Source organism: Dendropsophus ebraccatus, chromosome 5, assembly GCF_027789765.1.
Source record: "Dendropsophus ebraccatus isolate aDenEbr1 chromosome 5, aDenEbr1.pat, whole genome shotgun sequence".
NCBI lineage: Eukaryota > Metazoa > Chordata > Amphibia > Anura > Hylidae > Dendropsophus > Dendropsophus ebraccatus.
This window is the reverse complement of record NC_091458.1, coordinates 45,777,953-45,922,131: the sequence shown is the minus strand read 5'-3', so window position 1 is coordinate 45,922,131 and position 144,179 is coordinate 45,777,953. Positions and strand designations below refer to the sequence as shown.

The 144,179-nt window shown below is 43.8% G+C and overlaps 2 protein-coding genes across 3 annotated transcripts; both read left to right on the top strand.

Annotated features, from left to right (window-relative positions):
* The first annotated feature begins 30,563 nt into the window (after positions 1–30,563).
* Positions 30,564–70,021, top strand: LIMA1 (LIM domain and actin binding 1). 2 transcript variants are annotated; one of them, XM_069970010.1, is made up of 11 exons: positions 30,564–30,673; positions 38,010–38,135; positions 45,167–45,212; positions 51,782–52,180; positions 57,206–57,302; positions 58,974–59,128; positions 62,183–62,278; positions 62,365–62,419; positions 63,261–63,364; positions 65,090–65,223; positions 66,854–70,021. In XM_069970010.1, exons 2-11 carry the CDS (start codon positions 38,020–38,022, stop codon positions 67,836–67,838), a joined length of 2,187 nt encoding a protein of 728 aa, XP_069826111.1. In that variant the 5' UTR covers positions 30,564–30,673; positions 38,010–38,019; the 3' UTR covers positions 67,839–70,021. The 2 variants fall into 2 exon arrangements, with proteins under 2 accessions (XP_069826111.1, XP_069826112.1); XM_069970011.1 differs by lacking the exon at positions 51,782–52,180 and having other exon boundaries at positions 30,565–30,673.
* Positions 70,022–100,541: 30,520 nt separating this feature from the next.
* CERS5 (ceramide synthase 5) lies at positions 100,542–143,910 on the top strand. Its single transcript, XM_069970008.1, has 10 exons — positions 100,542–100,886; positions 116,729–116,834; positions 120,216–120,346; positions 122,671–122,728; positions 124,259–124,309; positions 127,415–127,507; positions 134,005–134,133; positions 134,547–134,653; positions 136,317–136,473; positions 143,214–143,910. The coding sequence occupies exons 1-10, from the start codon at positions 100,714–100,716 to the stop codon at positions 143,361–143,363; spliced, it is 1,155 nt and encodes a 384-aa protein (XP_069826109.1). The 5' UTR covers positions 100,542–100,713; the 3' UTR covers positions 143,364–143,910.
* Positions 143,911–144,179: the final 269 nt, after the last annotated feature.

Here is a 144,179-nt window from a genome sequence, read left to right as displayed (position 1 = left end):
CCCAGTCATGTCCCTGGTGGCCTTCTTAACCCCCTCAGTCATGTCTCTGGTGGCCTTCTTAACCCCCTCAGTCATGTCCCTGGTGGCCTAGTTAACCCCTCAGTCAGGTCCCTGGTGGCCTTCTTAACCTCCCAGTCAGGTCCCTGGTGGCCTTCTTAACCTCCCAGTCAGGTCCCTGGTGGCCTTCTTAACCCCCCAGTCAGGTCCCCGGTGGCCTTCTTAACCCCCCAGTCAGGTCCCTGGTGGCCTTCTTAACCCCCCAGTCAGGTCCCTGGTGGCCTTCTTAACCCCCCCATCCCCCCCAGTCTTGTCCCTGGTGGCCTAGTTAATCCCCAGTGCCTGTCCCAAATAAAAAAAAAATAAACATCCCACTCACCTTTCCTCCGCTCCCACGCTATCCAGGTCCTCTTCTCCCTCCTCTCTTCTGTGCCAGTCTTCTCCTGCAGGCGGAGCGTGGTGAAATGAAGTCAGAAGACGTGCGCCGCTCTGTTGGGGAATGAGCCGGCACAGACACAGGAAGATGCTGTGTATGCCGGCTCCTGCCTCACCACCGCGGCGCACATGACAGGAGAGCCGCAAACCGCAGAAGACGTGTGCCGCTCTGGAGGAGAAGGAGCCGGCATACACAGCGTTCTCCTGTCTCTGGTAACTGTCACAGACACAGGAGGAAGCTGTGAATGCCGGCTCCTTCTCCTCCAGAGCAGCGCATGTCACAGGGGTGCCGCGGGCCGCATCCGGAGGTGTCAGGGGCCAGATGCGGCCCGCGGGCCGGAGGTTCCCCACCCCTGATTTAAGGAATAGCGGCCACACAAAAATAACATGTCAGTTTTCTGTGTGGCTGCATGGAATTCCGGACAGAGTGTATACAGAGGCCCGGGATTCCATAGACTTCAATGCAACCGGCCACTTCATTAAATAATGTCTGTTGTTGCAAACCTGCAACAACGGCCGTTGTTTAATGAATACTTACATTGTGTGAACTTAGCCATACACTGTATATGCAAGATTTATGTAACTGGCAAGAATGTCATTGTGGTCGTGTGAAAAATCTCCAAGGGAAAGTTCATACACACTCATATACAGATCACTGGTGCAAGTTCAGGAACTATGATATAATTTCACTTTTTCCTTCCTTCTGCAATCCACAGCATCAGCACTGGAGTCAATAGCCCGTTTCATAGTTATAGATTAGCTTCTTTGGAAACATTCACAGTAGGCTGCTGTGGGTATGCTGTCTGCTAAAGGCCCTATTACACGGAAAGATTAGTCGTATTCGGCCGATATTAGCCGTTACAGCTGATAATCTTCCCGTGTAATAGAAGGCAACGATCAGCCGACATGAACGATGTAGGCTGATCTTTGCAGTCGTTTGTCTTTCAACACCCGGGCAGCCCCCCCACACCTCCCCGCGCCCTCGTCTGCACTTACCTAATTGCTGCCGCCGCATGTAGTAGCGGCGGCATTGAAAGGGGAATGATGAGCAAACGTTTGCTCCTCTAGTCCCCCCATATAATAGGGGCTTAACACTGTAAAGAGATCATAATTGTAGCATGAGCCTATGAGTTATTTATACTAAACAGTCTTGGATCCCCGCCAATCTATAGTGGTGCAAATAAGTCTAATATACTTATAACTGATATTACATTAGGAGCATGGAGCAATAAACTGCTGAATCAGACTAATCACCGGCAGATTATCGCTGTGTGTGATAAAGAAAATGATCAGCCAAAGAGCCGCTCATCAGCCGATAGTTGTCTTTTATACGTGTAATAGGAGGTGAGCGGCTGACAACTGAGAAATCGATGACTTCTAAAGGAGAAATGTTTAGGCATGCTTTGTGAACAGTGCAGGGGTCATCTTTCAGTGGTGAGATGGTACACACAATTTGATCAAATGGTAGGATATTCAAAAATATCTGTATAGTGCATATATACAGGGCCGTATTTACCACTAGGCACCCGTGGTCCGGTGCCTAGGGCAGCACCTTGCAGGGGGGCAGCACCAGGGAGCAGGGGGACAGAAACTTTTTTTTTTTTTGTTTTAATTTTTTAGTCTCCCACCTCCCACTCAGACTTGCCATTAAATTTGTTGTCTTTTTGAGGGGGGAGGGGGGGGGGGGAGATATGATGGAATTGTTCAGGTCTGGAGCTATTATCTACCAATCTACCAATCCTGTGGTAAGAATTCCTTCACTCAATATGCAGACAGCTCTAATCATTGATTCAATTTATGTTTTAAAAGTTAAAAACCAGGAAAAACGCGTTTCAGACAATGTTTCTACATGTGTAGAAATGCATGTGACCGAAACCTCTCTCCTTCACGTCTTCAGGTTTAGTGCCTAGGGCAGCAGCAGCTGTTAATACGGCCCTTGCCATATCTCCCCTCACTTTTTCCTTTCCCTTTCTCTTTGGTACAGACAACTGTTATACTTCGGTTGATTACTGTATCTGTGTCACGGCCGCGGCGGGGTCCCGTGCTCCGGGCCGCCGCCACGACCTCTCTCTGCCCCATGCAGCCGCCGGGGTCCTTGTGCAGGGACCCAGCGCTGCTGCCTGTTTGGCCCCGGGGGGCGCCTTACCTCGCCCCGCTCCTGTCTCCGTCTGTGCCGGCCTAGGAGGCGTGGACGCGCGCGCGCCGGCTGTCTCAGATTTAAAGGGCCGGTCCGCCCCTAATTGGAAGTTGCACTAATCACTCCCTATAAATTCCAGCCCTGCCCCACTACAGGTGTTGGAGCCTCTGCATGCTTCCCATAGCGTTTGGCCCATCTCCCTGTTGTTTCTGACCTTAGTCCTTGTTCCTGTCCGCAGTCCTTGTCCCTAGTCCCTGCCCGCTGCCTTCCCATTGTTCCTGAGCCCTGTCCGCCACCTGCGATTGCGCCTACAGACCTCTGCCTGCACTATCTCCTGCCTGCTGCTCCTGCCACGCCTCGCCTGCCGTCACTAGCAACCAAGCCAGGGGTAGCGACCTGGGGGTCGCCTGCCGCAGCAAGTCCATCCCGCCTTGCGGCGGGCTCTGCTGAAAACCAGCGGCCCCTTAGACTCCGCTCCCTGGTGAGGTTAGTGCCATCGCTAGTGATGGTTCAGTGGATCCACGACTCTAGGCGTTACAGTAGGCTCCAACCATGGATCCCCGCGAGGTGCCTGATCTCCGTGACGTAGCCAGAGTGGTCGCTCAACAGGCTCAACAAATCCAGCAACAGTCGCAGCAGATCCAGCAACTGACTGCCGCCTTACAGCAGCACACTACAGCTCAGCGCTCACCACCTCCTGCAGCCTCTTCGAGACTTCGACTGGCTCTCCCGAGTAAATATGGAGGTGATCCCAAGTTGTGCAGGGGATTCCTGACTCAGTGCACTATGCATATTGAACTTTTAAGTGGTCAGTTTCCCACCAAGCGCTCTAAAGTGGCTTTCATCATCAGCCTATTGGAGGGTAGAGCTCTGGCCTGGGCCACGCCGCTGTGGGACCGAGATGATCCTGTTGCTGCCAAACTCCGAACCTTCCTGGCCGAGTTTCACTCCGTCTTTGAGGAACCTGCCCGTGCTTCTTCAGCTGAGACTGCTCTCCTCAACCTCTCTCAAGGGAGCTCCTCTGTTGGTGACTACGCCATCCAGTTCCGCACCCTGGCAGCTGAATTAGACTGGAATGAGGCCGCTCTAATAGCCACCTTCAAGAAGGGCCTATCCAGTCGGGTGAAAGACGTGCTCTCCGCCCGCGACCTCCCTACATCTCTAAACGATCTAATCCTACTGGCTACCAGAGTCGACAACAGATTTTCTGAGAGAGAGGAGGAGGTCCGGCAAGAACGGCGACTAAGCCTGCCCCGTCGCCATCACCGCCTGGCACCGGTTTTCCAGAATCCTGTTGCTCCTGTACCCCAGTCGACTCCTGAGGTTCCCATGCAAGTAGAACGAGTTCGCCTGACTCCTCATGAGAGGGCTCGCTGACTAGAGCTGAATCTCTGTCTCTATTGCGGTGGCTCTGATCACTTCCGGCAGAGATGTCCCCAACGTCCTCAGTGTCCGGGAAACGCTCGCACCTAGGTCCGGTAGGAGAGGCCTCCCTAGGTGTGAATGCCACCTCTCCAAGATTGTCTATGCCAGTTTCCATCCAGACACCCTCAGGACATATTCACCAGACTACTGCCTTCATCGACTCCGGGTCTGCGGGCAGTTTCATTGCAGCTACCTTGGTCCAAAGATGGCGGCTACCCGTGATCCAGCTAGCCCGATCCCTGTCTATCTCCTCGGTCATGGGCGAGACTCTTGCTGAAGCTGTGCTCTACCAGACTGCACCTCTAGTCCTCCAGGTGGGCGCTTTACATCAGGAGAAGATCTCCTTCTACGTCTTGCGCCATTCCTCTTCCGACATCCTGCTGGGTCTACCTTGGCTGCAATTACATACCCCTAAGCTAGACTGGAGAACCGGGGAGATTCTCAGTTGGGGTCTGGACTGTCCTAACCGGTGTCTGAAACTTCCTCAGCCCAAGTGCTCTATGACGTCACCTGACTCCGTCAAGCCTCTACCCGGCCTACCGGCAGAATACCAAGACTTGGCTGACGTCTTTTCTGCCAAAGAGGCTGACTCTCTACCCCCTCACCGGACATATGATTGTCCCATAGACCTCCTTCCTGGAACTTCTCCTCCACAAGGTCGGGTGTACCCTCTCTCCGTGCCCGAGACTGAGGCCATGTCTTCCTACATCCGGGAGAACCTACAGAAGGGTTTCATTCGCAAATCCACGTCCCCTGCTGGCGCAGGATTCTTCTTTGTGCAGAAGAAGGACGGTTCTCTTCGCCCATGCATAGACTACAGGGGCCTGAATAAGGTGACAGTCAAGAACCGTTTTTTTCAGTCAAGAACCGTTGTCCTCTTCCACTTATCCCTGAACTATTCGACCGTCTCCGTGGAGCCAAGATCTTCTCTAAGCTGGACCTCAGGGGAGCGTACAATTTAATCCGTATTCGTGAAGGAGACGAATGGAAGACCGCTTTTAACACCAGAGATGGGCACTACGAATACCTGGTCATGCCATTCGGCCTATGCAATGCCCCAGCGGTTTTCCAGGAATTCGTTAACGACATCTTCCGGGACCTCCTCTATGTCTGCATCATTGTCTATCTTGACGACATTTTGGTCTTCTCCCATGACCAGCAGACTCACGTGACACAAGTACGTCAGGTCCTACGAAGACTACGGGCCAATCATTTGTACGCCAAGCTAGAGAAGTGCGTTTTCCATCAGCGCAGTCTTCCGTTTCTTGGGTATATCGTCTCCGACCAGGGTTTACAAATGGATCCGGCCAAGCTCTCAGCTGTTCTCCAGTGGCCACGTCCTGTGGGACTCAGAGCTATCCAACGCCTCCTAGGATTTGCCAACTACTATCGGCAGTTCATCCCACACTTCTCTACCCTGGTCACACCCATCATGGCTCTCACTAAGAAGAAGGCGGATCCCAGGCATTGGCCACCTGAGGCCGAGCAAGCCTTCACTAGCCTAAAGTCAGCCTTTGCTTCTGCTCCTGCACTAGTTCGCCCGGATGCCACCAAGCCGTTTTCACTTGAGGTCGACGCATCTTCAGTAGGCGCTGGAGCCGTCCTCTAGCAAAGGGACGCATCAGGCAAAACCCGAACCTGTGGGTTCTTCTCAAAGACTTTATCCCCTGCCGAGAGGAACTATACTATTGGCGACCGAGAACTCTTGGCGATTAAGTTGGCACTAGAGGAGTGGCGTCATCTCCTAGAGGGGGCTAGGCATCCGGTAAATATCTACACGGACCACAAGAATCTTCTCTTCCGCCAATCGGCCTAACGTCTCAATCCCCGCCAGGCCAGGTGGTCGCTTTTCTTTTCACGTTTCAACTTCGTTATCCACTTCCGTCCAGCTGAGAAGAACGTGAAAGCCGATGCTCTCTCCCAAGCATCTGACGTCATGGGACAAGAGGACTCTCCTCGCCACATTATACCTCCCGATCGCCTAGTGCCAGTCGCCACATCCACTCTTCAAAGATTGCCTCCCGGTAAGACCTATGTGCGCCCTGCTCTTCGAAGACGGATCTTGAAATGGAGTCATTCCTCTATGGTGGCCGGGCATCCGGGAGTTCTAAAGACCGGGCAACTGATCTCCTGCCACTACTGGTGGCCTAGCCTACTCCAAGATGTCAAGTCCATCCCGCCTTGCGGCGGGCTCTGGTGAAAACCAGCGGCCCCTTAGACTCCGCTCCCTAGTGAGGTTAGTGCCATCGCTAGTGACGGTTCAGTGGATCCACGACTCCAGGCGTTACAATCTGTGAATGACCAATGCAATATCTGATTTTCTACCTACTGGATATTTACCACCTGTCTCTATATTATGCATTTATGGATAAATATGTCTGTACACTATTGGAAAATTCAATAAAATATTTAAAAAACACATACATAGAAAATAATATAAAAAAAAAAAATTAATTACTGAAAATGGTTTAAAAGTATGTTTAAATAGATAATTTCTCTGGTCATACATTCCCTTTAAATTCTAAAGAAAGAATAATGCAAGCTTAATAATTTAACACACATGCAAAACTAAAATAGAAAAACAAACCACATACACGAAGTCTCCAAAAAATGAATACCAAAGAAGTATTAGTCATCAGTCACCCACAGGCTCCAGAGCACAGAAAATATTAACAAATGGTGGCGAGTCATAAAAACAGAGACTAACAATTTGCTGAGTTACCAGTATAGTAGGGCTGCGGGAATTTTAGCCAACAGTCCAGAGACTGCATACAGTATAATTGATATTAATGCAAAGCAGGCCACAATTTGGGGTGCTTTAAGTTTTAAGATGGGGATAAGCTCCTTTTTCCCTGTCTTGGGTGAGGGGCTTTAGGCTATATAGAGAAGTTTGTAAGCCCTCCTTCCCTATTTGCCAGTTGATAGCTCACCTGAAGACTACATGTCCGATGCTGCTCATACGGCTAAATCCATGAGGGATCAGGTGATGGCAGAGGGTTCTAGCTGTCAGAGGGTACTAGCTGGCGGTCTTCTCTGATGTAGGTGATCATCAATCCTGCAGTTAACAATGCTTCAGCCTCTTCATCAGCTGCTCTCTAGTGCTATGGTCTTCAGTAGAGATGAGTGAACCTTGAGCACACTTGGGTTAGTCTGAACCCACAAATGCGGCATTTGATTACCGGTGGCTGAAGAAGTTGGATTTAGCCCGAGGGAGTCTTGGAAAACAATGATGCAGCCTAAGGGTATGTGCACACTGCTTAAAACAGACAGAAACTTTGTCGCGTAATCCGTCGCTCGCGGACAGCGGCGGGTGCGCGTCTTCACCCGTGTCATAGACTCCATTCTATGCACGGGCGGATTCCTTCCTCCGTTTAAAGAATGATCAAGTGGGCGTGAACGACAGATTACGTGACGGAGTTTCCATATGTTTTAAGCAGTGTGCACATACCCTTAGGCTGGGTTCACACTACGTATATTTCAGTCAGTATTGTGGTCCACATACTGCAACCTCAACCAGAAGTGGATTGAAAAAAAAAGAAAGGCTCTGTTCACACAATGGTGTAATTGAGTGGATGGCCGCCATATAATGTTAAATAAATGCCATTATTTCAATACAACAGCCGTTGTTTTAAAATAACAGCAAATATTTGCCACTAAATGGCGGCCATCCACTCAATTACAACATTGTGTGAACAGATCCTCTCTGTGTTTTCAATCTACTCCTGGTTTTGGTTGCAATATGAGGACCACAATACTGACTGAAATATTCTGTGTGTGAACCCAGCCTTAGGGATTCCTTTTTGTAAACTTAGACACCAAATTCAATGCTTATCCCGTTTAAAGGGAAACTATTTGGTGATGGGATGATAAGTTCAGATATTCATGCTCAGAACAACCTGCTCATTGGTCAGTCACAAAATGGAAACCATTCAACTTTAAGAAGAATTCAGAATCTAGAGCCGAGGATGCAGAGTTCTGATGAAATGTATTACTTTTGATTAAATGAACACAGAAACAAAAATACGTAAAATTATTCAACACATGAAAAATGCTCACATGCCAAGAGGATGAATCCTCATCCTCCAAGAGAGCCCCCAATCCTCCCCTGGGAATGGGAGGTGCTCTCCACCGTTACCCCACACATTCCATGGGGTGATTTCCTCAGGGATCTTGTAGTAGTGCTGATGGCCTCCCTGAAGCCTCCAGTGTCATAGTTACAGAAGCTGATCAGGCTCTGCCCTAAACCAGAGTTTGATCAGCTATGTCTATGACAGGCACAACACAGGGCAGTGCAGATGACTATGACATGTCAGAAGTTTAAAGTAGAGGTACGCTTATAAAGATGTTATCCAGCTCTACAAAAACATGGCCACTTTTCCCCTTCTCTTGTCACCAGTTCAGGTGTGGTTTGCAATAAAGCTCCATTTACTTGAAAGTTCTAAACCCCACCCAATCTGGAGACAAGAGAGGGGGAAAAGTGGGCATGTTTTTGTAGCACTGGATAACCTCTTTAATGCTAAAATTAGCTCGGTCCTGAAAGGATTTACAGAGCCATGTGGTCGTGGATTGTTTGCTGCGGCCCTTTTTCTGCTTTCAGCCGTCAGCCACACACCTCCTATTATATAGGCAGGGGCAGGAGAAAGCCGCAATTCCAAGTGTAATGCAGCGGGTGCTAACAGAGTAAATCACTTGGCTTCAGGCATGCTTGATAATGATCTTGAGAGAAGATTGAAACGTTGCATCTCCTGTGTAATTATTGCACTTTTTGGAATAAATAGCACTTTTTTACACTGACGCTGGTGTGCTGCAGAACATTGCTCCCTATTTTACAGGCAGATATGTTGCTGATGGCTTACTGAGTACAGTTTTTATCTAACCTCCATACTTGATTATATAAAAAATTATCTTCTTGGTAGCTAGGATTGGCATTGTTTATTAATTTACAGGGTATTTCAATCCTAAGCATCTATGACATGTCCTAAGCATCTATGACATGCCATAACAACTTGATAACTTCCAGTTCTGATTATGTTAAAGTCTAAGGCTTTGTTCACACACAATACTTCCATCAGTCTGTTTTTTTTAACCAAAACCAGTGGATTGAAACACAGAAATTGTGCAAATCTTTCCATTATGATTTTGTCCTGTCAGTTCCACTCCTGATTCTGGTTAAAAAAAAACCAGTGTCCAAGCTTCATGTATATTATTGGGGTTGTACAGGAATACTCTTCCATCTGACTTGAAACTGGGCAGGGAAAGAGGCAGCTGTGTCATAGACCTGACAGTTTAATCCAAAACAGTCAATATTGGTCTTGAATAAATCATTTACATCATTCTGACGCGCTCTTTAAAATACTATTATTGTTTTACGAACAGGATTTAACACCACCCAACTACTGCAGTTCTGGCCAGGTCACGGAACGGCTAGTGTCTTACAAAGTGTGAACATAGACTTAGGGCCCTATTCCACCGGACGATTATCGTTCGCATAATCGTTAACGATTAACGATCTCAAACGACCGCTATTGCGAAAGACCTGAAAACGTTCACTCATTTCCATGGAACGATAATCGTTACTTATGATCGTATTTGCGATAGTTTTTTCTTCGCTCTTGCGTTCGTATCTACTGCGAACGGTGCGAATGACCGAACGACGTCTGCTTCAATGCGAACGATTTGCGAACGTTTTGCGAACGAGCAACGATAAAAATAGGTCCAGGTCTTATAAAGCGATCAACGATTTCTCGTTCGGTCGTTAATCGTTAACTGCATTTCAGCTGAACGATTATCGTTTAGATTTGAACGATTTAACGATAATCTGAACGATAATCGTCTGGTGGAATAGGGCCCTAACTCTGATGATGTCCTTTAGTTTTTCCTTATACACAACCTGTGTATTCAGAGCAGTCAGTTTCATGAGCACAGAGCCAGTGACAATACTGTCTGTTATTACAGACAGTCGGCCCTGTCACAATACACATAGCCCCTCCTCTAGATATGAAACAGAAGGGAATGGGTAGGGCAGGTTTAGAATGAGTCAGGTGTGGCACACCTAATAAAATAGCCTGAGGAAACCAAAGTTCACAGCCCCAGTGTAAAGAAACATTTCCTGTGTGGAAAAGCTCACGCTGAATCAGAAGGGATGCAAAGAATATGACTTTGGTCATCAAACAGTAAAGTGCAATGACATTAATGTAAGACAGAAAAGAAAATCTAACTGGAGTAAAGAGAATGTAAATCCCTTCAGTCCCTAATATGCAGTCAAAAGTGATTTATCAGCTCAGATAAAGTAAGAACCACATTGAGAAACACTGTACTTCCAGCATATGTGCAGAAATATGCCTGAAATGCTCATCAGTATGCGTCATAGCTAAAGATGAGTGCAACTCAAGCATGCTTGGTTCCATCTGAACATCCGAGCATGCGGAATTTGATAACCAGTGGCTGCAGAAGTTGGATGCAGCCCTAAGGCTGTCTGGAAAAGATGGATACAGTCATAGGTCATGTTTTCCTCGACTCCCTAGGAAGGCATCGAACTTCAGCCATGGGTAATCAAATGCTGCATGCCTGGCTTTGGATGGACCTGAGCATGCTTGAGGGACTGGACTGCTACAAACTGCAACCATATTATCTTTAGTGATGAATCCAGGTTATGTTTGAGAGCCAACAAAGTTTGAGTATGGTGGCCTAATCGTGAGTGCTTCAATCCTGCCTTTGCCGTGGAGCAAGTCAACGAACCTCCACACTGTGCCAGCAGCATTTATTGGACCAGCTTTAGCAACCTACAAGTGTGCAGGGTCTACAGACCAATATACCATAGGATACCATGCTGAACCTGTATATCCCCATGTACAACCATTTCTCATCTTGTATCCAGGCTGGAGGGGGCTACGCAGGGCACTACAGCCTCAATGTATAGTTTTCCCCAACAGACTTATACTTCTGCTGTAATATTGTATCCAGTTCTTTACCATCATTACATTCACACAAAGAAAGTTTCATTTGATTTCAACAACACCCTGGTGCATTATTCTTTTTACCATTGAGTGTTATGGTTTCTCCTGTTAGGGTACAATACAGAGGGGCCAGAAATGCTGCAGATTTTGTATTAAGATTTACAGATAGAATACAATGAAAGCATAGTGCATTTTAATGCTGCAGTAATTTTCCATGTGGAAGTGAACATGCACTACTAGATATGCAGCATGCATGCATTGGATTTAATGCAGATTTTCTCTAATGTAATAATCCTCAATCAATACTCAGATTAGCTGCAGAACCCTCAAAACCATCTTTAAAAAAACAAACAAACAAAAACAGCACACCTACCGACCTTTGGCACCTCCCATTGGGAGGTTTGTCAATATAATAATTCTTGATGTCAGTCACAGGTTTAATAATTCAGAGGTTAATTTGTGGACGTATCACTACTACATTTGTGGACGTATCACTACTGGTGGAATAGGAAGAACAGAAACTGATGCTCATCTGTTGGAATTATGTCACGTACATGATAACATTTTATATGTTGTATTGTAGCTGACATAAAAGATGAGGAATCAGCTTATTAGTCTATACTGGCTGTTAGGAGGACATCCCCACACCATAACCATCACTAAAATGTCTTCCAAACCAGCTGTAACAATTTGTTCTTGACTTCTCTTCCTACTCTGTGTAATCTTCTCCCGGGCCTGTCCTGTCTTGCTGAATAATTATGATTCTGATATAATACAATACACTGGGGTGGCAACAAATATGTGTGGCATGTAAAAGGCTACGGCTGGGTTACATACAGAGATTTCTGGGTAATCTGAGCAGTTACAGGTAAACTGGAGTGGTTATGAATAATGTGGGGTGGTTACAGGTAATGTGGGGTGGTTACAGGTAATTTGGGGTGGTTACAGGTAATGTGGGGTGGTTACAGGTAATGTGGGGTGGTTACAGGTAATGCGGAGTGGTTACCGGTAATCTGGGGTGGTTACAGGTAATATGGGGTGGTTACAGGTAATGTGTTGTGGTTACAGGTAATGCGGGGTGGTTACAGGTAATCTGGGGTGGTTACAGGTAATGCGAGGTGGTTACAGGTAATCCGGGGCACTCTGGTGGTGGGGAGAATGAGAGTTTGATCTTTTTTTAAGGGTACAAACACACTTGTCGTATCCGCAGCGAGTTTCTGGCTGCGTATTCGCATCAAGACTCGCTGAGGATCCCAGCCATGTGTACTCAATGGCAGACAAAGTCGCAGCAGGGATGTACATCCCTGCTGCGAGTTTGTCCGCAGCTCGCCCCGTTGACTCCCCGGCCACCGGAGACTATACGTCACCTGATCCCGGCTACGGGGCTCCCGACGTCTTCACTGCCCGATCAGCCAATCAGTGCTGCGGAGGGCAGCGCACTGATTGGCTGAGCGGGACGTGGCGGGAATCAGCGGAGGACCAGGTGATGTATAGTCTCCGGTGGCTGGAGGGTTAACGGGTCAGCCTTTGGACAAACTTGCAGCAGGGATGTACATCCCTGCTGCGACTTTGTCTGCCATTGAGTACACAGGGCCGGGATCCTCAGCGAGTCTCGCTGCGAATACGCAGCTAGAAACTCGCTGCCGATACGGCAAGTGTGTTTGTAACCTAAGGAATTACTCACTGTGAACACTAAGGGTATTACGGGGGGGACAGGGGGGGGACACATGTATTCATCTCCTCTCACTGTGGATTAACGGTGAGAGGACATGAAAGCATGCAATGCCCATTACCGGTGGCCGCCGTTATCCTGGTAATAATGGCGATCGTCGGTGCGGGGACTGGCCCGGGACTGACCCCACACTCTGCCCCAACCCCTCAGCTACCTCCGGTAGCTGAGAGGAGGGGGCTGCAGGCATTACCGGTGCTGCTGCACTATTATGCGCCATCGCCATAAAGAGCTGATGGCAGCAGAATAGAGCCCATTAGTAATCGCCATAAAAATTCATATCGGCGGTCACTAATAACATAATACATGTATTCTCTGGGTCACTACGGTTACGGCGATACCACATTTGTATAGGTTTTTTTTAACTATTACCACTTTGGTGCAATAGAAAAACCCACAAAAACTGTCGCCACATTGCAAGATCCATAGCGTTCTTATCTTTTGCGCGACAGAGCTGGTTTTGGGCTTATTTTATGCGGGAAGATATGTAGTTTCTAATGATACCAAGTTTTATATGTATATGACTTTTGGTATTTGGTGCACTTTTTTTTTTACTTTTTTACACTAGTGTACATTACTGTACACTAGTGTAACACTTAGATCACAGTATACAATACACTCTACTGCTTCTGCAGTACAGTGTATTGTATCATGTGACCATCCTGCTGACACGCAGTAGCACAGCCACCCGTCAGCAGGATGGCTTATCCATGGTAAGCCCAGGGGCCTTCATTAGGCCCCCGGCGTTACCATGGAGACATCGGGGGGACCGGATGGCGCCGCGGGACCTCCGATCATGTAAGTGGACCTGCGGCGCCGTCCGGTATACACCGGAACCCGTTAGATGATGCTGTCATGCTTTGACAGCGGCATTTAACAGGTTAAACTGCCCGGAGCGGAGAATCCTCCGCTCCGGGCAGTTACAGGAGACCGTGTGACCGCTGACCCCCCGTCCTGCAGCCACCGCTGGGCGGCAGTTTATTCCGATGCGTCCGCCGTTAAAAGGCGTACGCATCGGAGTAAAGCCCATTAGTGGCTTTAACCCCTTAAGGCAGGCATGTCCAAAGTCCGGCCGGAGGGCCATTTGCGGCCCGCGTTCCGAACTTTTACGGCCCCCCAGGTATCCAGCTTGCTATTATCTGCCTGTGTTATAAAGCATATAGCATGTAGCATGTAAAATGGTCGGCCCTCGCACATGTTCACTTCATCAAATTTGGCACTCTTCGAAAAAAGTTTGGACATGCCTGCTAAGGTCAAAGCCAATTTTCGTTTTTGCGCTTTTGCTTATTCCATTTTAAGTTTAAAAGTCAACAGCGCTTGCATTTTTTCACCTAGAGACGTATATGAGCGCTTATTTTTTGCGAAACCAATTGTACTTTGCAATGACAGGCATTATTTTTCCATAACATATGCTGCGAAACCGGAAAAAAATCATTTGCGCTGTCAAATTGAAAAAAAAACTAATTTGTTTTGATTTCGGGGAGTTTTGCATTTACACCGTTCATCCTATGGTAAAACTGACTTGTTATGCATGTTCCTCAAGTCGTTACGATTACTATGATATATAACATGTATAACTTATATTGTATCGGATGGCCTGTAAAAAATTCAAACCATTGTTAACAAATATACGTTCCTTAAAATCGCTCCATTCCCAGGCTTATAGCGCTTTTATCCTTTGGTCTATGGGGCTGTGTGAGGTGTCATTTTTTGCGCCATGATGCGTTCTTTCTATCGGTACCTTGATTGCGCATATACGACTTTTTGATAGTTTTTTATTACATTTTTTCTGGATTTGATGCGACCAAAAATGCGCAATTTTGCACTTTGGAATTTTTTTGCGCTGACGCCGTTTACCGTGCGAGATCAGGAATGTGATTAATTAATAGTTCGGGCGATTACGCGTGTGGCGATACTAAATATGTTTATTTATTTATTAATTTATATTTATAAAATGGGAAAAGGGGGGTGATTTGGACTTTTATTAGGGGAGGGGATTTTTTATTAATAAAAACACTTTTTTACTTTTTTTTTACTTTAACTAGAAGCCCCCCCTGGGGGACTTGTATATAAACAGCATTGATCTCTCATAGAGATCAATGCTGTGTATATACACAGCAAAGATCGATCAGATCGGTCATAGATTGCTATGGCCTGCTGCAGGCCATAGCAATCTATTGCCGAGCCAGGATCAGCGTCATTCCGACGCTGAGGCCCGGCACGGGCAGAAGAACGGATCTCCCCCCCGCGATCGCATCGCGGGGGGGAGATCCGTCCCACTAGACACCAGGGACACGGAGAGCACAGCATCTAAGTGCAGCTGTCAGGTTTGACAGCTGCACTTAGAGGCTTAATTAGCCGGCGCGGCAACGGGACCCGCGCCGGCTAATAGAGGCACTGCCTGGCTGCACGTGTCAGCCGGGATCAGCGCCGTTCAGAGCGGGGTCCCGGCGGGACCCCTCTCTGAACACCCCGAGCGGCACCATGACGTATCAGATACGTCATGGGTCGCTAAGGGGTTAAAGCCCAAAAGGCAGCATGGCGGTCACTAAGGGGTTAAAAGGCCATAGCACTTGCATTTTTCCACCTAGAAACCCACATGAGCCCTTATTTTTTGCGTCACTAATTGTACTTTGCAATGACAGGCTGAATTTTTGCATAAAGTACACTGCGAATCCAGAAAAAAATTTTGTTTATTTGGGGGGTATTTGTTTTTACGCCATTCGTCCTGGGATAAAACTGACTTATTACGCATGTTCCTCAAGTCGTTACGATTAAAATGTGTAACATGATATGTAATATTAAAATATGTAACATGATATGTAATATGATATGTAACATGTATAACTTTTCTTTTATCTGGTGGCCTGTAAAAAATTCAAACCATTGTTAACAAATATATGTTTCTTAAAATCGCTCTATTCCCAGGCTTACAGCGCTTTTATCCTTTGGTCTATGGGGCTGTCTCAGGTATCATTTTTTGCGCCATGATGTGCTCTTTCTATCGGTACCTTGATTGCGCATATTTTTCTGGATTTGATGCGACCAAAAATGCGCAATTTTGCACTTTGGGATTTTTTTGCACTTACGCCGTTTACCGTGCGAGATAAGGAATGTGATTAATTAATAGTTTGGTCGATTACGCACGTGGCGATAGCAAACATGTTTATTTATTTATTTATTTATTTACTTTTATTTATAACATGGGGAAAGGGGGTGATTTAAACTTTTATTAGGGGAGGGGGCTTTTTACTAATAACCCTTTTTTTTTTTTTTACACATATACTAGAAGCCCCCCCGGGGGACTTCTAGTATATGCACTCAGATCTTTCATTGATCTATGCTGTATATACTTATACAGCATAGATCGATTACATAGGCACTTGATTGCTTTCGGCTGCCGCAGTCGAAAACAGCCAAGTGCCGAGCCGGGGTCAGCGCCATCTTGGAGCGGACCCTGGCAGGTAAAAGACACAGAGATCGCTACTCCGAGACAACGTCCCGGGGGGGGTGATCTATGCCATTAGACACCAGGGACGGCTGCATACAAGTGATCGGATGCAGCTGTCAACTTTGACAGCTACCTCCGATTACTTAATTAGCGGGCACAGCGATCAGACCATGCCCGCTAATAGCCGCGACCCCGGGCTACACGCGGCACCTGGGATTGTGGCGGTTCAGACGCGCGGCCCCGCTCTGGACACCTCTTGCGCAACAAAAGTTATACAAATTACCAATAGACACTTAGGGCCCTATTCCACGGGACGATTATCGTTCAGATTATCGTCGTTCAAATCTAAGCGATAATCGTTCGGTTAAATAGCAGTTAACGATTAACAACCGAACGAGAAATCGTTGATCACTTAATAAGACCTGGACCTATTTTTATCATTGCTCATTCACAAATCGTTCGCATTGAATAAGACGTTGTTCGGTTATTCGCAGTAGTGATGAACGCAATAGCGACAACAAGACGACCGCAAGAACGATCATAAGTAACAATTATTGTTCCATGTAAATGGGTGAACGATTTCAGGTCTTTCACAATAGCGGCCGTTTGAGATCGTTTATCGTTAACGATTATGCGAATGATAATCATCTCGTGGAATAGGGCCCTTATTACGGGAGATGCACATATAGTACTTTTTCCCTGCACCTACTACTGCATCAAGGCTTCAATATCTTGCAATATCTACGCCGGCCCCCCTCCTTTTCCCCGGCCGGATTCACTAAGAGGCTCATACGTCCGTCCGGGTGCCCGAACCAGCGCCTGGCAAACCAAATCCACACCTGCTCCCAACTTTTGTTGTGAAATAACATACTTTAAAATAGCTGTCAGCCAGTAAGTATCATATCTGCCTGATTTGGTAGATAATCGCTCTGTGTATTAGGGCCTTGTGGGTAAGGTAATTTGTTTAATTTTTCCTTATGGGCCTTCAGGTCTGGATTATGTCCCTAATAAAGATGACCAATGTCTATATTACATTCATGTGCTAAGTTACCCTCAACATAATAGCTATTGTGACAATGAGCGGCTGATGATGACAGTGACTCTAAGTTATAGACTCTGTGAGTAAGTCTGTCAGGAAGTGACAAAGTGTTACACATTTAAGTGTGTAAACAATAAATAGTGATGAGTATAAGGGTAACATGTCAAAGCAAGATATATTGTATAGTCCAAGCAGCTAATCAATCCATGCGGCACAGCTAGGACTCATTCACATGCTAAAGGTTTGAGGAATTTAAAAAAAAACTTGTAACAATCTCCACCTGTGTCAAGCGTTCTTTAAATAGAATTTTCTACAGGTTTTTATAAAGTATATGGTTTTTATGAATGAAGTACAACACAAAATAAATACTGACATTTTTAGGTTACTTTGGGGGAGATTTATCAAAGGGTGTAAAATATAGACTGGTGTAAACTGCCCACAGCAATCAATCACAGCTCAGCTTTCATTTTACCATTTGTATTTTACACCCTTTGATAAATCTCCCCTTTGTTTCACACGTCTCTCTATTTGATAGCTAATTGATTTCTAACATATTTGTAAATCACTTTATTTACCAAAAAAGACTTCTAACCCCAGAAAAAAAATCCCTAAAGTATTGGCCATTAGGCGCCTCACTACCCTTCAAACTGTAGTTGTTAGGGAAATTCTGTCTCTAGCAGCAGAGAGACCAGGACTGAGCACAGTAATGAATCTTGAGCCTGTCTGCCTCCTTCAAAGCCTTCTCAATGAGCCTGAAAGGTAAATCAAGGCTTTCCTTTTTATCATGTATCGCCCATAAGGGTTTAAGAATTTGGGATGATTGGAGAATGACCTGTGGAGCCGATGATCGGCTGATCGTTGTCTTTCAACATGTTGAAAAATCGTCATCCGCAATCCACTGCTGAACCTTTTTGCTCATATGTACCTGTTTGGAGTTGGACCTGTCCTGTGTGACCTCTCTGTCACTCCTATGCACTTATTGCAGCCAGGGGCGTAGCTAGGATTCACGGGGCCCCATAGCAAAAAATTTTAAGGCCCCCCCCCCCCCATATTTTTCGCTTTATAGGACGCGCCTTTTGATAAGACGCACCCCTGATTTTAGGGGGGAAAATAGAAAAAAAATATTTTGCTTATTGTCACAGTTTGGAGATAGCAGCAGTGTAATTGGTGCCAATCCCCCCATATAGTGCCCCACATAGTAGCCAATGCCCCCATATTATAGTGCTCCCCATATAGTAGCCAATGCCCCCACATAGTGCCCCTACATAGTAGCCAATGCCCCCACATAGTAGCCAATGCCCCCATATAGTAGCCAATACCCCCACATAGTAGCCAATGCCCCCATATAGTGCCCCCCATATAGTAGCCAATGCCCCCATATAGTGCCCCCCTTATAGTAGCCAATGCCCCCATATAGTGCCCCCCATATAGTAGCCAATGCCCCCATATAGTAGCCAATACCCCCACATAGTAGCCAATGCCCCCATATAGTGCCCCCCATATAGTAGCCAATGCCCCCATACAGTAGCCAATGCCGCGATATAGTAGCCAATGCCCCCATACAGTGCCCCCATAGTAGCCAATGCCCCCAGACAGTGCCCCCATAGAAGACAATGCCCCCATAGTAGCCAATGCCCCATATAGTGCCCCCATAGTAGCCCCCCTGCGACCAGAAAAACAACAAACAGGCTACTCACCTGTCCGCCGGCCCCAGCAGCTCCTCTCCCGACACTCCGGTCTCCCGTCATCCTCATCTGCCGCTGCAGAACACTTCCGGGACACAGGCAGCGTCTCTGTACCCCGCTGCCTGTGCCGGAGGATGACGGGAGACCGGAGTGTCGGGAGAGGAGCTGCTGGGGCCGGCGGACAGGTGAGTAGGACAGCGATCCCCTCCGCCTGCCCAGCCCGCCCCCTCCATCGCCGCTTAGCCGATCAGGAGCCCAGGAAAGTGCTGCTCATTGCACTTTCCCGGGCTTCTGATCGGCTCAGCTGAGCGGCGATAGAAGGGGCGGGCGGAGGGGATGGCTCAGGGCCGCTCACTATGCATATGCATAGTGAGCGGCAATACAGGGGGCGGGGGCATGTTTTAACGCGGGGGCCCGGGCCCCCTGAACCCCCGGGCCCCATAGCGATGGCGTACCCTGCCTCCATGGTAGCTACGCCAGTGATTGCAGCCTAGGGACCATCACCCAGTTGGGGACAACTATATGATTTCTCCCTATCATGAGCAGATTTTATAGTGGTTTTTGGTATAGACATTTAGGCCAATTTGCGAATTGCAACTTTTACACTGTATTTAAAGGGGTTATCCAGTGCTACAAAAACATGGCCACCTTTGCCCCACACTTGTCTCCAGGTTGGGTTGGGTTTGAAACTCAGTTCCATTGAAGTAAATAGAGCTTAATTGCAAACCACACCTGTCCTGGAGACAAGAGTGGGGCAAAAGTGGCCATGTTTTTGTAGCACTGGATAACCCCTTTAAACCTAGCCCTATAGTGTTACAAATGTGACATTCCAATTATATAATCACACATGTAGATGTGTTGCAGAAATCTCTGCAAATGTCTCATTCACCCGAAAGGGGCTTGTAAAAATCAATGCACATGGTGCAGAAATAGCTCCGTACAAAGGGCTGCAGCTACAGGATCAATAAGCACACAGAGAGCTTCCTATTCAATTACACTGATTTGTTTGCCTTTTTATCAAGAACTATTATGTCTATGACCAGCTTTATCTGTGATTTAACAAGACCTAAGAGTATTTGACCAAATGACTTGTACGCATAACAAAGCCAAGGAAGAGCAGAAACATTTACTAATCTTAGGGCTCTGTCTTGTCTGGTCAATTAAATCATATGTTCCGTTAAAATCAGTTTTCTTTGATTTTTCCATATCTTGAGATTAGATTAGGAAATTGCCATCAAACCATGTTTCATACGTCTTCTTTTAGTCTCAGTTTATTCAGTCTCCATGAAGTACATGAATATGATTATTGTATTATTTATTATAGGATCATTCAAACTAACTTACTATAAAACTACAATAATAACAATAATAATAATAATACAGGGGATGTCTGGCTTTCTTAATATCCCCACTGTGGGTAATCGCCCTGGTATAAGGTCCCCTCTAGGTAGATAATCCCCCTGTAGGTAACCCCCTCATAGGCAATCCCCACATAGATAATTTACACGGAAATAAGCCCCCCACACCCCATGTAGGCAAACAATCCAGTAGTAAGACCCCAATGTGGCCATCTCAAGTGTAATATAAAAAATATCTACTCATACTTACCCGGCTGCAGCCCTGGCAGGCACAAAATTGTATCATTTTATGTTCATATTTATTTGACATTTACACTAAAGTTATGTTTGTATTATATTTTTTTTATTCCTTTTAAGCCTTACTTTTATCTTTATTATGGTTATTGTGAATACCCAGAACAGATTTCATCCAAAGGTAATAAAATTGCATGCTTCTATATAAATGTATAAATGATCAGAAAAAAATCTTTCTATTTCTGCTACTAACTGTCTCCCAGTGTTATCCAAGAAGGGGACAGATGGAGTACAAGAGCCAATTGGCTTTCTCCACGTGGATTTTCAAATGTGCATTACCTCTTTGTCCCCTGTGCACACGTTAGTAAACAGGATGTGTTTGTTTCCAGCCTTACAGGTCGCACCTACAAGATGAAATTGTTCATGAATTGTTTATCTGCCTCACTGTGTCATGCGATATGTTGGCTCTACAAAAAGGAAAATAAAACAGGATTAGTGAACATATTGGAGATGTATCGGAATTGAGGAATCTTTGTCATTCCAGGCTTTCTCAGGTTCCAAGTAAGTGGGTCATGTGATTAGGAACAGATGATTTCCCCTAGTTTGGGGCACTTCTTCTATGTATAAGTTTGTAACATTTCACTTTGTATTTGCCATGATTAAGGGGTCAATCCCCGAAACGTGTCAGCATGTTCTTAAACCATAATAAAGCCTGAATATTTTTTACGGAGCTGTGGATCACATTTGAATTCTATTGGACTTACGGGGAACGATCCACAGTCAGGAGAACCAGTAAAGCATTGGACTAATTTACAGACTGTGAGCTACAAATTACATGCGGACATAGCTTTGTGACAAAATTTTGCTGTATTGTTGGGCAGCTTGATATTTTCCATCCTTTAAAGAGGTTTTCCAGGAACGCTCTAAACTATGCATACTGCCTCCCCGTGGCATATACAACAAACAAGCCATACTTACCTCCCTTTGCTCCTGCTGTGCACTTTTCCAATATCAGCTGTATTCCCATTCTGCCAGTTTTCAATGAGCTTGATCTTCCTGCTTAGCCAATCACAGATCTGAATGGGGGAGCAGGACATCAGATGAAGCTGGAACAGTGGGACCGAAAGCAGGAGCAGCTGGGGAAGCAAGTATGTCTTTTTTTTTGCTTTATTCCACAGGGAGGCAGTATACATAGTTTACAGTTTTCCCCAGAGCACCTTTTGCATGTTCACTTTACAAGATTGGTAATTTATGATCAGCCATACACACAAACAAGCCACATTCCTGCACAGGCATCCAAAAACGTCATGATTAATGTGTGGCCAGACAATAAGTCCTAAAACCTTTCCACAGATGAACAAACATGCCAAACTAGTTAGTTTTAACCAGTGAGCATCTCAAAGTTGTCCATACAAGAGCTGATCAGGCTGCCTGAGCTCTCAGCTTTTTTTGTTGACAGTGAAGTACATGACAAATAAGAGCAGTTCAGACACGTCTCCACTCCCTTGTCGGGGACAACAGAAACTGTGGTTCAGGAGCCTCATTCACACTCTCTATCTGATCAATATGGTTTCTAAGTGGGTAATTATGTGCCTGTAACCATGCCATCCAAGTCTACCCACAAGATATGTCAATAGAGAAGGCCTAAAACCAGGCAAGTAATTGACAGAGAAAGTGGAGGATCAATCAGCTACTCGTTTGTCATACGTAATTACAGGGTAAAGCACATTTCAGGGCTTGGAGTGACTTAATAGTAATTTGGCAACAACTACCGAGTTACTACCCCATCACTCACTGCTCTCACAAATATCAACAACTATGACAGAATGATACGGTAATCTCAAAACCTATTGTTCACATGATGTAATTATCCTTCAGGGAATGAGGGTGAACTGACTTGACTGAGGCCAAAGCAACAGGGTCCTGTGAGTCCAAGGCCTATGTGTGGGTCAGGTAAAGGCTAGCAGTCTAGTCTGACCCAATGAAGAGCCCTGGTAGTAGAAATTGATAAGGTTATTGCTGTCTACGATAGAAAGGTGTAAAAAAAAATCTGCTTGTAGGGGGCTGCAGATTTACAAATTAGTCATAGAGGCCCATGCTGACCCCTATCCACATCTCAACGGGTCTTCAATGGGCATTAGAACTAGAGCCGAGCAGATGGCCTGCTCTGAATGACATTATCTTTAGAGATGAGCGAACCCGCCGGATTTCTGGTTCGTATGAACCAGAACTCTCTGCGTCTGATTCCCACTGTCTGCAGGCTCCGTGCAGCGGGTGGATACAGCCGGAGGACTGCCTGGAAAACTGGGATACAGCCTATGGGATAGGCTGTATGCCAGTTTTCCAGGCGGTCCTTAGGCTGTATCCACACACTGCACGGAGCCTGCAGACAGCGGGAATCAGATGACGAGAGTTCTGGTTCATACGAACCAGAAATCCGGCAGGTTCGCTCATCTCTAATTATCTTTAAAAGCAGGATGCACTATGGGTAGAAGGCAAGCTGGAGGAGGCAATGTGATACTCCTGGCATTCATGTGGATCTTACAACCTACCTAAACATTGTAGGGACCATGAACCTACCTTCATGAAAACATAAATAACCAACATTAACCACCATGTCAATAAATAAATCAACAATAAAATGTATTAAATTCTTTAGACAAACAGGTCCCTTTACCCATCCAACATAAAACGCATATACCCCTAAAAAAGTATCCACCACAAGGAAAATTAACTTGTCTCCTATTCACAGGATAGGGAACAAGTAAGAGATTGCAGGGGGATCCTCCGTACCACCTGCCCATCTCCGTACTGGGCCACCGGCTTCTTTGTTACAAATACAGTCACGAGTATGGCAGGTGACCTGCAGCTCTATCTATTCCTATGTTGCTGCTGAAAAGAACCGAGTAAGCACTTTCCGGCTTTCTCATCTCTTTCCGGCGGCTTCATAGGAATGAATAGAGCATGCCTGATGACATGTCAAAAGTTAATCTTGGGATAAGCCCTTTGAATGATAGGATGGTAACCTTTCAATGCTAGAAACCACAGGACACCTTCATAGGCCCCATGGAGTCCATGCACTGACAGGTCAGAGTTGTTTTGGTAGGTAGTACACAGTGGCGGACATATCACTTGTGCAACCTGTTCAGCTGCACAGGGGCCCAGGCCAACAGAGGGGCCCTTCAGGCTCGGACTCTGAGCCTCTGTCTAGCGGACCCCTCCACTCCCACGGACCCCACCGCATAGGTGATATGTATTAGCCATCCGCCCATGCATCAGGTGCGTGATCAGATGTCCTGCCACCCACGGCCCGCCAGCGTTAAAATGCCAGCAGCTGCCGCCTGCCACATATACCGCATTGGATATGTGAGCCATGGCAGGCCACAACAGTGCCACGCTCCTGCCCTGCCTTGGGGTGTCACCTGGCGGTGATACATTGGTGATCGTGGCATCAGGCATCCTGATGACCTGGAGGACCACTGGGGGGGGGGTCAGGTGGGGTATTGTGTGTGGGGATGGGGGGCAGCCAGGATGGGTAGTGTGTGTGGGGATGGGGGCAGCCAGGATGGGTAGTGTGTGTGGGGATGGGCAACAGCCAGTATGGATAGTGTGTGGGGATGGGTGACAGCCAGGATGGGTAGTGTGTGTGGGGATGGAGGGAAAGCCAGGATGGGTAGTGTGTGGGGATGGGGGGCAGCCAGGATAGGTAGTGTGTGGGAATGGGGGCAGCCAGGATGGGTAGTGTGTGGGGATTGGGGGGCAGCCAGGATGGGTAGTGTGTGGGGATTGGGGGGCAGCCAGGATGGGTAGTGTGTGGGGATTGGGGGGCAGCCCGGATGGGTAGTGTGTGGGGATTGGGGGGCAGCTAGGATGGGTAGTGTGTGGCTATGGGGGGCAGCAAGGATGGGTAGTGTGTGGGAATGGGGGCAGCCAGGATGGGTAGTGTGTGGGGATGGGAGGCAGCCAGGATGGGTAGTGTGTGGGGATTGGGGGGCAGCCAGGATGGGTAGTGTGTGGGGATTGGGGGGCAGCCCGGATGGGTAGTGTGTGGGGATTGGGGGGCAGCTAGGATGGGTAGTGTGTGGCTATGGGGGGCAGCAAGAATGGGTAGTGTGCGGGAATGGGGGCCAGCCAGGATGGGTAGTGTGTGGGGATAGAGGCAGCCAGGATGGGTGGTGTGTGGCTATGGGAGGCAGCCAGGACTGTGGCGGCATGATTTGCTTATGGGGGGTCCAGGCAGATTTTTTGCACAAGGGCCCTATGCAGTCTGTGTCCGCCCCTGATAGTACATATATACATACCTTATTGATCAGCTGCTATCGCTGAGAAAAGCTATAGCCAGCCATACATTTCTCCGGGTTACGACTTAGGGTCCTTTTTCACGGGCTGAATATTGGCCAGGATCCTGCAGCCAATAATCAGCGTAATTGGTGCAAAAGTGACAGTGATCAGCCGAAAACTGGGCAAATGCCCGTTTATCGGCTAATCGCGTCTTTTGACCATGCTCAAAAATGTATCTTTATCAGCCACACATCTTTATGTGTAAACAGGGTTCTGTGCGGCCGAGAAAGATCAAGAGAAACTGACAGCACAGATATGTATATAGGATATGTACAGTATATATCCGTGCTGTCAGTTTCCAAATCACAAGCAGCAGTCTATACTTACCAGCCATGCTGCTTGTCATCTGGCATCTTCTTCTCTGATCCTCTGGCCGTTGCTGGAATTTCAGGCCGCTTCCTCCTCCAAAATGATTGACAGCCAGAGGAGGCAAGGACTGAAGATACAGCCGTCGCGAGGATCAGAAAGCCAGAAAACAGGATCACAAGCAGCGTGGCTGGTAAGTATAGACTGCTGCTTGTGACCTGGAAACTGACAGCAAGGATATATACTATAATAATATATTATATAATATCTTATCCTATATACATTTCTGTCCTGTCAGTTTCGGGGGCTGCATAAGCAATACAAGGATCATTCATGCAGCCCATCTGTGTTATTTCTTGTGCCGAGTAAAGGCAAAGCAAACAAACTGAGTGGCGCTCCTTTGTGGCCCCCACAGATGGGAAATCTGAAAGGACTCTTGGTTATTACACATTAATAAACTGCAGCGGAGACTGGGAAAACTGGGTTGGAAATTAGGGACATTGTCGGGCTACAGCTGAAGCTGGGAAAGCTGGGTTATTAATCAGCAATGAACTATTTAATTGATTTTTTTTCATTATACTGAAAAAAAAAGACTATTAAAGGAGAAGTCCAGTGAAAATTTTTATTAAAGTATTGTATTGCCCCCCAAAAGTTATACAAATCACGAACATACACTTATTATGGGAAATGCTTATAAAGTGCCTTTTTTCCCTGCACTTACTACTACATCAAGGCTTCACTTCCTGGATAAAATGGTGATGTCACGACCCGACTCCCAGAGCTGTGCGGGCTGTGGCTGCTGGAAAGAATGATGGCAGAGGGATGCTCAGTGTCCCTCCAGTGCCCTGTGTCCCTCAGTGTCCCCCTGCTATCATCCTCTCCAGCAGCCACAGCCCGCACAGCTCTGGGAGTCGGGTCGTGACATCACCATTTTATCTAGGAAGTAAAGCCTTGATGCAGTAGTAAGTGCAGGGAAAAAAGCACTTTATAAGCATTTCCCATAATAAGTGTATGTTGGTGATTTGTATAACTTTTGGGGGCAATACAATACTTAAAGAAAAATTTTCACCGGCCTTCTCCTTTAACCCCTTAACGACATAGGGCGTATATTTACGCCCAATGCCGGTAAGGGAGTTCAGAGCGGGGCCGCGCGGCGACCCCGCTCTGAACCGCGGCGGTCCCTGGTGCCACTTGTAGCCCGGGACCGCAGGTATTAGCGTGCCCGCTAATACAGTAATCAGATGCAGCTGTCAAACATGACAGCTGCATCCGATTACCGGATTCAGCTTATCCCTGGTGTCTAGTGGCGGAGATCGCTCCCCTGGGACGTTATCCCGGAGGAGCGATCTCCGTTTCTGAAGCCAGCCGGGGACAGCTCCAAGATGGCGCCGTCCCCGGCTCGGCACTCGTTTACTTCCGGCTGCAACGAGTGCCTATCTCATGGATCTCTGCAGAGAGATCAAAGCACTTATACTAGTAGTCCCCCAGGGGGGCTTCTAGTATAAGTGTAAAAGTAAAAAAAAATAGTTGTTGTCAATAAAAAGCCCCCTCCCCTAATAAAAGTCTGAATCACCCCCCTTTTCCCAGGTTATAAATAAAAGTAAATAAATAAATAAACATGTTTGCTATCGCCGCGTGCGTAATCGCCTGAACTATTAATTAATCACATTCTTGATCTCGCACGGTAAACGGCGTCAGTGCAAAAAAATCCTAAAGTGCAAAATTGCGCATTTTTGGTCGCATCAAATCCAGAAAAATTGTAATAAAAAGCGATCAAAAAGTCATATATGTGCAATCAAGGTACCGATAGAAAGAACACATCATGGCGCAAAAAATGACACCTCACACAGCCCCATAGACCAAAGGATAAAAGCGCTATAAGCCTGGGAATGGAGCGGTTTTAAGTGACATATATTTGTTGACAATGGTTTGAATTTTTTACAGGCCATCAGATACAATATAAGTTATACATGTTATTTATCGTTGTAATCATAACGACTTGAGGAACATATATAACAAGTCAGTTTTACCCCAGGGCGAATGGCGTAAAAACAAATTTCCCCCAAATAAACAAAATGCGGGGTTTTTTTCAATTTCACCACACATTTTTTTTTTTTCTGGTTTCGCAGTGTACTTTATGCAAAAATTCAGCCTGTAATTGCAAAGTACAATTAGTGACGCAAAAAATAAGGGCTCATGTGGGTTTCTAGGTGGAAAAATGCAAGTGCTATGGTCTTTTAAGCACAAGGAGGAAAAAACGAAAACGCAAAAATCGAAATTGGCTCTGTCCTTAAGGGGTTAAGTTAATAAAATAGATTTTAATATCTATAACCGACTTCAGGCTATGATTTGCCTGATCTATTACTTATGCTACAGACTGAGGCTTTTCCAGAAGAGTATAAATGCTACAGATAAATATCAAACCCATACCAGAGATGTAGTTGCCCAGCGGCCAGCAGTATAGCCAGTACCTACAGACAGGTAAATACAGCTCGCTTGGACATACAATGTGGTCACTATATCAATGTTGACATTTGCTCAGTGATTCTTTATCTTTACTGATATCCGGACTGCACACAATAAGTGCTGGTAATAGCATTGTGTAATGCCAGCCACACAAGCAGCAGCCATTGTGTACAGTAATAATGAGTACTTCATGCTGGACCCGAGAATTGTTCTACTACTGGAGCAGATGTAAAGCAAAAAGGCTAATGAAACAATGTCCCCACCGGCCCCTTCATCTGTCGATGGGTGTATACTGAAATTCAGCCCTGGCCCACTTGCTGTGTACTGAATGGGAAATATATTTGATGGGGAAAATATGGGAAAGCTGCTGCCAGAAAGCTTTTCTCTCTGAGAACAAAGGGGTCGGGCAGTGTTTTTCCATCACGCTTGACCCCTATCTCTGTCAGTAGAGCCTCAGGCGTCCCCTATAAAATCTATAATTACAGCCCCCGTTAACTTAAGTATAAAGTGAGGACTTTAAGGGTACGTTCACACTTACCGGATCCGCAGCTGAATTTCTGCTGTGGATCCGCAGCAGATCTAATTTAAATAATTGAACTGCAATGTGCCAAATGGCAAAAAATGTAAATCCAGCTCCAACCAGTGCAATAAAAAAAATCCAAATTTATTATAAATGCATGTTAAAAATTACATGGACGTCCATACAAAAGAAAGAACCGACGCGTTTCAGAGCCTAAGCTCCATAGTCATGGCTGACTTCCACATGCTATGTAGCCATATTTATAGCCATTGTTAGTACAAGCACCTGGGTTTTGGTCCCTCCCACAAAGGGGGTTGTAACCACAACCTCATTACAGAGCAATCCACAGAAGGAAAACATGTATGTGGAACACGCACAAACAGTAAAAACAATAAACATAATAAGCTAGGTGAACATATACGGTGCAATATAGATAATCAGTAGATGTAAGCTAGATCATTTTCCCTTTTCCCATTTTTTCTTTGCTTTGTTGTTTAAATAATTGAACACAGCATCAAATCTGCTGCGGATCCTGTAGGTGTGAACGCACCGTAAGGGTTCTATTACCATATCACAATCATTGTGCGCAGGCAAAACCATGCCCACACATGATGACCAATAAGTACACAATGTTTCCTGATGTTGTGACTATATTGTGTGGCTACTTTCTACCGTTTGTGAGCATGGCTTTACAAACACGTAATGACTTGCACCCTCTCATCTCCAAAAGTATAAGCAGAAAGTTCTTTTTCTGCTCCTCAAATAATCCCTTTAAATTTGTCCCAAATCAGACGTGTGCCAAAAAAACTCTTTATAATTGAGATAAACACAAAAGTCATTTTGGTGTAAGAAAATGGAAGATGCTTATGGTCCATTTACACTAAGCGATTATTCGCCCAATCGATCGTTTTTGATTTTGAAGCAATGATTTGGTTTTTAGGGTAGCTTCACACATACCGTATCGCTGCGTATTTATCGCTGCGTGTTTGGTGCGATTTTTACATGTGAGTTTTGATTCTTACATGAAAATCATGTGAAAATCAAAACTCGCATATAAAAATCACACCAAACACACAGCGATAAAAACGCAGCGATACGGTACGTGTGAAGCTACCCTTATAACGATCAGCTTTTAGACGAACAAATCGTTAGAATAATTGTTATTGCGATTGTTTTTAAGATCGCTTAAGCCCATCTCACACATAGGGTGAATCGGTGAAAGACTGTTTACACGAAGAGACCTGCAAATTTTTTGCGAACGACAATTTGAGAACATGTTGAAAGATCACAATGAGCAATTTCTCGCTTGACTGCTGTGTTTACACGAGCCGATTATCGATAAAATGCGATCGTTATTGCGAAAATTCGAACGATAATGGTTTCTTTTACCCCTACACCCCTCCCTCACACCTCTCCTCCTTTACCACACACTCAGTACTTCTTTACTTCGCCTCACACTCACCACTTCTTTACTTCGCCTCACACTCACTACTTCTTTACTTCGCCTCACACTCACTACTTCTTTACTTCGCCTCACACTCACTACTTCTTTACTTCGCCTCACACTCACTACTTCTTTACTTCGCCTCACACTCACTACTTCTTTACTTCACCTCACACTCACTACTTCTTTACTTCACCTCACACTCACTACTTCGCCTCACACTCACCACTTCTTTACTTTGCCTCACACTCACTACTTCTTTACTTCACCTCAAACTCACTACTTCGCCTCACACTCACTACTTCTTTACTTCACCTCACACTCACTACTTCTTTACTTCACCTCACACTCACCACTTCTTTACTTCGCCTCACACTCACTACTTCTTTACTTCACCTCACACTCACTACTTCGCCTCACACTCACCACTTCTTTACTTCGCCTCACACTCACTACTTCTTTACTTCACCTCACACTCACTACTTCTTTACTTCACCTCACACTCAGTACTTCTTTACTTCACCTCACACTCACTACTTCTTTACTTCACCTCACACTCACTACTTCTTTACTTAGCCTCACACTCACTACTTCTTTACTTCACCTCACACTCACCCCTCACTCTTTCCCTCCTTCAACTGGCTCTCCTCCCTTACTTCAACTCACACTCACTTCTTTTACAACCCATATTCCTCCTTTCTTCCTTCACCTCACACCAACCTTTCTCATTCACCCTTCAGTCACTTTCCCCCTCTTTCCCCACACTCCCTCCTCTCTTCATCAGACATTCACCTCACTTTCCTCCATCACTCCAGTCTCCTTCATGTCTCCTCACACTCACTTCTCTCTTTTTTCCCCCACATTCACTCCTCTCCTTCTTCTCCACACTCTCCTCCTCTTCCTCCTCCTCCCGCCTCCCTGTGCGGTGACGAGTCACTCCGTACAGTTCCCCTGGCCTCCTGTAGGCGTCGCTGTGTTTGCTCCGCCGCTTTATAGCAGGCGCTGGCCGGGCGGTGACGTCACTGTGTGGGCGGGCAGTGCAGGTGCTGATCTGTGCGGGGCTGCAGCAGGTGCTGGCTGATCACGGTCGGATATCATACAGCCGAGGTACGGGGACTGCGGCAGAGTGCGGTGAGCCGGGCAGTGTGAGGTGAGAGCCCTGGTGTGCGGTATCTGGGTCATTGCTCGGGGCAGATGCCGGTGTTCCCGGTCAGAGGCTGATGACATGTAACTTTCCCCACCTTCCTCCCTTAGCTGGGTGGTGGGGGCTCTGGCACTTGTAGTCCTTCTAGACTGGTGTCCTGCGCTCATAGATCTATCATTGTTACTTTGTTTCTATGCACTAATTACGTTTGGAATAACCGCTACATGTGAACTGCGCCATACTTTTTGGAAACAGATGTCTTAGTGCTTATTCCATTGAAAGGATTGGTGGTGTAAATGTATGTGTGCCATGTATAGGGGGGCATAGCTGTGGTGTACTGGTATATACCACTAACTAACAGAAATCCATGTATATAAGCCATTCTCTGGTATTCCTACAGTGTATTGTATAGTGCTTCCAACCTGGGAATCTTCAACTGCTGCAAAACTCCAACTCCCAGCATGCGCTGACAGCCGAAGGCTGTAAGGGCATGCTGGGAGTTGGAGTTTTGCAAAAGGTTGGATGACCCTGGTCTATCCAGGTTGACGGCTGTTCACACACTGCAGAACATCCACTTGTCAGATTTTATTTTCCTCATTTTAGTAATTCTACAAATGTAGTTATCTGCGACAGACAGTCCATGACCTATAACCAGACAATGCTGCAGAGTGTGAACTGTGTCCTGTGGAGCTCCCATACAGTGTAATGATAGCAGGTGGGATGCTGGCGGTAACCTGATAGCCGGTGTCTTCCTGCACCTGTATCCTTATCATTATCCTCTGCTCTCTGACCAGCAGCTCTGAATCCTCCTCCCCCTAAGACAGTGCACAGAGTCCAAACCGGTATTCTTTAAAGCGGAAGCTCCTTCAAGGGTGTGTTCACATGGACAGGTTTTATTCCATAGCCAAGAATAGATAAAAAAGAGTGGTCTATACATGATCCTTTTTCTGGCTTTGACTTGAAAAACCTAAAAGTAGGACCTTATCTTTATGTATTTTTTTTCTATTGATTTTATGTGTTTATCCAGAAATAGCAAATATTATGATGCTTAGCGCGATGTAACTTTAATAAAAGCAGCTGTGGTTCTCTTTGGTAGATCCTACCCCTGTGTGCTTCAACTATTTCCTATACCAGGGATAGGGATCCTTTGGCCCTCCAGCTGTTGCAAAATGACATTTCCCATCATGCCTGGACAGCCAAAGCTCCCCCCATCTCTGTCCTACTCTATACATTTATTATAGCCGGTTGGTAGTTTTTTTTTTTTTGTTTTTTTTTTGGGTGGAATGCCAGCTGCCACATTTGCATAATACAAGCTGCTGTAGATTAGATTACTGTGACTGTACAGTGGACACCAAGGGGGAGATTTATCAAACATGGTGTAAAGTGAAACTGGCTCAGTTGCCCCTAGCAACCAATCAGATTCCACCTTTCATTCCTCACACTCTTTAGAAAATGAAAGGTAGAATCTGTATTAGAGAAGTTGTTGACTGAATTAGATTTCCCAGGTTCCCTGATGCTGAGCTCATTGGAGACCCCTAAGATAACGTGGGAATGTAAACTGAATGCGGCATTGGGGCTCCTCCTGTATATGGCAGAGAGGTGGACACAGAGACTTGAGGGTTCCATTGCACTTCTGAAAGGTTACAATAGATTTAGCAGTGGTGCACAACTTATATACCTCCAGCGGTGGCAAAACTACAATTCCCATCATGCCTGTGTAGCCAAAAGGTGTCCAGGCATAATGGGAATTGTAGTTTCGCAACGTCTAGGGGGCTGCAAGTGTGTCCCTCAGTGTACCCCTGCCATCATCCTCTCCAGCAGCCACAGCCCGCTCAGCTCTGGGAGTCGGGTCGTGACATCACCATGTTCTCCAGGAAGTGACATCACCATTTTATCCAGGCAGTGATATCACAATGTTATCCAGAAGGTAAAGCCTTGATGCAGTAGTAAGTGCAGGGAAAAAAAAACACTTTATGCGTTTCCCGTAATAAGTGTATATTGGTGACTTTCATAAAAGTTTTCGCTGGACTTATCGCATGTCTGTGGGCAAATAAGGAGAAAACGAATGAGCATGTAAGATCCTGGGAAAAGGTGACTGTTTCCCTTTAATTCTCATGGGTTTATTTTCTGGCAGAGAGAACTTTTATGATCCCCATGATAACTAGTTGTGTTTATTGGGTCTGAAACCAACAATATGGTTTCTTATAAAACTGGTGCCTTTTTTTTTTCCATTCTCTTACATAACTAGTGGTAACATGTCTGCTTTATAACTCTGCCTGGACAGCCCCCTTTCAGACTGCAGCCACCCCTGTGATCAGCTTTTACCCAGAAAGTCTGGGGCTAGAATGCCTTATGTGTTACAATGGGAAATATTCCAAGGCTTTTGTGAGCTGCTTCATTTGTTTGATTGCTTCCCTTTTATTAGGGATTGTTTGCAGGTGGAGAGCAGGATATTGGATGGTGAAAGCTTATATCCCTGTTCCCTTTTTTATCTGGCGTCTGTAGAGAATTGCCTCCATCACCGTGTCGGAGCACCTCTCTCTTTATTGAGGCCTCCTTATTTTCCATCTAACTCCATTGGGTCCATTTAGAATCCCTTAAATGGCGAGGAGGAAAAAATGTCAGTAGTTCTAGTCCACAAGGGATTATGTTAATTTATTGGATTTATATTATCTGTAGTTTTTCCCTCTGCTGGTTTAGAAGGTCACATTTTAGGATCTGTATCTCCTACAGTGATATACATCAAGCCCAGTGATGACAAATGATCCAGGAATGAGGGCAGCCATCCTACACAAAGCTTCTTGTGGTCACAGGGCTGTGACAAGTTTGTCTGGTTTTTAACACTGCAGGTTATTGTGTTTCACCTTTTATGTAGATTTAGTTACTCAGTATTTTGCCTGCTCCGGTGATGGCTTTCTTACGTTTAGGTTATTTGTAGCCATGACCGGGGCATCTGCCTCTTGTCCTGTGATCTGCTGCAGAAAGTGATACTAACATTAGTCATGGTTTCTTGTAAGTTCTCCAGGGTAAGTTTGTTTTATGGGTGTTCGAGGGTGCGTCCAAGGCCTGGCAGAGACTAGAGAAAGTAGGATCACTTGTACTATAGAATCCTATCTAGATCTTCAAAAAACAAACAAAAAAAAACCACTACTTACAATGGCCTTAAGATACAATGTTCCTTTTTGGACCATAGTAACTTGAAACCTGACTTAACACAAAATGCTACAGACAGTCAAGATCTGTGGCACATGTAAAAAAAAAAAAACAACTAGATGGTCTACCAATAAAAGTGGCTATTTTACTAGTAAAAATTATTAGTCAAATTCATGCACTGATTGGCTGTCTAGTATCCCCCCCCCTATGGTTTAGTGTAATACTACATGTCCTGTACTGCTGTGTGTGTCTAGTATCTCCGCTCTACAGTACAGTGTGATGCTACATGTCCTGTACTGCTGTGTGGATCTAGTATCTCCTCCCTACAGTACAGGCCCAAAGACGGGCTACAAAAATGGTGGAGGGTGTGAGGCATAAACCATATCAGGAAAGACTTAGGGATTTGAATCTGTATAGTCTGGAGGAAAGAAGGGAAAGGGGGGAACATGATTTAAACCTTTAAGTAAGTCAAAGGACTAAATGAGGTTCAAAAGGGGAGTGTTTTTAGTAAAAAAAAAACTGAGCTCAAGAACATGAGGACACAGTGAGAGTTTAGTTGGGGGACAGATCAGAAGCAATGTGAGAAATTATTTTACTGAAAGAGTAGTAGATACCTGGAACAAACTTCCAGCAGAGGTGGTTGGTAAATCTACAATAACAGAATTTAAACATGCCTGGTATAAACATACATCTATCCTAAGATAATAAAGAAAATACTAAAAGGACAGACTAGACCCAGTGGTCTTTTTCTGCCGACAATCTTCTATGTTTCTATTTGATACTACATGTCCTGTACTGCTGAGTGTCTAGTATCTCCTCTACAGTATTGTTTGATACTACATGTCCTGTACTGCTTTTAACCTGTTCATTTTATATTTATGGGACCCTGTGTGATCCGTACACGCTCCTGTCCTCTACATGTAGAAAATCATTTACAGTAGGGCTGGGCGGTATACCGCAAAAATACCGATACCGTCACTGGCGTCGGTTAACCGACTTCAACTTGGCCAGGACGGTATTTGCGGTATTTTTGTATTTCTGTGTCCCTGCGCCCGTCCTGTCAGTGCCCCCCGCACACACACGAGCGGCCCGGCACTAGCGCTGGTATCAGCGGGAGGTGGAGGAGCAGCAGCAGGGTCCAGGTGAGAATGCTCCCCCCTTCCCCCTCCCCCTCCCCAAGCGACCGCCCGTCCGGTCCGCGCACCTGTCCGCCCTACCCACCCGTCCGGTCCGAGGCTCCGTCCCACCGCACCTGTCCTGCCAAAGCGCCCACCACCCGTCCGGTCCGGCGTCCCTGCACACTGAGGTGACTACAGGAAAGCCGCCGCCAAGTGCTGCTGTGACATGGCCGCGCCGGCCGGGTGTGGGGGCGATCGGATGGGACTGGTCCGGGACACACACACACACACACACACCCGGCCGGCGAGCGCTGCACATGTTGTCCTGTGTGTGCAGGGACGCGGCCATGTCACAGCAGCACTTGGCAGCGGCTTTCCTGTGGTACAGTACAGGACTGTAACAGGAGGAATAATGGGCTGCAGCAGGCAGGATAAGCTGTAGGAGACATTGCTGTGTGTGGCATTCTGCCTGCTGCAGTCCATTCATTCCTCCTATGTTACAGCCCTGTACTGAGGGGACTACAGGTCCCAGTATACACCTCCCTGTGCTCCTTGTACAGTAATACACCCCTATATAGTCATACACCCCAATCCGTCCCCCCCTGTATAGTCATACATCCCAATCCGTCCCCCCCGTATAGTCATACACCCCAATCCGTCCCCCACTGTATAGTCATACACCCCAATCCGTCCCCCCCCTGTATAGTCATACACCCCAATCCGTCCCCCCCCTGTATAGTCATACACCCCAATCCGTCCCCCCCTGTATAGTCATACACCCCAATCCGTCCCCCCCTGTATAGTCATACACCCCAATCCGTCCCCCCCTGTATAGTCATACACCCCAATCCGTCCCCCCCTGTATAGTCATACACCCCAATCCGTCCCCCCCTGTATAGTCATACACCCCAATCCGTCCCCCCCTGTATAGTCATACACCCCAATCCGTCCCCCCCTGTATAGTCATACACCCCAATCCGTCCCCCCCTGTATAGTCATACACCCCAATCCGTCCCCCCCTGTATAGTCATACACCCCAATCCGTCCCCCCCTGTATAGTCATACACCCCAATCCGTCCCCCCCTGTATAGTCATACACCCCAATCCGTCCCCCCCTGTATAGTCATACACCCCAATCCGTCCCCCACTGTATAGTCATACACCCCAATCCGTCCCCCCCTGTATAGTCATAGACCCCAATCCGTCCCCCACTGTATAGTCATACACCCCAATCCGTCCCCCCCTGTATAGTCATACACCCCAATCCACCCCCCCTGTATAATCATACACCCCTATCCCTATGTGCCCCCCCCTGTATAGTCATACACCCCTATCCCCCCTGTATAGTCATACACCCCTATCCCTATGTGCCCCCCCCCTGTATAGTCATACACCCCAATCCACCCTCCCTGTATAGTCATACATCCCTATCCCTATGTGCCCCCCCCTGTATAGTCATACACCCCTATCCCCCCTGTATAGTCATACACCCCTATCCCTATGTGCCCCCCCCCTGTATAGTCATACACCCCAATCCACCCTCCCTGTATAGTCATACATCCCTATCCCTATGCCCCCCCTGTATAGTCATACATCCCCTATCCCCCCCTGTATAGTCATACATCTCTATCCATATGCACTCCCATGTATAGACCCGTACCCCCATCCCTATGTACCTCCTGTATAGTAATACACCCCTAGCCACCCCCCCCCCCTCCCACCCCTGTATAGTCATACACAACAATCCCTATGTGACCCCCGTGTATACACATCCTGTAGAGGCTGTATACCTGTATATACATGTCGAGGTCCCCTAATAATGACTAATAATAATGATAATAGACTAACCACGGGTTGCTGCTCAGTGAGTTCTTTTTTACTTTTTTTAATCAAAATGTCGTCAGTTTGGCACGGCAAGTGGGTGTGGTTTGCAAAAAGGGGCGTGTCATAATTATCGTTGAATTATCGTTACCGCGGCTACATGTGCGATAAACCGCGATATTGATTTAGGTCAATATCGCCCAGCCCTAATTTACAGCTTCCAGTCATTCTTTCTGGCTGTTGTATGTAAGGACTTGTTTATCCATATTAGTTAGCTGCTCATTTTGGGATGACATTTTGAGGTTCAGAACCAATTACCAGTTTTCCATAGAGTTTTGGTTCCAACATACAATGGTCGTCCTGGAACCAATTAATATTGTATGTTGAGGGACCACTGTAATATCACTGCATAGTTGCATATATATCTTTTATAAGCTTCGGTCAGGCCAGGTTCTCCTGCAGGATTAAAGGATCAGGCCTGTTGTTGTTCATGTCATTCTTTCTCTAATATCTTTCTGAAGAAGAAACCGGAGGCCTCTTGTATACATAACATTGCAGACATGTCTTTTGACTGAGGGTGGTAATCACTTTAAGAATTTGGGACCCCATACACACAAGATATATTTATATTTGACTTTCTTGCATACTATGTGTATATGCAATCTTAATATCCATGGCTGGGGAGCAAAAATGAAATATGTCCTATGTTTTGCAAAACTTCATGCGCTATTAACCAAAATTTAGTTACAGACCACTCCTGTCAGGCAGAGTGAACAGTTATACAGTGACTAGACCTTCTGCAGCAATATTTATTTTGCGCAAAGTTATTTTAAAGGTGTTGTCTAGAATTACAAAAACATGGCTTTTTAATGTCTATTAACAGTGCCTCAGGTGTTGTTTTGAAGTGACAGTACCACATACAACCTTTGAACAGGTGTGGCACTGTTTTTAGAGGAGCATCTACAGGGAAGAGAACTGCTGAGATTTACAGAAGTGAAGACATTGCTGTGATTAGTGTATTGGAGATTGTGTAGACCTAGTAATGTATATATCCTGTTATGTATGTTATACATGGGGTTGCTGGCCTCACCCCCACCCCCAGTGCTGTCAATCCATTGTGCAAGACTCTTCTAGGCCCTTCTCGTCATCCTATAAATAAATAACTCACAAAAATTCAGTCAGCACAAATGTCTGTTTAGTAACTTTTTGACTTGTTCAGCAAGATTTAATATTAAATCTTTCAACCCTAGGTTTCTTAACATGGACAGTTCTGGGTTTAGAAGGGGTCAGTGGGCCTCCCAGTCCCTCCGAGTAACGGCGAGAGAGCTCTCTCTTGTAAAGCCGAAGAATGCCGCTCTAATGGAACGATTCTCTAAGTAAGTTTTGTTACCTGATTTTATTTATTAAAAGTTAACCAAATCACCAAGTCGAGTCAATGGAATACATTGTTATAATCTGATTAAATGTGGAATTTCGACAACTTTTGTGCTCTGCATAGCTGCTTTGGGCTCACCAATGTTCCCACTGTTGATTTACTGTGAACCGGTGACCTTTCAGAAGCATCAAACACATTCTGCAAGTACTCATAGAATGGAGGAGATGAGTTCTCATGAATATTAACACTGTCTATAAAATGTCTGCCTTTGTTATCTGCGGTCAGCATCATTATTAGACTAGTCGCCATATTCTTTCCATTCTTGTACTACCTTCTGTGAGCCTAAGTGCCGTTCCTTCCGCCTTCATGCAAACTTCTTTTGGAATTGTGAATGTGGCGCCGAGCAAGTAATGTATGCTTTGGGCCAGGGGCAGCGGGCGGCAGGCTGTGGGGGGGTTAACCCTTAGACGACCCAGGGCGTATAGTTACGCCATGGAAGTCTGTCCCCAGACGACCTAGGGCGTAACTGTACGCCCTGGGTGTTTCTCCCGCTATGAAGCGCGCTCCGGAGCGGAGCGCGCTTCATAGCAGGTGGGGGCCGGCTGCAATCAGCAGCCGGGACCTCACCGGCAATGACACGCTGCAGCGATCGTGCTGCCGCGTGTCATTAACTCCTTAAACGCCGCGATCGCGGCGCGACCGCGGCGTTTAAGTGTAAGTGACAGGGGGAGTCCCCTGTCACCTACCGATCGGGACCCCTATGGCATAGCATTCATCAGTGTAAAAATCCAAGTAGTGAATGTAAAAGTCCCCCAAAGGGACTTCAAATGTGTAAAAAAAAAAAAAAGTTAAAAACACTAACACACTACCCCAAAACCCCTCCCCCAATAAAAGTTGAAATCACCCCCCTTTCCCATTATATAAATAAAACATATAAAAATAAATAAATAGATAAACATATAATATACCGTAGCGTGCGTAATTGTCCGATCTATTAAAATATAACAAGCGTCATTGCGAACGGTAAACGGCGTACACGAAAAGAGGGAAAAAAGTGCGCGGATTACCGATTTTATGTTACATTATATATATAAAAAATTAATAAAAAGTGATCAAAACGTCCGATCTTCACAAATATGGTATTAATAAAAACTAGAGATCATGGCCGAAAAAATGACACCCCATACAGCCCCGTAGGTGAAAAAATAAAACCGTTATAAGCGTCACAATAGTCCCATTTTATTTATAATTAATTGCCAAAAAAAAGGATTTCATTTAAAAAAAATCTATAACATTAGAGAATCTGTGTAACCTGCATATGGTTGTGTTCGTACTGACCTATAGAGTAATGGTATCATGTCGCTTTTACCATATACTGCATTACGTAGACACAGGAACCCCCCAAACGTTACCATATTGCATTCTTTTTTGCGATTTCACCAATTTATATCTTCATAAATAATATATTTGGAATTCCATCGTACATGTTATGGTAAAATGAATGACGCCATTACAAAAGTACAACTATTCCTGTAAAAAACAAGCACTTACATGGCTTGTAGATAGAAAACTGAGAGTGCTAGAGCTCTTAGAAGGGAAGGAGGGAAAAACGGAAACACTAAGATCAAAATTTGCGCGGTCCACTGGGTCATTTTGGGCCTGGTCCTCAAAGGGTTAAAGGGGCCAGGTTACATATCCACAGTGGAATGAAAATTCCGCTGCGGATATGTAACCCCATAGACCTTCGCACTTACATGGATTTGCTGCGGATTTTGCTGCAAACTCGCAGCGTGAAATCCGGTACGTGTGAAGGTATCCTAAATGTCAACTATCAAAACTCTCCTCTCTATGCTTTAGCTGCTCTGGATTGCCGCGTCGGGATCTCCTGCACTGTTGATGTCACAACCCGGTTGATGGACTGCCTGCTCAGCCAGTCAGTGACTGAGGTGGGACACGACTCGACTTGTGACATCAGAAATTGTGGGGCGGTGGGCAATGCCTTCTGGTGGGGGTCCCTAAGCCTCTGAACTGGCACTTCACGGGCAAGGGGAGAGGTCAGTAATGATTGTTAATGTCCCCCTGCCCAACTCGCTGTGTAATTTCTCAAATGGCCGGACTTTTAATTCTTGTGCTAATGTGAGAGATTATAATCTGCCTAGAGAGCAGCAGAATATTCACCATGTATCAGTATTGTGTCATAAATATCTGTGCACAGGTGCTGTTTATAGCTATGCGTGATTCTTTTACTGATAGGGAAAGTGTCCCCCCCCCCAAACCCCCCTCCCTCCCTCTGTTCTAGTACATCTGGACAGGTAGCATCTTGTCTTGAACACCCCGGGGAAGATTAGTCAGGTTCCTCCTGAGAAATCTACTAACCCTTCCCGGTTTGTAAGAAGCTGCACCTATTTCCATAGTGTGACTGGTAACTGTTAGTGGAGGGTTAACGGTATAAGTGTGGCAACTAGGAAACTCATTGGTTAACTGTAGCTTCACACGTACTGTATCGCAGCAGATTTGACTAAATGAATGAACACAGCATTAAATCCGCACTGTCAAATCTGCTGTGGATCTGCAGCAGAAAATCTGCACCAATACAGTACGTGTGAAGCTACCCTTAAAGCGACTCTGTACCCACAATCTATCCCCTCCCGCCCCCCCCCCCCCTAAAGCGACTCTGTACCCACAATCTATCCCCTCCCGCCCCCCCCCCCTAAACCGCTTGTATCGTCAGCTGCTTTTAATCCAAGATCTGTCCTATTGTCCTAACAAACAACTTTTAAACTTGCAGCCCTGTGCCCAAAGGCCGTGGCCTAGATTATCTGTGCCCTAACTTTGCACCACTTCTCCGTCCCTCCTTCCCATCCTCTTCATTAGGAATGCCCCTGGCAGAATTTTTCCTATTCCTCTGCAGTGAACACTGCACAGGTGCCTTAATGATCCAGCCCATGTGCAGTAGTTACACAGCTGATGAATAGGAGACAATCTGCCTGGAGCATTCCTAATGATGATGAGGGTGGGGAGGCGGGACAGAGGGGTTGTGCCAGTCTAATGCACACATAATCTAGGCCCCGGCCGTTTGACACAGGGCTGCAAGTTTAAAAGTTGTTTTTTACGACCATTACTGCATCACCTGCCGAACGGACCCCAGGACAGATCTTGGATTAAAAGCAGCTATCCGAAGGTACAAGTGGTTTGGGGGGGTCAGATTGTGGGTACAGAGTCACTTTAATGTGTACATTTCTACAGCTACTGTGATACTAATATTGACCTAAACATGTATAAATAACTGCACCCAAGGGGCAGATGTGTCCACCCCCTCCCATTTGGAGGCCTTGTGGTGGTGGTACCAGGTACATAATGATATCTCATACTCGTGTGTTACATTCACAATAAAATGATTGAATATGGCATTCCAACATTAGCGGATCACTAACTGTAATTCCATGATTTATGAGGCGGCTTATACGTGTCACATATATTTTCATCCCCTATTACTGTTTTACTTAACTAGGTGATGCTGGTTATAACTTCACATTAGAGTAGTTAATAATTCTGTGACATTCTCTCTAAGGTTACCTATTGCGCTCTTTATATCTTTAGGGGAGGTAAAAACAAGTCTTCAAAGAGCACGGTAATAGGTCATTACTGAACCGTACTAAGGTTTTCCCCAGCTATGACTGACTAATACATGGGAGAATTAAGAACTATAACTAGACTACATAGGTTATGCGACTAAAAAAACATGGCTCTATTAAAAAAAAAAAAAAAAATTAAGACTTGGCTGCAATACCGCACATAACCGGTAGATGGGTATGGGGCTGTTTTTGGCAATTTTGACTTTTGGTCACAATAAAGGTCATGTGTCGTCAATAAGTGACCGGTCCATGTTGAATAATTTCGGAATATTGCAATTTATTTTCCTGACCGCTAAGCCTTCTAAGCTGTCACATCATGTTCTATAGTTAACTGTGCAGTGGGCTTCTCCTTATGACAGGCAGGGATTACAGTAACAGGTAAAATATAGGTTGGGGGTCCACTCATGATGGTTGCCATGGGTTACAGAGCATGCCCACAACACTCTCCCATAGAAGTTAATAAGTCATATTTAGACTGTTGGTTCCTGTGGTCCATATAACAGCTTAAAAGGGAATCTGTCAGCACTTGGACCTGAACTGAGTTGCTGACAGTGTTCTATAGGTCACAGCATGGTACCTTTTTAGCTTATCCATGCATGTAGCAGAAAATGTGCAATCTTAGTGTCACCAAGTATCTCTCAAAGAGGAGTTGCTGATTACCGGCTGTTCTGTGCTCTGTCACACCTCCTTTTTAAATAATAATTTCACATCAGCCTCCCCTAGCAGACCGCTGATGATGCACTTGTCCTGCAACTGAAACTCATTCAATCTCCGAAGCCATGAAGAGCAGTGGATACATGCTCAGCAGTTCGTCGTTCGTTTTTTGCTGGTACCTAAATAATCGCTAATCATTCGCTGTAATTCCACGTTCGTTCACTTTAATTCCACATTATTCATTAACTTGCTGGGATCAGATTTCGAGTTAACAACAAGTAATCTAGTTTAGTTTATTGTTAAAAATCGCTTTGTCTAATAGGACCCTAAGATTGCACATATTCTGCTACAGGTACCATGTTGACACTGTCAGCAACTCTGGTCGAGTGCTGACCAATTTCCTTTAGGTCATATCTCAGAATTCTGTTCAAGCAAGATGTCTGCTCCCATAATCATTTATACAAAATTTAAAAAATATATATAGAGATTTTTTTTTTTTATGTAATCTGTACAAACTTTAGGTAATACCCTTCTCGTAGCCCTCTTTGTTTATCTGGACAATAGCTGAGGGGGAAAAAAAAACCTAGGACTTACCTGCTGTAACCTTCATAGGTCAGATACAGGTGACCTTTAAGGGAATGGAGGGGAATTCTTACTTGAGATTTTGTGTGCATCTTGGAAGTTCCCTGCAGCTCTAGTGTAGTTCAGGGATGGGGGAACTTCTAGTCCTCTGGCAGTTACAAAACATCAGCTGAAGCTTTGGCAGTCCAGGCACAATGGGAATTGTAGTTTTGCAAAAGCTGGAGGGCCAAAATTTCCCTATCCCTGATTTAGTCTCGCGTCATGGGTAGCCTGGTCCAAACAAGCTAGTGAAGAATGGACTTTAGAATAATATGAAACTGAAATAACTCAAACACTTATGTCTTCAAATGACTTTTAAATTAGGCTCTATATACTGATGAGTCAGCTGTAACAGAGTGTAACCTGCATTCTCGACAATTACACAAGGAACAACAAAGTCTCCTTAGGGTGTGTTCACACCTACAGGATCTGCAGCAGATTTTATGCTGTGTATAGTTATTTAAATGAAATCTGCTGCAGATCCTGTAGGTATGAACGCACCATTAAAGGGGTTGTCCAGCGAAAATCTTTCTTTTCAAATCAACTGGTGTCAGAAAAAGTTATATACATTTGTAATGTACTTCTATTTAAAAATCTCAAGTCTTCCCATACTTATCACCTGCTGTATGTCCTGCAGGAAATGTTTTATTTTCATGCAGACACAGTGCTCTCTGCTTCCATCTCTGGCTGAGACAGGAATTCAGAGCAGGAGAGGTTTTCCATGGGACTCCTCATAGAAAACCTTTCCTGCTCTGGACAGCTCCTGTCTCGGCCACAGATGTCAGCAGAGAGCACTGTGTCAGACCGAAAATGAAGGACATACAGCAGCTAAGTATGGGAAGACTTGAGATTTTTAAAAAGAAGTACATTGCAAATGTATATACCTTTCTGATACCTGTTGATCTGAAAGAAAAAGATTTTAGCTTGACAACCCCTTTAAAGGGAACCTGTCACCGACCTGTGTTTTCTATGTATGTATTAGGGTACGTTTACATAGAGATCTATCTGACAGATTTTTTTTTTTTAATTTTTTTTTTTAAGCCAAAGCCAGGAACAGACTATAAACTGGGAACAGGTCATAAAGGAAAGACTGAGATTTCTCCTCTTTTCACACTTAATCCTGGCTTTGGCTTCATAAATCTGTCAGATAAATCTGTTAACACACTACTACATTTGAGTGTAACTTTGACTGGTGAACTAACCACAGGATCATCCTCTGTTTTGCCCAGAATACGATTTTAACTTGATGAGCCCTACAAGTATAAATGATTGTTGACACGGAAACCCCCCTTAGGAGGTAATGGACAGGTGAATGCAGACAAGGGAGACACCTAGTGGCTAAGACTCTAGTGGTGTGTTTCTGGGGTAAGGAGTCTTGATGGCTTATCTTTCATATGTTACTGCTGCTTGTCCTGATGCCGCAATAGGTTGTGCAATTCCTACTAGATGGATGGTAATAAAAAGAACAAGCACCAGCCCCTTCAATCAGCTGAGCAGGATAGTAGCTGAGAATGGACCCCTGGAAATGTAATATTGGTGGCCTTTCCAAAGGATGGAGAGAGAGAAACAAATTTCCCGCAGCACGTCATATAGTGAAAAATCTTCAGTGATTTATTTAATCCAAATTTAGAAAAACATCGGTGCAGCACAGCAAATAAGTAAAGATATGATGCGACGTTTCGACGATCTCCACCGCACCGATGTTGTTCTAATTTTGGATTAAATAAATCACTGAAGATTTCACTTTGACGTGCTGCGAGAAATTTGTTTATCCATTTAAAGTGTATCGTGGTCAGATACTATCCTGCTGGCACTCGGACTCTAAGACTACTGGTGGTGCCGCTAGTATTTTATTGGACTAGATAGATACTGTAGATAGATAATTAATACATGTATAAATTTTTTCCCCCTCCATTTTACAATCAATCTTAAATTAAAATTTGAGTTAATTCAAAAAGCGACGCTCCCTTTTCTGTTGAGTCTTCTAGGCCTGATTTTCTGTTTGACTTCACGTAAAAGTCCACTTGTGGATTGTGAATTGTAAATCTTAAATTGACATTTTTTTTTTTTCTAATCTACTTTATATTGACAATCTTATGTAATGTTTTCCCCTTCTGCATAGATATCAGAAAGCGGCTGAAGAAGCCAGCCAGGATAAGAAGAGAACTGTAAGTAACCTTTTAGTCATGCATATTAGCAGATGTGCATTACTGGGTTTGTCATGAGGACACACATCCGTTCATGCAGCTTGTGACTCAGGAGCTCTTGTCACTGAAGCGAATCTAGACCTGAGATTGATGGCTATAGCCTTTTCACCCATGGTTTGTGAAATCCAACTTCCAGTAAAGGTCTTCTAAAGACAATAGCTATTGAGTCACAAAAATTAAAGGGGTTGTCCGACGGTCGGCTTTATTTATTTTTTGCTGCTGGTGCATATAAAACAATAAATATAGTATCCTTACCTGTCCGTGCTCCCTCAGTGTCCTCCTTCGGTGTCACCTGCTGCCTGCAGAGCCTCCACTACCGAGACCAACTCTAGTGACAATGTGCTCAGCCAATCACTGGCTGTGGGGCTGTACCATCTCAGTCTGTGATTGCCTTAGCGGGCTATCACTCCCGAGACGAGTTTCACATAGAGGTAAGGATAACTTGTTCATTGTTTTATATGTGCCAGCAGCAATATAGTAAAAATGGCTGACCCCCACCAGACAACCCCTTTAACTAAGTAGTTGTGCCAAGCTGACTGAGCCACACTTTTTAAACAGCTTAACTAAGTAGTAAACAATTTAGTTATAGAAATGGTTGAGTGGAGTTACATTAAGACTCTTATTATAAACGTTATTCCTCCAGCCCAACAGGTTTAGCATAAGAAAAACCAGCTGATGTCGCTAATATAAGTGTATGTAAAATGATCTCATTATCGTTTTATCTTTAATCCTGGTGACACAGATGTCAAACATGCGGTCCTTTTAGTTGTTAAATATTACAATTCCTATCATGCCTGGACAGACAAAGACCAGCATGATGGGAATTGTAGTTTTGCGTCAGCTTGAGGGCCGCAGGTTTGACTTTACTGGGTTAGGACTTGTATTAAATTTGCCGTATGTTTACATTGCTTTGATTAAATTTACTGTCAAAGGTGCCTATACACAGTCAGTAGCCTGGACACTTTGAGCTTACAGCTCATCATCTTGACTCCCCTAAATGCATATTCATGCATGTCAACCCCCCTCCATGAAAAGAGTTGAAATGTAGAGATGAGTGAATCTTGATCACACTCTAGTCCGTTTTGTGCAGCACTTGGGTTCCTGGAAAACATGGATGGATACAGCCAGGACTCCTCCCTAGGGCAGCATCCACCATTAATCAATGGCTGCACACCTGGGTTCAGAGACACCTGAGCATGCTCGAGATTCATTCATCTCTATTGAAATCCAATGACCTGATTCCCCTTTTCCCCCTGAGATTAGGTGTTAGGAATGTAGACATTCTATACACATTGAGGGCGGGGAACCTTGTTTGTGTGGGCAACAACTGTGGATTCACACATGATGGTGTAATTTTATGCTGTAGACGTTTGCACACAATCGACATTTCACACATGCTGATATTTAAATGTTGATTTGCCGCATAGGTTTCTATAGAATTCACCTTAAGATTTACAGGCAAATCCTGTTCCCAAAATCTTGAGGGGAATTTATCTATGGTGTAAAATGACGCCACTTAAGAATCTACCTGCACTCCCCTGATGATTGAAGCTTTAGGCAGTAATGTGAATTAAACTGTGCTGAGTTTATCTGGTAATCCTTTTAATATTCAATTTAATATTTGTAACCTTCACTTTTTTTCCCCCCTATTGCTTGAATAATTCACCATCTGTTAGACTAAATACTCTGTGTGCTTCTTCCCCATTCTCTGATTCTTCTCATGGTTAGTTCATGCACCTTTTCTCTTGGCTTACTTACCATTTTTTCACACTTTGTTTCCTTTTTTTATACTTTAAATTAAAAAAAATGCCTTGGCATACAGATCAGGTTGTAAGCAATTTTGGATATGCTACGGAAGTGAATGATGGTTACTGATTAATATGAACTGAAACTGGTGAATGAGAGGGCTTAATTCTTTGCCCCTATAACCCGTAAAGCTTACTATTAGTAATAGTATCCACTAGGGCTCACATAGGGGCTCAGTATGGCGTTTAGAGATGAAATTTCAACACAAGCCTGGTCCGTGCAGGACATAAGTTTACCCTCCATTTGTCTTACTGCTATTACCACTCCGAAGACTTTAATAGGGGAAAAGGTAATTTGTGCTTTTTTTGTCCGCTTGGCTGGTAGTGTACATGTGAAATTAACCTTAATTTTTGACGGTTCATACATTTCTTTTGAAAGTGTAACTGTTTCAAAAGACATGGTGCACGGCAATTTTTTTTCTTCCCTCCATCTCAGGAACAGGGCAGTAGCTGGGCTGTTTGCCAGTAGTACACACACTGGCACTTTCTTTCTCTTAATTGTCCAGCCAGTCACAGCACCTACTAATTATTGCTATGCTGGGGGATTATTTACAATACACTACTATGGATGGCATGTTAAGGGAAATGGGTTACTGATTCACTGGTTTTGCATAGGGCTGATAAGGTTACCTTTTAATTACCTGACTTTATGAAGCCAGACACTCCCCAGGATAGGATGGTTCCAGATTAGATTTAGCAGCTGCAGTTATGCTTACAACTTAAAATCACAGACAGCTGATGTACGTATCAGTAACAAAAGTTTGTGAAGTGCCCCCTTTATTGTTTTGTGTTAACTTTTATAGACAGAATATGGGGCGGTGTTACTCATGTGCAATGTATTCACATGAAATAAACTTTCAATACAGGCGGGGTTTCAAGTCACAAGACACATACATATCACACTCTGATAGGTCAATATATGGTCAGCAGCTTACTGTTCTGCACAGTCAGGCTGGTACAACATATTGTTTACCATGTATTGTTTATATAACAGTGTCTCTTTCTTGCGTCTGTATTGTGCCTGCGATGTAAGTTCACATTACATATTCAAGGGTGAAGAAATATCCAAGATATTAGAATCATCCAGGTTAATCCTATCAGGGCTAAGAGTGGAAAGACACAGCAGCACAACAAGGAATAGGTTATACTAATCACCAAGCTGCTGCTGAAATATTCCTTGATGTATGCTTCCAATGTGTTTGACCTGCTGCATCTAGCATATGCCAAACTACTTATCAAGGAATAAAGAACTACCACAAATGGTAGTGCAGAAGTCTGTCAAATACATCTTTTGTTCATAATTTAAAGTGTCTGTCATGACACTGTGTGAAAATAGACACACTCTGATGTCGTCTTCCCCCTTTATAGCCTATTTTTCAACTCTGGTCTCTTAAAGTGACTCTGTACCCACAATCTGTGCGCCCCCCCCAAACCACTCTTGCCTTCGGATAGCAGCTTTTAATCAAGATCTGTCCTCTGGTTCGTTTGGCAGGTGATGCAGTTATTGTCCTAAAAAACAACTTTTAAACTTACAGCCCCATGCCCAAGGAATGCCACTGGAACATTTTCTCCATGCTGAACATTGCACAGGTGCTTAACGATCCAGCCCATGTTCAGTATTCATACAGCTGATGAATAGGAGACAATCTGCCTGGAGCATTCCTAATGATGAAGAGGGTGGGGAGGAGGGACGTAGGGGTGATGCAAAGTTAGGGCACAGATACTCCCTTTTGGCACGGGGCTGCAAGTTTTAAAAGTTGTTTTTTAGGACAATAACTGCATCACCTGCCAAACGGACCGCAGGACAGATCTTGGATTAAAAGCAGCTATCCGAACGTACAAGTGGTTCGGGGGGGTAGGGGGTCAGATTGCCGGTACAGAGTCGCTTTAAAGTGGTAATTCTATATAGTGTGTGTACATGCAATATTTTTTTAAGAGATATCCCCTTTAATAATCTGAACCCACTGCAACCTCATTGATTGGCTGCAGAGTCTGAAACCTCATCAGGATTGCTGGGACAGTGGGACATCAGAGTAAACGCACCTGAACACTGGCGTTAGATGGGGTGATGTGAGTAGAGAATAGTATAGGACTTTTATATGGTTTTTTAAATAAATTGGAATACCCCTATACCTTCTGCCCATAAAGTCGCCATCAGTAACATTACAATGGGAGTGCAAACTCTGAATTCCTGGTAGTTTCCAGTGCTGTGTACAATGTAGAAGGTGGAAACCCCCAGCATATAACATGTCACTCCCGTTGCTCGGTGTTTTATCTCTTCTGAGAAATGGACTTTCAGTCATCATTGCCCTAGAGCCGCTGAAAGCTAGACGGGAGCCATTGTGCAGGATGTGTTGTGTGCAGGGCTTGTCTCCGATTAATCACATAACATTAGCACTTAGTCTTGTGTAGATAGGTGACAGACACTCCAGGGATGGACGTGGGGGGTATGAGTAAGAGGACAGTGATGAGCTGTAATCCTGTATACACTGATTGCTTTAGAAGTGATGATTTCTTATCTGATAACCTCCGACATGGGAAAATAATAAGATTTTCCCTATGGTGACCTTTTTAACAGAGGAGTTGCTTTATTTGATAAAGTAAATTTAAAAAAAACTTAAACTGAGCAATAGAAACTAGTTAAGTGCTTGAAATACTTGGGGCCCTATTCCACCGGACGATTATCGTTAAATCGTTCGAATCTAAACAATCTTTCGGTTGAAATGCAGTTAACGATTACCGACCGAACAAGAAATCGTTGATCGCTTTATAAGACCTGGACCTATTTTTATCGTTGCTCGTTCGCAAATCGTTCGCATTGAATAAGACATCGTTCGGTCGTTCGCAATAGATACCAACACAATAGCGAAGAAAAAATAATCGCAGTTACGATCATAAGTAACGATTATCGTTCCATGGAAATGAGTGAACGTTTCCAGGTCTTTCGCAATAGCGGTTGTTTGAGATCGTTAATCGTTAACAAGTATGCAAACGATAATCATCCGGTGGAATAGGGCCCTGAGACTTTAAGCTGGATCTGTTATCTAGACAGAGCCCTCTGGGGGGGAGCAAGTTTGCAGTATCACTTGGTCTTGAATAATTGTCAACAATCAGACGTAATACACGAATGGCCCTAGACGTGACGACACAAGTGCACGATTAACTAGATGAGTGGATCCTGTACTGTGTGCATAATTTCTTGCATCAGTCTAGAGCTGCCCATACAATAGATATCTTTAGACAAATGCCCCCAGAGGTTTTTTTTTGTTTTGTTTTTTTTCCACTTTTTCTAGACATCAGTACCATAAATTGAAATAAGTTTCCAGCCACTGATGAATTTGTGTTTTTCCCTGTGGCCTGAGCCAGGCTTCTTTTTGATGAAATATGACGCGTTGATTTGAGCATGCCCCACTGGATCTGTGTGTTTTTATAATTTTTGCTAGTTTATCATAAAACTCTTATATCCTATATTCAGTTTGGACTTTTTTCCTGCTTACAGGCGGTACCTTCTTGGGATTTAATCTTTAGAGCAGTGGTTTCCAATATATGGCTCTCCAGTTGGTCTAAAACCACAGGTCCCAGCAAGGGTATGTTGGGAGTTGTAGTTTTGAATCAGCTGCAGGTTTTTGACCATTGCTCTAGTATATGGCTAGCTTCCTGGTTGGGGTTCTTGCACGCTAAAGGCCAGGACACGGCCGGATCCTGCTCCTCTGAGGCTGCTGATACACCTGCTTGCATTTTGGCATCATGACTACTTCTTGGTGGTCTTGCCGTTTGTCTTTCTCTGAGCTGACAAACGGTGCTGTTTCTTCGGCATGTAATGAGGTGAGAGACTTAGGGTTACAATCCCAATATAGCTGCTAATCGCCTCTAATTCTATAAAGCCTGGCAGGCTGTCACTGCAGCTACACTCCTACTAGAAGCTCCTCCAGGCAGAGGCCGCAGTAATGCAGCGAAAACAGGTATATAGGCTCCTGCGCTACTTTTCTTGGACATCACCCCTTTCTTTCTATCCTTGCATGCTTATTCTATTAAGTCTTTCAGCTGCAATCCAGTTATGATGCAGCAGTTTCTCGCCCACATTATGACAGCTTATTGCCATCCTCACTATTTCTTTACATCTGCTTTGATCAGGCGTCTTGTTAATCGAGCCACAAATTATATCATATGCATGTGTAATTTGCAGCTATCCTTGCTTGCCACCGGTGCAAAATCTTTTATTTTATTTTTTTTCTTATTTTTAAGGTCTGACATTGATTTTGCCACCTGTGTTTTTATATCTTTTATTTAATTTTACATTTTGTTCCTTTTATTGTAACTTTTTTTTTCTGTTGTGTCAGCAAAAGCAAGACTGGATAAGGGGACAGACATACATTCTTTTCTATCCCATTTCATGTCACGGCTTCTTCCTCGTTACATGAGTCACTTTCTCATCATTTTTTTTTGCCTTGTTCTTCCCATCTGTTTGCCCATATAAGGATATCCTCCTTTTTTCCCCTTTAAACTTCCTGCCCAATCTTTCCTCCGCCTCTTATCCCCCTGAGCTAAATGCTTTTTTTTTTTCTTTTCCCCTCTACATGTGGCATAGACCAAAATTTTCTGAGCAGCTGTCTGGATGTGGATCTGCCGTCTGTTGGAGACGTGTGGTGTTTTTTTTTTTTTTTTTTTTTTTCTTTTCCTGACTTACAGCCACTTCCTGACTCATCCACTTTATGTTCTCTCTAGAACACAGAAACTCTTCCGTCCTCTTTTAATCGAGGGTCCCTGAGCGTGTTAAGGAAGAAGTGGGAGATCCCAGGTCCCGTTGCTCGGACAGAAATTAAGCACAGTAGCAGCTTTGCCGTAAGGCAGAGAGTCAGCAGTCCTAAGACTGAAACAGTCCCAGCTGACCGCTCGGAGGTCGAAACCACCAAGGTCCGTTCTCCAGTGCAGGAACAAAGCCGCTTTCGCTATCCCAGTGCCTCAGAACCTCATTCTTCCTCCACTGGGGTCGAAAACATGGATCAAGATTTGGAATCTGCAACATTGGACACCCCTGAACCTTCTCCTAAGATTGAGAAGTTCAATGTCCCTCTAAACAGCCTGAAGATGATGTTTGAGAAGGGTGAAGCTGCCAACCACAAGGTAAGAGGCATTTGTCATTCCCCTCATCTGTATTATTACTCTGACAGATGGGACAGCGGACCCTCCAGGGTCATGTACACCAGCGGAGGACTTGCGATCTGATCACTCAACACTTTTCTGTGTTTGCCAAACCTTTCAGTGAGCTGGTACATCTGTCCAAGGCTGCATGGGAAAACATGGAGGTTTTTCTACAATACATAGCAGTTACCCATCTTATTCTGCCTTCACTCTGTGGTACAACAATCCCCAGCATAACTTTTGCGGTGTTAAGGTAAAGCAGCAGCGTTTATGAATCCCCCGCTCTCCCTCCATCTCTTGTGTTTTTTGTAACTACTCCAAGGAGGTTACGCTTTCTGTATAACATCCATGTCTGCGGTAAACTTCCACCTGATGGGAAAACAGACTTGTCAGCACTTTGGGAATGAATCGGCTTGCGTGAGCCGCCTGTGATCAGGAAGCAGACTGATTGTGAGCTCACTTTCTTTTCCTGTGTCTCGCATTGGACAGGAAACTAACTTGTGTATGTGGCTATGTATATGCGTAACATACATTGTTGTTTCCATAGTCCGTGTACCTTTTTTGTTTCCGCAAAATACCTCTAACTGCAATGCAATACAGAGCAACCATGCTATGGCTTATGTATTGGTATAGCCCAGATCTGATGTACAGACATATTGCTGAAATGCCATCCATATTGCTGTACAGACTTCTAGACAGGAGATTGGACTATTTGTACTCCTACCATAAAGGGCTCCTTAAAGTGTCCTGCTGTATAAAATCTTACCTGCTAACTTGCTCTTTCATGTCCAGGCATTGACCTGGTATTACAGTACATCTGGAAATAGTATCTTATAGAGTTGTCACCCAGCTTTCCCAGACTCCTGCAATTGCCTTGTAATACAAGCCCTGCTTCCCACATATTTATCTAGTAAATCTTGTTTAACAGCTCAAGCCGCATCTTTGTCTGCAGGAAATACGTTACAAATTGAAAAATTAAAAAAAAAAACCAATGCCGTTCCTACGTTTATTTGAGCAGTGGCATATACTGTAGGTAGTTTCCCACGTAAGTTTTCCATCCATATTACAGATGCAAGTCCTGGCTTGACAGTGCATCTGCTGACCCAAACTGACAGCGTAGACCCACAGGATCAGGCCAGAACTTGTATTAGCAATATTCTTGTGTCAAACCGGCCTAACTAGAATTCAAGGACCCTATAGCAAAATAAGATGGGGAGGGGGCACCACCTAATGGAAGCCAACATAACTATAGTTAAAGATGTGCATGATGGCGCCATGTAGAGAAATCTACTAACTTGTGGTTCCCTACAAAATAGTACCAAGATGTTGCACCCCCAGTTGAGTGACTCCCCCAAACCTCTGGGGCCCATATCCACTTGTGAGGAGTCTTCTGGGGGGGGCTGCTACAAAATCCCATCATGCATTGAGCTGTCAGCCCATATCAGACTTTTGCAACAGCTGAAGTACCCTAGGTTGGAGGACCCTCATTGCTGTCCAGAAAGTGTATACCCTCATAATCCTCTTATTTCCATCTGAAATGTTTTCTTGCATACACATGTTGGTGAAGGTGGGAACTATGTAACTATTCTGTTTCCTGGAAAGGTAAAGTGAAAATGAAAGTCTAGTATACTTCCCCTTTAAGCCAAACAGAAGCCATTTAAGTGATTAACCAGCTGTGGAGTGGTTCCAAGGTTAACCGGGCAGGCGATGGCCATTCCTAGCATGCCTGCCTCCTGATAAGAGATTGCTTGCACAGATAATTGCCCGGGTGGGTCTGCCTCTGCCTGGCAGGAAACTTAATCCATTGACTTGTTATGTGTGCAGGCCTTTGTCCAGGCAGCGGTCTGTGCCCTCCTTGTGGCCTTCCTTTGCTATCCCATTCTCTATCTTGGGCTCTGGTTACAGTGCCTAGAGCTGCTATATATGAGGTCATAGACTGTAAATCCCCCCTTCCCCCACACAGGGTTTAACAGCAGGCATCTGAGCAGTACTGGAGATACTTAACACTTTGTGGTCTGAAACACTGGGTCATTGTTTCTTCATAGCTCCATTATAAAAGTGTGAGACGAGCCGTATAATGGTGCAGTGTCCACCGGCGTCTTTCCACCCTGTTTTTAGATGAGGAGCAATGATTATAAGGGATTAATCAGTAACCAGGCATGTTATGTAATTTATTCAGTCATGTGTCAGATGTCATGGCCCCTGCTTGGGGTCCACACTGGCAGATTGACTAGTGCCAACTTGGGCTAGCTTTACACCTTGTTTGCAGATATAAAGTTGACTGTAATCCTAGAATCCTATAGGAAGATGTAATGGCCAAATGTGCCTGCAGTTCCCCAAACCTCAACTACAATTATTTCCTACCATAGACACTGATGTGGTGGATGCCCTTGTGTACTTGGTTCTAGCTGGCAGACGTGTCTGATGCATGCGCCCTAAAAATTAATTGTGGGAAAATGCTTTAAGCCTATAAAAACGTGAATTTTCCCAAAAGGGGTATTTTGGGACTTTTTTTTTTCCCCTCAGTCAATAACAGGATGCTGACGTTATTTGATGTAACGCTGGGAATTCCCTTTAAGATGGCTTTTGGCTGAACACTTGTTTACCATTTGCAATGTCTCCCTCCCCCGCATATACTTATATGCATAGTTATTGGGAGAAGGAAGAAAGCCGCTGCCAGACACTGCTTGTGCCATGTTAAAATCCTACTGCTATAACCACCTTTTCCCTGACATTTGCAATAGAGGGAGAAGAGTAAGGAAATCCCCATACATATTAGATGATTAAGGCTTTGAAAAGGATTGGGGGGGGGGGGGCATGGCTAGCAGATATTACAGGGAAATTCTAGTGCTGAAGCCTGCAGAGTTCAAGACATATATCAAGACTACTGTAAAGGCTGTGTACCATCAGGGTCTGTAGATCACATGTAAAAGAATTGACTGGACAGGCACGTGTGTCAAGACCAAAGACCAGGAAGTGCCGCACAACATGACTTGGGATGGTGGAGGAGTAGAAAGGGAGTACACGCTGTTTTTATTTTTACTTCAGCCCACTGCATATTGAGTAATTTTCCCTGGATATCCTCTTCACCCTTCACACTACGGAAACAGAGCGGAGAATTTCCAGCTGATTTCGTAGCTCGTACCCGTTCACGGACGCGCGCCTTTCCACCGGCTCCATAGACACTATGGGCAGCCCGATTCTGCTTTCCGCCAAAAGAATTGACATGTCAATTCTTTCGGCAGAATGCGTAATCCGCCCATGCATAGAATGGTGTCTATATCACGGACGAACGGGAGAGGCGAACGGGTGAGAATGGAATGGAATCCGTTGCAAATTCTCCGTAGTGGGTTCCGTAGTGTGAACCCACCAAAATAAGGGCTTGCACAGTTGGTTTTGCGTTCAGCTTGTTAGCCAGCTGCCTTTTGCTCTCCGTTCTGCTCTCCTTTGGTGAAAAGCTGGATCCAGTCGTGGAAAACTGGGAGAAGTTAAAACTGTAAATTCTCTAGTTTGGACCACATGATGACCCATTCACCTTCTCTCTCAACTACCAAGATTTCTAGTATGAATCCGTAGACCTTGATAGGAATTTCTTATTGATTTTTTTTATGGACATGGAATATATATATCTGTTTCCATATGTTCTCCACAATTCTGCTGCTTGTAGGAAAGGTAACAGGGCGGCAGATCTTGAAGACTTTATACCTTAAACCAAAATGTAAAATATTATGTACGTGTAAAGCATGATCACCACCTTTTTAAACGCCTGTATCACATAGATCATGTCCTATTTTTGATCCTAGATCACATCTTTGTGTGCATGACTGCTGTTCCTATGGTTCTGTATGCCGGGAAAGGTGTGACTATAGATAAGGGCGGATGGGCATAGTTCACATTCCTCCTCCATTATGTGAACTTAATGCAAATAAATTCAAGTGCTCTCTTATGAGCCGTAGACCCTGCAGTCTTTCCTTAAAAGCAATGTCCTCCTTCAGAATTTTTTGCATTTTAAAAATATTAAAGGAGCAGCCACAGCCCGCACAGCCTCTGCCTCTGTGGGACTTATGGAAATAGCTGAAATCTGCTAAAGGGTGTAGGTGTCCTAGCACTCAGACACGTCATCTGCTCTGTTGATAAGTGTTTCTGGGAAACTTCCTTAAAATTTATTGCAAAGTTGATTGAGTTGTCTACACCTGCAATCTTGGCTCCTTATGTTTGTAGAATTACAAGACGTAAGAACTTAGAAATGAGTGTAACTCGAGCATGCTCTACTCATATCGCATTTTAATACCGGTGGCTGAAGAAGTTGGATTTAGCCCTTGGGAGTGCAGGAAATCATGGGTACAGCTATAGGCATACTCCCATAGGCTGTATCCATGTTTTCCAGGACTCCCTAGGGTTGCATCCAACTTCAGACTCCAGTATTCAAATGCTGAATGTACTCGAGCATGCTCTATTTTTACTCCTCTCTAGTAAGGATGTATATAAGGGAGTATGTCTGTCTGTGTAGGAAATATAAAGCAAATCAGTAGAAACATTGTAAAATTGTTTAATCAATATATATATATATATATATATATATATATATATATATATATATATATATATATATATATATATATATATAATTTCTATATTTCTATACAGTTACATGCATCATCTAGTATCTCTTAGGCAAGTTGCTTTGAATACTGTGCACATTACAATAAATATACATTTGTCTATTTTGCTTTTATGGTAGAAATTTATAGTAAAAGTAAGGGTTTATACCTAAATTTCCCCAATGCCAGGTGGACAATGTTGGGCCCTATAAACATTGGTGGTAATCTTTTGTGGGTTTTGTTAAGTAAAGTTTTACTATCTTATTTGTCAATAGAATTAAGTGCAATGGGAGGAAAGTGTTCTTTCCCTAAGCAGATTTCTCTATATGGTATACTGTACAAAGGTTTCCCTGTTTTGCCATTGTCTTACTGAGATTTTTTACTTTTTTCTATCCTCTTCCTAAAGCATCCTCAACGTGAACCAGGGAAGATAAATGTTGGGAGACTAAATGCTGAAAACCATTTCGCAAGTGAAGACCCTGATGCCAGCTTCTCTGAGAAAAGTAAGTTTAATTTATTTTTCATTTCATAGCTCGTACCCGTTCACGGCCACGCGCCTTTCCACCGGCTCCATAGACACCATTCTATGGGTGGCCCGATTCTGGTTTCCCCTAAAAGAATTGACATGTCAATTCTGCGGAATGCGTAATCCGCCCATGCATAGAATGGTGTCTATATCACGGACGGAGAGGTGAACGGGTGAGAGCTACGGAATCCGTCGCAAATTCTCGGCTTGGGTTTGTACATTACTCCTTATAAAAAGAAAAAATCTCAAGTCTTCCAGCACTTATCAGCTGCTATAAGTCCTGCAGGAAGTGTTGTATACTTTCCAGGCGCTTTCTCCTTGGTAACAGAGTCTGTGACAGGAGCGGTACAGAGCAGGAGAGATTGTGAGAATTTGCTACTGCCCTGGACAGTTCCTGTGTGGGCCAGAAGAGGCAGTAGAGCGCACTGTGTCAGACTGGAAAGTATACACCACTTCCTGCAGCTAAGTACTGGAAGTCATTTACAAATCTGTATTACTTTGACACCAGTTAATAAAAAGAAAAAAAAATTCTCCACATCCCTTTTATGTATGGTGTCTTTGAGAGAAACTGTATTCTACCTTTTAAAGCAATGTGCCTAATGGACAAGACCTGTAAAATATGGCTGTGATGTGAGTTAGACGTAGAATATGGGTAGTGCTGTACTCTGAATCTTTGTGGCTTGTCCCCAGTATACATTTATTTGCATGACAGTGCTTGGCAGTACACTTCAGGAACATTTACTGCGGTAAGCTACAGGAACATTTACTGCGGTAAGCTACTGTAAGAATCCACTGTAATTCATGACCAGGATTCACAAAAATTTGTGTTTTAATTGATTTTTTGACAGGTGTGAGGGAGCCTTTTGCCTTGGGTTCATAGATGGGTGCAGCTGATGATGATTTTTGGCACATGCATTAGTTTGCTGCATGCCCCTACCTGTGTTGGCATCAGCTAACTGAAAATGTATCTATTCTCTAAAACACTGAATGAGTAGTAAGAAAAGATAAGGGCACTCACTCAGTTACGGTGTATAATCTTCAAGCTTTATTTCATATTAGTGCGATAAAACATCCGATCGCGCACTCAGTCGGAGCAGACGCCAAACCAACACTGCTATGTCATGATGGCCATTTTGCGCGCATGCACGCGAAATGGCCATCATGACATAGCAGTGTTGGTTTGGCGTCTGCTCCGACTGAGTGCGCGATCGGATGTTTTATCGCACTAATAATATGAAATAAAGCTTGAAGATTATACACCGTAACTGGGTGAGTGCCCTTATCTTTTCTTACTACTCATTCAGTATTTTACGTGAATCTACGTGCGTTATAAGGAGCACCCTCAGGTGTATTGGCTACAGTCCCCAGCACGCCCAGGTTGATTTCCTGGGTTTCCATATAGAAGTAGTGCCGGTGAACCTCTACACACATTATTCTCTAAAACAACATTACATTGTTTCCCCAGAAAACACCTCTCATTCTATCTGTCCTGTACCTGTTGCATTAGTTTGCACACCCACCCCGTTTCTGCAATGTATAATGCTGGCTGTGGCTAAGATGTTAACATGCTTGTATAGGAGTAGCTCTTCACTCTGTGCTTTGGTTCTGGTTGGAATGTTTTTTTTTTTCTTTGTTTTTCCTTGTCCAGGTCATTCTATCGGTTCTCCTGATGTCAGTCCCACTAAACTCACCTCTCAGACAAGTCTTGAAATATCTCATGTCCTGGAAACAGCCTCCCTTAAGGACAGAATGGCTAAATACCAAGCTGCTCTAACCAAACAGACCAAGCCCGCCTCTCCTACAGTAAGTCTGGATGTTTTTATTTGTGTTCTTTTCAGTACATTGAAAATTCTGCCATTTTTTTATTTTTTATCTGCCTGAAAGCAAAACTGTTGGGTTTTGCCCAAAGCAACCATTACAAAAGATGAGCGGTCATTGTTGCTTTGACCAAAACCAGACCATTTTGGTTTCAGGCAGATTGATTGTAGGCCCGCTCACGCACACTTTTCTTAGAGGGGAGAAAGTCACTGATTGACAACCCTGGCAGTGGCTTATCTCCTGAAGGAGAAAAAAAGGATCCAGTATGTTGTAGACACGTCTGAAGGTTCTCTTCCATGACATCTGCCGTTGGCAGAGATCAGGAGGCCCCCATACAAATCGGATAGTTTACTTGGTTTCATTTTAAAGTGTTTGACCAACTTAATGTTTGCAATACCGATTTAGTGGTCATACTGTGTATTTGTTCATTGTGTAGGTACTTCAGAACAATAAATTGGTAGTTGAAAAAGTGAACACTACTTTTTAATAGCTATTATTGAAGCGCACACTGCCAACCTGGTCACTGCTAAAGTAGCGGCAAAGTAGAGTCAGAACTGCAGGTATTCGTAGTTACGAACCACGCATAATAAAAATGCCCGTGACCTCTATTTTGATCCAATAGAGGTTGCGTGCATTTCCGTCGGGTGTGGTCCATAATCCAGAACTTTAGGTATCCATGGTTAAGAGTCAACTTTGTGGCTGTGCTGGCAGGTACGTGTTTTTAGCACAGAAATGTGTAAGGGGCAGTTGGAATTATTTAACTTGTAGTATCCTATTATGTGAACAGGCACTTGTGAGCTTAACACTACTGGAAAGCTAAACATTCTGCTACTGATCGAAACATTAGACTACCTGATAATGGAAGGACGAGTTGAAACTATTTGTGGAATGAGGGAAGCAGTTCATCCATAGTCTCCTGGGTGGGTGTTTATACTGAGCTTTACAAGTCAAGTTCATACTGGTTTCTGGAAACCTGGTGGAATATCTGATACCGTATCTATAGTTGTAGGGAATCTGTCAGCATTCGGACCCGACCTGTGTTATATGGGCCACAGCACCCTATTCACCATGGTACCTGTAGCTTATCCGTCCGTGTAGCAGAAAGTGTGCAATCTTAGTGTGACAGTGTCAAAGAGGAGTTGAAGCTCTATGCTCATGCTGTGCTTTTTTACACCTCCTCCATCCTGCTTTTGAATAATTATTTCCTATTGGCCTCCAGTTCCTGTGCCGCTAATGACACACACGTCCTGCGTCCTAATCTTATTCAAGCGCCATAGACAGGAAGAGCGGCGCATGCATGTTGACAGAGCAATAGTCTGCCCAAGCAGGCCAATTTTGCAGATTATGGCTTCATGTAATAAAGGCAAAGGCGGTGATCAGTGGATGAAACCATCATTGGCTGATCGTCTTTCAACCTGCAGCCCTTGCTGCACAATTATCGAACTATGTATTACAGCCTTAAGTCTTAAAGAAAAAAAGGTATTTCTTTCCCTCTACATGTATTACTAGGAGGACACAGCCAGCTAAGAAATATTTTAGCCCAGCAGCTTGCTCCAACTTTCTATCAGGGAATCTGAAATAAACGGAGGAACTCAGTGGTTACCTTGTAGTAAAAATACTGCACCTATGTAAAATCATTTAAGAATATCAGTAAAAGCGTATTCCTAGAAACCCCTTTAAATTGCATCTTTCCCTCTTTGCTGTATATATTTATATATATATAATTTATTATAATATATACTAAAGAGAGAATGTTGTAGTTGCTGCAGTACAGTATGTCAGTGGGTATGTTAAATGGAATTTAGTTTGGAGATAAATTCTTTAGCAGCTGTGAACTACAAGCATCACACATGCTGCCAAGCTGTGCATTCTGTGACTTGTAGTTGCACCTCTCCTGAAGGTCCTAGTTTCCCTTGAGATCCCTGCGTTTTTGCAGCACGGTGGTTAGGGACTTTACTGATGACTCACCAGACTGTTTGTTATATTCTTACATTCCAAGAAATCCGAGAGGGAAATTCTCCTGGTTGTGAGCAGGCGGGGGCTCTGCATGCCTGATCCTCTGCACCCATGCACTTCACACTAAACTCCCAAACTATTTTTATTACCCAGTAGAATGTATATAGCGCTGTAGCCTTTGCTTTGATTTCTCCTTTGTTTGCCTTTTATTATGTCACCATGCCACTTACTCAGGAAAGCTCTCCAACACCAGGGCATGTGTTCAGTGTGATTCTAAGTGCAGGGCCGGGTATAGGCCTCATCCGATCACTAATGAATGACTCAACAGGACGTGCAGTCCAGTAATTTCCTCTGTATTTTTGCCTCAGGATCTCACACTATTGTATTATACGTAATGACTTGTCAAGCAGAGAAACCAGTCTGACCACTTCTGCTGGAACAAATCTGCCAGCTCCTCACCTATTCCTCCTCAGCTGTACCCGCTGCCATGTAGACTCTGCATGCTCTTTTGAATAGCTGTATAGATCAGTGACAGTGTGTATTCCCTCTGTTATTTGCTATATGGAAAGCAGAATTATGTAATACCAAGCATATAGAACAAATAGAGCAACTCCACCCCTTTTTGTACAAAAAAAGTTAAATTGCAATTTAGTGGGAACTAAACTTCCTATAGGTGATAGGAAAGGAACTAAGAATGTCTGCCACTTCTATCCTAAACATGCAGGCTTGGTACAAATTTTTTCTAAATAAAGGAGTAATGTCTGCTTGAGGAGACCGCTAAAATGGTATCTAAAGTCTTACAAACCAGACAATGCTCCATAGGAAAAGAGTATTCAAAGTAACTTTCATAAGAAAGAACTTGCTCTACAGTGCCACCTGCTTGAAGTAGCTTTGATTACAGTTAAATGGGTATTAAAAATTTGTATTAGCAGAATAGCTTTCTTCTGAAGTTTTTGTCTTGGTTTGGGGTGGCGCTTCAATATTTCTATTCAGTAGTTTTAGACATTAAATGGTAGAATTTTTTCCCAATATGTGGCAGGAGTTTCTTTGTTCTCTACAGTTATTTTCTCTGTATTTTTGTAGAATGACATGAAATCAATTTGGAACGATGTGAAGTCTGAGCATAAGGAGAATGTTCCTCCTAGTCCGGCACGCTCCAGCACTTCTGAGAGTGAAAAGGTAACAAGACTATCCATAGAGAGAGTGCCATCCTAGTTGTAAAAGCGCCATTTCTTTTAACAAACACCTTGTACTTTATCTTGTAGAGATCAGTAAGTGAAAACAGTTCTTCTGCACCCCGCAGCTTGGCAGATAGCAATGGTAAGTGCTACAGGAAAAAAAACATCTGTTTTTAGTTGATACGCCAATTACATTTTCCCACACTTCTTGCTGCATTTTTGTTTATACTGAAACCTATTACTATCTAGAGTACAGGTGCCCAACATGTTGTACTAACACGTATAGTGTTTTGGAATTCCCCCTGCAGGGGGCTGCCCAAAGGTCAGTTTTTGTTGCTCTCAGTGCAGATTCACGGCCCTAATTATTTTAGCTGTCTTTTTCACAGCAACATCGGCTACATCGCTGAAGCATTTGGCTTTGTGAGCGCACATCCTGTTTCCTTCTTGATCTACCATTGAGACGCAGAATAGAATTTGTACATAAAGATGGGTAAAGTGCGATTGGAGGATCTAGAGAATACGGTGTCTACTATTAATAGTAAAGGGAATTTTGACCTCCTAAAGTGATGGCATAACCTGGTTGAGTGTTCCTGCGTTCTGTATGGTGAAGGGAGGGTTAAGCTGTAGCCGGAGGGGAGCTCTATCTCACCAACGTTATGTTGACTGCCAAACTTGCCGTAAACGATAACTTAAACGTAAACAATAGTATAAGGCATATGGGAACCTTTTAAAGCAGCCTGATTTCAGCACTTCATGAAAGGCATTGGAATGGAATCTGCTTTCTGCACAGCGCTAGAGTGTTGTCATTTGTTATGAAGTTTGCTGATATGGGTACAGGGTTATTCCCGCCATGAACATTTATGGCAAATCTAGTCCCCTAACACCACTAAGGGCACAGTTTTAGGATCACTAAATGTACAATTAGAACTTGTATGATGATGGAATATGCTAACACTGCTGGAAATAAATGCTTGAATCTGCAGGAAAGTCAGAGGATGAGGTCCAGAGACCCAGTAGTTCTCCCGGTTACAACCCACAAACAAGAGCGCTAAACCAGCTGGAGACCACTCCTCCCAAAGTTATTAAGGTAAAAAGGTGGTAGACTTTTGACGACTGTGACAAATACTCCATCCTTACAACCTAACAGTCTGTCTAATTGTTAGTGATTTGTAAAACTTCTAATCGAGACATTACTGCCTGTTTTATGTTGTGTTCTAATGCAGTGCATCAGTTGCCGGTCTATAAAGCAGCATATGGCTGTATCCATGTTTGCCTAGACTGCCTAGGACTGCATTAAAATTTGTCAGCCACCAGTATTTACTTGAGTCACGCTGATCTCCAATATGGCGTTTTGGGGGGGAAAAGATTCAGTCTTAACGTGACTGAAGTCTCTGATCATTCTGGCTTGGGAGTCCAATGGGAGGTTCTGATCAGTGATTGACAGTCTCTGTATAAGTGTGCATACAGAGATATCTGTCAATCATTGGGACTGCCCACTAGCTCCCTCAACAAAACCTATTAGGGAAGCATATTGAATTTTCACCACCAGCTGCAACTTGCGTCTCCCTTCGCTAAAGAGTAGGGGTGTCAAACTCACAGCCTTTAGCTGTTGCAAAACTACAATTACCATCGTGACCGACTAGCCAAAACTTTCTGTCCAGGCGTGATGGTAATTGTGGTTTTGCAACAACTGAAGGGTCCCTGTGCCTTAATTTAATGTGTGCGGGGAGATCAAAATAGAGAACTGTCTGCTGAACTTACATTTGGCCGGTATTAAAAGGGTATGGCCATCTTTTAACAACTACTCCCCATTCCTTCAACGGTAACTGAGAAAGATCCTGAATACTAGAATCCTGTAAGTAATATGCATTACCACAGGAGAGATGTGGTCACTCAGCTGTACAATGTGTTGCTAGTCACCCACCCCCAGCTGGCTTGGGCTCTATAACAAAGCTGACTATAGATTATTTATTAGGGATTCTGAATGGCTCTACTGAGTAATTATGATGGGAAACACCAGGGTTTCCTTTCTAAAGGTTTCCCAGTTTTTACAAACACATCCATCAATACACGCAAAAGGTTTATTCTATTTTAAACTGCATAAAAAGGTATAACAGTTAATAGATAACTTCATGTAATATGTAACTTTTGGCAAGAATAGACTACTTATAAGAAGTTCCATGATATAGTTACTTCATTGTTACCAATTGTGGTTGATCAGCTTCAGTTTCCTTTTAAACCAGAATCTATTTGACTGCTTCTTATTTCTTTCTTCCAGCTTCTGTCTCCTGATTCTTCCTATTCGCTCCTGTCCTCTTCCCTTGTAGTCTGACCTCTGCAGCCTCCACCTTTATGGCTTTGTCTTCTTCCACGCTGCAGTGGCTTAGGCAGTGTGTACAACCCTTTCTGTACGTGACTTTTACATGCTGCGTTGTTACATTCACCATACTGTTCGGTGAGCCCTAGGCCATCAATAATTCAGAAGTCACATGAGAATGCTTTGTTCACTGCATGCTACTGCCCAAGCATATAAAGCTATATACACAGGAGGGTCCTTGTCATACAGTGCAAGGGTTCTGTAACTTGTCTGCATTCGTTATCAAATCTGACCTTTTTTTTCTGTTTCTTTACTCATTTTAGGTTATATGTGTGTCCTACATGAGTACAGCTTATTTCAGGACATGTCTGTCCTATTGCTGCCATTCCTTTCTTTTAGAAATTTGTCCCATATGTGGCACCTCCCAGAGTAGGCAATTTGGTTATTTGCACATTTAACAATATGTTGACTTAGGTGTTCCTTTTATTTGAACAGAAGTTTCAGCCACCCCCAAGAGAGATCTGCTTTGGGTGTCAGAAGACTGTCTACCCTATGGAACGTCTTTTCGCCAACCAGCAAGTGTATCACAACAGTTGCTTCCGCTGCCATCACTGCTCTACAAAACTCAGGTAGATCGTGTCTCCAGTGTAGGCAATTGGGATTGGTTTGGGTTATCATATAACTTTTTGGTAGATGGGGACATGCTGCCCCTGAGTTTAGTTCTTTGACTAAACACCAATGCAACCTGCGGCACATTAGTATGGCAAGTCATTATCTAAGGCATAACAAACTGTAATATATTAAATTTGTCAAAGGGGAATAATGTTTCACCTCTACATAAGATGTGTTTTTGGTTGTGTTTTGTGTACAGCTAGATAACATGTAGGTAACATATATTGTTCTGGTTTACTTAGCTTTCCTTTGCAGTTGTTATAAAGTTTTTTTGTTTTTTTACCCCCGTCGGGGCAATCATCAGGATTCAGTATTTCGTCAATAGTGCTGGTAAAGAAAATCTCGTATAACAAAGCATTGCATGTCAATTTCACTTCCAAAAATGCACTTATTTTTTAATTGGCTGTAGTACTAGACTAGTTATTGTATGTTCACACTGGCAAATACCACAAAAAAACAAAAACATGCAGTGCACATCTCTTATTGCAGGGATGGTGAGCCTTCGTCCCTCTAGCTGTTGCAAACCCACAATTCCCATCATGCCTTAACCGCTAAAGCTTTAGCATTGACTGTCCAGGCATGATTAGAGTGGTAGTTTTGAAACAGCTGAAGGTTCCCATCCCTGTCCTATAGAGTTCAATGGGAAATGTAAAAAAAAAAAGTTGCTTGTACGTGGAAGTCGAAATGGAAATCGGTGAGAGCTGGGGGGAGGGGGGGAAGAAACACATCTTGCTGATTTTGTATGTGTTTGCCCATGTAAACATACCCTTACTATCTTGGCAAAGAAAATGCTCACAATTTTAGGTTTTGGAATGATCAGTGTGATGCACTTTACAAAAAATGTAAACTATTATTATAATGGTTTTACAGGCCCTTAGTGGAGCATGCTGCAAATGTGTTGTGCGTCTATGGGATTCACCTTTTGTGTAAAATTATTTACTCTCACTGTCGTTTGGAAAAACTTTTTAATTAGAAATTGCCCATTTTGTTACTAGACATGAAGAAAAATTCTCACGTAAAGTGCTAACAGATGTACAAAACCAGACTAGACACATTATGAGGCAAGAGGGCAGCACCTGAACCTGCTAAAAAGTATAGATAAACGTTCCCTGTATGGGTGGGAAAGAACTGACATGTCAATTCTTTACGCGGAATGCGGAATCAGCCGGCCCATAGAATGAGAATGAGCGCGTACAGGCGACGGAATTCAGCGGAGTTTATCCGCGAGAATTCCTTAGTGTGAACCCACCCTATAACTGCAAGCCACCTCGCCCCAATCCCTTCCTGGGAGGACTGCTATCCTCCTCGCCCCTAAAGGTAGATAATCCTTTCAAAGCACTTCAAGCAAAAACGGCAACTGACACTCGAGTTTGCTTCTTGCATACAACTTCTCTGTGGCTGTCACATACACTGTCCAGATTGTCTTAAAACCAGGGGTGACTATTTAGGTGTAATATTTGGCTTTGTTTGTGATATTGATAAGTCATGCTTTATTAACAACATGCATGAGCAGTTGCTTGGGAAAGAGTGCGGACTAACTGTAAAGTTTTGCTACTGTAAAGTAATGTATTTTGTCTTCCTCCCTAGTCTTGGGAGCTACGCCTCACTGCATGGAAATGCATATTGCAAACCTCACTTCAACCAGCTTTTCAAGTCCAAGGGGAACTATGATGAGGGTTTTGGCCACAAACCACACAAAGAACTGTGGGAAATCAAGAGAGATGCCAGTGAGGACAAAGAGAATATTGTCCAGCAGAGTAATACCACTGATGACCCTGGCAGCCCTGTTGTAGAAGAAGCACCAATTGCCAAAGTTGGTGTCTTGGCTGCATCCATGGAAGCAAAGTCTTCTAGTAATGCACATGAGCGAGAAAAACAAGTTGAGACCAAAAAGTTGAGAATTGCTTGGCCGCCACCCACAGAATCGTCAAGTTCAGGTGGTACGTTGGAGGAGAACGTTAAAGTTTTCAAGCCAAAATGGCCACCAAGTGAAGAGTTTCTGAAAATGGAAACTGAAGAAGATTCTGACTTGAAGAAGCTTAGGAGAAGTTCCTCCCTCAAAGAACGCAGCCGTCCCTTTACACTTAGTGTAGCTAAACCAGTTGTCACCAAAACCAGGAAGGATTCAGAAAGCTCAACTGGGTCACCACCATTATTACGAAAGCGCGATTCCCTCAAACGTTTGGATGATCTGGAGGTAGTTCTTGACCATAAGAAACCAGAGGATGAAAAGGCCAAAGCTGTCCCAGATGAGGTTAACATGTTGCCCATAACCACTAAAGCTAAGGATGAAACTCCTTCAAACGCCGAAGATAAGAGCTTCTTAGATAATGGGGACAATTCTGAAATGGAGGTTTCCAAACAGCAACTCTCCCCAGAGGAATCTACCCATTCTACACACTCAAGTGTGGAAGATCTAGTCTCAATGTCCAAGGAGCTTTCTCCAACTCTGAATCGAAGATCTCAAGACAATGGCTACTTTGAAGGAGAAGATGATGTGGAAGAACTAAGCGTAGAAGAACAGATCAAGAGAAATCGTTATTACGATGATGAAGATGATGGGGACGATTAATAAATCTCGGGAAAAGGTTTTTATGCTGTACATGTCCCGGCCTTAATCCCCTAGTAAAACTGATCTCCTGTTGTATCTAGTGTAAAATCACATTTTAAAAACCTTTGCCCCTTTCCCTCCATGTTTAAGTCCGTATTTAATGTTTTTCAAAAATTAAAATTATAGGATGTTTGCTGTAGAACAAGATGCCCCTTTTGGTTTCTTCTGTCTTCTAGGAGATCACCATACAGGTTTGCAGAGTAATGGGGATGTATAGCACTTTGTAGTACAATAAAAGTATCGCTATCAAATCTGTCTTCATACTGCCAATGGCAAAATGTCTGGGTATTTACATAATGCCTTTAGTTGGTGATATTCTGTGGGCATCACAATGCTCCTGTTAGTACAACACCCTGCTGCAGATTGTGGGATACTCATTAATGTGTGGCCTTTATCAATTCTACTATTGGAGGAACACTTCTGGTCAAACCCATGGACACTATCATGAGTGCACAAAGTTAATGGTCCTTACTGTGTTCTCAACAACAAAAAGCCTTTGAATCGTGTGTCCTTCAGACCTCCTTCCTGCAATGGTGGAATTGATGGATGAATGGGAGTCCTGTACACTGAATCCCCTGCAGGCTGTTATACTAAGAGATATACGATTTATTGTAGGCTTTGTGGAGCCTTCAGTCTGTGAAACGTAAGGCAGTTGCCATGTGCAGTTTGTAAGTTGCATGATAGTCTATAGGTAACTTTGCTCCTTTTTCAAAAATCCTATTTTGCACAGATCTGTACTACGGTAAAACATTCCATCTCTATGCACTGTTATTATATATTGTAGCATTTTAGATTTATCCTAAGGAAAACTGACCACCTTGGTTTTGCACAGGCGGAGCTGCAGAAATAGTGATATTTTTGTAACTTTTAGGTTCGCAGATTTTTACCTAGAGTTCTGCAGTGTACGCTTTGTATAAAGGCAACATCTTTTAGCATAGTCTCCATCTCCATTCTTTTAGGTGCTTTTTGTTAATACACTAGTATTTCAGATGCAATGTATATGTATAATTGTGTTTCTCATGAAAACGTAATCATTTTAGTGAACTGGAAGAAAACAACCAAAGTCCTGATGCATGTAAAGCCTTGACTTATGGCTGTTACAGCCAACCTTCAGCCCTCGTGGGTCATAAAGTGCAATGTGCCGCTTTATCATATTAAGTAAAGGCAGTTAGATTACTTGTGCTTAAAGAGGACCTGTCACCATTGCTGTCTGTCTTAGCAAATACATGCAATGCCCATAAAATAAAAATTTTGGATCATTGATTTTTTTTTTTTTTTTTTTTAATAGTTCTGATGTGCTGTTCCTCTGTTACTTGAAATCTCTGACCAACCCATAGGGGATGTGTCCCTACTCTGACACTATCCAATCAGAGCTGACAGTACTAGACTTGTGTAGTGACACGCTCCCAATTGGTAACACCCATTTGGTTATTTGGACAAACGTTTTAAGGAAGAATAATAGAGGAAAGGCACATCACTGAACTATAAGAAAATACGTTTCAGACCTGTATTTGCCTAAACAGACAGGTGACTGGCTCTGGTTCTCTTCCACCTAAATGACACTACTTTCTACTACGCTGAGTGGGCAGCAAAAAAGGCTGACCAATTCCCTTTAAATCCTAGGGATGTGGAACGGGTCTTGAGAGCTAAATCTGTAACATGAGGATGCTGCCTGTCAATTTATTTGGCAAAGGCACCATTTGGTTTTATGGCCAGACTTTTCCTAGACATTATTTCATTGCACAAGATGGCTGCCTCTGTCTATAGATCAGTTCACTTTCCCGTTGGACCAAGTTTTTTTTTTTTTTTGTATAACATATTTTGCACTGGAAGCAGATGTCTAAACTATGCAATATACCGAATACTTGTACATTCCTGGTTCGCCGCTGATGAATGTATCTGACACCTTAATCAGGGTCACTCAACACCTTCTGAACATGGAGATTTAGCGTTGTCACTTGTGGTTAGTGCAGCTTTGGCAGCACGATTATGAAATACATTTTAGTAGCTGGTTTTATTTTTCATAGGCTCTACACAGTGTGACCTGAGGGAAAGTGATGTAATGCTCAAACACTACATCCCAGTAGGCTACAGTATGGGTGAGATTTGGTTTTCGAGGGCTATGTATGTGGGTCTTCTTTTTTATTTTTATGGAAATGTAAAAATCAGCCATGTAAAAAAAAAAAAAAAAAAAAAAAAGTTTGTTTTTTTTAATAAGGTGCGGCTTTCCCTGACTTGCTGAATGAGTTGTGATAAGTTGGTACTTTTATTTTTTAAAAGAAAGTTGTAATATATTTTCTTCCCAACCAATCTGACAATAAAGAGATTTTTATTCAACCGTGTGGATGTTTCTTTTCTTTCTCTTTCTTGGCCTTTTTGTTATGCATTAAATGCAGCTAGGTTATGACCTGAACGACTCTTGGATAGAGGCTGTCAACTAAGAATTGATAATGCACAGATATTTCTGCCACAGTCATATGTATGTAAACAATATTGACCTAATATATTCTGTTTCTCTGGAGGAGACAGTCACGGTCACAAAAAAAACTGAAAGAGAGCAGCCATGTTTTAATAGTTCTGGATAACCCCTTTAAAAGACAGCACCGCTCTTGCCTCCAGTTTGGATGGGGTTCTGTAACTCTTTTTTTTCCATTGAAATGAATGAAGCCTAAAGAGGTACTCTGGCCTGGGGATATTTTTAAGCTATGGCTTACTTACCTCCCCGGGTCCCGGATCACGCCGCCCCGTACACACGTTCCGTGGCAGCTTCCTGGTGTGAGCTGCGGCATGAGATGTGACGTCTCAAGGCAGCTTAGCGGCCGTAGCAGAGGCCTTGCGACTGGTGTACGGGGCGGCGCGATCCGGCCGTGGAACCATAGCTTAAAACTGCCCCTGTGCCGGAGTACCCCTTTAAATGCAAACCGCACCTGAACTGGAGACAAGAGTGGTGCGGTCTCTGCAAGTGGCTATGTTGTTGTAGCGCTGGATAAATCTAAGTGATCTGTGAGACGTGAAAAGATTTGATCAGTCAGGGTCTGAATACTGAAGGATTCTGGAGAAGCAGTGCTCATGTCTTACACTGAAATAGGGCAGTCCTTACCCCGCTTATTCTAGTGATCTAGCTGAACACTCAAACTGACTGTCAATTTTTATTTATTTTTTTTGTGACTGGTACACTTTAAAGAAATAAGTTACCATACCAGCCTCCTGACTCATTTTGACTGTGCAGTTGGTAAATTAACACCTTCAAGACTGGAGAGGTGACTGTACATCCATTTTTGCTGTACGTTCCCACTCATGGCCATATGTCCTTGGATGAAATGGGTGTAGAAGCTGGATGTTGCAGTCTCTGTGAGTGCAGCATCTATAGGAAAGGACAGAGGAAAAAATCTACCTCTTTTTGCCAGCCAGGCTACGCAAAGTGATTTTAGGGTCCTGATGGCAGCTATGACAGCTGGGGGCCACTAGTTTCATAGCTACGGCAGAGCCTCTAGCTTCTTAGCTAAGGCAGGGTCTGATCATCTATACTTGTGACAGGCATAATACAATACAATGCAGGTCAGCATTGCACTGTATTATGCCTGTCAACAGACCGTGAAGTCCCCAAAATTTAATAAGAACACAAACTGTATATAGTGAAATAAACACCATCCCCAATGCAAATGCCCCCCCCCCCCTTTATTGTTGATCTAAACAAAGAGTCCTATGTAATTACAATGACAACTGTGTGGCCCCCTTTACAATGAACAGGAAGGCTACATATAAAGTGACTTGGGGATCTGGAGCCTCCAGCGCCTTTTATTTCTGGATGCATCACATGTGTTCAGTGGGGAACATATCAAAGGAGAACTAACATGAAGCGCTCCTTGTAAGTAGACAAGTGCTGGCCTTGTTCCCGAGGACAACGGCCTCGCTTCCTTTCATTGCAGAGTAATTGCTTCTCCATCATTAGTCAAATAAACATAAGCAGCTGATCTGTTTGTTTTCGGTCAGGAACCGAAGAGTCAATGTTTGTTAATTTTTTCCTCATTAGCTTATTTGTGGATTGTTAACCCCTGGTTTGCTTATTTTACAGTGATGATGGGCTCCTCTTATGGTGCGTTTACACAGAAAGATTATCTGACAGATTATCTGCCAAAGATTTGAAGCCAAATCCAGGAACAGACTATAAACAGAGATCAAGTCATAAAGGAAAGACTGAGATTTCTCCTCTTTTGAAATCCACTCCTGACTTTGGCTTCAAATCTTTGGCAGATAATCTGTCAGATAATCTTTCTGTGTAAACGCACCATTAAAGGGTCTCCATATCAGAGGTCGTTGCTGCCATAATAAGTGGGCTCAGCAGACATTAATGCAATGTGCATGACCAACTCTATTCTAGAACAGACCTTGAAATGACATGAATATGGACACCTGGTGAGCACTGTGGGTGTTTAAAATATAAAGGATATAATGTGTAGCTAAAAATGTTACTGTACAATCAGGTTCCAATACAATGAAACCTCCCATGAGTTTACATCATACTCTTGAGTCACTGGCTCATTGATTTCTTTGCCTTAATTTACTGACAAGTGTATCCCACATACTTGTAGGTTGCCAAATCTGGTGTCCCAGCTGTACCACTAATGGTGGTTACACACAACGATTTATGACAGATTTTTTTTTTAAGCCAAAGCCAGGAATTGATTTGAGAAGAGGAGAAATCTCAGTCTTTCCTTTTACGACCTGTTCTCTGTTTATAGTCTGTTCCTCGATTTGATTTTAGACCTATCAGATTCCACCTTTCATTCCTGACAGACTCTTAGGGTACTATTACACCAAGCAATTTTCCGACGACTAACGATAAACGATCTTAAACGACCGCTAAGGCAAATGACCCGAAATTGTTTGCCCAAGTACATGAAACGATCGTTATTTATGATCGTTCTTGCGGTCGTTTAGTCGTTGCTATTGCGTACGTTTCAGCTGTGAATTCTTATTCCACCGATGTGCGAACGATCAAACGATAAAAATAGGTCTGGATCCTATTAAACGATCAACGATTTCTCGTTGGTCGTGTAATTGTTGCCTACTATTACACAAAATGATTATCATTTAAATCCGAACAATTTAACGATTTTTTCAAACGATAATCGTTCCGTGTAATACCACCCTAAGGAAAATGAAAAGTGGAATCTGGTTGCTAGGGGCAAGGACACCATGTTTGATACCCCCCCCATATGTTTCTAGTCTGGGGCAGTTCAAGTCTCTTTCACAACACATGGACAAAGAAATTGTGGTTTTTGCTTATGTTTGTTAGTGGATCAAATGATCTTCTCTACCGGTGGTTTGTCTGTGTACCTGCCCTCGCATAACCATTACTCCCTACACCTCCTACCAGCTGCTTAGGCTGGGTTCACACTACCTTTTTTACAATCAATTTTTGCAAAATACGGACGAAAAACAGATGGATAAAACGGATGCATCTGTTTTGATCTGTTTTTTCCATTGACTTCCATCTTAAAAAAACAGGTTTTTTGTTTTTTTTATAATGGTAGTTAGTGGAAAAACGGATCAAAACAGATGCACACACTTGCATACATTTTTCTATCCGTTGTCTGCAAAAAAAAAAAACTGCAAAAATGTAGTGTGAGCCCATCCTTATATTAAATTATAGGAGCTGTCTACAGGGATATTAAAAAAACAACCACTTTTCTAGGGGCATTTACCTTGATTCTTAGGATGTTGTGGACGTTGCCTCTATTAAAAAAAAAATCTGCAATTATAGCTAAGGTCGTCATATTAACATGCATCTTTTACTTTTATAAAAACGAAAAAAAAAAAATTTCCACTTTTTTTGATCCCCCAAAAAATACAGATGCACTACGAATGAATTTTTGCGGATTGCAGACAACAAATTACAGACTCAAAAGACAGTATGGTCCACAAAAATTTACTGATATGTAAATGAAGCCTATGGTGGAATTGCTTTTTGAGTATCTGGGTGCTTGTTTGTAAAGGAGCATACAATGAAAGATAATCACAGCTTGGTTGAAAATCATTCCCACTGCTGGAGGACATTTGTTCGTGTACACAGTAGAGCATGGCTGTGTTAGTACAGTAGCGTGAAGTTTTAAACTGATTTGGTGCTCCTGGCATCATAATAAATCCTGATGGAGTCCCTTGATTCCAAGCCTTAGCAAACCGTTCACGGACTATAATCATGGAACGTGTTTTAAAGTGAGTGAAGCAAATTACTGCAGTGTGATGAGAGCAGTAAGTTTCTTATCCTAACATTGCTTTAAAATCCTGGAAAAATGGCAATAAAAATGTCTTATTTTTTGTTAAACATGGTAGTAATGGTTTCTATCAAAGATGAGTGAATGTATAGGAAGAACAAAGCAAAGTGCTTCGTTTCTATCTGAATTCTGCTCATCAAGCTGAAGGTTTTGATGTCTGCTCCTCCCTGGGTGCTGGGAAAAGATGGCTCCTGTCGTGGGAAATTGGGAGAAGTTTCCCAGGACTGGTTCCATTTTTTTTTCTCAGCATCCGGGAAAGGTTTGCTTGGTTCCTACTGTAAATTCGCTCATCTCTAGTCTCTATGTTGCAGTCTCTCCGTAATGAAACACTGCCACCTTCTGGACAAGTTATAAACAGTCAGATCTTTATTATAAAATAAAATTACCATGAAAGGGAAGAAATTAAAGTGAAATTCTGCAACAGTCAATTGTTCATGCACAAACAATTGTAGCATGTAGATGAGGTTTGTAAAGTCTCATACATGCCTGGAACTGTAATCTGGTGTGGGTTTTACCTATGCAATTCCACTAGTAAAATCTACATTATACATTTACTCTAAAAGCCTCATGTACTTTATTGTGGATGTTTTGACCCATAATTTGCAGCACAACAGAACTGTAATGTGAGCAGCTTAACTGCCTTTTTATAGTGGCGTGGAGGTGACTTAAAAATGAAAAATAAAGCAGATTTAAGAGCTGCGTCCACTTCATGTGCGGTAGGGGTCAGCTGTATCTTACCCTCTGTTTACCCCTACACTCCACAATCAATAGCAATTGTGGCATGTAGAGAGTGAATTGCAAAATATATATCTCAAAAGTCCCTCCTATCTATCTATCTATCTATCTATCTATCTATCTATCTATCTATCTATCTATCATACACACCACTAGCTCTGACCCCCAACATGTTCTTAGGGTGTTTGTAAACTGTCATACTGTAGCTTAATAGGGTGGTAGGCATGGACTCTTTGAAAAACATTGACATGTAAGATAAAAATATAAACTACAATGGTGTTCATGAGGGCTAATAGTGGTAACATAGGGCTGAGACTGGCTTTGTGTGTAATGTAGTATGTAGCAGCCTGGTAATAGGCCAAAAATATACAACGTAAGGACAGATGCCTCAGCCCAATGATACACACAAATTGTACAGAATGGTTCTATATGGGTGGAGTGACTCTGAGCAATGGCTGTGATCCAGCTTTTCTAGGCATCTGAAAAGGCAGTAGCCTGACAAGCCGATCACTGAGCCTAGCAAACGCTTTGCTTCACTATTACTGTAAATTTGCTGATCCCTACTTCTGATTATATATAAACTTCTATGGCAGTCATGTCAAACTCTGGCCACCGGTGCCATTATTTTTGGCCCACCAGGCAATTCAGAGTTTAAATTACATCTGGCCCCCCATGGCTACTATAAACAAGACTATGGGGGAGGGCTGGCTACTATATAAGAAACTATGGGGGAGGGCTGGCTACTATATGAGACTACTGTGGAGGGCTGGCTACTATATAAGAGACTATGGGGGAGGGCTGGCTACTATATAGGAGACTATGGGGAAGGGCTGGCTACTATATAAGAGACTATGGGGAAGGGCTGGCTACTATATAAGAGACGATGGGGGAGGGCTGGCTACTATATAAGACTATGGGGAGGGATGGCTACTATATAAGAGACAATGGGGCAGATCTGGCTACTATATGAGACTATGGGGGTGGGTTGGCTACTATATGAGAATACAGGGGAGAGCTGGCTACTATATGAGACTATTAGGGAGGGCTGGCTACTATAGAAGACTATTTTGGAGGGTTGGCTACTATTTGGGCACTAATGGGAGGGCTGGCTACTCTGTTGGGCAATTTTGGTTGAGTTGGCTACTACATGGGGCAATATTGGGGGGGGAGGGGTTGGCTATTACATGGGTTGGGGTTTAATCATATCATAGCGATTTATCATGTCATTTATCACAGTGCTGGGAGACACACGACAGTGACAGGACCGTCGCATTCACGCTTCAATAATTATCAAGGTTGGCCCGCATCTTTTTCCAATTTTTTTATTTTGGCCCACTGTGTATTTGAGTTTGACACCACTGCTCTATGGTCATGCAGCTTCATACTGAGGAGCTGTATGGCACTACCATGTTCATGAGCTCTCAGGTCAGATTCAATAAAATAAATGACATAAATGGGACACTCATTTTTAATTTGCATTGACTTTGCATCTTTATTAAAAAAGGATCGCATCTCAAGATGCTGGGAATAGAGATGAACACAACTAGAGTCTGATCATTCAGAATTTGAATACCAGTGAGTGAAGAAATTGGATGCAGCCCTAGGGAGTCCTGGCCATAGGCTGTATCCATCTTTCCCCCATTCTTTAGAGCTGCATTTAACTTCAGCCACCGGTATTTAAATGCCGAACAATCAGACTTCAGTTGTGCTCATCGCTAGTGTAGACAAGTTTTTATTCTTCCAATAAACCATTTGACAAAAAGGAATACCATAATTACACCTAGCACATGATCACACATATCAGCCACAACTATCATACAACACTCACATGTGCAATATTTTAAAGATAGCCTGTGGTGAGAATAAGTCCGTCATCTGTCCAGGACTACTTTGTTGTCCATTTTCTATTTCCAGCCACTACGTCATCTTGCAGAAAGGAACCCACAGCTGCTCCTAGCACAAGATCACACACATCAGCCACAACTGTCGTACACCATGCAACACTCGCATAAACAACATATTTAGGATAGTCTGTTGTGAGAAATGTTTGATATTATAACAGTCTTCAACTTTAGCTGGCATCTTACCCACAGTGCATGATCATTTGCCCTAGGACATTTATGTCAATAGATTTTCATCCCTGCCAATACAGTGTTTTAAAAATAGAAACCCTGTGATCATGTGCCATGTTTAGTTGCGGTACTCTGTTTGTCAAAATAATATACTGACCAGGATTTTTTTTTTAATCTTAGCCAACAAACTATTTTGCAAAAAGGAGACTACTACAGCTACTTCAGCACATGACTAGCTATAGCCAAGTCCTTGCACTCTGGTGTCCCTGGCTCCACTCACACAGGTTCTACCTCCAGATGATTCTCCACTTGGCTCAGAGGTACCAGAAGGCCCCTGTGTACCTTAAAATTTTAGCCTGCTATCTACCAGGGCTAAAGCACCATCTGGTTAACTTATAATCCACCATCCAATCCGTAACCACCTGGATAGGGAGTCCAGAACCTACTGAATGATTCCCTGCATCTCGAACATCAGTGTATAATTCTGACTTTGAGGGCCCTCTACACCTGCCACGCAACAACTGCTGCGACAAGAACCACCAAAGAACCTTAGCCGCCCCAATTGAATCCCAAGCCAGACCCATAACCATCACACCACAAGCAAAGGGTGGACGGGAATTTTCTCCCACTTGCAAACCTAAAAAGCTACCACCTATCCCCCATAGCTTGCTAATATATACTTACGCCCCCTCACCCCCCACACCCCCTAAACCCCACCTCTCCGGCCTTATTTCCTACCAATCCCCACCGCTGTCACTACCCCCACTCCTTCACCTATCATATCTATCCTCTCATAAATAACCTTCATACATACATACATACATAAGGCAATAAGTGTTTAGAGCAGAATTGCCCAATCTCCCCTAATGATATATAGATGTCACCACATTTATTACGTGTCATCTTTGCCCCAGGATCATTTTCTCTCCAGATTTTGCTATCTTTAAAAGAAAGAAGAAACATTTGGGGAATTTATCAGAACACTAAGGCTACAGCCACACCTTCTGTAGTGCGCCTGTAATTCCCGAACCCACTATTACGGGCAGCAGAAAGGACCCATTAATTTCAATAGCTCCATTTGCACGCTACATTTGTGATACGGGGCCACAATCAATAGTGTAAACATAACGGACAGGTCCTACTATGGACCCACAATTGCGGCGCGGATTACGGTTCTCTATTGAACAGGTCAATGCATTGTGGGACATGTAAGTGCAGCTTATGTACATAGCTATTTACAGCCTACAGAATGTGTAAATGAGGCAACCAATCAGATTTCACTTCTCAGACATTTATAACATTGTCATTTAAGGCAAATATTTACACTGATGTCCAGTTTATATCAGTTAGGCTGGGTTCACACTACGTTTTTGCAATCCGTTTAACGGATCCGTTTTGTTTGTTTTTTGACGGACAGAAAAATGAGGTCGACCACGTCTTGTGTTCGTCAAAAAAAAAAAGGGTTTCGTTTTTTTAATAATGGAAGTCAATGGAAAAACGGATGCACACAGTTGCATCCGTTTTTTGCAATCCATTTTGCATCCGTTTTTTTTCCAAAAACGTAGTTTGAACCTAGCCTAACTAATACAACAAGGTGGAATAAATGTACCCCGGGTAACCCATCACTTTGTTGTGTTACTGTGGCAGCCAATCAGATCAGTGCTTTTAAGTTGTCAGGGCAGGTCCCAAGAGCTGTCATCAGATGATATCCTATGGAGGGAGGTATCATCGGCAATAAAATGTAATTATAAAGAATAATGAGGTCATTGTGGTAACAGTGTTTCCTCCTGTGTATGGCCTCGGGTGTACAATGTGGTTACTGGCTCCATGTATAACACTATACATGTGTTAGATCAGGGATGGGGAACCTTTAGCCCTCCAGCTGGAGCAAAACTACAATTCCCATCATGCCTGGACAGCCAAAGCGAAGCATGATGGGAATTGTAGTTTTGCCCCAGCTGGAGGGCCAAAGGTTTCCCATCCCTGTGTTCGATGCTGATTTGCTGATCCTCTAGACATGATACTTCAGGAGGTGCAGGGATCCCATCTGTAATTCAGTATCTATAAGTTTTTATGAAGATTTTAATCATGCATTAATAAAATTTAAATGAAGTGTCTTACTGTCTATACAGTCTCCACCCAAATACAGAAGAGCACCCAGTGCACAATGAGCCCATTCAGATCACATTGAGCACAAATCTTAAAAATAGACTTTCTTCTGAAGAATGTGTGATTTCTGCTATATATATATATATATATATATATATAATATATATATATATATAGGATATCACGTCTTGCTGCAGGGCTTTGCTAAAGATAAGTTCAGTTTATGACTAAAATTACTGTGAACCAAAGGTCCTGAAATCTTCGGCCTTCTGCAAATTATCCTGCAGAGATAGATTAGGATTAAAGTTCAGGATTACCGAGCTGGCACGATGGAGACCTGCAACAGCATATGGCTGGGAGAACAAATACGGCCTGGGAACCAGATTCACAGATACTTGTCGCTTTTAGGAAATGGAGAAGTAAATGATGATTATCTCTCGTTTTCTGCATGCTCCAAATTCCTACAGCAATCTCTTGGCTAGTAAAGGCCTGTAGACAGAGCGTGTTTACATTCTAGTTATAGCCCTGCAGGCTGGAGCGCTATTATCATCATCATCCTTTATGTAACACCAGCATATTGCGTAATCTTCTCATAGTGTATATCCTGTTTACATTTTCTGGGCAGTTACTGCTTCCTGCTATCTGGCCAAAAGGAGAGTAGGACTGTTTTTCAATGGGATTTAAAGGTCATTTCATATATGGTTGTTTACATGTTTTCCTGGACTCCCTAGGGCTGCATCCAACTTCTTCATGCCAAATGATCAGACTCCAGCATGCTTACCATGTGCTGTGTCCACCACCTTAAAACATCTCCTAAATCTGCTTTCCTTAAAGGGAAACTATCATCAAGGAAAGACACCTATATATTAAAGGGGTAGTGCGGCGCTAGACAATTATTCACAAAATAACACACATTACAAAGTTATACAACTTTGTAATTTGTGTTATGTTAGTGAATGGCCCCCTTCCCCGTGTTTCCCCCCACCCACGCCAGACCCGGAAGTGTGATGCACTATACTCACCTGATTCGTGTCGACCCCCGCCCGCCATCTTGGGACAATGATGTCATTTGGCGGCCGCGCGAACCGCCCCATCCGTCCCTTGCGCCGGCCCCCCTCTGCAGTGTCATCAGCTACTCAGCCGCGATTGGCTGCGCATAACTGTGCTCAGCCAATGGCGGCTGAGCAGCTGATGACGCTGCAGAGGGGGGCCGGCGCGAGGGACGGATGGAGCGGTTCAGCCGGCCGCCGGAAGATGACATCATTGTCCCAAGATGGCGGGCGGGGGTCGACACGAATCAGGTGAGTATAGTGCATCACACTTCCGGGTCTGGCGTGGGTGGGGGGAAACACGGGGAAGGGGGCCATTCACTAACATAACATACATTACAAAGTTGTATAACTTTGTAATGTGTTTTATTTTGTGAATAATTGTTTAGTGCCGCACTACCCCTTTAACATCTCTGCAGCTTACCAGGAGAAAATGCTCTTTGTTATGCAACAATTCAGTCAGTGTAATGTCACTGTGTGGTTACAGAGGCTTTGGTGCTGTGTGACAGGAGAGCTGACCATACAATGCGAGCACCCCCAGGATTCTCTGCTACTAAATGTGGAGGTGAAGTAGCTGTACACATACACAGTGAAGAGAGACACTTAGTGGCCATATGTAAAACATTGCTTTAAACATAGGGAAAAAAAGTATATTGCAAAATTTGATAACAGCCCATTAATATTTTCAAGCCATTATACACATTGATTGAAAAATAAAAACGTCTTTATTGTGCAAAAGTAATGACAAATATTTAGCCTTTTTTCACAACAAACCTAGGTAAATGTTATTTGGATGTTACTATGATTCTGAGACTTGGTAACTATTGCATCCTTGCTTTTGATTCAAAAATGATTACTTTGTGTGCTGCAGATATTTTTTTTGTTTACCTATCCATAGCATAGGTGATAAGGATCTACGCAGTGGGAATCCCCACAAATCGTGAGAACATGTGCTTGGCCAACACTCCATTCACCCCTTCACATGCTATGCATCTGTGGAAGATGGCTTAGTACTGTACTATGTCACTTAGAGATTAAAACGCACTTAAAAGGAACCTGTCACCAAGACAATGCTATCTAATCTATCGCCATCATGTTATAAAGCAGGAAGAACTGAGCAGATTGATATATATCTTTGTGGGAAAAGATTTAGTATAACTTGTAATATGTTGAGTACAATCCTTGATCATTCTGGGTTATGGAGTCCAGTGGGCGGTGTCACTCAATGGACTGGACTCTTTAGCATTAAAACATCAGAGATTTCAATCAATAAATTAAAAGTTATACAGAATTTTTTCCCATAAAGATTTATATCAATCCGCTCAGCTCCTTCTGCTCTATAACCAGTGGTGGATTAAATGTACCCTGGGCCCCGGGCTGTCCACCCAACCTGGGCCCCCCCCCCCCAGTCAATTCGCCCACATTATAATCCACTACTGCCCTCCCCCACGCTGTCCCCAATAAACACTGCCTGCCTCCCCTCCCTGCTGGCCCCAATAAACATAATGTTCGGTCCCTTGCTGCTACCCCCAGTAAGCATTGCCCACCCCACCTCCACTGCCCCCAATAAACATATTGCCACCTCACCTGGTCCCCTGATGTTGCCCCCCCCCCCCCCAAGGTCACAGCAGCACAGAGGATGTCAGGAGAGGAGGGTGCTGATCTTATAGGGGAGGTCGCAGGTTCCCACAGCATAGAGGATGTCAGGAGAGGAGGGGGCTGATCTTATAGGAGAGGTCACAGCAGCACAGAGGATGTCAGGAGAGGAGGGGGCTGATCTATAGGAGAGGTCATAGCAGCACAGAGGATGTCAGGAGAGGAGGGTGCTGGTCTATAGGGGAGGTCACAGCAGCACAGAGGATGTCAGGAGAGGAGGGTGCTGATCTATAGGGGAGGTCACAGCAGCACAGAGGATGTCAGGAGAGGAGGGTGCTGATCTATAGGGGAGGTCACAGCAGCACAGAGGATGTCAGGAGAGGAGGGTGCTGATCTATAGGAGAGGTCACAGCAGTACAGAGGATGTCAGGAGAGGAGGGTGCTGGTCTATAGGGGAGGTCACAGCAGCACAGAGGATATCAGGAGAGGAGGGTGCTGATCTATAGGGGAGGTCACAGCAGCACAGAGGATGTCAGGAGAGGAGGGTGCTGATCTATAGGAGAGGTCTGAGCAGCACAGAGGATGTCAGGAGAGGAGGGTGATGATCTATAGGAGAGGTCCGAGCAGCACAGAGGATGTCAGGAGCAAAGGGTCTCCCTCTTTCCCCCCCCCCTTATAGATTGTCCCCCTCTGCCCCCCCTTATAGATGGCCCCCCTCTTTCCCCCTTTATAGATGGTCCCCCTCTTTCCCCCCTTATAGATGGTCCCCCTCTTCCCCCCTTTATAGATGGTCCCCCCTCTTTCCCCCCTTATAGATGGTCCCCCTCTTTCCCCCCTTATAGATGGTCCCCCTCTTTCCCCCTCTATAGATGATCCCCCTCTTTCCCCCTTTATACATGGCCCCTCTCTTTCCCCCTTTATACATGGCCCCCCTCTTTCCCCCTTTATAGATGGTCCCCCTTTCCCCCCTTACAGATGGTCCCCCTCTTTCCCCTTTTATAGATGGTCCCCCCCCTCTTTCCCCCCTTATAGATGGTCCCTCTTTCCCCCTTTATACATGGTCCCCCTCTTTCCACCTCTATAGATGATCCCCCTCTTTCCCCCTTTATAGATTTTCCCCCTTTATAGATGGTCCCCCTCTTTCCCCCTTTATAGATGGTCCCCCTCTTTCCCCCTTTATAGATGATCCCCCTCTTTCCCCCTTTATAGATGGTCCCCCTCTTTCCCCCCTTTATAGATGGCCCCCCTCTTTCCCCCTTTATAGATGGTCCCCCTCTTTCCCCCCTTTATACATGGTCCCCCTCTTTCCCCCCTTTATACATGGTCCCCCCCTCTTTCCCCCTTTATAGATGGTCCCCCTCTTTCCCCCCTTTATACATGGTCCCCCTCTGCCCCCCCCTTATAGATGGTCCCCCTCTTTCCCCCCTTTATACATGGTCCCCCTCTGCCCCCCCTTTATAGATGTCCCCCTCTTTCCCCCTTTATAGATGGTCCCCCCTCTTTCCCCCTTTATAGATGGTCCCCCTCTTTCCCCCCTTTATACATGGTCCCCCTCTGCCCCCCCTTATAGATGGTCCCCCTCTTTCCCCCCTTTATACATGGTCCCCCTCTGCCCCCCCTTTATAGTTGGTCCCCCTCTTTCCCCCTTTATAGATGGTCCCCCCTCTTTCCCCCTTTATAAATGGTCCCCCCTCTTTCCCCCTTTATAAATGGTCCCCCTCTTTCCCCCTCTATAGATGGTCCCCCTCTCCCCCCTCCCTCTATAGATGGTCCCCCTATCCCCCCTCCCTCTATAGATGGTCCCCCTCTTTCCCCCTCTATAGATGGTCCCCCTCTTTCCCCCTTTATAGATGGTCCCCCTCTTTCCCCCCTTATAGATGGTCCCCCTCTTTCCCCCCTTATAGATGGTCCCCCTCTTTCCCCCCTTATAGATGGTCCCCCTCTCCCCCCTCCCTTATAGATGGTCCCCCTCTTTCCCCCCTTATAGATGGTCCCTCTCTTTCCCCCCTTATAGATAGTCCCCCTCTTTCCCCACTTATAGATGGCCCCCCTCTTCTCCCCTTTATAGATGCCCCCCCAGTCAGTAAATAACACAAAAATAACAAAATACAACTCACCTACCCTACGTTCCCCCGTCGATCCTCTCTCCTTCTGCAGTCTCCGGCTGATGTGCGGCTGCCGGGGGTGTCCCATCTTAGGCAGCTCCTAGTGCCGCCTGGGCCTTGACTTCCGGTACACAGAGCGTCTCTAACGTGCGCTCCCAGTACCGGAAGTCAGGGCACCGGGTGTACAGGGAGCTGTGTGATGCGCACGCTGCCGGGGAGAGGACGGGACACCCCCGGCAGCCGCACATCAGCCGGAGGCAGCCGGAGACTCTTGTGACCGCAAGCGAAACAATGCTTGCGGTCACAAGAGTGCAGTGGCGAGGAGAAGGGGGCCTCCCGGGCGGCATTATAATGTGGGCGGCATTGCATGGGCCCCCCCCCGGAGCCTCGGGCCCCGGACGGCCGCCCAAACCGCCCACATTATCATCCGCCACTGTCTATAACATGATGCCGATAGCTTAGGTAGCATTTTCATGGTGACGGGCTCCCTTTAAGAAGGGTTCGAAAACCATAGCTGGTTCCCTACCCAGAAAAAAAAACTGTTGTCATCAGTTTTGGTGACTAGAAGTAAGTTATAATAGCGCACATAACCTGAGAACAAGAGTGGTGCTGTTTCTGAAAGAAAGCAACCATATTTTTATAATTCTTGACAGAATTGTTCTATCCAAAGGATAGGGGATAACTAAGTGACTGCTGGGACCCCTGCTGATCACCAGAACAGGGGAGAAATGCCCCCCACAATGCATGGAGTGCACTGAGTTTGTGACTAGCACTCTATTCATTCTCTATGGATCGGTGCTCAGCATTGCTCATATTCCTTACTGCAAAGCACCATACACTAGACAATAAATTTAGTGTTGGTTGTACATTGTGTTGGACATTTCTCCCCTCTTGGTCACCTAGTTATCCCCTATCCTATGGAGACAAATTTCAAATCTTTCAAATCTTTCAAATCTTCAATTGTGGAATTTTTGGAGGGTTTTCAAAAATTTAACTGTTTGGATCATAATTCTATCACAAGACCATCGAAAGGTAGATGAATTACTAATGTTATTACAGAGCCAAGAATAACTCCATGTGGGTCAGTATGAATTTTCCTAAGGAAGGTTCTTAAAACGGAAACAAAATATCTTAACCCAAGTCTGCTTGTGTAGCACTGTAATTTCCCTTGGTTTAGAAATGTGTAAAGAATTGTGTTTATGATTCAGATTAATAAATATATATATATATATATATATATATATATATATATATATATAGGGGGGGAAAAAACATACATGTAAAATACAATGAACATTTGTTAGGAAATTACATTGGTTTTATTTAGTGATTCCAAGACACATAACAAGCATAACACTACAAGGGAGCCCTCTAGAGGCCAGATACAGAAATACAGTAGACGGAACTGTTTACACACTACTCCCTTGGTCCCATTTGTTTGCTTGTAATTCTTGTACTTCACTTTTCTCATACTATCCTAGCACTTTTCTGTACAATTTATCCCCATGTTCAGTGCATTCCATGGGAAATGTTACTAGTATATACACTGAAACAATATACACCAGATGTTACCCATGGCTTTGAATGTAAAAAATACAAACAGTGTATTAAAAGTCCTTTGCGAGTTTCTCTTGAATTGAAAAATCTAGTCAACTACACGTATATATGCCAACATATATCTCCTGAATGTAACGTCTGTAGGGGAAGTCTGGCTGGTTGTGGCTTTCCCTAGAAGTATCAGCTATTTACATGGAATGTCTGGATCCAGCCATGGATGCAAGGGTCTTCTATCCAGGCTAGTTCTTGGCTGATGATACTTAATCAAACAATGCACTTGATGTTGGCTTAAAGGGGTACTCCAGCAAAAAAAAATAAACTTTAAAACTGGTATCAGAAAGTGCCAGAGATATGTAATTTACTTCTATTAAAAAATCTCCCCTTTTCCATTACTTATCAGCTGCTGCAGGGACTGGTGTATTCTTTTCAGTTTGACACAGTGTTCTCTGCTGCCACCTCTTTCTGTGACCGGAATAGAGCATTAGCAAATCCCCATAGAAAACATCTCCTGCTCTCCAGACTGGAGATTGCGAGGGGCGGAGCTTGTGGCAGGGGGGCGGAGCTTGCAGCGGGTGATCGTGGGGGCGGAGCTTGTCGTGGGCGCTCGCGGGGGCGGAGCTTGCCGCGGGGGGGGTGCCGCAGGTGAGTGAGGAGGCTATGCTGCGGGTGAGTGAGGGATGCCACCGGTGATGGGGGGGCAGGGGGCTGTGTGCTGCGGGTGAGTGCTGGACAGTGCTGCCGGGAGGCTCTGGACACAGGGGGTGAGCTCTGGGCTGGGGGTGGCTGCTGTTAGAGAGGGATGCAGTCACAGCTGCGCTGATCGCTGTCTCCCTCTGTAACAGCAGCCACCGCATCAGTGTTCTCAGTCACTTCACTGTGCTGGGACTGAGGACACGTGATGCCGACACGGAGGGTGGGGGCCAGGAGCAGGGAGCCTGTCGGAGTGGACTGAGGTCTGATGATTCTATGCAATCCGTGGGGGTGAATGCAGCTGGATAACAGCAAAACTGTGCAGAATCCGTAATAACTTTATATTGGAAAGATGGAAAGCTACGGGTGGGCAGCGTATTAATGCAAAAATAATTTTGGGGGGAATACCCCTTTCAGTCTTCCTATAGTTATTAGCTGCTGTATGTCCTGCAGGAAACCCTTTTTAATGGGTTGTCAGGATTTGTGCAAGGATCTCCTCCACATTAGTCTTACAATGTTGGCAAACAAGGGTATGGGGGTAAAGATTAGCACCAAGTTCCCCCCTGTGGCTGAGGTTGTGATAACCAGCACTTGGAATGGGTGCCATTGTAAGCTTTTTTATTAGACTTGTTATCTCTGGTTTGGAGGTTACAGAAATGCTTTGGCTTTTTTTATGACCTAGTTTCATGTATTATAAAGTACAGTAGTATGAATTATTCAGTGGTGTAAATAAAGTACAAGTATATGCATGGCAGACGTGACCTCAGGAAAAAATGCAAAAACTAAAATTGATTGACAATCAATTTATGTATTCATCTTATAGAGAATAATAGTATTGGGTGAATATATATACAGGCTAAAGGCTTTGTGCCCTTTTATACCAACTACGTCAGTTTTTAAAAAGTGGGTTGAACTTTGCATAAAAGGGAAGGGGGCATAAATGCTCACACTGGATTTACTACACAATGGGGGAGATTTATTAAACTGGTGTAAAGTAGAATTGTCTTAGTTCCCCCTAGCAACCAATCAGATTCCACCTTTTATTTTCCAAAGAATCTGTGAGGAATGAAAAGTGGAATCTGATTGGTTGCTAAGGGCAACAAAAACAATTCTTCTTTACACCAGTTTGATAAATCTCCCCCTATATGCTAGAGAGCTGGCAAGTATATTGTACCTGAAATCTAGTATATTGTAGCTGAAATCTACGCTAGTATAGAGCTACAGTCGTGGGCTTTTACTAATGATCGACATGTGAAGCATCACGTCTGTGTGCCTGATTCCAAGGAGAACCAATAAGGTTTTGTGAGCTCAGGTTTGTGCATTGAAATAAGAACCTGAGTTATACATTTTGTGGTATCTCTGAAAGAAGTGGATTATGTGCTACAAAAAATATATAGTGCCCCTGGGAGCTTAGAAAGAGGCCAGCCATTAAGAAATTAGTCAGTGTTAGTCAGAGGAGGGGGATCTGTAGCTGTACAGAGTGTTTTCCCATTTTTTTTACCATGCACTACCATGCTACTCTGATGAAGAGGCTGTGCCTTGAAACACGTAATTCTTGTAATAAACCTTTGATTTTACATCAAGTACTACTACTCCCATCATTGAAGGAGTGATGTCCATCTGATGCCGTCAGCGGTACCAAAGTCCCGCATCTCCTTGCACGGTTGTACCTCCAGCTGGCATAACCTTCCCTTGATAAAATTGTTGAAAGCAGATTCAGAAAAAAAGGTGTTTCATCAACTAGCACACTGCCCACGCTTCTTACCTTTACAGTGTTCCCTTAGTTACTGATACATACCTCCCAACTTTTTTGATGGCCAAAGAGGGACAGTCACACACAGGGGCGGATTAACCTTGCCATAGGCCCCGGGCTGTTCACCAAGCCTGGGCCCCCCCACCCCACTGTAACTATGGCAGCATTAGTGTGGTGTTCATAGTACAGGATAGATAATGTCATGATGCCCTGATATATGCACAATCACTGTAAAAAAGCTGCAATTTTTTGAAAATCATGGCAAAACTGTAGAAGACAAAACACCACTGAAAATACAAGTGTGTTTGGGTGGTCATAGGTCCCCCAAAGCGGACCTATTATAGTCTGCTACTGATCATACATACAGGATCTGCTGCAGATTGATGCAATCACACATACAGGATCTGCTGCAGATTGATGTAATCACACATACAGGATCTGCTGCAGATTGATGCAATCACACATACAGGACCTGCTGCAGATTGATGTAATCACACATACAGGATCTGCTGCAAATTGATGCAATCACACATACAGGATCTGCTGCAGATTGATGCACTTAGGGTCCATTTACACAGGAAGATTATCTGACGGATTATCTGCCAAAGATTTGGAGCCAAAGCCAGGAATGGATTTGAAAAGAGGAGAAATCTCAGGCTTTTCATTATGACCTGATCTCTTCTTATAGTCTGTTTCTGGTTTTTGCTTCAAATCTTTGGCAGATAATCTGTCACAATCTTTCTGTGTAAATGGAACCTTAGGATGCATTTACACAGAGAGATTTATCTGACAGATTTTTGAAGCCAAAGCCAGGAATGGATTTGAGAAGAGGAGAAATCTCAGTCTTTCCTTTATGACCTGATCTCTGTTTATAGTCTGTTCCTGGCTTTGGCTCCAAAGATCTTTCAGATAAGTCTGCCTGTGTAAATGCACCATTAGTTACATTGATATCTGCAAATCTGCAGCAGACCCTGTATGTGTGACTGTATCCTTAGGCCCCAGTCACACATCAGCAACCTTCTCTGTAATTATGGACCCGCAACTGCAGACAGGATTACAGATGTGTTTCAGTAACTGTCTGCAATTGCATGGACGCACAATGGCTTAATAACATGGCGCCCAGAACGGATCTGTAACACCTACAGATGTGTGTATGGGGCCATAATGTCACTTGATTCATCTGAATATAACAATTTTATAACAAATTAAACCACATGATAGAATAATGTTCATGTTTGGGTTTATTTTACAGTTAAAAAAACAGACAAGTGTAGGGACTGTGCCTCCAAAAGATAATTGGGAGGTATGCTGATATGGCTATGGCATATGTGCAGAGATTTCCTATGATTAGAACAATTTCTTTGCCTAGAAAACTCCTTTAATTGAAAATATAATTTAGGGCTCTAAAGTGCAATCTAGATACATATGTAGAAACCAGTGATCGGCACTCCAGCTGGCCGAGTTGCCTGGGGAACAATCAAGTAATCCGATAAAGTGTTCAGGATGTGTTTTATTTACAGATATAGGACGTTGCATGCGTTCCGGCCATCAGGTCTTCATCATATTCAGCATACAAAGCAATGCATAATGCAAGGTGCAGCAATTTAAGCACACAACGGCAAACAGAAATGACATTGTCAGGGGTATCATGGGACTTGGCAAACGATTAACCCTTGTTACATTTTGTAACATAATATATAATTACAACACAATGACAACAATTACAGAGCGAACACAAAAGATAAATAGAGATGTGAACTATTAATAAAGTAACAACATGGCAGGGTAACATTATTTCCCTTTTTTATTCAATACTGTGAGTATGAAATTGATCCACTGGGTGCGACCCCTTTCCAGGAAACTGGAGGCCACATACCAGGAATTCCAGCAGAAACAACCGCCCGGTTACATCACCTCCAAATGTTTGGAGCCGTTATTAACGGTTTCCCATAAAAAAGGTAAACCATGATAAAATGATAGGAGCTCCATGAAAGAGAACAGAGGTACAAACTAATTGTGTAAAACAAACAAATACTACTATTAAAATAATAATAGGGTCTAGGGTATGAAGGTGATTGTCTTTTAATTAATCAGTTTCTTTTTCTGGCCTTGAGCGTGCGGATGATTTATTAGCAGATTAAACTTCTTCAAGAGTGAAAAGTTTTATTTCAATCCGTTTTGTTTACAGAGCAACATATCTCCCGGAGCTGTACAGAGGCTGTCATTCCTGTTCAAGGGAAGGGATGTTAAAGTGAATGTACTAATAGGTACATCGCTAGTTTTTTTTTACATTAACAGACCAGCGCCAGCGCGGGGATGCCACTGCCGTGGTCCTTTTTTTTAAACCGCTGCCCATTCCCCTGCACATCACTGGTCTATTCCCGAGCACTAGCCCTGTCTGAAGCACTGGGGACGGGCCCACCGGCCCCCAGTGTGACGAAACCCACTCCCCTCTGGGACGCGGCTCTATCAATGGAGCTGTGTCAGGGTCCTATTACACAAAGTGATTTTTAACTATTAACGATAAACGATCGCAAACGGGATTGTTTATTGTTAACCTGAAATCGTTCACCATATTATACAGAACGATAATCGTTAGTTACGATCGTTATTGCAATATTACTATGATCGTTTACTTTATCTGATCCCGGCAAAACAATTAACAATGTGCAATTACACTGAATGATTATTGAAAAAAAATCGGAACTACAGCGAACGAATGTGGTATTACAGCGAACGATTAACGATGATTTTAGGTTCAGATTTAAATTAACAATCAACGACACACAATTTTTCGTTCACACAGAATGTATATCGGTAAATTTGAACGATATAAAAATTTTTTGCACAATATTCCTTCTGTGTAATAGGGCCCTCACAGAGGGGACCGGAGATCGTCACACTGGGGGCCAGCGAGCCCACCTCCAGCGCTTCAAGCCGGAGCGGTGCCCCATAATAGACCAGCGCCATGGGCAACAGTTCAAAAAGAGGACTGCAGCACCGGAATCCCAGTCCAATGCCACAGCTGTTAGAGTCCTCGGTGGACCTGGTATTAGAAATAATAACGAATCTTTATCCTACGTTCCACGTCCAGCACTGGCGCCATTCTGGAGCCCGAGTGACGTCACTGTACAGGATGCTACAGCCAATCACTGTCCTTTAAAGTCACCTAAGCTTCCTCTTGTATGTGACCACTGAGACCAGTAATTGGCTGCAGCATCCTGTAAATAGGGCGTTTCCTTTATTGCCAATAAAGCTTCCCTGTCGCCCATTAGCAGCACAAGCTTCCCCATATGGTTGTGCTGCTAATGGGACTAAGGGAAAACACATTAACATAAAAAATGTTAACTTAGTTGTGTCTACATAGTATGTTCTGAACTTACGTAGTGTGTACTCTCAAAGGGTGGGTTTAGACCACGGAATTCTCGCGGATAAATTCCGCAGAATTCCGTCGCCTGTACGCGCTCACGGCCACAAGCCTTTCCGCCGGCTCCATTGACACCATTCTACGGCCCGGCTGATTCTGCATTCAGCCGAAAGAATTGACGTTACAATTTTTTCGGCAGAATGCGGAATCAGCCAGCCCATAGAATGGTGTCTATGGAGCCTTTGGAAACGCGCACGGCCGTGAGCGCGTACAGGCGATGGTATCCCGTGGAATTTATCCGCGAGAATTCCGTAGTCTGAACCCTCCCTAAGGGTGCCTTTACACAGAGAGATTTATCTGACACATTTTTGAAGCCAAAGCCAGGGATGGATTTGAGAAGAGGAGAAATCTCAGTCTTTTCTTTAGGACCTGTTCTCTGTTTATAGTGGATTATATTTGGATTAAAAAAAATCTGTCAGATAAATCTCTGTGTAAAGGCACCCTAACTCTTTGGCCCACCTACTACAGCTTAGTAAGAACAGAAAAAACCTGGGGGAAGCCCTCAAGCCCATGACAAGGCTGTGGAACCACAAGTCCCTGCCTGGTGTTGTACCTGGGCTGCCTGCTGGGTATAACACATAGCTACAACCAGTAATATAAAAAAAATAATATAAAACTAAATAAAACAAACCTTTATTATGGATCCAGTATACAAAAGTGGTCCCTTAGGGTTAAGATGGCAGTGAAATGAGATATAAATGGAACAGTATAAGAAAACCTCAGGACTAAAATATATGCACAGTGTATTGTCCAAATATTTGCCTCTTATTTTTAAACTGGTGTAACTTGTATGGTCTGTATTATTAGATGGACTGACTGCTTTTCTGCGGTTTACAGTAAACGCTCATAAGCAGTCACCTGTAAAACCTTTAGGAATGCACCAGGTTTAGCGAAAGAATCTGACATAATGATTGACTGGTCAATATTTTGACAAATAGCAAACCTTTGTTTACGGTCTGGGAATGGTGACAAAGGTAAGTGCTACAAATAATCTATTCTGAAGTCCCCATACACATGGCCTCTTGATTTAGAGGGGTATTCCGGGAAAAATGAACCTTTCCCTTATCCACATAACAGAGCCTGTGGGGCCCGGTATGGAAAACGCCAGGGGGTTCAGAGGTCAGATCCCCTGTGACCTCCTATTTTTTCCCTATGCTGTGGATAGGGGAAATTAAATTTTTCCCGGAATACCCCTTTAACCATGTACATGTGCTATAAGAGGAAAAGGAAGAAAGCTACTGACCTCTGACATTAGGTAAGGCTGGGTTCACACTGCTTTTTTCCTATCCGTTCAATGTATCCATTTTTAATTGGCTACTTTTAACGGACAGAAAAACATAGTCAACACTATTTTTTTGTATGTTAAAAAAAAACGCATCCATTTTGAACTTTTTTTTTTTTTTTTTTTTTTTTATAATGGAGGCCAGTGGAAAAACTGATCCAAACAGATGGCACACAATTGCATCCATTTTTTGCATGAAACGTATACATTAAACAGAAAAACGCAGTATGAACCCAGCCTAATCTACCTGGGAGCAGAAGGAAGGGGCAGTTGAATACCCTCGTGTCCTTATTTCCTCGCCATTGACATCTGCCATCACAGCCCCCTAAAAATCTTGAGTGAACAAGAGCTATAGAAACAACCATGTTTACTTATTCAGCTGCTTCCAAATCTGCTATTATGCTGTAAAATAAAGAGTTTCTGTATATGTGTTGTTACTTCCCTGCCAGCAGACACCACTGTTGTGGATATCATTACGGATGGTAGTGAGTGGGGGTGGAAAGAAAATAACAATAACTATAGTAATATAATAATAGTTGCTAGGAAGCAAATTCAAAGGTGGCAACCAATGTGGTTGTTCTTCCTGTCACTTTAGCAAGAATGGTAGAAAAAAACAAAAAAAGAAGAAGACATCTGAAAAACAAGCTTTACCTCCCACTTTTAGTTGTGACCAGGGGCACATTATCCATAAGGCCTCAGACAACATCCCCAGCTTGGCCCTTTAACTGTGGGAGTTCATAATGATAGAGCAAAGAGACATTGGCTCCCTGCTCTGCCAATCACCCTTGTGGAGGCAGTCAGCATTATTTGGGTGCACAAAAGGGGCCTATCTACTATATTAGGGGGAAAGAGGGTACCTAACTACTATATGGGGCACATAGGGGGCCTAACCACTATATGAGGGCAAAGAAGGGGCCTTATAAGGGGCACAGAGGTGCCTAACCACTATTTGGTGGCCCACAGGGCCTTACTATATGGCATCACAATACTATTTGGGGGCACAAGGGGTCTTTAGTATTTGGTTATCCATAGGAGCTATATTGGGGCACAGATGGGACCTACTTACTGTATGTGCTGGTGCAAGGAAACTTACATGCTTGTCTGACAGATTGTGCACAGAAGACTCGTGGCCTGTGCTGGAGGAAAAAGAAGAGTGACCAATATATGGTTAACCCCTAGACGACCCAGGGCGTACCTGTACGTGCTGGCGTTGCTAGGGGAGTTCAGAGCTTTGATCCGCCGCAGTCCTGGGTGCGGCTTGTAGCCCGGGACCACGGCTATTAGCGGGCACGGTCCGATGGCCGTGCCCACTAATTAAGTATTCAGATGCAGCTGTCAAAGTTGACAGCTGCATCTGAATACTAGCTGTCCGCCTTCCCTGGTGTCTAGTGGGGGGATCGCATCTAACCTGGGCTGGGGCCTGCACCATAATGGCGCTGATCCTGGCTCGGCACTCTATTGCTTTCGGCTGCTTTCTCATTGATCTATGCAGTATAACTATACTGCAATGAGAGATCAGTGTACTTATACTAGAAGTCCCCCAGGGGGGCTTCTAGTATAAGTGTAAAAAAAAAAAAAAAAAAAAAAAAAGTGTTATTATTAGTAAAAAGCCCCCTCCCCTAATAAAAGTGTGAATCACCCCCTTTTCCCAGGTTATAAATAACAATAAATAAATAAACATGTTTTATATCTCCACATGCGTAATTGCCCAAAATATAAATTTATCACATTCCTGATCTTGCATGGTAAACGGCGTACGCAAAAAAATTGTAAAATTGCTACATTTTGTACGCAAAAGTGCGCATCAAATCAAGAAAAATTGCAATAAAAAGTGATCAAAAAGTTGTATATGCGCAATCAAGGTACCGATAGAAAGAACACATCATGGCGCAAAAAAGGACACCTCACACAGCCCCATAGACCAAAGGATAAAAGCGTTATAAGCCTGGGAATTGAGCAATTTTAAGGACCATATATTTGTTAACAATGGTTTGAATTTTTTAACAGCCATCAAATGAAATAAAAGTTATACAAGTTACATATCATTGTACTTATAACGACTTGAGGAACATATATAACAAGTAAGTTTTACCCCAGGGCGAACGGCGTAAAAACAAATAAAAAGATGTGGGGTTTTTTTCAATTTCACCACACATTTAATTTTTTCCTGCTTTTGCAGTGTACTTTATGCATAAATTCAGCCCTTAATTGCAAAGTACAATTAGTGGCGCAAGAAATAAGGGCTCATGTGGGTCTCTAGCTGAAAAAAATGCAAGTGCTATAGCCTTTTAAGCAGAAGGAGGAAAAAACAAAAATGCAAAATTTGAAATTGGCCCGGTCCTTTAAGGGTTAATGTATAGGGGGATATCGTCTGTGTATAGTACTGTATATGTTTTCAACAGGTTTCAAATACCGGCTTATATTGAACATCTGTTTGTAAACACACACACACAGTAAAAATAATAATAATAATTATATATATATATATTATATATATATATATATATACACACACAGTAAAAATAAATATATATATATATACACACACACACACACAGTAAAAAAAAAAAATATATATATATATATATATATATATACACACACACACGCAGTAAAAATAAATTATATTATATATATATATATATATATATATATATATATATATATATATATATATACACACACACACAAACACTAAAAATAAATAAACACATACTTGGGCACCTTTCTATAGTTCACCTCGGGCTGCAGAGTGACTTGATTCACCCCTGCTTATGACTTACTTAGCCAGTCACATGTATCTTCCCATTCCTATCTGTGATTATCGGGCTGTCAGGTGACAGTAATACATTCTTTGCATTCAGAAGGATTATGTTGCCTTTTGGCTAAAAACAAGTATCTGTAATCAGAATTCAGTGGTTCTATCGGGAACTGCAGGGCTTCAGAAGCCCTGGTCCTGGCACAGTTAGATATCGCTAATGCTGCATTAAACAAATGTCAGGATCACAGTGAAGCAGAGAAAGTAGTCATTGTCAGCTGCAGAGCTACTGACACAGGCTGCTTCCCCAACAGTAATTTCTATTCTAATTAGGGATGGTCCGAACCTGCCGAGGTTCAGGTTCGTACGAACCCGGACTCTCGGCAATGATTCCCGCTGTCTTAAACCTCTGTGGAGAGGGTGGATAAAGCGGGAAGACCGCCTGGAAAACTGGCTGTATCCCGGTTTTCCTCTTAAACCTCTCCACGGAGGTTTAAGACAGCGGGAATCATTGACGAGAGTCCGGGTTCGTACGAACCCGAACCTCGGCAGGTTCGGACCATCCTTAAAGGGAACCTGTCACCCCCCGTGCCGGGGTGACAGGCTCCCGACCCCCGTTAGAGCCCCATATACTTACCTAATCCCGCCGGGTCCCGCTTCTGGAGGTGGTCGGGTGACGGAGATCTCAGCCGCTGCAGCCCGGCGCGCGCGCTGAGAGATGAGTCCAACGCTCATAGAGAATGACGGAGCGCTGGACTCTCCTGTCATTCTCTATGGGTGTTGGACTCATCTCTCAGCGCGCGCGCCGGGCTGCAGCGGCTGAGATCTCCGTCACCCGACCACCTCCAGAAGCGGGACCCGGCGGGATTAGGTAAGTATATGGGGCTCTAACGGGGGTCGGGAGCCTGTCACCCCGGCACGGGGAGTGACAGGTTCCCTTTAATTCTAATGTATATTAGAATAGACATTAGGGGAGGATCAACATTTTCTTCAATGAAGTTTTATTACGTTATAAAACTATAGAAAAAGATATAAAAAATATATTTTTTTATATGACACCTTTATATGACACCTTTAAGTCAGTCATGCACAAACTATAACTGTCAGCCACATTTGACCAAGCAGATATGTTTATTTTACTTGAAACCATGCAAGTCTATGTTTTTATAGGTAACAAAAGCTCTGATATCCGAACATTTTTCAGAAATAAATGAAAATCCAAAGTTTTTGGTCACCTACAAAGTATAGTTGTTGTGTCATCCTTATCCAGAGCAGAATCTACCTGTACAGGATTCAAACAAATACTGTATCAGATTGGTTACTATATACAATACTGGCTTCTGTTCTCTGCTCTGGTTGTTACATGAAGCTTGTTTGTCTCTGGGCAGCATAAGTCCATCACCTCACCCAGGTATTTGGCTTTCCTGATCTCTTTGGTTGCCAACTGTTGTCACAGGAGTGGGAGCAGTAAATAATACAGGTGACTGGGGCCTTATTTACTTACCAAAGGGTATTGGCTAATGGTACAATAATACACTAGGTGGTAACTGTCCAAAGGTTGCAGCTCACGACTAAATCAAACTTACAGAGTTTGGACGGAATCCTTACAATCGTAAGAGAACGGACCAATCAAGGACCCAAGGAATTGGTTACTTTAAGAACAATGATTACTGTTTATTTCTTTTGTCCATTGTAAAAACATCCACTTAATAAGCAAGCTAGTTTCACCTCTTTTACCATCACACTATGTTTTACTCAGATTTGCCATAGCTGTATTCCTGTTTTCCAGGTAGTCGTGGGGTTGCATCCATCTTCTCCAGCCAGTCTAAGGCTGAAAGTGTGGGGTTTTGGGGGCCTTAACTTACTGTAGTTTCACTCATCTCTACTGTAAGGCTATGTTCCCACACATTATTTTTGCTCAGTATTTTGCAATCAAAACCAAGAGTGGATTGAAAACACAGAAAGGATATGTTCACACACTGCTGAAATTTAGTGGATTGGTGTCATTTAATGGAAAATATCGGATGTTATTTCAAAACAATGTTAGTTGGGGCATTAGCTTAATCAGAAGAGTGGGAAGAAAGAGAGCACCCATAAATAAAAGGGAATCACACATGCACAAATAATTGTGAGGTATTTAGTTTGTTCCAGGAGAATGACACCATAGACCCAGTGGCGGGTTATAATATGGGCGGTTTGGGCGGCCGCCCGGGGCCCGAGGCTCTGGGGGGGCCCATGCCACGCCGCCCACATTATAATCCGCCACTGCACTGCCAAGGCTGATGCACGGCTGTCAGGGGTGTCCTGTCCTATCCCCGGCAGCGCGCGCAGCAGAGAGCTCTCCGTGCGCCTGTGGCTAGACGGATGGCAGGTGAGTTGTGTTTTTTTTTTTTTTTTGTGAGTTATCTGCTGTGCACGGGGGGGGGGGGGGGGGGTTAGAAGAGGGGCATGATAGGAACAGTAGTGTTGCAACAGCTTGAGGACCAAAGGTTTACCATCCCTGATCTAAAGCATTAAAGAGGTTGTTCAGGAAACATGAATACTTGGCCAAGCTGCCGTGGCTGTAGGCTGTCCTGTTCCCCAGCCACTGCTGGATCTTGGACCTACCACAACGCACTGTATTTTCAGAACATACGATGTGCTCACATAAGAAGCAGCCACACAGTATAGAGTTAATTTCTGGTAGGAGCGCAACGTCATTGTATGTGATGAAAACACAGAATGCGTTGCTGAGTGGGCGGCCTGAGATCTGGCAGTAGGTACAGGACAGGTAAGTATTAGACATGAGTAAAGATGAGCGAACCGGGTTCGGGTTCGAGTCGATCCAAACGTTCGGTATTTGATTAGCGGTGGCTGCAGAACTTGAATAAAGCTCTAAGGTTTTCTGAAAAACATGGATACAGCCAGTGACTATATTCATGTTTTCCACATAGCCTTAGGGCTTTATTCAAGTTCAGCAGTCAGTGCTAATCAAATGCCGAAAGTTCGGGTTCGGATCGACTCGAGCATGCTTAAGATTTGCTCATCTCTAGAGATGAGCGAACCGGGTTCGGGTTCGAGTCGATCCGAACCCGAGCGATCGGCATTTGATTAGCGATGGCTGCTGAACTTGGATAAAGCTCTAAGGTTGTCTGGAAAACATGGATACAGCCAATGACTATATCCATGTTTTCCACATAGCCTTAGGGCTTTATCCAACTTCAGCAGCCACCGCTAATCAAATGCCGAAGGTTCGGGTTCGGATGGACTCGAGCATGCTCGAGGTTCGCTCATCTCTAGTAAGTATACATTACTGACATGTCCCCCGCAACCTTTAGAAGCCTGGCCAAGTATTCATCATTCCTGGACAACCTCTTTAACAGTCAGAATCGGAGCGCATCCAGGCACCTAAGAATTGCAGTGGGAGTCTGTTAACAAGTGACAGCCACCTCCTGACACGGGTAGCATGAGGACTAGAGATGAGCGAACCGGGTTCGAGTCGATCCGAACCCGAACGATCGGCATTTGATTAGCGGGGGCTGCTGGATAAAGCTCTAAGGTTGTCTGGAAAACATGGATACAGCCAATGACTATATCCATGTTTTCCAAATAGCCCTAGGGCTTTATCCAAGTTCAGCAGCCACCGCTAATCAAATGCCAAAAGTTTGGGTTTGGATCGACTCGAGCATGCTCGAGGTTCGCTCGTCTATAATGAGGACTGATCCTAAACCTGTGCCATCTCATGGGCGAAACTGCCCATTTAAGGGAATGGGAAGAGGTTAATAAATTAAACACTTACTTTAATGTAGACAAGATTGGGATATTATTTACATCTTTCTGGTTGTGATGTAATATGCGCCAAAAACGTGCATCAAAGATCAGTTATCATTAGAGATGAGCGAACCTTGAGCATACTCGAGTCGATCCGGACCCGAACTTTCGGCATTTGATTAGCGGTGGCTGCTAAACTTGGATAAAGCCCTAAGGCTATGTGGAAATCATGGATATAGTCATTGGCTGTATCCATGTTTTCCAGACAACCTTAGAGCTTTATCCAAGTTGAGCAGCCCCCGCCAATCAAATACCGAACGTTCGTGTTCGGATGGACTCAAACCTGAACCCGGTTCGCTCATCTCTATTGTCTTCCACTGATCAGTGGTCCCACTCCTGTGCTTTTTAGCCCCCAGTAGCATTTTTTTTTTTTTTTTTTCAGTGGGCCTAAGCAACCATTTTTGGGCTGCAACTTCAAGCTTGTGGCCATGTTTCACAGCCATTCATAACTTTTTTTTTTCTATATTGCTTCCATCAGAGCAGAACAGATCTGACCATTTATTCTAATAAGGCCATGTTCCCACATACCTAGGAACGAATGTGGCCAAAACCATACCCCTATATGTTTAACAGTAGCAGCACAATATTGCCAATTACTTGGCAACACTGCGTGGCTATTGGTGAATGCATGGGGGTGCGATTTCAGCCACATGCTGTCCTAGGTGTGAGAACATGGCATAAATGTATCCCCGTTTGGTGGTGATGAGGTTGTCAATAGAGATGAGCGAACCTTGAGCATGCTCGAGTCCATCCGAACCCGAACTTTCGGCATTTGATTAGCGGTGGCTGCTGAAGTTGGATAAAGCCCTAAGGCTATGTGGAAATCATGGATATAGTCATTGGCTGTATCCATGTTTTCCAGACAACCTTAGGGCTTTATCCAAGTTCAGCAGCCCCAGCTAATCAAATACCGAACGTTCAGGTTCGGATCGACTGGAACCCGAACCCGGTTCGCTCATCTCTAATTGTCAAGGCTCCTTGCCAGGCTTCCCTTTCCCGTCTATCCATCCACACCTACCTAACGTTTTTGTAAAAACAGCACCACCCCTGTCCCCAGGTTGTGTGTCGTATTGCAATTCACCTCCATTCACTGCATGTTTCTAGAAGGAAGCAATCCTGTTTTTCTAAAACTGGATAATCCATTTAATTTCGCTCTCCCTGTACTGCTAAATTGATGGAAAATTATCAACCTAGCTATGTCCCCAAAGGGTTAATACATAATTCCAGAGGCCATTCAATGGGGAGGCGCTTCTCATTTCAACCAATCAGGTCTTTGCTTGTATTTTACAACCCAAACAACCAGCAGTGATATGATTGGTCGCTATAGGCAGCAGCACTGATCTCCACCGCGCCACAGTTCTTAAGCTGTCGCACGTAAATGACGTCATGAGGAGGGGACGTGACAGGTCGGCCGCCTCCTCCTCTGGGTGCAGCAACAGGGCGGCCGCGCTGGGCCGATATTCCGGGTGCGGTCTGTGCAGGGGGCGGGGCTGAGCAGCAGCATTGTCAGGGCCCGCCTAGTTTCCGTGTCAGACCGAAGAGTGGGGGAGCGCGTCATCCCCCGGAGCTGCTGCTGCCTCTGTGCCGTGTATCTCGGCGGCGGAGCTGCTAGAAGATGTCTGCCCTCTCGGCCTGGTTCTGGAATGAACGCTTCTGGCTCCCACAGAACGTCACCTGGGCGGACCTGGCGGACACGGAGAGCGGGGAGCAGTACCCGCGGGCTGGACACCTCCTCTACGCCTTCCCCACGGCGCTCGGGATCTTCGCTTTCAGGCTGCTGTTCGAGAGGTGAGAGGCCGCGACCCCCTGCCCATCCCTGCGGAGCAGTCCCCATCCCACCAGTGCTCACCGGTCCCCATCCCACCAGTGCTCACCGGTCCCCATCCCACCAGTGCTCACCGGTCCCCATCCCACCAGTGCTCACCGGTCCCCATCCCACCAGTGCTCACCGGTCCCCATCCCACCAGTGCTCACCGGTCCCCATCCCACCAGTGCTCACCGGTCCCCATCCCACCAGTGCTCACCGGTCCCCATCCCACCAGTGCTCACCGGTCCCCATCCCACCAGTGCTCACCGGTCCCCATCCCACCAGTGCTCACCGGTCCCCATCCCACCAGTGCTCACCGGTCCCCATCCCACCAGTTCCATCCCATAGCGACCAGCGTGCTCCTCACAGGGGAGCTCCACCTCTGACCTGACAGTCCACGCTTATTAGTCACCCTGTGCACTCTGTTGTCTCCATTGTGTGCAGCCTCCATAGGGACAGTACTGTATCCTACCCATAGACCTCCATGGTGCAGGGGAGAGAAGTGTCACCAGGGAGATGGGCAGCTGCTTATCTCCTCTGCTGGGCAGCTGACTGGGATCTCCTGTGTGTACTGGTCTCCTCCTGCAATGTGTGTACTGGTCTCCTGTATATATACTGGTCTCCTGTAATGTATGTACTCTGTACACAGATCTATACCACCCTGCACAGTATGAATGAGAGGGCTACACTGTAGCTGTAAGGACTGTGTGTCCCATAGAGGATTTCATGCTGCCCGCCTCCCCGCTGTGTGGTTACATGTAGTGTCAGCGCTGGCATCTAACCTGAACACATGAAAAGACAAGGTCCATTCACTTTTTTTACATTGAAGTTTATGGTGACGATAGTCAGTGTCTGTAGTGTAACAAAGCCAGAGTAGGTTATGGGGGAAGATTCATACATTAGTTTTTTTTACAGATGTTTCCCATGATTGATGCTTACTGGGTAAAGCGTCTTTAAAGGGGACCTGTCACATTTAAAACACAGCCCGATCTTCAGGCAGCATGTTATAGAGCAGGAGCTGAGCAGATTTATATATAGAGTTGTGGGAGAAGTTTCAAGATAACTTGTAATATATTCAAGTAATCTCTGCTGATTATGGGCTGAATGATTGACAGCTCCCTCTATATGGACACTTGTGTGCAGAGAGCTGTCAATCACAGAGTAGGACCGCCCACTCTAGAATGAGCAGAGATTGACATGAATAGATGACAAGTCATCCTGCATCTTTTACCACAAAATTATGTATCAGTCTGCTCTATAACATGCTGCCTGCAGGTCGGGCTGCATTATCGATGTGACAGGTTCCTCCTGCTCTATAACATGCCGCCTGCAGATCGGGCTGCATTATCTATATGACAGGTTCCTCCTGCTCTATAACATGCTGCCTGCAGATCGGGCTGCATTATCTATATGACAGGTTCCTCCTGCTCTATAACATGCTGCCTGCAGATCGGGCTGCATTATCGCTGTGACAGGTTCCTCCTGCTCTATAACATGCTGCCTGCAGATCGGGCTGCATTATCGATGTGACAGGTTCCTCTTGCAGACAGTTGTAACACTGCTCTGTTGTACAGATCCTAAGATACCTGCAGTGAACATCTGGAATCGTGTGTGTATGCACCATCATTGTATTACTGCATCTAGCAGCCAGTACACAGAGGTGGTGCTGGTCTGCCTGTGTATCACATGGTCCCTTCTTATAGGCCCTGTTGGAGTGTATAGATGTAGTGTCACCTGCAGAGCTCTGATGGATAGGGAGCATCCTTTCCCATGGAGCACTGCACTAGTACTGTCCATAGACCTCAGCAGGTACCATGTTGTGCTGCCTAGGGACTATACTGCTATGTACTGGACGCTAAAATAAAAACTTGCACTCTGTGTTCTTTGTTCTAATGGGGATTATATTGTTTAGGAGCATGTTGAGGCCTTCCTCTGGATTTCTGCAGTGTATCTTTCCAATAGGAAAAATACACAGTGTGAACCCAGCCATATACCTCTGCATGGAAAGTGAGTATTTATCAGCCACTTCCAATGACAGATGATGAAGGGGTGTCACACAACGATGGGAGGCCTGCTCGGTGGCTACAGGTGTCCAACCTGGAAAATTTTAATGTACTACAGATATATAGCTAATGCAGGGGTAGGGAACCTTGGCTCTCCAACTGTTGCAAAACTACAACTCGCATCATGCTAAAGCTTTGGCTGTCCAGGCATGATGGGAGTTGTAGTTTTGCAGCAGCTGGAGAGCCAAGGTTCCCTAACCCTGGGCTAATGTTGGTCAGCGACTCCTGTGTCTTCATAGCCCTGTACCATCCATCAGATGCCGTACCTAACCAAAGCCTGGAAAAAACACTACACATTTCACTTGTGACACCTCTATTCTGTAATATTATAGTAGATAGGAAAATATGAATGAAAATATAGAATCAACATGAAGCTTAATAACTATTGACCTGAGTGTGTGGTAATAGCTGAGCTACAGGGGGACGGAGCACTGCTGTGCCCTTACCTGCTCAGCTCTGTACTTTAACCTTTAGCTCACAGCGTAAATTGTGGGGCAGCACCGCTCACACCTTCTATAGGGACAGAGGGATGGACAAGTATCATACTAGAGTGTGCTGCGGAAATCACCATATACCCATGGTATACAGTAATTATACTGTGTGTGAGATGTATATACAAATGCAGCTGTGTGTCCATGCTTAATGTATGCGTTGAACTGAAGTATGTTTTACCCAAATCTTCCTTCATGTGAATAAAGTTTTAGAATTCAACTCAAATGACGTTCGGGCCTATGACCTCATGTTCACATCAATTTTGGGGCCTTAAAAAATTATTGAGGGAACAGCCCTTAAAGGGTTATTTCCATCTCAACTAACACAGTTCTTCTTGTAGGACTCAAGTTAAATATTTTTGCAAATGCATTCACATAATAATAATAATAATTATTATTATTATTATTATTAACACAGATTCCGCTGCACTTTACATAGGTTTTGCCAATTATTGCTCCCTGTCCCTAATAGGGCTCACAATCTAAATTCACCTATCTGTATGTTTTTGGGCGTGGGTGGAAACCCACGCAAACACGGAGAGAACATACAAACTCTTTGCAGATGTTGCCCTTGGTGGGATTTGAACCCAGGACCCCAGCGCTGCAAGGCTTCAGTGCTAATCACTGAGCCAGCGTGCTGCACATAACAAACTTGTCTTCTTCTGATATGCTGCTCTTTTCCTCCAGTTGTTGACAGCTTGTTGTCTAGGTTGCCGACCACCACTCTGCTCTAAAGGCAGTGATCTGGCTTGTATAGTATGGAATAAAGATATCAGGAGAAGGAGACAAGTTTGCTTAATGAATGAATTAGCAAAAATATTTAAACAGGCGAACCCTACAAGTTTATCTCTGTAAGTTGAGATGGGAATAGCCCTTTAACCTGTAACTGCAGGTCTCCATGGGCTGCTAGGAACATAGAAACATAGAAGATTGACGTCAGAAAAAGACCACTGGGTCCATCTAGTCTGCCCTTAGTATTTAACTTAAGATAGATATGTGTATCCCAGGCATGTTTAAATTCTCTTATTGTAGATCTACCAACCACATCTGCTGGAAGTTTGTTCCAAGCATCTACTACTCTTTCAGTAAAGTAATATTTTTTCACGTTGCTTCTGATCTTACCCCTAACTAACCTCTCACTGTGTCCTCTTGTTCTTGAGTTCAGTTTTGTGTGAGGTTGACCCATCGATGTTCTCATCATTTTTTCTATTTTACATTTAACAAGTGAAAGCTGACCTTTTACTATAAAGTCACAGAAAAAAACTATAATTTCTTCTTATAAAATGTATTATTTGGCACTCTAATATTTCTTACATGGCATAATAGAGGTACAGGTACGACTGAGCCCTCTGTGGCATGTGTACAATGGTAACTAGTTAAATGGAACGCTATTGTGTACGTGCTTGGGCTTCATTGCCTTCAGTGACCCGATTGCAGTCAGCTAGGGATGTTGGGACATTTCCTGAACACGTGTGTTTGTAATTGCAGCGCACTGCGCTTTTGAGCTCAAGTAAAAGATGTATACCTGAACAGAGTCACTAGCTAACTACATTTGGGCCATTGATGTCGATGGGACCCATGCCTGTCTGTGGTTGTATGTGTCGTCATCCCTTTCTGACAGGTTGTCAACGTAGTTGAGATGTGATACATGGTAGGGTGCAGGGTTTACATGAGCAAGTTACATGTGAAATTAACACCTAAACAAGTATGGTTTAATGAATGTAAATGGAGTACATGCTGTGGACATGGTCACAGTGGTTTGGAAGGCATGCTGTGGATTCTACACAATGCAGCATGGTTGATGTATGTATGAAAACTTTTTTTTTTCCCTCTAATTTTACCATGGGTTTGTTCATGACCAGTTTGGATAGAAATCAAAAACAAAATATGTGTATGGATAAATGTCAGATGACTCCATGGTGGGTCAAGTTTACCATGTGTAAATCCAGTGTTGGTGGAAACTGTTGCTGTATTGAGTGGAGCGTGCCACAAGCCCCCATACATACATAACAGCACACAGAATCTCAACAAAATAATATAGTGAACAAGACAGAAGTGTCATGTACTGTTTGACTTTATGTGCGTTCTAGGCTAATAGTAATAGCTGATAGACTTGTAGCTGTATGACGCCCTACACACTACAGCTCAGTTATCCACTTTAATGGCATATGTCATTGGTATGCCAGCAATGAGTGTTGTGGGAAAACTCCACAGGATATATGCCATGAATATCTGCACTGTTTGGGGGAGCAGGGGTCTCCTAACCTCATGTCACCAGGTTATATGTGACAATTTATGGGCATGGCTGGCATCCAGTTCTTTAGTTTGGCCACAGAACTCATTCGGTCTAAATCTCACTCTAATGCATGGATCTCCAAACTGCGGCCCTCGATCTGCAAAACTAAATTACCCATCATGCCTGGACAGCCAAACCCAAAGCTTTAGCTGTCCAGGCATGATGGGAATTGTGGTTTTGCACAGCTGGAGGGCCGCAGTTTGGAGAGCCATGCTCTAATGCGTTCACCAATAGCCGTGCAAAGTTTCCCATCAATCTCCCTAGCTTTAGCATTACCAGGCTTCATTGCAGGTGTTTTTTCTCTTCATTAATTAGCTGATGAAGCCTGGTAATGCTGATCACATGACAAAGCCCAGAAGTCAATATAGAAACATTTAGTGTCCTTTTATAATCGGTTAGTTTCTAATTATACAACAGAACTGAAAATATGGCCTCATGGCAGAAGCCAGCCAAGCCTTCTCATTCATGCTTCACCATTGTTTACCATCAAGGGAGAGATCAGCATGTTGAATTTCGACATGGTTAAAGGAAACCTGTCACCCCCCATGTCGGGGTGAAGGCCGCCAGACCTCCCGCTAGAGACCCTTATACTTAGAGCCATTCATTCTCTATAGGCATCGGACCCCTCTCAGGAGCGCGCCCGCATGGCTTCCGACTGTGATTTGGAGAGAAGGGGTATGTATAAGGGTCTCTAGCGAGGGGTCGGCCGGTCTTCATCCCGGCACGGGGGGTGACAGGTCTCCTTTAATGATCTGTTGGTGTGGAAGATAAATTGCAGCCTGAGTGTGTATGGGCAAGAGCTGCAGTCAACCCTGGCCAAGGGATGAGGATCCCAAAGAGAACACCGCCCTCCCATCATTTCTATTATAGGGAACGTAATAATAATCTTGTATCAAAGTTATAGTACCTTCTATGTTTATTAGTGTTCTCTACAAGGTTTTACCTGCAGCATTCATGATCACTCTTATAAACAGGTCTTTAACCTGGTTTACACCTTCTGGCTTCTCTTAGCAATAATCTGTGTGTAAATGCACCTTTAGACCTAGAGCTTGTGTCTTGGCTTATTTACTTATCTGACAGCGCTCCGCTATAGCAGTGATAAGCCGCGTGCTCTCTTCACGATGGCAGTCATACAGCATAGCAGTACTCTGCAGTCTCAGCAGCAATTACACTATGGAGCATGCTAACACCTCTGAGCAGGGCTGTGGAGTCGTGGACTTGGAACTAGTCTTGGCTGGAGTCGGGAAAAAATGTACCGACTCCGACTCCAGCTTTAAAAAAAATCTTAGAACAATTTAGAATAGAGTTTTGATATGAATTTTATAGGTTTTGCTTATGAATATATATTATGAGTAACATTCTAATAGGACACTGGCCCTATTACATAAGGGCGGTCGGGGAATATATCAGTAATAGGACACTGGCCCTATTAGATAAGGGTGGTCGGGGAATATATCAGTAATAGGACACTGGCCCTATTACATAAGGGTGGTCAGGGAATGTATCAGTAATAGGACACTGGCCCTATTAGATAAGGGTGGTCGGGGAATATATCAGTAATAGGACACTGGCCCCTTATGTATCAGTAATAGGACACTGTCCCTATTACATAAGGGTGGTCATGGAAAAGTTGTCGGTCACTATTTGCCAGTCTGTTTCTGAGCTGGAAGAGTCCATTGTGTGTGTGTGTGTGTGTGTGGGGGGGGGGGGGGGGGGGGAGATCTGTGCTGTTCTCTTCCTGGATGCTGGATGACTGTATATGAGCAGCAGTGTAATATGAAGATATCCTGTGTAATATAGAGGAGGAGGAGAAGACATAAGTAGTGTAGCAGTAACCTTTTTTTGTTTTTCTTCAGTGTTCTATGGATGCAGCAGGCTGTGTGTGTACTATGGCATGCCCCAACACTTACAGGGATCTGGCATTGTTAGCAGTGTTTCTGAGTGTATGGTGCATAGTTAGAAACGTAGAAGATTGTCAGCAGAAAAGATCACCTGCTACTTCTAGTCTAGTTGTGAGTTGTTCAGGACATGAAGGCTGGAGACTGGCTGCATCCACTGCACACACAGGAGAAGCTGCTTTATATCTTTCCTTATTCCCTCAAAAGTTGCCCTCAGGATCATGTAGGACAATAGGGAGAAGCTGCTGACCCAGTTTGATAAATAACCCCCCTGGTATATGACTGGCCATTTATGATGGAGCAGGAATCTGAGTCAGTCGGTCCTGATAGAATTGCGGAGTCTTGAGTTGGAGCTGCGGCTTACCGACTCCACAGCCCTGCCTCTGAGGATGAGAACACACACTGCAGTTTTTTTTTTTTAGAATACTGACCCTGCAGTTTTTGTGCCAAAACCTGAAGTGGATCCAAAAGAAAAGAGAAGTACAAGTCCTCCCACTATATATTTTCCATCCCATCCTTGCTGGAAACCTATACCGATCATGGGGCTCTGGGTCGCTTGTCCCCCTGTTTGAAGGGATCAGTGGTCAAGAATGCATACTGCCATTCCATTTACTCCCTATAGTATTGCCAAAGAGTGCTGTATTTTGCTATCTCCATTTGTCTTTTCGAGAGAATAGAACAGCAGTGACTATGCTTGACCACTGGGCCATTAAGACAAGGAACTCCAGCCCTCATGATTGATGGGGTTCTCAGAGGCCGACCTCCCACCCATTGTCTACTTTTCCCTTATACCTTGTATAGGGGATAAGTCGTAGTTTTAATAACCCCTTTTAATGTTTATTTTTCCCCTTGCATTGAAGTGAGTACCTGGGCACCAATATAACTGATCACCAGGGCTCTAGGAGTCCAGCTTATGACAATATGTACATATTCTTTTTTTGTAGACGGGGAGAGAAGGGATTGCTATAAACATAATGGCTTTTTTTCCCCTTTAGACATGATCGCACCACCAGAGAGGAGGGACTCTGCCCCCAGGGACAGGAAACCTGGAGAGATAAAAGGGCAGGCCCTCCACTCCATCCTCAGTGGTTTCCTATCCCTAACAGGAGGCCTGGAGCAGGACGTGGTTCATCCATAAGTGTATTTCTAAGGAGCCGGAGCTTCTTCTCACCATGGGGCTACCATCCTATCGGTTTGCTGGGGGTATGTGTGAAAGGTCTGCTGTTAGGACCAAGCCCCACTCACTATTTCTGTGCCGGAGGCTGGGGGCCATAGCCTGTGTTGGCTGCTGGCTTGCAGTTCCCCTGTGGCAGTGTTCGCAGGAGGTGATGCACGTTATTTCCGGTCTGGCTCCTGGGCTCTCTAAAGTGACGCGCGCAGTGAAGCGACAACCCGGGAATCCTTGTTGCGCTGGAAGTGACGTTAGACGCCGGGAGCTCTTAGTAGGGAGCCGGCCTGGTGATCCCTGAGCGTGGCGCAGGAGGCAAGGAGGTGCAGTGTGCCACCGTTTTTGTTCCATGAACAGCTGAAGTGTTGGCATGGATACCAGTGGGAAAAAGAAGGATTCAGCAGGATCCGCTCCTCCGGACAAATCCAGGGTACCAGGACACTCTTCCCTAGTTGGGGCGGTGAGATGATTCTGTTCTGTTTTATGTATTGTCATATTTAATGTGTTGCATTTTTTCCCTTTCCTATAACATTACAGTGGTGCCTTGTATTACGAGCATAATGTCAGTCATATATCCACTCTAATAGACTTCTTTCAGCTACAAACAGACCCCTCATAGTCTGTACTCTGAGATCTGGTGTCTGTAATTGAGAAATATAACATGCCAGTATTAAGTTTGATACACCAATGGTTTAGTTGCCACTAGTGGAGCCTGGTTTTGTAGGCCTGTTGAGGTCATTGAATACCCGTGTCCTAGTTTTAGCTGCCTGTCTGATCTCACTGAGAGCTTAGTAATGTCAGATTAAACCAGTGCAGAGGCGGGCATGCCATTTGTGCAGCTGTGGGGAATATTGCTTCCCATCTCGTCATGTGTTCCCCTTCACGGGGTAAGGGGTACCTTGGTAAATGTGGGGTTCTGACCGCTGGTACAGTAGAACAGAGGTGAAATGTCCCCAGGTACAGTATGAATGGAGCAAACCACACGTGCAGCCAGTGCTCCATTCATTCTTTAGGACAGGGGTGTCAAACTCGCGGCCTTCTAGCTTTTGCAAAACTACAGTTCCCACCATGCCTCGCCAACCATAGCTTTAGCTGTCCAGGTACGATGGGAATTGTAGTTTTGCAAGAGCTGGAGGGTCATGAGGTTGACACTTGTGCCTTTGGGGGCTATCCCAGACAGTCCCATCAGTTTTATACCGGTGGATTGTGAGACAATATACAATATATATACAATAGTATATTTGATTGTGAAAATCGAACAGAAAGATTCCCAATATGTTTGTAGGGCCCTATGGCTTGAGCCTATGTGATCACATTTTCTAGGTGGGCTTCTTTGAATAAATGTTTGCGTTTCTCGCTGTGCCGCCTGGAGCTTACTGTGATTGTGAAGCCTTTACTGACACGAATAGTCTCTGGGCAAAGTCATTAGCACTTATGGATTAGTTTCAGAGATATCCTTGTCAGGGATTTGGTTGCAATCCCCTGTCTTAAATTGCATCCTCTTCCTCCAAGAGATCACTCGTCGTCTTACTCTAACTTCAATCGGCACCGATAAGCTATGGCCAGAAAACACGATTTAGGGTGTTGAGTTTCTCCACTGAGTGTGCGCAATGCCCAGCATTAGGGGTACAGTGGTGAATAAGACATGTGATATACAGAATAAATTTGTCATTTCAAATTGTGAGCTGTGCAGCTGCCATCGTTATAGACCTAGCAATAGCTTTTAATGCAGGGACACATGTGAGTGATATCAGCCTCTCGTTGATAGGAATACACCACCAGCTTCACAGGAAGACATTGGGAGGATTCCTTACTATATACCTCCAACACAAAGTTTAGTTTGGAAGTATGTATTTTGTTGCAAGTAGACAAATATATCCTATCCGGATACTTCTATGTAGAGAAACATAGTAAGTGAGGTTCTTGTATTAATAAAATATAAAATAAATAAAGAACAAACTACTTGGAGGACCAGAATTTGGGCTCACATAGGTTATGTGCAGAGATTGGTGTGTGTGTGTTGCAGGATATTGACGTTAATGGAGCTGTATGAATACATTTTGTGAAGCCTCTCGCTATATGATATACTGAGCCTTAGTAATAAAACCTCAAAGACTTCCGTATGGAATTAATGGATGTAATACAGTATGGAGCATGGTGCTTATTGAACACGAGCAAATGGCTCAATACATTAACACCGGATGTATAGCTGTCCAGGCCAAGCACACAGGAAAAATAAGCACTAATGCACCATGCAGATCTCCTCAGAGAGTCTCTCAATATACCACTGGCCTGTAGTTTTAAATGGGTGCTGTGGTGTCGAAGAACTACCCCCCCCCCCCCACACACACACACACACACCTCCCAATGTTGTGGCCTGTGTAATTCCTAATGACTTTGGTAAATGAAGTGGCTCACAAAGTCTTGACCACTAGGTGTCCCTTTTCCCTCCATTTAATGTTCATTGCTTGAATTCTGTCTCTGGCAGTAGAGAGACCAAGACCGAACACAGAAATTGTGGGACAGGGCTTAGCTAGTGTTATCTACAGGAAAGAGACAGTGTGCATTCCACCGGAGTCTGTCTACCTCTTCCAGTGGGTTCATGCTATGCCTGAAAGGTAAATCAAGGTTTTCTCTCCTCTGTCCATGAAGTTCTAGGCAGCTGTCCCTTGTGTACATAAATACTTGTGCTCTTACAATTTATACAGTGCTGCCTCCTGAATGTAAACCCCCCTGGTAACAGGGCCTTTTGTGTGACCTATAATCGACTTACTACATATATTAGTGCTTTTACGGGCACCTTTAGGCTGTGTTTACACAGACTGGATCACACACAAGCCTCACACAACATCAGAGGAGTCTGGCAGCAATGTTTTCTTCTCTCGCTTGTATGATACGTATGGGAGCAGTCAGGAGGAATAGCTGTTGATGAACAAGTGATGACTGGCTTGGCTACAGCAAAGGGTCCCTGTCATTTAACACAATTTTTGACTTGTTAAAAGTTTTGACTGGTTGACGTTTGCAAAGCCCCTGCCATTCTTTAGAATGAGTCGTAATAGGTTCGCGGCCAGCCCTGCCTAGCTTGCTGCTTTTTCTAATCTCGTTGTAGGAGACATGCCCTATTATAAGTCTATGGGGGGGGGGGGCAGTTCCTGCCACTGGACTAATATTGCAGCTTCTCATGGCTTCAGCCCCTTTTACACGGGACGATTATCTGCAATGAGCATTGATAATCGGCTGTGTAAAAATTACATTGATCAGCCAAGGAGTGGAAAAATGCCCGATACTCTGCTGGTAACATTTTTGGAGGCAAAATATCTCGCTGTTGGCTGAATGTCTACCTGTGTAAACAGGTAATATGCGGCCTATAACAGTATATTTCACGGGCCACACAAACGAAACAGTGATTGTTCCTGTGGCCTGGTTACTTACTCATGCCTTACTTTTGCCCTTGCATGGCCCCATATCGGGTTGTGTAAAAGGGCCTTTATTCTATTGATTGGTTTGGATCTGGGTTTTCGGTGATTCCTGACACCGGTTTTAGCAGTAAGTGCTTTTCTGAAAAACATTTTGCTTGACGTTGGGACCTCAGAAGTGCAATGGTATGTGTTGAGAAAAACTATTGTGGGCTAGCCTTATTCTTGTCCTGGTACAAACAGTGCGGGCATCACTGGTATGTACTAGGGAGCATGTACTTTTCTCTTGGATGTTGTGCTAGTCCTAGTCCAAATTATATTATTGAATTGTGGTGGCCAAAATTACTCTACATAAGAGCAGTATACCATGGATTGTTAGATGGCCACCTCACAGATTGCCTTTTTCTTCTGCAGACATGTATCTTGGACCTCATTCTGGCACCACGTAATCCAATGTTACTGCCTTATCTAATGATTTATCTGTGGAGAGGATCAAATAAATCTCATCATAATTTCTCTGAGAATATTTATCTGTTGTAAAACTTTTCAGTGAGAATCCGTGCATTGCTGCCTTACGAGCACACACATTTCCAGGGTCACCCTGATGTCTCCCTGCCATAACTCCCTAGATGCCAAGGATGCTGTTCACTGCAGCATCTAGGGAGTTAAATGACCAGTATCAAACTGATATCCTGAGTGGTAGAGGGCTGTATAGGCAGAATTTTGGGTGGAAAGTGACATGCCAGTGATGGCGAGTTGAATACTTGACAATATAAACAAAAATCTTTAAACACTCTAAAAAAACCTCCTTAGAGGTGTCCATGCCTCTGGCACTATTGAGACCTATACAACATGAGACAGGCGGTTTTAATGTTATGGCTGCTTGCAATGCCTTTCAATATGACTGGGAGGAGGATCGAGGCCAAGAGACATAAACGTGCCTATAAATAATGGATAGTAAATACATTTAACAGTTTGTCTGCCAATTAACTGTTTTCTGTGGGTTTTTTCTGCCATGCCCAGTGGTTAAATAAACATTGTGGTTTATTATACAAGCATTACTATTTATCAGGGAAGCAGAGTACTGCTGGGTGTACAGAGAACCATCATTTATATAGAGCCAGCATATTCCATAGCACGTTACATGTATGAGAGACTAATAGACGCAGAGCTCCAGTCCATGAGGACATATGGCGGGTTACGAGAGATGCCATTGATAAGCGGGAGCTGGTAACGCTGTCAGGCCTGCAGCTTGTTATGTCATCACCCAGTGGATTTGACTGTGCTAGACTTACTGATGGGTAACTGATATGTCGGCGTGTGCAAATGGAGTCTGGTGTCTTCTGTGAAAGGTTTCCTGTCTGTCTGTCAATCAATAGCATTACTGGTGTTTGTGCTGGAAGTGGATAACCTGCTTCTTTCCATAAGAATATTTAAAGGGTCATCCCTTTAAGAATGGATAGCCTATTGTCAGGATAAGTCATCTATATTAGATAAGTAGAGATCGGTCTCGCAGCTTCCCTTTCAATCAGCTGTTTAAAGGGACTGTGATGTTCACGTAGGCACTGCAGTTTCTTAACTATTTAAGTGTCCATGCTTGTAGTCACCATATTATCAGTAACCGTGATGAAAAGCATGGCAGCATTGTCATTATTTAACAGATTGGGGGATCAATGGTTTACCTTTCGCCACCACTAGGCTGCACCACAAGTCTGAAGCTCTTGCACAAGTGTAGCGGACCCTTTAAAGGGGTTATCCAGCACTACAAAAACATGGCCACTTTTGCACCTACTGTTGTCTCCAGTTCAGGTGTGGTTTGCAATTAAAGGGGTTATCCAGCGCTACAAAAACATTGCCACTTTTCCACCTACTGTTGTCTCCAGTTCAGGTGCGGTTTGCAATTCAGCTCCATTTACTTCAATGGAACTGATTTTCAAAACCCCACCCAATCTGGAGACAAGAAAGGGGGAAAAGTGCCCATGTTTTTGTAGCGCTGGATAACCCCTTTAAAGAGCTGATCAGAGGGGACGCCAGGCACTAATATAAGGGCCCTTGGATAGAATACAGTTCCCTTGTAGGCTGTGGACCAATGCACATGACAATGGATGTGGTTCAGGATCCATAAACTTCATAATTGCATCTGTGGGCCGGCAGTCGTGCACTGTGCGTTATGGTGGCGCACATAGATGTGTGCAAGAGGCCTAACAAAGATGGCCTTTCTGGAGGGGAGGCGTCATGTATATTTTTTAAAGGATTGCAACATTTTCTGGCTTTCCTGTTAGTCTGTCATATATTGGGAGACAATACCTACTCTGTACAAACTGTTTGTTTTTGTCATCACTTTACATGGCATATGGCACAGTATGTGCTAAAAACTGTTGGAAAGGGTATAGTAAAAGTGGTTTAGAGGGGTCTAGTTAGGTAGGTTTGAGCAGGTAAGTCTTGTGCCATTTGGTGTTTGGCACAATCCAATTGAACAATTCTTGGAGACTTTCAATATAAGGCTCTTAGTCAGGGATGGACACACAGATGTGATATTTCGCCTTGTGGTGCTAAGGGAGGGGTGCGGCTATTAAGACTTGCAAGACGTAGTGTAATATATTAAGCCAAGGTCTCCCAGCGTGTGCTGCCTTCCTGCTGGCTTCACTGGTGGTTATGGGCTGCGGTTAGATGTTGGCTCAATGAAACATGTGTAGATGTCTTTGTCTTCGAGCCAGGTTACCGTGAGACTCATGAAAGGTTGATGATACAACCCTGGAGTGAGGCACTGCTGCATATGTAAAATGACGCGTTTTTAATACAGCTAACTGTGATCACATACGTAATAAAAGACACGTTTGTTATTTCTAAGGTCAATATGGAGATTACGGTTTGGTGTCTACATGCGCACTTGTTCTACCATGTGAGGATTGGCATTGTGCATACTTGGATAGGTGTCTATAGGGTTGTTGTGTAGAGACATGGCGACGTGGCATAGAAATAAAACTTTCTTCCTCCACCGTTCAAGAGTAAAGTATAATAACCTAAACCGGCCATTCACATTCGATAGCTGTTGGCTGAATGCTCATCCAGCGAGAGGCTATTGCTTTCAGCTTCCCCCTTCCTCATACACATTGTTCGGCCAAGCATGCATGTGTCCTGAATGGCTAGAGAGGAGGAAACTGCTGCAAGGTTATCCCTGGGGCCTTATAATACCTGAGGACAAAAAGACTGGCTATATTGAAATTCAACAGCCTTATCCCCCTGGGGCCAAGGGGTGAATAAGAAGTTTTTCTTTTATGTGGGGTTTTTTTTCCCCCTCTCAATCTCTGTTCCCTAGCAATTTACTTTTTTGTTAAACTTGCAAAACTTTAAAAAAATGTTTTCACAGTATAAATTAAAAGTATTTTTTGATTGTGCAAAGATATTTTTTTTTTGTTTAACATACATCCCAAGGACTGGGGTGGTGCTGTTTTTGCAAGAATTTCTAATTCCTGATAAACCCCTTTTAAAAGGTTCCTGCTTATTCAAAGCACAGGGATATATCAACATTTTGAGCAGTTGGCCTCTGGGTGTCCTGAGAATTAGTGGGGTGAAGCACTCTGCTTCCCACTGCTCTCTCTGCATGTGACCTGAGAAGGTCCTATAGGCCATGTCCGTCACAAAGCACTCAGTCCGATACTAGTGCAGACTTCTCCCAGCTTCTTCTAGCAGTTGGACTGACTAGGCCTTGACCAATCAAAATGTTTGACATATTCTTAGGAGCATGACAAAGGTTTTTTGAAAACTTAGTGACCCTTTAAAGCGTCTTCTGTCATTCATAGTTGTCATGATGATTCTTTCTCCAGATCAGTGTGCAGTTGCAGTTGACACACAAAGATCAGGTTGCACACAAGCCTTGTTCATTTGAATTGGGCTAATTTGCAGAACTTGCCCGGCAAGGGACAGATCCACAGCATCCTAATCTGCAACTCCACACTGATCTGTAGATAGACCATAGATACCTTTAAATTAACCTACTGCCAGTCCTGTTCCAATAATATTAGTCCATGCTCTCAGGGCTGCTTGTACTTTATCCTGACAAAAAAGTTGCTATTGATCCATTATATTAAAAGCATGGGCAGGGGATCGGTGGAAGAGGAGTACAGTTTTGTTAGCTTTTTTTCTGACACTCTGAACCTAAAAGTGACTTTCTTTCAAATATTCCTTTAAGTCTATAGTCACACTTGCAGCTTTTGTTGCAATTTTTACAGCTAATGCCAAGAGTAAATATTTGAGGGACGTATCAGTATTTCTATTCATATTCCTTCTTTTTGATTTACTGCTTTTGCTCACATATCTGCTGTGAAAATCTTATTTCTGACTGTATCCTAAATGTGACCCCTGGCTAGTAATTGGCAGTGGGTGCACCCAGTATGGCTGTCTTGCTAATTGCTACTTGTATGTTGACCACACCAACCATTAACACCATTGTGATATAGATATCTGATTATGTATTCACATGTTTTCTAGGTTTATCGCCAAACCATGTGCACTACGACTGGGTCTCCAGGGCAATGGACCCCGAAGAGCACAGCCCAATGCCATCCTAGAAAAAGTCTTCATATCCATCACAAAGGTCAGTAACTGCATAGATCCATGTGAGGTGTCAAGCTTTGTTGTTTAAAGGGTTCTCTTGTGTAAATGAATGCATTTTTATTTTACCAATGTAATTCTTTACGTAGCACAGACAGGTTCAGTGGTGCCCTGCAGAAAACTTGCACCATTCCTCGTCCCATGTGCCTCCTGCACACAGATCTGGTCCGATTAACCTGCCATATTTTAGGCGTTCATTGAGGCTTTGCAGTTGTTGTTCTGATCCGATTCATTCTCAATGTTTCATTGCTGCAGGGTAAAAGCACCACCCTTGAGAGTTGTAGGTACATGTTGCAGCGACCAATAAGGTATTGGCGGGTGAATTATTTTTTTATTTTTTTGTTTCCTTTTTATAGTGAGTTTGGCAATCTCCTAACGTGCATACAAAATTACTTTGCACAGAAAGCCTTGTTTATGTGGATACATAAATTACACCCTTTACGTGTTTGTACATGCAGGCTTCTGCAGAGATAAGGCATAGTGATTGTACACCACCAATAAATCTTACATCCACAGTTTTTTAATTATTAGACCTTATAAAAGTTTATTTATAAATCCCTATCTTACAGAAATAATTTCATGTTCCAGAATGTGTGAGATAGAGCACCACTTCCTCTGCAGAAGTGACCTGACTCGTGCCATAAGCTGGCCATAGACTGTGTGGAATGGATTCAGATGGATTTCCTGGTTTCTCAGTGTTAGGGTCCATTTACATTGCCCAATATGGGGCCACACTAGGACGCAAGCGAGTGCCAATCGGCGACACCAGTGCTCGTCTTCAGAAGGCATGATTAATCGTGCGGCTGCACAAACAATCTCTGCATTGTTAGGGCAGCCATTTATATATATTGCTATTGCCTGCACATCCACTGTTTGCTTAAAGAGATGTGCGGCTGATATTGATATCGTAAATGTTGAAGCCACACAAAAGATGAGATCAGCTGACGAGCAGATGTTTTCCAGCTTCTCAGCTGATCACTTTTACATGGGACGATTATTGACTAAAGGAGCGTTCCTAGCAACACTTTTTGTCGATAATAGGCTCATGTAAAAGGGGCTTTAAAAATATAGGTAGCCTGACTCCTGTGATCAGTTAGATCAGGTGGCAAGCTTAAAGAGTCACTGTCGTGTTTTTTTTTTTTTTGTTGTTGTTTTTTTTTTGCAGAAATCAATAGTCCAGGCGATTTTAAGAAACTTTGTAATTGGGTTTATTAGCCAAATATGCCATTATCTGCTTTTAAAAAGCCTTTTCCCAAGTACCCACCTCCCTCCTCTTTTCCATCCACTGCAAAAAAATAGGAAATTGTGACTTGTTGCATCAGACGTACCCAGTCTGTTCTAGGGAGAGGGGAGGAGGGAGTTAGCCGACAGCAAAAAGAAGATAACAGAGGATTACAGGCACCCAGAACTCAGAGAGGTCAGTGCTGACTGTCAGGAGATAACAGGTGAGGTATTTGTAGATTAACTCTTTGTTGTCCTGTTTTGGTCTTTTATTTAGCTCTCTCCATAGGAGAACAATGAAGACTGGGGGGAGAGCTTCAAACTGCTTTTTCATGATAAAAATGCATTTTTCTGCTAATAAACCCAATAACAAAGTTTCTTAAAAACGCCTGGACTATTGATTTCTGCAAAAAAAAAAAAAAAAGTGTCACCTGTCGTGAAATTCAAGAGTGAAATGAGCTGCTACGTGCTTTTTCCACTTATAAGGCTATGCTCATACAAAGCAAAAGTGGTGAAATTCTGTGGCGGAATTCCGCTGCGGAATGCCGCCAGCCTTCCTGTCATAATAACACTCTATTGGAGGCTCGCACGGCTCCTCTCTCCGCGCTAAAGAATGAACATGTTCGTTCTTCAGCACCAAGAGGGGAGGCACGCGAGTCTCCCATAGAGTGTTATTATGACAGGGAGGCTGGCAGCATTCTGCGTGGCTAAATATACTATCAATCCATGGGTGTGTATGTTAAAGTGTAACTTATGACAAATTATTTTTTTTTCTTTTTGGCCAAGTGTTCAAACTTATTGCAATGGGGAGAGATAAATAAATGGCTGTCACATTAGTCTGGTGCCAACTTATCTACTGGAGAACAAAGCATTGAGTATGGTGAAATGCGACATGCCCATGACATGAGGTTGTCCCCGTACACATTAGACCCTATATGTATAGCCAGCTTTAGGATAGTATTAGTGCCTATGTTTGCTCATAGTTCAGAGTTCACTCTCCTTGATGACAATGTTTTGTGTTAGATATTGGCACAAAGAAAGATCATGGGGTGGCAAGATAAGCTGTCCTGTCCTGTCAGTTCATAGGATTTGTTATCACTGTTCTTCGCACCTTGTACTTTAATAATGGCATGTAAGAAGGGGGGGGGAAAGGGGCAGGGGGGGGTGTATTTATTTATTTTTTTTTATTCTTCCCAAGTTTTCTGTAGTTTTGTCACTTAAAAAATGACATGTCAAAAATTTTGATCAGTCTTGGTCTGGGAGGCCAAATATGTAATGTGTATGGTATGGTATTGTTGTGATTGAAAAGATAGCAAGATCCTGGAGGATTATGGAAGTGGCTTAAACTCTTCTCTCCGCTGAGACCAGGGGCTTTGGAAAGAATAGAAGGTGAACAAGCCATTAAAAGTGTATGATCTAGTTAGATATCTGATCCTTTGGGCCTATGGATGAACTATATTTGTTTAGCTCTTCTCCAAACATTTATCCAAAGCATCTCCATTCATCTGTGTGTCCTATATTCTTTATATCTAAGGCCTGTGGAAAGAGTAAACTCATACAGGTGCCGTATATATCGGTGTCATATTCATAGGCAGATGCACTCATTGTCATACATCAGGTAAAGAATTGCGCCTGTTATCCGGTGAATGGAACATGATTTATCATCTTTCAGTGACTGTGGTTGTGTTACAGCTTAGCGTGTGGATGCGCTCCTGTTCTCCATTGTGGACACATGCTACCCTCTCAGGCTCCGGAAGTGATCGCTTATACTAGGCAAGGTGCACCAGCAGGAAGGAAACTTGCAGAACTAGACTGTAAACGGTGTAAGATTTCTCATTAACTCTAGTGTCCAGAGGATGTGGATTAGAGGAACTCACAACTCCATATAATGCATTGTACTGGAGCTATTGTAATCTCATACATGACATGTAATGTCTCTTTGGGGAAACTGCCCTCCATACTGTATATTCAAGGCCTTACCAGTGATCTGTAGTGATATTCCCTTTTGTTTTTGGGCCATCTGAAGTGACATTACAGTTACATATTGTGCCCAAGGCTACAACGTCCTTGAGTAAAGCTCTGTAACTGTGTGCATTATTTGAGGTGTATATAACCTGTTGTCCTATGCTTGTATATTCCCCAGTGTCCTGATGGGAAGCACCTGGAAGGACTGTCAAAACAGCTGGACTGGGATGCACGCAAAATCCAGAGGTGGTTCAGACAGAGGCGGAATCAGGATAAGCCAAGCTTAGTAACAAAATTTTCAGAAAGCATGTAAGTAGTAAAAAAAAAAATAAAAAAAAATCATGCAGCTATGGAATGACTGGAGCAGTAAGGGAGACCTCTTCTAAGTATAACACAGAAGCATTATGAGGTTAGATACTAGTATCCGGTAGCTTCTAACTTAAAGTAAACCAGTCATCACAATTTTTGTGCAACGCAGTTATATTTATTTGCCTGCTGTATGCAAATCAGCGCTAACTAGGTAGTTGGGCAATGTCCATCCCCTAACTAGTCACAGCTTCCAGACTGTAGTCGCGCCTCTCTGCGCTGTAATCCCACCTCTCAGAACGTCCTCTGAATGATGTTGCAGGCTCCTGAACTGGGAATCACCCCCAGAAAGGAGGGATAACATGGCAGAGGGGAGTGATTATAGCCTAGGAGCCGTGACTAGTTAGGGTTTTTTTTTGTTTGTTTGTTTTTTTAGTTTTGTATTTTTTTTATTTTTTTTTTAAAGCAATAATTGTTTTTTTTTTTTTGTTTTTTTTGTTTTTGCGTAGGAATTACCCATAGATGGGGAGGTCCCAGTATATGTTTGGTCAGGCTGGTGAGGCCCAGGCATTCATTTGCTCTGCTGGGTGAGGGTATGTGCACACTACAGAATCCTGACGGAACATCTCCACTGCTCCCATATGCTTCATTCTATGGTTTGCCAGATTCTGCCGTCCGCCCAAAGAGTGAACCCACTCAATCTTTGAGCGAGCTGCTGGGATTCCATAGTGTGCACATACCCTAAGGCTCTAATGGAAAAAGTTTGAGAATCGCTGATCTAAGGGAACAAATGGTTAGGATTGGAGATTCGTACCTGGTATAGAACATCCATGCCAGGCTGTGACGGCTATAACACTGACAAAGCCGCTTGATGGCAGGTAGAAAGTCATGGTATCAAACAAATGTCTGAAATCGGTTACAACTAGAGATGAGCGAATTTACAGTAACAACAAATCGAATCACTTCAGTCGCTCAGCAGTCGACTTATCAGCCTGCTGACTTCACTCAGTGCTGCTCCCAGGACTGTGCCAGGGAAGAGCAGTGCTGAGTTAAAAGGCAGCAGGCCAGGCTGATAAGCCAATTGCCAAGCCAACAAAACGATTTGCTTAGGCCTTATTCACACGTCCTGTAAAGTTATCTGTAATTGCAGATCCGTAATCGCGGTTCAACTTACAGCACATTGATTTATGATTGATTGGGCTATTCACACAATCAGTGTTAATTTTAATCCGTAATCTGTTCCGTAAAAAAGAACATGTGTGGGTTCTGATTGTGGTACGGATTACCAATAAAAGTCTATGGGATCTGTATTTTTTACTGACGTCACGGATGTCACATCCATGATGTCCGCAAAAAACACAGATGAAATCTATGCAAACTAGTACTACTCAAATTGTACAAAAAACTGATGCAAATACGGATGATTTTCTACGGATCCCAGAGGTTTTGTGGCCCAGAAAAATCACTGAATGTGTGAATGAGGCCTTAGTTATTGCTGTAAATTCCTTCATCTCTAGTTACAACCAGCAAAATAATGGACATGCTCGTTATCTATGAGCTAAAATGCTCACATGTTTTATTTCCACTCTAAATTATGGGTGTATTTTGGTGTTAATGTATTATACATAGCCTAAAATTCCCACATAAAACAAACTTCAAACTATTAAAAAGCAAAAAAAAACCACAAAACCTGAAAATTAACGCTTGGGAAAAAAAAATTCAGTCTCAGAATACACGGTCAGCATATTCTCAATGTAAATTCACATGGTACGGTCATACTAGCTTTTCTGCAGTTGCATCTTTGCACCTGTATGACAACCACAATACCTGGACATCTTGCGGAACAACTGAACGTCGGACATTTTTCATTGGTATTGCATCTGTAATTATGTAATCTGAGAATACTGAAAAACCAGAGACTGAATGTGCTGGTGCTAATGCAACAAAATCCTCAAGACAATTCCCCCTGTCCATTAAACCTTTCTCCATTATTTTTTTTTCTTTCTTTTTTTCCGCGTTATTGCATTGTCTTTGGACGCTTGCTGGGTGTGGCATATGTTTTATTAGATTAAGGTGTTGCCGTTATCACATAGATTTTCCTTTCTGGTTATCTAACTAATCGACATAACTTGGATGTTCCCAGGTTATGGTAATGCAGATTTCACATGTACTAAGCCCTAGAAAGAACATGTTTTACAGAGTCGGTACATAAAATGAATAGTAAATCTGAAAGCGGTTTTTATTTATTTATTTGTAGCCAGAAAATTAGTTTCTTGCTTATATGCTTTTGATCAAATGATCATTTTTACCTTTTGTTTTCTTTCTAGGTGGAGGTTTATATTTTATCTATATATCTTTTCCTATGGAATATGGTTTCTTTGGACGGTAAGTAGTCCGCATGCACATCAATCACGCTCCCAGAACAGGGATTCTACAATAAACTGGCAGAAATCCACTGCCAAGTTCCAGGACCATACTTTCACAATGTGTCGGCTGACACAAGGCTTGTGATATCCTCATTGTTTTCAGAAAAGAAGACCAAGTTTTGACAGTGAATGGAAATTGGCAACTTTTACTTGATTTGATAGAATAAACTACACCATGTGTAATCCTTTGCCTGGCAGACTAACCTTCTAACTGGAAGCAATACATGGTATTTTTTTCTTTGCGCTTACACTTGCCAAGTTCAAAGTGCAGATGCTTCCTGTCTGCTAATTAAACATTTTGTGCCGCGTGTGTACACCACCGGCTGTTAACTCTTTTACATCCTTCAGTGAACACGTGGGATGCCGGTATTATGGACTAAGCAAGGGGACTTTAAATGGTCTTAAACATGGTTAGAATAAGTGATGCGACTAATGCTGTGAGATTTATCGGACAGATTTTTGAAGCCAAAGCCAGGAATGGACTATAAGCAGGGAACAGGTCATAAAGGAAACACTGAGATTTCTCCCCTTTTCAAATCTATTCCTGACTTTGGCTTACAAACTGTATTGGATAAATCTTTGTGTTAACGCTCCTTAAGGCTGGGTTCACACTACGTATATTTCAGTCAGTATTGTGGTCCATATATTGCAACCAAAACCAGGAGTGGATTAAAAACACAGAAAGGATCTGTTCACACAATGTTGAAACTGAGTGGATGGCCGCCATATAACAGTAAGTAACTGCCATTATTTCACTATAACAGCCGTTGTTTTAATTTAAATATTTGCTGTTATTGTAAAACAACGGCTGTTATATTGAAATAATGGCCGTTATTTACTGTTATATGGCGGCCATCCACTCAATTTCACCATTGTGTGAACAGAGCCTTTCTGTGTTTTCAATCCACTCCTGGTTTTGGTTGCAATATGAGGACCACAACACTGACTGAAATATACGTAGTGTGAACCCAGCCTAAAGTTGAAGTGGTTTGAATCAATAAACAATTCTGATATATAACGGCTGCAATGTTTTATCCCCTCATCTACTGGTGGAAGCCGAAAGCTGCTGCCAATAACATGCTCTGCCTGCTGCGGAGGATCTGTCTTTCTCCTTTGGGGGTCGCTGCTGGGAAATCTAACACTTCAACCATTTACAGTTGATGACTGGGGGTTCATACATCCAGATTCCCTGTGATCTACTGATCGGTTAATCCTCTCAGCAACAAAAAAAAAATTAATCCACTCATTTACAATCCTAAAGAGGACTTTATTTTTTTTAGCTAGTTTTTGTCACTAGAATTTTTTTTTCGACATGTTACAGACCAGGACTGATCAAAACTTTTACATGTCTCTATAACATGTATAATGACAGATACTCTTGAACACTCTTTTATACTGTTAATGAAAGACAAACACTATAGAATGTTGTACTCTTGCGTGTGTTTATACGTGATGCTTTTATGATAATTTTCTCTTTTTAATTCTACAGACACCTTGGTTCTGGGATACACGACAGTGCTGGTACAACTACCCCTATCAGGTAGAGATGCTGCACCTTCATCTGAACAACCCAAACTGGCAATAGTGTAGACTGCCTGGTGGTTAAAATGTTGCTTTAATAAATTGCTATTCTTGCCACAAATTCTCCTCCCTCGTCCTCCTTGTTCCCTGAAGCCCTGTTCATTACAATGGACCATTGTAAGACCAATAACCTAGTGGTGCAGGTTACAGAACAGCAGTAACTTCACAAGGACAGTCTGACACAAGGGAAAACAGACCATATATCTACTTCTCCCTTCCTGTTCTCTCATCAGTTCTACTAAGATAGCAGTGGGCACAGATCTATGAAGTCCTGGACTTCTTCCTTTATCTTATCAGCAATTGAAAGGGAGAAAAAATGGACTAGAGAACTTCATTGTATAATGAAAAATTTTGCTTTTCAATAGGGCAGAACTGATCCTGATAGGATCTTGTAAAGCAAAGACAACTTTAAATGGGTACTACGTTGAAAAAAAAATTCTTTCAAATCAACTGGTGTGAGAAAGTTATATAGATTTGTAGTTTACTTCTATTTACAAATCTTAAATCTTCCAGTACTTATGAGCTGCTGTATGTCCTGCAGGAGGTGGTGTATTCTTTCCAGTCTGACATAGTGCCCTCTGCTGCCACCTCTGTCCATGTCAGGAACTGTCCATAGCATAACAAATCCTATAGAAAACCTCTCAGACTGGAAAGAATACTCCACTTCCTGCAGGACATACAGCCGCTGATAAGTACTGGAAGACTTGAGATTTTAAAGAGAAATAAATTAAAAATCTATATAACTTTCCTGACACTAGTTGATTTGAAAGATTTTTGTTTATTTTATTTTGCCAAAGTTACCCCTTTTAACCACGGCAGAAGCCTTATTGAAAACGTATTAATCCTTTTATAAAACCGTTTGGACGAAATCAATTAAGTATATGAAGTGGATGTTTGAAAGGTGCTGAATGTGAAAGCTTTTTCTATTCTTTCTGCACTGTTGAGGTTTACTCCCTGGTCTCACTACAACGATTTGTGTCTTAGTAGATTAGTTAGATTGTCTTTGTCTATAATTGTGACAAGCGATGAGCGAATTTACTGTACAAACGAAGCAAATCACTTGTAAGTTGGCAATCTGCTTATCAGCCTGCTGCTTTTGAAGTCCATGTTGCTCCAGCCCGGGTGCCTGGAAAAGCTGAATCCAGTCCTGGGAAAACTTCTCCCAGGAATGGATCCAGCTTTTACAGGCACCCTGGGCGGAGTGGTACAGACAGCTGGCTGATAAGCAGATTGCCGAGCTTACGAACGAATTGTGACAACATATTTTAATAAGTAATAAATGCACAAATCCAGATGATGCCAAAAGGCTTCACTAACTTCATGCAGCTGTACTTTTTTTTTTTTTTTTTTTTTCTTCTCCCAATGCCTTATCACCAGGACATGAGCAAGATCTGTGCTGTGAATGTATTTAGCTCACAGAGCATTGTCTAGACTGCATAAAAGAGGATCCACCTCTCAGCTGTGAGCAGGACTGGACCTGTTTCCAGCCTCTGGATTCTCACTTGCTGATAACAAGCAGATTTACACTCACCGGCCACTTTATTAGGTACACCCTGCTAGTAACGGGTTGGACCCCCTTTTGCCTTCAGAACTGCCTCAATTCTTCGTGGCATAGATACAACAAGGTGCTGGAAGCATTCCTCAGAGATTTTGGTCCATATTGACATGATGGCATCACACAGTTGCCGCAGATTTGTCGGCTGCACATCCATGATACAAATCTCCCGTTCCACCACATCCCAAAGATGCTCTATTGGATTGAGATCTGGTGACTGTGGAGGCCATTTGAGTACAGTGAACTCATTGTCATGTTCAAGAAACCAGTCTGAGATGATTCTAGCTTTATGACATGGCGCATTATCCTGCTGAAAGTAGCCATCAGATGTTGGGTACATTGTGGTCATAAAGGGATGGACATGGTCAGCAACAATACTCAGGTAGGCTGTGGCGTTGCAACAATGCTCAATTGGTACCAAGGGGCCCAAAGAGTGCCAAGAAAATATTCCCCACACCATGACACCACCACCACCAGCCTGAACCGTTGATACAAGGCAGGATGGATCCATGCTTTCATGTTGTTGACGCCAAATTCTGACCCTACCATCCGAATGTCGCAGCAGAAATCGAGACTCATCAGACCAGGCAACGTTTTTCCAATCTTCTACTGTCCAATTTCGATGAGCTTGTGCAAATTGTAGCCTCAGTTTCCTGTTCTTAGTTGAAAGGAGTGGCACCCGGTGTGGTCTTCTGCTGCTGTAGCCCATCTGCCTCAAAGTTCGACGTACTGTGCGTTCAGAGATGCTCTTCTTCCTACCTTGGTTGTAACGGTTGGCTATTTGAGTCACTGTTGCCTTTCTATCAGCTCGAACCAGTCTGCCCATTCTCCTCTGACCTATGGCATCAACAAGGCATTTCCGCCCACAGAACTGCCGCTCACTGGATGTTTTTTCTTTTTCGGACCATTCTCTGTAAACCCTAGAGATGGTTGTGCGTGAAAATCCCAGTAGATCAGCAGTTTCAGAAATACTCAGACCAGCCCTTCTGGCACCAACAACCATGGCACGTTCAAAGGCACTCAAATCACCTTTCTTCCCCATACTGATGCTCTGTTTGAACTGCAGGAGATTGTCTTGACCATGTCTACATGCCTAAATGCACTGAGTTGCCGCCATGTGATTGGCTGATTAGAAATTAAGTGGTAACGTGCAGTTGGACAGGTGTACCTAATAAAGTGGCCGGTGAGTTTATAATGAATTACAATAAAGTGGCTGAAATAGGCATTATAATTAATGAAGCTTTACTTTCAGAAAAACCCTTGAAGTCCTTAGTAAGAAAAAGCTGCTGCAAGTCTCTGTTCACACCACTGATAATTTATTTTGCTTTTAAAGCCAAAATATTGCACACTGCTGCACTATGTAGTATTATAGATAGAAACCTGTTCCTGTATATAGTGGAACCATTGTTACCTTTTGTCGCTCCATTAATAGTATGTGTTATATTTGGTTACATTAGATTTAAAATTTTCAGCGTGTCTAACTTCTCCTTCTATTCATTTCCTTAACAGCCGCTCACAATGGGCCTGTACTATTATTATATTCAAGAGTTGGCGTTTTACTGGTCCCTAATGTTCTCCCAATTTACAGATATCAAGCGCAAGGTAAGACTTATCAGAGTCTAAGTCAGGGGCGTAGCTAATGACTCCTGGGCCCTGGTGCGAAAGGTCAACTTGGGCCCCCCCCCCCCTATTGGTGTGTATATATATATATATATATATATATATATATATATATATACACCGAGACAGATATTACCAATAACACCAGCATATAAGAAAGATAGGAAGAGAAATATTATCACCATACATATTACCGTCATATTGTTACTGACCAAATCCTGTATACTAAGACCAATAAAACACAGTACCAGATAACAAGTAACAAATAATTCCACCACATACTGACTAACACCAACGCTGCTACTAACACCACCACATACTGACTAACACCACCTCTGCTACTGACTATTACCACCACCTACTAACACCACCGCTGCTACTGAATAACATCCACTGTACACGTATCACCGCATCCAGTCATATAGAGGTGGACGCAGCTCCACACAGGCTCTATACACCATATACATTACAGTGCAGTTATATCCGGTGACTTACAGGGGACGTCTTCTCTGATCGGAGTTCTACCCTTTTCATCTTCTTCTCCATCCGTCCTGGGCCATCATGAACTTCTCCGAGCCACGAATCCACAGAATCTGCCAGACAGACATATTAGGCTCCTCACACTGACACCATCCTCATCTCTCTACAAACTGCACATTTTTATTGGCCCCTTTATGCCCCCATTTAGTGGTTAGGCTGACTCTATGTGACCCCCTTATAGTTTATGCCCTATATGTAGCCTCCTTATAGATGGTCCTCCTCTGTGTATCCCCCCTTATAGTATATGCCTCCTACTATGTAGCCTCCTTATAGATGCCCCCTCTGTGTATACCCCCTTATAGATGGCCCCCTCTCCCCCTATGTTGCCCCCCTTATAGATTGCCCCCTCTCCCCCTTATAGATGCCCCCCTTATAGATGGCCCCTTCCCCCCCTTATATATGCCTCCCTTATAGATGGCCCCTTCCCCCCCTTATATATATTGCCCCCCTATAGATAGCCCCCTCTCCTATAGATGGCCCCTTCCCCCCCTTATAGATGCCCCCCTCTGCTATAGTTGGCCCTTCCCCCCTTATAGATGGCCCACTAACCCCCCTCCTTATAGATGGTCCCCTTCTTCCCCCCCTTATAGATGATCCCCCTCTTCCCCCCCCTTATAGATGATCCCCCTCTTCCCCCCCTTATAGATGGTCCCCCTCTTCCCCCCCTTATAGATGGTCCCCCTCTCCCCCCCTTATAGATGGTCCCCTTCTTCCCCCCTTATAGATGGTCCCCTCTCCCCCCCCCTTATAGATGGTCCCCTCCCCCCCTTTAGATGGCCCCCTCCCCCCCTTATAGATGGTCCCCTCTCTTGCCCCCCTTTATAGATGGCCACCTCCCCCCCCTTTATAAATGTCCCCCTCTCCCCCTCCCTCCTATAGATAGCCCCCTATTTCCTTTATGAAAACAAATAAAAAAAACACACACAACTCACCTATCAATGCGCTCCCCCGGCGATCTTCTTCTTCAGCCTCTGTCTGCCCCGGATCATGCGCTGCTGCCGGGGGTGTCGCGTCCTATCCCCGGCAGCGTGCGCATCATAGAGTTCCCTGTGCTGAGACCTCCAGCACAGGGAGCGTCTCTAATGTGCGCTCCCTGTGCCGGAGGTAACAGGCACACAGGGAACTCTATGATGCGCACGCTGCCGGGGATAGGACGCGACACCCCCGGCAGCAGCGCATGATGCGGGGCAGACGGAGGCGGCCTCTTGTGACCGCAAGCAACACAATGTTGCTTGCGGTCACAAGAGGGATTGATGAGGGGGGGCCTCAGGGGCCCCGCGGGCCCCCCCTTGTGGCGGGCCGGGTCGCAGCGGCGACCGCTGCGACCCTGGTAGTTACGCCACTGGTCTAAGTCATAACTTGCTATTTGCCACTTGTAAGTAGAAAACCTGAGTATTTGAGGTTTTTACATGTTATACCAGCCCCTGAAGGCCACACGTATGGAGGTCTAACTTTGCTCCCGAAGCGAACAGCCAATATCTTTTCAACTTTCTGTTACGCCAAGTGGGTGTTTACTATTTCATGAACGATGTCCTATTGCAAGGATATGTATCTTCTGGGCCCGTCTTTCAACTCGCCATCTATGATGGTACATTTGCTTAAAGTTTTGCACATGAATAGAACAGTGCCGATGCGGGAGAGCCAGTGTGGTCCCTTTTTTTTGGACTGCTGCCCGGTTCCCGCGCACGGCACCTGTCTATTACCAAGCTCCAACAGGGCTAAAGTACTGAAGACTGGCTGGCCCGCCCCCAGTGGGAGGAAACCCCCCGCCGATCTATGATGCGTAATTGACATTATCTGCATGGAATCCCGGTCGGAGTGTATACGTATGATTTTAATGCGTGGGAACTGGGCCACAGTTTAAAATTGGAGCATCGGCTTGCCGGCGCCGTTCTATTAATGTGCAAGACTTAGGCCCCGTTCCCACTGAGCAAAGCTAGCGGAATTCCGCGACGGAATTGTCCGCCGCGGAATGCCGTTAGCCTCCCGCTCATAATGGGACTCTATGGGAGGCGCGCGCTCCTGCCCTGTCCGCGCTGAAGAATGAACATGTTCATTCTTCAGCGCGTATAGAGCAGCAGCGCGCGCCTCCCATAGAGTCCCATTATGAGCGGGAGGCTAACGGCATTCCGCGGCGGACAATTCCGTCGCGGAATTCCGCTAGCTTTGCTCAGTGGGAACGGGGCCTTAAAGCAAATGTACTGATGTTACATTTGCTTTAAAGTGGCTATACACCTTCAATAACTGTTGGATAAACGATCCCTTAGCCAACATTTCTCTGTCGTCCTCTACACCATACAATATAGCAGCTTTAATCTTTCCCTGTATTCCATTGAAAGTGTTTGGGTCCAGGAGTTCAGATTCCAACCAGTCATAAAGTGATGCTGTTAGTAATATATCTTTACTTTATTAGATTAGACACCCATTTGAAAATGTCATAACTAGGGGCAAGTACGTCAGGATTTGGAAGTCTTCCCCTAGTGTGCTTACGTTCTCTCAGCCTTGCATCATGCATTCTCTTTAATAGCCTGGAATAGATTGTGGTCCCTCGGATTAGATTCATCTGTAGAACAAAGCGGCAAAGAGGAAATAAGAAATGAGCTTTAGGTGACTCATACCATTCGGTGGGAGTTCCAGTACATTCTGTCTTCTGAAAATAATGTAGCACTTCTGTAGTTTTACTGCACTGGCTAAAAAGGGAGAAAGAAGCAGGTGTTATAGTTACAGTAAAGAATAGTTTTGGATAGATTTACAGTTTTCTTTACTTAGTCACGTCCTCTGGCCACATACCATAGTGCAGATACATGTCCTTCTAGCAGTTCCTGAAAGAATGAGAAATTGTGAACTGTGAGGCCCCTTTCACATCATGTTTCTGCCCTTTTGTCAGGCTCTATGTCGGTAAGCTGTCAAAATGGGAAGCCAGCATAGAGCCTGACATGCCCTTTGATTTTATTGGGCTGCATGGAATCCATTTCTTCCATTTTGCGTTTCGAGCACATCCACTCTGTGTTTTTTATACAGTGCTATGTCATCTACTTCTTTTGCTTTAAATCTGGAATCACAATGTGTCTGAGTCCTATGTGGATCTGTGCATTTTTTTTTTTCTGGCATATAAACATGTGAATGCAGCCTAAGGGTACAAACACACACACCGTATACGCAGTGTATTTACTGCTGTGATACGCAGCAGATACGCAGCAAATTAGATCTAAATAACTGAACACAGCATCAAGTCTTCACCATCAAATCTGCTGCGTATCTGCTGTATATACGGTGTGTGTGTTTGTGCCCTTAATGTGTCGTTCTGAACTTTAAAGTGTCGCTGTTGTTTAAATTTTAGTACAGGCGATTTTAAGAAACTTTGTAATTGGGTTTATTAACCGAAAATGCAATTTTTATCATGAAAAAGCAGTTTGAAGCCCTCCCCCCTGTCTTCATTGTTCTCTATGGAGAGGGGAGGGGTGGAGGGAGATGGGCACCAAAACAGGACAAAAAAGTTAATTTACAGCCATCACCGGCTATCTCCTCTGACAGTCAGCACTGACCTCTAAATACTGGCTTTCACACAGGTCCCGCTGTGTAATACTTTGTTGTCTGCTCTGCTGGCGACTAATCTCCCTCCTCCCCCCTCCCCTGTCCATAGAACAGACAGGGCCTGACTGTGTAAAAGAGTCGAGATTTCCTGATAATGAGCAGTGATTGAGAAAGAGGAGGAAGGGGGTGGGGCTGGGGAAAGTCTTTTTGAAAGCAGATAATGGCATATTTGCCTAATAAACCCAATTACAAAGTTTCTTAAAACCTGTACTATCAATTTCTGCAAAAAAAAAAATTGAAACGACAGTGACACTTTAAGTACATGTCCACTTTTGGATATTTGATACTACTTTCCCTTCCCTCACCCTGTAGCATAACTAGCGTCGACTGCATTATCTGGTATATATCCTAGGCCCACCCTGTGCCATTCATATGTCCTAAGGCCTGTGGGTAGGTAGCATACTGGGAGACAATAATAGTTATAACAGCACAAATGAAATTTGAACTAGATTGCTATAATCTTCTAACATTGCCCTTGTGTGGCAACATTAGTGTGGTTTTGGACACGTGCATTTAACAGCATTTGGGAAGACTGGCTTAGGGGATTTTTATTTTCACCTGTTACTGAACACATTTGCTGCTAGTTTCATGTATTGGTGTAAGACGTGTATGGGAACATCTTCTATTATGTGCTTTCTTATAGTGGAAAAACTTGTCTGTTTATGCTCATTGACCCTTGAGGGCGAAGGTTATTTATCACACTTAAAGAACGCTTGGAGATATCATCTAGTTCTTCTATCTGGTGCAGGCGTGATAGAACATGGTGCAGCTTATAGCTGTGTGAAGTTTCTGCTTAGTTGCCCTCTGCAAACAGTGTGCAGTGTATATCCTGCTTCATGCTAGAACAGGACAGCGTACAGCGATCTTGTGACTACGTTTCCTCTATTCCCCAGCTGTAATTGAAGCTAATAGGGCACAACCACATTCTTTCTTCATCTCTTACCCTCATGTCTCAATAATTCAAGGCAACCGGTTCCTTATTATGAAGAGCAAAAATCCTAATGGCCTGTAGTGTACATTGTCAAGCATTGTGACTCCACCATAACCTTATACTATTATACATAGTTGTGACATATTATTGAAATGGAAGAGAATGTGTTTGTGTGTGTGTGTGTGTTTTTTTTTGTTTTTTTTTTAAATACATGAGACATTAGGAAACTATATTCATTTACTTTAGGCAAAAATTGTCAAAACTCCTTTTTAGATCATCTATTGGGGTATATGAATGTCATAAGGGAAGAGGATCCAGAATGTGGAGCTGCTGCCAGGCACTTATGTTGGATCTAGACAGACGGCATATTGATGACAGATCCACTTTAAGAGTGTGTTCACTTGGGATTGAAATGCTGCATATATGATGTGGATTTGGACTTTGCCCCAAGTATAAGGGGCAATTTACAAGTCTACAATATACGGTCCATGCTGTGTACTGGACCATGGAGCTCCCAACCACATGATTCTTTATGATGCCTGGAGCTTTGAAACTGTTTAAAGAAGACCAATCAGCACAAGTATGCGAAATAAGCTCCCAGAATGGCTGAAGAGATGTGGTAAGCAGGGCTCCCACCAAATCTCTGGGTCCTTTCTTGGTAGCTTTACAATGCAGCAAACATTACAACGTTACATACTTTACATCGCAGCAAAATGAGAGCCGTGAACTAGTCACCTGGGGTGTGACTAGTCACTGCTTTCTACCTGTCAGCGCGCTCTGCAGGAATGATTGACAGGCAAAGAGGCCTCTAACAGGCCTCTTTGCCTGTCACCCATCCCTGCATAGCACGAGAAGGAGCCCAAGATATGGTAGGAGGCCTGCTTACCATTTTTTTTTGTGCTAAATCAGCACAATTGTGCTTATTGGTTCCCTTTAAATTTTTCACGTTACTGCACAGACCCATGGGGACATGGCAAATATTCTCATAAAGATTGGGATCACTCACAAATTGGAAATTCTAAGATGCATTTCTTACAAGTCTTTCCCAATGTACTCTTTGATTTGAGCCCTCTCCTCTCTATTCTGTGTATGTCTGGTATGTAGTGGAGGGGCTTCATGCCCTTGTGTGTAAATAAATGGTTTATCAGAGGAAGCACACTATGGCAGCCACCACATGAGATCTAATGAGCGACACTGAAGGGACAGAATGGTTTAGCTGTAACACAATAGAGTCAATGCCTTCCTTTATTTGAATACACTTGTTGCTTCTGACAGTCACATGTCCGATTCCTTGACCCAAGGTGAAATGACAATTGCTCTACTATTACCCTCACATCCGCATTATCAGCAGAATGTAGATGTGTGTTTGTGACTTTGTTTCCATGTCTGATTGTGCCATCTTCTTTCTTGACAGGACTTTTTAATAATGTTTATTCATCATTTGGCCACTGTTGGCCTTATATCGTTTTCCTATGTTAATAACATGGTGCGTGTGGGGACCCTGGTGATGTGCCTGCACGACGCTTCCGATTTCCTGTTGGAGGTATGTTACTATTAGAGATGAGCAAAGGCTTACCTCTAGTTAGTCTGTATAAACACGCCATTACAGGGAAATAGATAATGACCTGCAGAGACCACTGCTAGGAAGAATAAAAGAAGAGTAAAATAGACGGAATTCCACGGCGGAACTCTCCACCGCGGAATTACGCCTGCCTCAGTGTGTCATATCAACTCAATTGGAGAGGGTGCACTCCTCCGCAGCTGCCGTAGAGGAGCGCGCGCCCTCATACATTCACAGTGGGACACTGAGCACGGTGGGATTCCGCCGTATTTGCTCAGCGTGAACATACCTATATAGTGGAAGACTTCCCAGATCGTTGCAAGTACAACACAATGCAAATTATAAGTAGGGTAAATGAACTTTTTTAATGGTTTTTTTTTTTTTTCCCCTAAAAGGCAGCAAAAATGTCAAATTATGCAAAGTACCAGAGAATATGCGACGGCTTCTTCATGATGTTTGGGCTGATGTTTGTTACCACGAGACTTGTTGTGTTTCCAACGTGGTAAGTAGCTTTCTAAATATTTACATAAATCCTGTGACTCCTTCGTACTTGAAATGGTTGTCTGGATCTAGTAAATAAAGCTTATTTTAATAGACTTCAATGATAGTCATCTGAAAGAGAGGGCATGTTCACATGGCTCAGATCCATGGAGTTGGATGCAGAATCCGCACCCATTTCTGTGTCCAGATCTGCACAGTTGAATTCATCTCCTAGCGAATTTCTATGGTAAATACTTCCACCCCCACTGAACAAATCTGTTCGATCCCCATTGTGGATTTTTCAGTGTGGAGAAAATTTGCACATTTCTGCATAGATTCTCCCAATACATTTTTTTTTTAAACCCATAGCATAATCAGCATGTAAGGGCCCTTTAACATGACCCAATGTGTGGCCGCTAATAAGCATTGATCAGAACGGCGCTCATTTGCAACACCTTAATGGTGCGTTTACACAGACAGATTTATCTGACAGATCTTTGAAGCCCAAACCAGGAGCAGACTATAAACAGGGATCAGGTCATAAAGGAAAGACTGGGATCTATCCTATTTTCAAATCCATTCCTGGCTTTGGCTTCCAAAATCTGTCAGATAAATCTCTGTGTGTAAACGCAGCATTACAATGTGCAATTAGACAATTGCTGCATTTAAATGTATTATCAGCCTTACATGTCTTGTCTAGACAGAGATGTGCGGCTGATAATGATTTTACCGGCTGTACAAAATATCAAATCAGCCATCGAGCAAGCGGTTGCTCACTGATCGCTGGCCCCTTTACAAAGGCCGAATATCCGGTGGCTGAGCATTTCTAGCAGCACTCGATAATAACCGCCCTGTGTAAAAAGGCCTTGTAGCCTAACGCCTTCTAATTGCAGGTGCTCTTTTCTGAAATTCCACATATTGAAAGTAAGCCTTCTCACATGGTAGGGGAGCTGTGACTAATTTTCACCTGCACAGTGTCTCCTATATAGCTATTGGACATTAAGAAACACACCCGTATTCATTGATCATAACTTAGCCTTCAGGGTCAGTGCCGGTGAGCAGAAGGCTTTAGCTGTCTTCTGCTTGCCAGACAACTCCTCTTAAATGTGTTAAAATCCGAAAACATTTCATTTAGCGGGGAGTATAGAGGTTGAACCCCCCATGATCTTACTTGCAATTCTATTCTATGTCTCATTATATCCTCCCCTCATTCTGAAAACATATGTGGTTGGCCTCTTTAAACAGATGTTTGGGGGGGGGGGTGTAGAAAAGAAGCTTCATTTTGCAAAAGAAAAAATGCTTCTCCACCAGTTTTCTGCTGCGTACATTGATAAATTCTTGGACAAGCCACTGTGATATTGAACTACATCAAGGGAAGGTCCTCCGGCACTGTAGGAGCCCCAGCTTTAGATTAAGTGCCATGCCCCCTGACAATAAGCATGTATAATGACTTTGTCAGACACCCCGGAGAACAGACGTGGGCTGCTACTCAGGAGACATTATCAAGCATATTGTTTCATCTATAAATGTTAGTCTTATGTGGGCGTCGTAACATTTCCCATGCTGAGCCTTGTACTTCTGGCACAGCGATAACCCAAGCTGGAAACTTACTAAACATTCTGCCTGTTGTGAAGTTTTAGGTTCCGGTTATATTGATTCTGATTAATAAATTGTGTTATTTGCAGGATATTAAATACAACAATGTTCGAGAGCTGGGAGCTGATCGGTCCTTATCCCTCATGGTGGCTGTTCAATGGACTTTTGTCAATCCTACAAGTTCTGCACGTCATCTGGTCTTTCCTCATCATCCGTATCGCGTACAAGTCTCTGACAAAGGGAAAGGTAGGTTGAATGCAGATGTGTAGTAGGGTGTTCTCAAAGTCCTTGGGGGTGTAATAGAAATCTTTCTTCTCTTGTTGGCTGTATCTTCTATTTTTCCTTCTCCTATTTCTAATCTTATGGGACTAGTGCTTATCTACTGCGGCTCTGTCCTGACATGGTGTTAGGAGGAGAGCTTCTGATGTCTTTGCACTCCCTGCCTCACTCTTTCTCTCCCTCGTTTTTCTCTGTGTCAGGTTGGAACTGGAAAATGTCACCCTTTGCCTGTAAGTTTTCTCTGTGCTGTTTCCACCTTCCTGCTTGCTCTACCTTCACTTCCTGCATGCTCTTTATTTTCACGTACTACCGCAGCCCAAATTCATGAAAGTGAACCGGCGTTGAGCGGTTGTGGCTATGAATCTGGGCACCCAACATCATATGTGACATGGGTGGATTATCGACAAGGCCGCCTCTGGGTACACATGTTCTGCTGTGACAGTGTGTGATCCTTTCCTTTACATAGCCGTGTCCCAGACTATAATCCCCAGATCCATGGATGGAATGTGTATTGGATAGATAATCCACCTGTGTGACACGACCATAACACTGTGCCATCAAATCCCATACTTACATACTAAGCGGCAGTTCCACATCACATTTCAGAGTAATACTTTTAATATTGCAGGTCATCAAATGATCAGGCCGGGTCCAAATGTATCAGAGATGTGGTGCGAATCTGTGGCAATTTACAGGACAGGTGGACGGGGTGTCAAAACCTCATTCACATGTATAGGAAAAGAATCGGAGAATGCTGCAGATTTTCAAATCCGTAACATTTCGCCCATTCTTGTGTGAAAGTGAGGCTCTTTCGACATAGATTTCGCCATTTCACTGTGTAAATCTGCAGCAAAATGCACTATAGTCCATGTAAGTTTGCTGTGGATTTATCTCGGATTTGTAGCGAGATCTATTATATCATATTGGACCCAGCCTTATCAAAAGGTTTGTTTTAACTTTTTTTTTTTAATTTATGAGAACAGTTTAGATTTTTTAAATTAATTGTTGACATCTCACTGATCATCATATTCACCCACCTCCATGAATTGGCTTATAGGGGCACTTTACGTGCATGTCTATAGATCTGTCAGGCAGTGCTTGTAAATGTGCAGATATGTGACGGCTGCTCCTGCACTCGTGAAAGTCCTGTAATTCTGGCTGGTTGAGTTGTGCATGGCTGCACAAGGTAAACAGAGCAAAAGCTTTACCAGATGACTTCAATAGCTTCAGTGATGACATGTTTATGTAGAGGTGTGTAATGATATGTAATGTACTTTAAACAAAAACAACAATAAACCATCTTTAAACCAGACAACCATCCTGTAGTGATAAGCCAGTCATGGAGACCAGTATTCCGTTGCATAGATATAGACAGTCCAAGATGCATATAGCAAAGTGTGTAATTCCTCTAAATAGTTGTATACGTGTCTGTCAGTTGTAGAGATGAGTGTGCCTCTTCTCTCCCATCAGAATGAAACATCAGGATCACCAACCCAATCATTTGTCTCATGCATTGTCATACTATGATTTGAATATTGCAGTACCTCTACTTTATACCCGGTCTTTGTTCAACACTATAAGGGTATGTTCAAACTGAGTAATGGCGGTGGAATTCCACAGCAGAGCTCTCGGCCTGCCTCCGTGTCCCACAGTGTCTCTGTGGGAGGGCCCACTCGCCTCTGCTTCCTGCGCTTAAAGAATTGACATGTTAATTCTTTGAGCAGAGGTGCGCAAGCCCTCCCACAGAGACACTGTGGGACACAGAGGCAGGCCGAGAGCTCTGCCGTGGAATTCCGCCATCTTTACTCAGTGTGAACATACCCTTACATACAATTTTAGAAACCTTTGTATAGGATTTCTACAAATCTACAGTAGCATCTCCCCCAGATCCATTCGAATTTGCAGGGACATTTTCTCTTTAGCTATACTCCTCTCTCTAGTTATATAGTTGTATTCAACCTGGTTATTAGTTCTGTTTATAGAGAGAGGTGTTTCATGTGTCTAATGGTAGGCCTTAGTCTGACATGACGAAACGTTGCGAAACGGAGTTGGAGTGTGAGGTGGGGGGCCAGTGGACTGGGACCTGTGTTGCATATTTGTAGCATTAATTGTCATCCATATGTACTTGTTTATATGTATGTGATTCCTATCGGCGTGCTGTAGCAATTGGCACTAGCACTTTTTTACTCATGCACTTTATGCTGGATGAATTATAGTATATAGTTTACAATATTATGTATATGGATGCATTGGCACTTTAAATAACTTGTCTCAGCAGCGTGGTTTCCCACCTCCCCAGGTCTTTTTTTTATATGTTCTTCTGTGATTAATTAAATAAACATTATTTTGGTTAATCAATGATTGAATTATTTTTTACTTGGGGTCTCTCATATATAATTTTTTGATGTAGTCTTAGTCTGACGTGCCTGATACGTTATAAGATGTATATCATATATTAGCTAGAGCTTATGTCTCGGTTTACTTTCATTTTTGCATTTTAATTTTTTTATTTTTTTTCCTCCTCATTTTCAAACACCCATAACTCCTTGATTATTATTTTTTTTATATATATATACAGAGCCATATGATGGCTTATTTTTTGCAGGACTAATTTTTACTTTCTCATGGCTTCTTCCATTTTGTAATAAAACGAAACAGAAAAAAAAACATTGTAGGGTGAAATTAGTAAAAGTGACTGGTTCTCTGTGTTCTGTGGGTGAGAGCGATTACAGTGATAGCCAATATATAGGTTGTTTTACTTTAGTACTTTAAAGAGGACCTGTCATCCCCCCGTGCCGGGGTGACAGGCTCCCGACCCCCCCGTTAGAGCCCCCTATATTCACCTGATCCCGCCGGGTCCTGCTTCCTGATCCGGTCGGGTCACGGAGATATGAGCGCCCTCGCAGGAGAGTCCGATGCCCATAGAGAATGACGGAGCACCGGACTCCCCATTCATTCTCTATAAGCGTCAGACTCTCCTGTGAGCGCGCTGGGCTTTCGGGCGCTGATATCTCCGTGACCCGACCGGATCAGGAAACGGGATCAGGTGAGTATAGGGGGCTGTAACAGGGGGTCGGGAGCCTGTCACCCCGGCACGGGGGGTGACAGGTCTCCTTTAAAAAGAATTAAACCTTTTCTTAAAAATTAACTTGCTTTATATTCCTCTGTTCTTACCCCTATAATCTTTATTTTTCCATCTACAGGGTTTTATTAGGGCTTATTTTTGCGCCATGAGTTAGTGTTTAACGGTATTATTTTGGTTTTAATGGGCCTTTTTTTTTTTTTTTTATGAACTTTTTTTCTGATGTATGATGCAACCTAAAATCTGCAATTTTAGTGTTTCTAATTTTTTTTACGTTTATGCCATTTACCATGTGGGATAAAGAATAGTGTATTTTAATAGATTAGTCAATTCCACATGCAGCGATACCAAATATGTTTATTTTTATTTTGGTTTATAATTTTATATTTGAAAAATGGGCAAGTTGTTTTTTTTTTTTAACACTTTTTTTTTTTAGTCCCCCTAGGGCCCTTTCATAAGCAATCATTAGATTGCTAATACTGATCTATTCAGTGCTATAGCCTAGCACAGATCAGTGAGATGGGTGCTCTTATAGTCTGGCCGAGCCAGACTCTCCCTGCATGTGTTTTCCGGAGCTATTCTAATGGTCCATCTGGAGCTGTTCAAACAGATCCATCCTTCCACACCTGGTAAATAAATACCTTTTTGTGCCCACAGGGAGAATTCCTCAGGCCTAAATAGCTCTGGGAGTATTGTATTCACCCCCAGTTGTTTATAGTAGTGCAACACCTACTGTCCAGTATTATATTTCGTAACCCCACCACCACCACTGCCACCATCTCCACCTTATGATGTTTTGTGTGTGTGTGTGTGTGTGTGTGTGTGTGCTGTTATAATTTAACTCCATTGGGAAACTTGGTCACAATTTCTACAGGGTGCCATGTTATGTGATCTGAGAAGGCTTGGAGCAGGGCAAGTACATGAACTGTGCAGCTAAATCGCTGATGGTGGAATTAGAACTCCCTTCCACTTCATCTTACTGCCAGCTACCTTAGTCTAATACGGCACATCTAAAACTGGACTGACAAGGTGCTTCCCAATTGTTGGAAATGGATCTGTTCTACTTTCCTATGTTCCACATTTGTGGCATGAAAATAATACTAACTCCTTACCATCATTGTACAAGCGTCATTGTTTCATTAACGAGCAGGAGTGTTTTCATGGTACCAGTATACACCAGCTGCGATATGGGAGGGTGGCATGACTGTAAGGTTGTGTCTTCCTCGTCTGTATACACTTGCACCAGTGTACATGAACAGGTTCTATGAGCATATATAGCACTATTTTGCTGCAAGTGAAGGTGCACATTGTGATTGTGCCGTGCCAGTTTTTGTATATCGTGTGTGGTTTGCTGTAAGCTAAATATTGTGAAGGTTTTGTGTGTTTTTGGTGGCTTTGCCTGCGCCTATTGTCTTAACTGGTAAAAAATATCAAGCTAATATAAGACAATAGACACATACCTACTGCCATTCTGCAAGTGTTGGTTGTAAAAATCACCAAAGAGTAAAGCGTGGCGACTCACTGCCTTATCCCTGCTGACTTACAGCATTAAAGGGCTGCCTGGTGTAGAAAATCCTAAAAATTCTGGTGTCATGGCTTTCCAAAGAATTGAACCTATCAACTCTTCCTGTTTGTGATGTGGATCTGCAACAAACAGGGGCCCTTCCTGTACAGATACCATTGATTCCAAGGGTACCTGGGAATATTGGGACCAGCAGGCGGCCTACTCTGGTTATAAGCACTCAGCTTTTCCTCCCTTTTTGCTTTTGCTCATTTGATATCAGATGAAATCATTCCTCACAGGTTCTATGGAAAATGAAAGGTGGAATCTGATGGTTTCTGGGGGCAACTGAGCCAGTTTCACTTTACACCATGTTTGATAAATCTCCACCTTAGACTAGATATGAGCGCAACTTGAGCATGCTAATTGTTCGGCATTGAAATACTGGTGGCTGAAGAAGTTGGATGCAAGCCTATGGTTGTATTTATGTCTTCCAGACAGCCTTAGGGCTGCATTCAACTTCTCCAGCCACCGGGAGTCCAATGCCAAACAATCAGATTTGAGTAGGGATGGTCCGAACCCTCCGAGGTTCGGGTTCGTATGAACCCGAACGCTCGGCATCAGATTCCCGCTGTCTGCCCGCTCCGTGGAGTGGGTGGATACAGCAGGAGGACCACCTGGAAAACTGGGATACAGCCTATAGCTATTCCAGGCTGCACGGAGCGGGCAGACAGCGGGAATCATTACCGAGAGTTCGGGTTCGTACGAACCCGAATCGAACTCAGTTCGGACCATCCCTAGATTTGAGCATCAAAGTTGCTCTCATCTCTAAATAAGTTCTATACATGGTGCACTTGTGATTCACAATGGTGATGGTGCACTTGTGATTCATCTCAGATATCCTTTAAGGACTTGTTTACCTAATGTGTCCAGTATCCCGCTTGGGATTTCACTCCATTAGCCATAAACAAAAACCTTGTGCAAACTTTTTTGGCTTGTAGACTAGTCTTTCCACCTAAACAGAACAGTTCTATTGTTTGTGCAATTGCAGACTGGTTGCTCTGCTTCAGTGTCATTCTTGGCACTAATGTACATAATTGGAAATGTAGTCCTAGAATCGGACCAGAATTTTTTGGCACAATGTATGTGTGATGAAACGTCCAACATTTCTTTTATTATGGGTAAGGCAATCCAGGCTCCTATTGTGTGTGTGTGTGTGTGTGCGCGCACTGAGGTTTGCTGGATCGACTGTTGGATATACACTTCACGTTTCAGCTTATGATATTGCCCTCCTGTAAAATCACTGCCACTCTACATGGGGGCAACATGGACACAGCTTTCATTGCTTCCTTAGAATGCAGAGAAAATATATAGTTGTATATAATCGTATGCATTCAGGTCCTGCATATTCCACAGTGCTTGTATAATGGAGACCATGGTGCATTTGCATTGATGGTTTTTGTTTTGGCCAGAGTGGCAGACAAACACCTCTTTTGGCAGGCTCAAGCAGCTGTCCATCTGTATGAACACAGTGCAGTACAGCCTATAGCAGAGCAGATTGACAGAGAAGTCAGATGTTTGCCATAGGGGTTCCTGGAGCCAAATTTGCTGCACTTAGTTTACAGTTACAGTGGTTGCAACATGTGATGAAACAATCCCATAAAAATGAGTCCTAGGTATTCATATTAAATAGAAATAATAATAATTTCTAATAATTATACAGAATCTTGTATCTCTGCCAATTGGCAGTGCCAGAGTATGAAGTTGCTTTGCTTTACAGACTGAAAAATCTGGCTGCACCTTGGAGCTTTAGAGCAACCGCCAGGAGATCATAGATGATACATGATCACACCCATACAAGCATGCCAGTGGCCAGGCCTATAGAAGGTGGCCATTACCAGCTCTATGGATGGAGCACTATCCAACCTTGGCACACTGGGCTATATTTACTTCTAACCCTGTTACTAAGTGCCATATTCTTTATATATAGAGAATAGATCTGTGTGGATGCAGACTGACTACTACTAATAATGGTGCTTCATTTTCTCACAGCTGCTTTGATATGAAACCAATTCATGTCTATAATCCTCCATTAATGCATTTTATTTTTGTTTTGTTTGCCAGGCATTGAAAGATGAGCGCAGCGATATAGAAAGCAGCTCAGAAGAGGAGGACGCAGCAATAAATGGCACAAAATCAGTCCATAACACATCCAGCAATGGGGCCAACCGGGTGAATGGCCATGCATCAAGTGGCCAGTGGTCTGAAGAATAATGAATGGACTGCTCAGCAACATAGTTATATGTTCCTTTTTTGTTAAAGACATGTGACTTGGCCTAAATCATTCCTCACCAACAACCAGTCCTGAACTGAGCCGCCCCTGGAGGGTGAAGCACATTCTGCACCAGACAACTACCAGACTTCATCCCAGCCATTACTTGACAGATGGTTTCATGGATCTGGATAAGCACGCACTGGCCGCCATATACAGTCTTAACTCGATGAATCTGCACCTTTTATAAACTGTGTGCTCAATAACCCTACTCCCTTCCACCGTTCATCCTCTTAGACAGTCGTGCATAAGCCGAGGCAAGGATTGTGCTTATTGGGTCAATGTTACACTTGGCCCTGGTTGTCTTAAATGTTCACTATGGATGAGACTATTCCCCGAGCTCTCACATAGCTGTGCCAGGTACAAGGGGTGGCAACCCTTTCACAAGCAGTGTGTGGAAAATCATGATCAGGAGTGTGCGCCTTAATGTCATATTTTATATACTTGTTTACTTCAGTCTGTGAAAAAAAATAAAACCAAAAAAATGGACACTGTTTTATTTTTGTCTTTAAATCAGTCTTTTTTTTTTTTTTTTTTTTTTTTAAATTTTGATCTCAACCATATCGGTTTAGGCCACTTTTACCAGGCAGGCTGGCCAAGGAAGAGCTAGGAAGAGTTGGTTTGCAGTATCGGCAGGAGCTGTAATGGCAATAGTTGCCCACTATGTAACTCAAAAGTAATGCAAGAGGAAAGTTTTGAAACCTGTTAATTTGATAGAATGGTTTTAATAGACAGTGCTGACAATATGATTTTAGTGC

Coding starts and splice junctions, on each gene's coding strand:
- CERS5 (XM_069970008.1), top strand. CDS start 100,714: ATGTCTGCCCTCTCGGCCTGGTTCTGGAATGAACGCTTCTGGCTCCCA. Junction 116,835..120,215: donor TCTTCATATCCATCACAAAG/GTCAGTAACTGC, acceptor TATATTCCCCAG/TGTCCTGATGGGAAGCACCT. Junction 124,310..127,414: donor GGTACAACTACCCCTATCAG/GTAGAGATGCTG, acceptor TTTCCTTAACAG/CCGCTCACAATGGGCCTGTA.
- LIMA1 (XM_069970010.1), top strand. CDS start 38,020: ATGGACAGTTCTGGGTTTAGAAGGGGTCAGTGGGCCTCCCAGTCCCTC. Junction 59,129..62,182: donor CCAAGCCCGCCTCTCCTACA/GTAAGTCTGGAT, acceptor GTATTTTTGTAG/AATGACATGAAATCAATTTG. Junction 62,279..62,364: donor GCACTTCTGAGAGTGAAAAG/GTAACAAGACTA, acceptor TTTATCTTGTAG/AGATCAGTAAGTGAAAACAG.